Here is a 136,955-nt window from a genome sequence, read left to right on the forward strand (position 1 = left end):
ATATTAAGTCACCCCATTTGTGGTACTTTGTTACGGCTGCCCAGGAAATTCATATGGCCCCCATGATCTTAACAATATCAGCAGACCCCAATACTAAACCTGCCAAAGATAAAATGAAAAAGAAATCTGCAGACCACCTCCACCCATTAAAACTGCAAAAGGACAAAACAAATGCAAAAAAAATTCATCTCATCCAGGTGAATCCAGAGATATTGGAAGAAAAACACCCCACCGTCATCAATTAAAGCTGGTTCCAGGATGGCAGAAGCTAGTCAGTGTTAGAAAATCTATTCAAATAAAAATAGACTTCACCGTCTTAATAGATCGGAGGAAATGAACCAAGGGCTCGTCAGGAGATGCCACAAACATTTGCCAGAGGTTCTAGGTAAAACGGGAAAAGGAGACTACCTTTAACGTGATGAAGAAATGGACAGGTCTGCCGGCACTGGCGTCATTGTAAACCACACGAAATCTTCACAGAAGTCTCCAAGAGAGAGGTTCCCAATAGCGTCTTCTACTTGTTTCACTGGGGACCCACATGTGTCTTGGGAACAGAGAGCTGGGCATGAGGTCCATTCTAAACCCCGGAACCTGCACCAGGTAGCCCCAAATTCCTGAAGCCTGCACCTCAAGAGTGAGGGCTGAATGGGATGGCGAGGTCCTTCTGATGGGCTCATGCCCCCTTCTGTTTTCCACGAAACCTTCCAGTAAATCCCTGCTATGGAAGGTAATTCGTCAACATCGCCAGGGTGGGTTGACCCCACCGTGGAAGTGCTAGCCAGCTCCAAAAGGCAGGATAACAAAATAGCCCTCGTTAATAATGGAAGGGGTGGTAACACTTGAACCAATGCCCACGGGGGCTGTAAAATCAGGGTACAGCTGAAATAGGAAACGAAATCACTCATTGCTATTTTGGGATGGTGTCATTGGATTGCGGAAACCCCAAGAGAGTTTATAAAGCGCCATCAAGGTGTTAACGATAATTTCAGTGTAAATACGCAGAACCAACAGTAGCTTTCCACAGACTGGCAACAACCCGTGAGAACATAGACTGGGAAAAAAGGATCCATTCACGATAGAATAGAGAGCAAAAACTCAAAAGGCTTTAGGGGAAAAAAAGCACAGATACTTCAGACACACACAAGACTTAAAAAAATACAAGACTATTGAAGGACAAACAATTAACATGGAATAAAGGAAGAGATGCTTCAGCTGCTGAGGGAAAAGACCCAAGAATGTAAAAATGTCGGTTTCCTCCATATTCATCCATATAATTTTATTTCAATTCCAATCAGATTTCTTTCCACAGGGTGAAGGAGAACTGAATAAAATTATTCTGAAGTTCATATAGCAGAATACACATTTGTGAGTTGCCAGGATTTTAAGAGCAGAGTAGTTGGGGGCAGGGGACTACTTGTTTTTGCAAGAAACTGAAATGTATTGTGAAATGACAACAATTAGAAAGTTATGGCAGGACTTCTCTGGTGGTGCAGTGGTTAAGAATCTGCCTGCCAATGCAAGGGACACGGGTTCGAGCCCTGGCCCGGGAAGATCCCACATGCCGCAGAGCAACTAAGCCCGTGTGCCACAACTACTGAGCCTGCGCTCTAGAGCCCGCGAGCCACAAGTACTGAAGCCCGCGCGCCTAGAGCCCGTGCTCTGCAACAAGAGAAGCCACCGCAATGAGAAGCCCGTGCGCTGCAACCAAGAGTAGCCCCCGCTCGCCACAACTAGAGAAAGCCCATACGCAGCAACGAAGACCCAATGCAGCCAAATAAATAAATTAATTAAAAATAAAAACAAAAAAGAAAGTTATGGTCTCATTGGTCTAAAAGCTAATCAAAGTATGTATTAGCTTTGAGTATAATTGAGATGCCTTTTCATTTTCAGCGAGGGAGGGTACTATTGGCACAACTGTTACCATTACAGATAGAATGATGTGAGCTTTCTATTTCTCTCTTTACACCAAAGGAAACCCATTCCTGGTGGGGTTGGGGGCAGGGGTCTAAAATCTCTCACAGCTGTAGAGACACTTGTAAGATATTCACTGCAGCATTCTTTGACTTGTCTTTTAAAATTGGAAATAATCTCAATGTCTGCATCAATCTGGCGCCAAATCTTCAGTCCTTCTTGGGTGAGAACTTTGCAGTGATGGGGGAGGGGTAATATCCCGCCCCTGGGTTCAACCCCGTGACTTGCAGTGGCCCAGTGGGGTGTTAGCAACTGCAATCCAAGCAGAGACCTGAAATCACCTTAACAATGTCTTCTCCATGCTCAGACGTATGTTACCCGTTGGTGTGTAAACAGTGACCCCAAACTTAGGGGCTTACAACACCACCAATTTTAATTTTTTAAAAATTTTTATTGATTGATTGATTGGCCACACCGCGCGGCATTCAGCCTCTTAGTTCCCCGACCAGGGATCGAACCTGTGCCCCCTGCAGTGGAAGTGCAGAGTCTTAACCACTGGACGGCCAGGGAAGTCCCAACACCCATTTTCGAGCTCACAATTTCTGTAGCTTAGAATTTGGGGCACAAGGTAACCGGGTCTCACAAAGCTGCCGCTGAGTTGTCACCTGGGCTATGCTCCTTTCTGCAGCTCAGGGACCTCTTCCAAGCTCATGTGGTTGTTGGTCGAATTCAATGCCTGGCAGCTGTAGGATCCAAGAGAATTTGCTTCTTCAAAGTCAGCACCCCAGGGAGAGGATTTCAGCTGCTTGAAACCTCTGATGGAGGGAAGATCTGGGTCCTCTTTTCGTCCAGCTCACCTGATTAGGTCAGGGCCACCCAGGGTGAATTCCCTTTTCAGTAACTCAAGCCAGCTGAGTAGGACCCTTCATTATACAATACATAAATACATTATACAATATACATTATACAATTATACATTATACAATAAATAAATAAAATAAAATAAATATATTTAATTTAAAAAAAAGAGTGTTGTTTGATGAGTGGATAAAGAAGTTGTGTTACATATATACAATGGGATATTTTTTAAATTTTTTATTTTTGGCTACGTTGGGTCTTCGTTGCTGTGCACAGGCTTTCTCTAGTTGCGGTGAGCAGGGGCTACTCTCTGTTGCGGTGCTCCGGCTTCTCATTGCGGTGGCTTCTCTTGTTGTGGAGCACAGGCTCTAGGCGTGCAGGCTTCAGTAGTTGTGGTTCGCCAGCTTAGTTGCTCTGTGGCATGTGGGATCTTCCTGGACCAGGGATTGAACCTGTGTCCCCTGGATTGGAAGGCAGATTCTTAACCACTGCACCACCAGGGAAGTCCTATACAATGGAATATTACTCAGCCATAAAGAAGGATGAAATAATGCCATTTGCAACAACATGGATACAACTAGAGATAATCATACTAAGTGAAGTAAGTCAGACAAAGACAAATACCATATGATATCAATTATATGTGGAATCTAAAATATGACACAAATAAACTTATCCATGAAACAGACTCACAGACATGGAGAACAGACTTGTGGTTGCCAAGAGGGAGGGGGTTGGGAGAGGGATGGAGTGGGAGGCTGGGGTCAGCAGATGCAAACAAGTACATATAGGATGGATAAACAACAAGGTCCTACTGTAGAGCACAGGGAACTATATTCAATATCCTGTGATAAACCATAATGGAAAAGAATATGAAAAAGAATGTATAGAGGGAATTCCCTGGTGGTTCAGTGGTTAGGGCTCAGTGCTTTCACTGCCGAGGGCCCGGGTTCGATCCCTGGTTGGGGAACTAAGATCCCACAAGCTGTGAAGCACAGCCAAAAAAAAAAAAAAAGAATGTGTATAACTGAATCACTTTGCTGCACAGCAGAAATAAATTAACACAATATTGTAAATCAACTATACTTCAATAAAAAAAAGAATGAGTATACTCTCAACAGGGCACACGAGCACACACACACACACACACACACACACACACACACACGGGGAACATTATGGAGCAGCTGCAGTACATGTGTATGAACATGGAAAGCTGCCTGGCCTCTGTTACAAAGGGAACAAGGCAAGATGTGAAAGCAATGTGTGTCCTAGGCTCCTGTTTGTGTGAAGTCACACACGTGCCCTCCACCTGTTACCCGAGGAGCGGGAGTACACATGGTCTGATAGGCAGCCCGGCGCACACAGCCTGGTTGACTACGAGCTCGTCGTGTGAGCCTGAGTGAGCAACTTCATCCCTCCGAGCCTCCGTTTCCGCATCTGTCAAATGGTGAACCCACCCCCGCGCAGGGCTCCTCTGAGGATTAAATGTGGTACATGATGAGAAAAGCGCTTAGAACAGCACTTGGCATCCAGTAGGCAGCCAATAAGGATGGGTTTAATTCTTACTGAATGCACTTCTGTATTGTTTGAATTCTTTGATGACAAGCATGTGCAAGACAGTAAAATGGAGATAAATAAATCCCAGGTGGAATACATTTCTAAACATAAGTAATGAAAGCACAGATGTATCGGAAGGACAAAGAACAATCTGAGATAGTCAGATGTATATCATTTGGGGCAGAGGAAGACTTCCTTAGCAAGAAACCAAAGGCAGAAAGTATAAAGGGAGAAATTGGGCTATGTGAAAAATAAAACACCAGAAGCAAAAATAGAAAGCTGATAACAAACCTAGAAAAATATGAAAACATGAATGGCAACGTTCGTGTCTTCAATCTGTAAAGAGATCTTACAACTTAAGAAAAAGCTTAGGTACCCCCAGTGGAAAATGGGCAAAACATCAGAACAAGCAATTCACAGAAGCAGTGACAAATGACCAAAATGAGATAAGATGATTAAAATAAGATGCTATATCCTCCATATTAGAGCAGCAACACTAAAAAGAATAATGATACCCACCACTGGAACAGATGTGGGTGTCTCCTGTCCTCTGGTGAAAGTAAATGTGGAGAGCCTTTCAATAAGATGATTTGGTGACAATTTTGAGAAGCCTTCTTTTCAAATGACTGTCCTTTAACTTGTGAAACCATCAGAGAAGACGTGGTACAGATATTCATCACAGGATCGCTCTTAACAAGAGAAAATTATTATAAAGCCTTAAATGAGAGGTGGCTAATTAAATAAAATTGGATAGTCAGAAAGTTAACCATAGGGACTTCCCTGGTGGTGCAGTGGTTAAGACTCCACGCTCCCAATGCAGGGGGCCCGGGTTCGATCCCTGGTCGGGGAACTAGATCCAACATGCATGCCACAACTAAGAGTTTGCATGCCACAACTAAGGAGCCCGCCTGCCTCAACTAAGACCCAGCACAACCAAAATAAATAAATAAGTAAATAAATATATATATATATTTTTAATAAATTTGTTTGTTTGTTTTTGGCTGTGTTGGGTCTTCGTTGCTGCACACAGGCTTTCTCTAGTTGTGGCGAGCGGGGGCTACTCTTTGTTGCAGTGTGCAGGTTTCTCATTGCGGTAGCTTCTCTCGTTGCGGAGCACGGGCTCTAGGCGCGTGGGCTTCAGTAACTGCGGCCCGCGGGCTCAGTAGTTGTGGCTTACGGGCTCTAGAGCACAGGCTCAGTAGTTGTGGTGCATGGGCTTAGTTGCTCCGCGGCATGTGGGATCCTCCCAGACCAGGGATCGAACCCGTGTCCCCTGCATTGGCAGGCGGATTCTCAACCACTGCGCCACAAGGGAAGCCCCAGTAAATAAATATTTTAAAAAATTTAACCATAGAATCACCATATGACTCAGCAATTCCACTCCTCGGGATGTACCCCAAAGAATTGAAAACAGGTGTTCAAACAAATATGTGACCACATGTGTTCTCAGCAGAATGATTCACAACTGCTAAAAGGTAGAAACGGCCCAAATACCCATCCGTGGATGATGGATAAACAATGTGGTCCCTCCACACACGGGAATATCACTCAGTTGTGAAAAGGAGTGAAGCACAGACACTTGCTACAATGTGGACGGATTTTGAGAATACGGTGCTCAGTGAGAGAAGCCAGACACAGAAGGACACACAGTGTGTGATTCCACTGATGGGAAACGTCCAGAACAGGCAGATGCACAGACACAGAGTGGATTCATAGTTGCCAGGGACTGGGGGAGTGACTGCTCATGGGGATGGAGTTTCTTTTCTGGATTTGATAGTGGAGTTGGTTGCACGACTCTGAATATGCTAGAAACCATTGAATTGCACACTTTAAAATGTTTAATTTTATGGTATGTGAATTTCATCTCAATCTTAAAAAAGAGGAAAAGAAAAGAAACTCAGTTATGTCAGCAAGCACAATACTGTTAGCAAAAATTGTAGAAAAGATGGATACCTACTGGCCTAAAAATATTCTCAATATTACATTAAGTGGGAAGAAAGACTGAAAAACAACATTTTGATTCCCTGTTTATAAAAATGGGTGTATTCGTATCCCTAAGCATATCTGCATGAAAAAAAGCCTGAACTATTATGGATCAAAGTAAGAGAGGTCTAAATGTGATATGAAATACTGCATGGGATTCTGGAACAGAAAAAGGATATTACCAAAAACCTGGTGAAATCCAGATCAAGTTTATAAGATATAAATGTGTTAATTTCTCGGTCGTAACACACACACATCAGTGACAAGATGTTTCCATGAGGGTAGGGGCTGGGGTGGGGTTCCCTGCCTTATCTTTGCAACTTTTCTGTATGTCTAAAATTATTCCAAACTACAAAAAAACTTTTTTTTTTTTTTTTGGTGCCAAAATCTGAGAATTTTTTTTTTTAAGGGAGAGAACTGCTGTTTCAGTTCTAAGGCATGAAATTACCAATGATTAGATTTTCTCCATTCTTTTCAATATTTTCTAATTATTTCTGACCCTGGCGACATATTACTTTTTTAATCAGAAAGCGCTGCTAATCTTTTAGTGCAGGTCACAGACAATGTATGAAGCCATTTTTGCAAACTTCTTTAATATTTATGTACAATTATTTTCCACAAATGTACACGTCTGTATGGGAGAAATCTTGAAAGTCTCTCTCTGGAACGGTGGGATGGATATTTTTGGTTGTAGGAGATGGTGACCCTCATTTTAATACATTTTTGCCACCACAGACATGCAGGGTTTGTGTAATAAAAAATAATAACGGGATTTATTTTTCTACCACGAATTTCCCCCATGGCCTCCTGCGAAATTTCCCAATGACCTTTCCCAATACCCACAGTAATTGATCCTTAATCAGATATTCAAATGTGTGCTTCGAGGGAAGACACAGTGATTCGGCAACTTTGATGATGAAGAATATTTCTTTGCCTTCCTCTCCCATCCTGCCTGCTGCTACTTGCCTCCTAGCACCCCTGCCCCCCAGATTTCCCAGCCCAGCCCCCTTTGCCCCCTGCCCCACTGGAGTCTTGCAAATATCTTTTGGTTTTAAGAGTTCCCCAGGGAAGCCTTGTTCTAAATGAGGTGTAAAAATCTAAGCGGCACACACACACAAAAAAAATAGCGAGAGGTTGGAATCAATACCCTCTTCACAGCTGCATCGATTAACAACCATATTCTTCATTTATTAATTATGAAGGGGAATTTCAGAGCCGCCATCTCCTTCTTTTGCTGTGACATGGCGGGCCCCCCATCCCTGCTTCCAGCGGCTGCCCCCCTCACCTGAGGCCACCCTGGGTCTGGGACCCGTGGTACCCTGGCTCTGCATCCCCCAGGCCTGGGAGAAGAGGAGGGAGACAAGCACCTGCCCCCACCTGCCAGTGCAGCCAGGAACAGAGAGCTTGGGAATCAGTCTTGCAGCAAATGATTCTAATTTCTTGGCTTCTTTGCTGTTTTTTTTCCCCGGTCTCCCCCATTAGAACAGAAGCTCTGTGAGGGGCCTCACCAGCTTCCTCCCTGCCGTGTTTCAATAAAGATCTGCTGAGTGATCCTGCAGGTGGAGTCCAAAGAGAGAGGACAGCCGGGGTGGGGGCAGTGAGTGTCAGCCCTTGTCTGGGCTGAACCTGGTTGTTACACGAGGACAAAATGTCCTTGGTCTGGGAACTCCTGGGGCGGGGGCCAGCTCAGACTCACCTTTATCCCCACAGGGCAGCATCACCATGGCCCAGAAGGGACCACGGAAAATGCCTGTGGTGGATGAATGAATGGGTGAATTGATAAATAGATGGGTGGGTAGGAGGGTGGTTGGATGGGTGGGTGAGTAAGAGGGTTAATGAATGAATGGGTGTGTAAATGGATGGGTGGGTACATGGGCAGATGGATGTGTGCTTGCGTGGAAATTGGATGATGGGAGGAAGGATGAGTGGATGGCTAACAGGATAGATAAATGGAGGGACGACTGGACGGATGAATAGGTAAATGCATGGGTAGGCAGGTGAATGGCTTGGTGGACAGATGGATGGATGGATGGGTGGAATAGATGGGTGAATCACTAGGTGGATGGATGGGTCACTGGGTATGTTGGTGAATGCATGGATTGTTGACTGTATGGGTGGGTGGATAAAGGGATAAACAAATGGATGTATTTATGGATGGGTGAGTTGGTGAACACATGCAAGATGGGTGAAAGGTTTGGTGAATGTATGGATGGGTAGGTGGGTGAGTGGTTAGGTAGATGAGTGAATAGGAGTGTAATGTGTGGGAGAATGGATAGACAAATGGGTGTATGGGTATGTGGATGGATGGATGGATGGATGGATGGATGTGTGGAAAGAAGGATAGATAAGTGGATGGATGAATGGGTGGAATAGGTGCGTGAATCACTAGGTGGATGGATGGATGGATGGATGAATGGGTGGGTGGATGGGTAGGTGGGTGAGTAGATGGGCAGATGAGTGAATAGGGGTGTAATGTGTGGGGGAATGAATAGACAAATGGGTGGATGGATGGATGGGTGGCTAGAAGAACAGATAAATGGATGAATGAATGGGTAAGAGGATGGGTGGGTAAATCAATGGGTGAGTAGGCAGAAGGACTGATGGATGGATGGAAGGATGGAGGAGGCATTGCATGAATGGGTACGTTGGTGAATGTATGGCTTGTTGACTGTCTGGGTGGATGGGTGGGTGGATACTGCACGAGTGTCTTGGTGAAAAGGCGGATGGGTGGCTGGGTTGATGAATCGATGAGCAGGTGGATGGATGGATACTCCGATGGGCATGGTGGTGAATGTGTGGATGAGTGGGCACGTGGGTGGGTGAACAAAGGTGCTTAAGTGGGACTATTCTACACCGGTTACTCTCTTTCCAAGTATTAACTGTACCTGTGCAGGTGCTGTGAGAGGAAAGCTCCTGCTGGCTCAGGAGCAGCAAGCGATTCTCAGAATAGGACGGCACGGGGGTCGGGGGAAGGGGAGGCCTACGGCAAAGTGTGGCAAGAAGCAGAAGTAGCCACTGGACTTGGAGCTGGCAGCAGGGCCAGGCCTGGGAGGGGAAGAGCAGGATTCCAGACAAGGAGAGATGCTTGCAGGGGTGGGAAGCCTGAGACCAGCCTCTGCTCTCCCAGCCCGCCCTCCTTCCCGAGGGACCCCCTGACACTGAGCTGGCCCCTCCCCGCCCCCCACCTTCCAGGGCCCCCCCTCCCCGGCTCTGTGCACACTGCACCTCCCCCCTTCCCTTGCCCTGTCTGTGCCCTCCAGCCCCCATCTCCTCCCGGCCGATTGCTGGAGGAGAGGGGGCGGCCTTGCGCGGGGTGCTGGGGTGCAGAGCCTCGGGCAGCGGGAGCTGTCAGCGCCGGATCGTGGGGAGGGGCGCCTCCGCCCGAGGTCGATGGGAGCGGGGGCCCGGGCTGTGGTTTACACTGAATCCACGAAAATCACCGAAGCTTGAAAAGTGCTCAATACGCCATCGATCGCTCTCTGCTGATCGGCGCGGCCGCCGCAGTGGACTGGGGGCAGGGACCGGGCGAGCAGACCGGTCTCCCACCGCAGAGACCCCACGCGCCCGCCCCCACCCACCCCGGGCCTCGGGAGAGCATCCCCCGGTGCACGTGCAGGCCCCCAAATCCTTCCCTGGCTGTTGTGGGTGACATGAAATTAAGACAGAAAACCTGGCTCGTCCACTGCCGGGTTGTGTGACCTTAGTGCGTTTCTAACCTCTCTGGGCCTCAGTTGTTGCCTCTGTAAAATGGGTGTGGTAACCCGTACCCCAACGAGAATTCCTGACTTACTTGCTGTCTATGCCTTCTGCATTTCCTCCCATCTTTGGGGTGCTTCTCCTCTCCTTCTCAGCTGGGGGGAAGGGTTTCAGGCAGAGGGAACAGCATGTGCAAAGGCTTGGAGGCTGGACGCCACATAGGGCGTTCAGGACAAGCGACTGGGACCTGTCTTTGGAAGGAGGGTGCACGGTGTTTGTGGCAGCTTTAGCTTTTAATCCCGGAGGTAAAAGAGAGCCTCTGGAGGATTTGGAGTGACAAGTGGCTCAGCAACTTTCCCTCCAAAGCTATGCCTCAGCCCTGGTGTACCCTGGCCTCCCCTGCCCCACCCCCAGGGCGCATTGGTCACCGCTTCCTGCCCTAACCTCACACTGGCTCCCCCAGAGACCTTTCAAGGCCAGCTCTGAACTGGCCCCTCCCCTGCTCTAAGCCTTCCCATAGCTCCCCGACGCTGGTCCAGGCACCTTAGCTGGACGGCAGCCTGTGACATGTCCCGCTGCACGTCTAGCCACACGCCAGCCAGCCAGCGGGGCTAGAGCTGCCCCAGCTGCTGTCACTCGTGCTCTCATCCCACCCGGACTTTGTCCTGCTAGGAGTTCTGCCCCCACCCAGTGCACCTACTAAACCCCTCCTCATCCTCCAAGCCCCGCCCCGGGGCCCCCTTTGGGCTGTGTCTGATTCTGTGTCCCCCAACCATGATTGATGGGGTGCTGGGGGGCATTTGTAGCAGACACTGGGGTGGGGGCTTTGGGGACACAAAGCCAGAACCTTCCTCCCACAGTCAGGGAAGCTGAGGCCCACCTGGGGGGGGTCCTACCCCCCTCAGCTCCCTCTTGCCTTTGAATCCAGTCCCCAACCCACCCCCAGTGTGACCCCACCTCACCGGTTGCCAAGAGGGAGACAGAAAAGAGAAAAAAAGAGAAGAGACAAGTGAAGGGGCTTCCCTTCCCCCACTCCTTTCACAGGACACCCCCCTTTCTGGTCTCTTACATGAGTCCCCCCTCACCCACCCTGGAGTCTCAGCCCCACTCCAGGACCCCCATCTGACCTCTGCTGGAACAGGGGCTGCCCTCTCCCCACCCCTGTGTCCTTCTCCTCAAAGGTCAGGCAGTTAATTTCATTCCTGTGTATCTCTCACACCTCGATGATTAATAATTGAAGAAAATGTATTTCTTTGGGGGTCCAGAATAAATCAGAAATAAGTCCAGCATTCACATGCTGCTTAAGGGCTGGGGATGCCTCGGGGGGGTGGGGAGGAAGAGGCAGGAGAGGGAGTGTGGGCTTCTGAGGGTCTAGCAGCCGTGAGGATACTCAACAATCATTTCAACATCATCATCATAACAGCAACAGCAAGTTCACTGAAGACTTGCTCTGCATACAGAGGCACTGTGCTTTTGAAAGAAATGAGCTCGCTGCCCCCATTTTACAGACGAGGAAACTGAGGCCCAAATCAGGAAACTGTCTTGCCCAAAGTCACACAGCTGGGATTCAAACTCAGGTGGGTCCTGTGCCATACCTGGGGCTCTGTCCAAGACCCCTTCTGGTATATTCCCTTCAATTGGGGTCTTGAGGCCCATGTGGGGTTGGATGGAGGATGCTTGGCCCCATATGGGGTCTGTTTGCTGCCCCAGGACTTGCCACATGGAAGTTAATGAGGTCAAAAGTCACCAAGGTACACCCATGTTCACAGCGGCATTATTCACCATATCCCAAAGGTTTGGTGTTCATCAACGGATGACAGATAAACGAAATGTGGTCCATCCATACAATGGAATTGTTATGTACTACTCAGCCATAATAAGAGTGAAGCACTGACACTCGCTACAACATGGATAAACCTTGAGGACATGATGCTCAATGAAATAAGCCAGACACAAAAAGACAAATACTGTCTGATTCTGCTCACAGGAGGTCCCTAGAGAGTCAGATCCACAGAGACAGGAAGTAGATGGTGGGGGCCAGGGTCTGGGGGAGGGGCTGGGGAGTCAGTGTTTCATGGGGACAGTTTCAGTTTTACAAGATGAAAAGATTTCTGGAGACTGATGGTGGAGATGGTTGAACAACAATGTAAATGTACCTAATGCCACTGAACTATGCACTTAAAATGGTTAAAGTGGTAAATTTTGTTATGTATATTTTACCACAATTTTTAAATTTTCTTAAAAAAAGGAACAAAGCACTGACACACACTATAACATGGATGAACCTTGAAATCATGAAGCTCAGAGAAAGAAACCAGATACAAAGGGCCACATAGTGTGTGACTCCATTTATATGAAATGTCCACAATAGGGAAATTCAGAAACAGAAAGTGGATTAGTGGTTGCCAGGGGCTGGGGGAGGGGCGGCGGAGGAGTGGATGGTGGGGGGGGGTGATGGCTATTGGGGACAGGGTTTTATTTTGGGGTGATGAAAATGTTTCAGAGCTACATAATAGTAATGATCGCACAACATTGTGTATGTACTAATTACCACTGAATTGTACACTTTAAGATGGTCAGTTTTATGTTATATGAATTTCACCTCAACTGCAAAGAAAAATATACCATGAGGGCTGCCCATTCCCATCTCTGGGCATCTGTCTATGTTTTGGTGATACTGCCTCCCCTCCCCACACCTGAGGTGGGTAACAAACTTTAAATGCTTTTTATCCAGTTTCAGACATGTGGCAGTGGGGAGGTCTTTATTTTCCATGTTCTGATCCCCAACTGATTTCATCCTGTTCCACTTACCCTGTGCTATTTTGCTGTTTGCCAAAAGAACATGTGCTGGGGGACTTCCCTGGTGGCGCAGTGGTTAAGAATCCGCCTGCCAGTGTAGGGGACACAGGTTCGAGCCCAGGTCCAGGAAGATCCCACATGCCGCAGAGCAACTAAGCCCATGCGCCACAACCACTGAAGCCCGTGCACCACAACCACTGAAGCCCATGCGCCTAGAGCCCGTGCTCCACAACAAAGAAAAGCCACCGTAATGAGAAGCCCGCACACAGCAACGAAGACCCAATGCAGCCAAAAATAATAAATAAATAAATAAATAAATTTATTTTTAAAAAAAGAACATGTGCGGGTACTAGCCTTGCTACCCAAGGGAAGGGGATTGATAAAGAGATGTCTCCTCCTTGGGGGTAATGCTGGGTGGGTATCAGAGGTGATGGAGGAGGAGAAATTTTAATGACATGGAAAGATACCCATGTGATAAAGTGAAAGACACTGACCACATGACAGCCGGAGGTCACATGAGCCCATTTTGGTAAAGCCTCGGGCCTCTGTCAGCATTTCCCTGCGATCCTAGCCCGGAGCCAGTTGTATGAAACAATGTCCTGAGACCATGCAGAAGGCCACCACCATATCTGCCTCCCTCCATGCCCACCCAGTGAATCAAATAATGTCCTCCAGAAGTCGTGTCCACCCGGAACCTCAGAATGTGGACTTATTTGGAAATACAATCTTTGCAGTTGTAATTAGCTAAGATGAGGTCATCCTGAATTAGGGTGACCCTTAAATCCGTGACCGGTGTCCTTATGAAAAGAGGAGAGACACACAGAGACACAGAGAGAAGATGGCCATGTGATGACAGAGGCAGAGTCTGCAGTGATGTGGCTACCAGCCAAGGGATGTCAGGATAGCTGACAACCACAAGCAGCTGGAAGAGGCAGTAAGGATCCTCCCCTAGAGCTTTAGGAGGGAGCACAGCCCTGTGACACCTTGATCTCAGAAGAAGGGAAGGGCCTCGATCCTCCAGGCATGTTGGCCTCGTTTTTCCTGTTTCCTCATCTGTAAAATGGGGACACATTACCCAATGCACAGGATTTTGAAGAACCTGTACTCTTGCACGTGCAAAGCACTTAGTGAAGTCTAGCTCTCTGTCAATGCTCAATAAATATTGTGAAAAAGATGAATCCGACGCAGAAACAAGCGAGGGGGAGGAGTGGGGACCGCCCTGAATCTGTAACAGGTGCAGTCTCCAAGCCAGTGACTTTTCCTCTCTGGGCCTCGGGGTCCCCATCTGAGAACAAAACATGGCTGATGCCAACTGAGAAACAAAGAGCTTAATGGGACACCTCGCAGACCCCTACCGGGCAGGTACTACTTTACCCCACGGTACAGGTGGGAACCCTGAGGCCGGAGCCCACCTGCCCCAGGTCACTCAGCCGGTGGGTGGTGGGGACAGGATGCTACCCCGGGGTGGCCCCTGCATGCACCTCCGGGATGAAACTGGGCACCAACTGGCCCCTTTGGCTGGGATGTTGGGAGATTATAAGTGGATGGTCCAGCTCCGGATGAACGTGAGCTGCTGCTGCTGCTGCTGTTGTTGTTGTTGTTGTTATTATTATTGAAAGGAGCAGGAGGGGAGGAGGTGGTGGATGGCGGGGCACCACCCCCCCTTAAGCCCTTTTCCGAGCTTATTAAGAGCCTCGGGCCGCGGCGATCGATGGCCACTGGGCGCCGGCTGCAGCATCCCTCCCGGCCGCGGGCCGCGCATGCGCACGGGTGCCGGATTGATCGTGGCCGCCTCGGATCCATCGCGCGTCGGCCCGCCCCTCCTCCCGGCCCGCGTTGCCCAGCAACAGCAGCTCGGCGCGCTCCCATTGGCCGGCGGCGCGCGGGGCTCCCCGGCTGCGCGTGGTCAGTTGGTCAGCGCGGCCGCGGTGTGGCCGAGGGCCTGGCTCCGGGCGAGGGTCGATGCCGCCTCCCGTCTGACCTTTCCCGGCGTGGGGAGGGAGATGCAGGCGGGAAGGGGGCCTGGGGAGGACGGAGCAACCCGGCCGGTCTTGGAAAAAAGTTTATTGACCCATGTCTTATCTCGGGGACGCACGGCTTCCTGAGGTGGGGGCGACTGAATAGCCAGGGTAGGAGGTGAGGAGGCGGGGCGAGGACCCCTCCCCAGCTCTCCCCTGACCCCAGCATGCACGCGGCTGCATCTGCGAACCCTACCTGGCCATCTCCCTGGGCTGGCTGGCCCCATTCCCTTGCTGGAAAAACCAAGACTCGTAAGAGCGCAGTGGCTTGCCTGATTCACAGGTCATAGGATGAAGGTGGGCCTGCCACCCAGAAAGTGTGGCTCAGGGGCTTTGGATTCTTTCTGCCACATCTGTGTGACCACTAGTCACCAACCCCCACCCCCCCGCAAAGGAGGTAGAAACATTTATCCAGTGCTTACTGGGTCCTACACACTGGCTGCCCCTGTAAGGAAGGACAATGATTTAAACTATAATATAATGTTGAAATTAAGGGCTCGGGGATGCTGTGGGATCTTCCTGTTTAAAGGGCACCCCCCTTTCACAGAAGTTCAGGGAGGTCCAGACTCAAGGGTACAGACTTCAGAAAAGACACTGGTTATTTTGAAGGGGGTGGGGGTATGTGTGCTGCCCTAAACCTTCCAGTTAAAAAAAAATCCCAAAGCGCCCAACAGTCAATTGGGTTTATTAAAATGAACAATTGGATTTTGATAGAGGAAGCTTTTTTGCAAAAATAAAGATGCTGTTTATAATAAAATGGTAGGGTTCTTGGCATGGGGCAAAAAATATTTCTTTGAGGGTGAGAAACAGGAATGAATTATTTGATGCAAATATGTGATTGTTAAAAAAATTGAATGTACATAATAGTTTTAATATGCATCCTGTACCAAGTCCAGTGCTGAGAGATTTATTTAAATGATCTCAATTAATCCCCCCCCCCACACACACACCCACAGATCAGCGTGGTTTTGCAGAGGTAGAAACTCTAAATTCAGTTCTATAACCACTTTAAAAGGAACAGAAGAGGACACAACCATTGGCCACAGGCTCACCCACCTAAAATCAGCTGCGGTCATTCTGCTCAGGCCTCCTCCCTGGCTTCTGTGCACAGTACAGACACGCTTTACAAAGCCGCCAGCCTCCCCGGGTTTTGCATTTATTTTATTTTATTTTTTGCATCATACTGCACCCAGTCTCCTTCCCTGGCCTTTGCGTTTCTAATTCTTAGCAGCTGAGGAAGCTTGCATTGACCGGTGGAGTGTGTGGGGTTATTTTTGAAAGCAGATGCTGGAATTCAATTTTTATTTTAACCTGGTTATTGAGTGGGGTGGGGGAGGGAGAGGCTGACCAATTCGTGTGCAAGATGAAAAAGCTGGATTTTATCACAGGCTGAGCAATTTTGACAATGGCTTCTTGGGTTTGTGACGTGTGAGTGGTTCCGAGGCAGTCCTGAATGCGTGTGCGTGAGTGTGCAAATGTGGGTGCATTTGAGTGTGTGAACGGAACGGGTGTGAGTGTGTGTATGTGTGTGCACTGTGTGAGGGGGCGGGGAGAGGGAGGGGGCAGAGGTTGGTCTGTGCACCTGACCGTGTATTCTTAGTGTGCGTGCACAGATGTGCGAGGGTGAGTTGGTACGTGTGTGTGGTGTGGGTGCATGCATGCGTGTATCTGTGTGTGTGCCTGTGAGTGTGTGGATGACGTGCAGGAGTGTGTGGGAGGATGCGTGTGTGAGTGCATGCCTCTGCGCGTGTGTGTGAGAACTGTGCGTGCCCGTGTGTGAGTGGTTACAGGTTACATAGGTGTGCATGTGCTTGGGATCACGTGCCTTGTTGGTGCACATGCGTGAGTGCGTGAGGCTGTGTGTCTGAGCCTCCGCCCCTCCTGCCTTCCTCACTCCTGCCAAGCTCAGCTCCCGGCTTCCTGAGACCGCTCTGCCCCTGCACGGCCTCCCTGCCTTGTCTCCTGATGCTCCTGCCGCAGGGACACGGGTCCGTACCTCTTCACTGCTGACCTGCTTATCCTCTCCCGAGCCTCAGGGGCCCCACTCGGGACAACATGCTGAGATGCATTCATTCCATAAATGTTCGCCTCCCCTGGGCGCTGTCTGAGGGCAGGGGCCCGCGTCCAAAGCATGGCTTGGTCCTCAGTCCCCAGAGCCCAGGACAGGACGACCGGACGAGAGTACGACACCTGTAGATAAGAACAGCGGCCTGGACTATAGGTGCCGGCACACTGTGCCAAGGGCGGCGTGGAAACCCCCTTGATGGATGGGGAAACTGAGGCCCAGACAAGAGGTCCCCCCACCCCGGGATGTGCCTCCCACCCCTTCCAAGCACTGGCCCTGCTGGGTGTCAGCTGTCCTGGAACACTTTCCCTGTCGGACCTGGCCGGGCGCATGGATTTCCGAAGCCATCTCTCCATCTGGCAGCTTTATTAACCTGATTCGACTGATTGAGTGATTGACGTGTTTGCTTATTGGCTACTCCTGCCCCTCGAGGGACCCAGACTAGAAGCCCCCCACCTCCATCTCCATCAGCCCAGGAGGACAGGGGACACCAGGACCCCCTCACAGGCCCATCACACACACAAACAATTACTCACAATTAAACACTTGTGGTGATTGGGCCCATTTGAGTGGATCTTTCCAGAAGATGATGTGCCAACATCTAACAAAAAATTAAAAGCCAAATTGAAAATACGAGCTTGGTGAAGACAAGAACTTTTATCTGTCCCCTTCCTCCCTGGGTCCCGAGCCCCTTAAAACCATGCCAAGCACACAGTAGGTACTCAATAAATAGTAAAAGAATTCCCCTGGCCTGTGTTCTTGCTGCTAGAAATGTATCCTATGGGGGCATGCACAGTGGGACAATATTTACGTAAGAGTATGCTCCTAGAGGCATTCATTGTTCCAGCAAAAATCTGGAAACAGCCTAAAAGCCAGGGATAAGATGCTCTTGAAATCAGTTACAGAGTGCCAGCAGCTCCGAGAACTCTACGGCTGTTCCAAAGACGAGCGCCGCCCAGGCAGCGGCACTGAATATTCCTACGATGTATTCAGTGCAAGGGCTAGTTGCCCCAAAGGAGCCAGCAACTTATGTCCGCACAAAAACCTGCACAGTGGTGTTGATGGCAGCTTTATTCCTAACTGCCCAAACCCGGAAGTAACCGAGATGTCCTCTTCTAGGTGGACGGATCGTCCAGAAGATGCAATGTTACTCCACACTAAGAAGAAAGCTGTCAAGCCACGCATAGAAAGACACGCAGGAACCTTAAGTGCACATGACCGAGAGGAAGAAGCCAGTCTGAAAAGGCTACACGCTGTGATTCCAACCCTGGGACATTCTGGAAAAGGCAGGACTCTGGAGCCGGGGGAAGGATCAATGGTGCGGGGATTGGGGGGAGGAGGGATGAATGGGCGGGGCCCAGAGGGGTTTTAGGGCTACAAAACCATTCTGTAAGACGCTGTAATGCTGGGTGAACAGTATTATGTCATGAAAGCCCATAGAACTTACAACACAAAGAGTGAGCTTTAATGTAACTTGTGGACCTTAATGTGCCATAACAAGGGACCTCAGACTGAGTGGCTTAAACAACAGAAATGATTCCCTCCCAGCTCTGGAGGCCAGAAGTCCAAGATCAGGGCATGGGCAGGGCTGGTTCCTTCTGAGGGCTTGGGGAACCATCTGTTCCAGACCTCTCTCCTGTTTCTGGGGATCGCTGGCGATCCTTGGTGACCTTGGCTTATAGAAGCACCACCCCGATCTCGGCCTTCATCTTCACATGGTCTTTTCCCTGTGTGTGTGTTTCTATGTCCAAATGTTCCCTTCTTATAAGGACACCAGTCACGTTGGATTATGACCCAACCCAATGCCTATCTTAACTTGATCTTCTGCAAAGACCCAATTACTAAATAAGGTCACATTCACAGGTGAACTTCAGTGTCTTTTGCAAGGGACAAAATTCAACCGACAACAATCACTTTAATGTATTAAGGTCAGTTCATTAATTGTAGCTCGTGTACCACACCGATGGTAATAATAGAGGACGCTGTGTGTGTGTGTGTGTGTGTGTGTGTGGATATAGGAATTTCCTACACACTGTTCACTTTTCCTGTGAATCTGAAACTATTCTAAAAAGCAGAGTCTATTATTAAAAAAAAAAAAATCTAGGTACTAAACAGTGAGAAGAGATGCTCAAATTTGAGCAAAGCAATGGGGGCACATCTATGTGTGGGGCTCGTACAGATACAGGACACAGAGGCTGCCAAGCTCGTCCTCCTCCTGCCACCAAGCCTTTGCATATGCTGTCCCCACTTCACTTAATTCACTCCTGCTCCACTTACAGCTCTCAAGGCAAGTATGTCCTCTTCTTGGGGAGCCCCCAGTCCCCCTTTCAGCCCCCCTTAGTCCGGGTCAGGCTTTAAGGTCTGTCATCCCCAGACTGAACTCCCCTGCTGCCCCTGCGCCCCGTCCAGTCCTGGCGCACAGTAGGTGCAGTAAAGATCCTTTCAGCGATTATAAGATTAAAATAAATGGAGACTCCACAGCCTCTTGTAGCAGGAACTCAGCAAATGGGATCACTGTTTGAAGAGTTATTAGCAGCCATCAGGAGCACCCCCTCCATGAGCCCCCGCAAGCCCGAGGGGGGAGGACAGAGGCCCCTTTAAGGGTCCACCGCCACCCGGCACCCACCCACCTGATGAGGCTCAAGCAGCCCATTAAGCGATTTTTTTCCTCCACTTACAGCTAGCGGCATCGACAGGGATACTCAATATCTGAGGGGCCGCTGGCCTTGGAAGAGAGATTGCAGCCACCTCGATAAAATATTCCCTCTTGTCAGCGCCTCCCCCACCCAGCCGAAGCTGCGTGTCTGATCCCCTCCCCTAATGAGCTCCGTTCTCTCCCCTCCAGGAGGATGAGATGCTGCCCCCTCCCAGGCTTTCAAGCTCAGCTCAAGGGTTGAGGGTGGTGGTGGAAGGAGAACCATTCCCGCTTCCCATCTATCCAGATTCTGGTGGGGTCACCTCCCCCAGGAAGTCCTCCAGGACCACCCGAGTCAGGCTCTGGATTCCTGCAGCCCTGCTTTGGGAGGTGGGAGGCTGGGGTACATAGAGGGACCGGGGACTGAGTGGGGTCACCCAGCAGTGTCCAGATGCCACCACTCTCAATTGTCCATTTGCTCAACAGAGAGGGAGGCAGAGCTGGGCTCTGGTACTCCCAGCCCTGTGGGGCTAACATGAGGGGCCAGGTAAGATGGGGTGGGGCGCCGGAGCTACAGAGCAGGGAGGGACCAGACAGGGTGCAGGGCTAGAGGGAGCCCCCTCAGGATGCGGTGGCAGCAAACTGGAGGGTGGGCTCGTTCAGCCTGCCTGGGGAGGGGGGACATGGGGTCTGAACGCTGTGGCAGGGGAGGGATCTCAGCTGGCCAGGTTGGGGGGGAAACCCCCTCCCCAGACTGAAGACCTCCGGTTCTAGCTTCAGCACCAAGAACAGCTCCCCAGTCCTCTCTCGATGGGAGGGGACCTCATTCGTCAGAACGTAGGACCTCTGAGAGACACCTCCCAGGACCTCCTTGGGCCTCAGTGTCCCCAGTAAGATGAGAAAAATGCCTTGTCCTGGTGGTGGTGGGGGGATGGGAGGCAGCAGATGTCAACGCCAGAGTGAATGAGTAAATAAATGATTCCAAAATTTCAAATCTGACTCAAACCCCTTGTTCAAAAACAGGGAAACTGAGACCTGAAGAGAGTCTTCCCTCCTCGACAGCCAGATCCCAGAATCTTCTCTCCGGTCCTAAGGGTGAATGGGAAGGGGGAGGCAGGGAGGGAAGAGGGGTGGGGGAACTGCCACCTCCCAAAATGAGCCCTGTTCATTCTCCAGACACTGATCCACTGCGCTGGGAGATGCCAAAGTCCCAGAGGGCCAGCTCTGGTCTGGATCTCAGGAAGCCCCCAGGCTGATGGGGAGATGGGTGGGGGGCACTGGGTGGGCCAGAGTGCGAGCCCCAGGGTTCAGGAGTCCCTGGAGGGGGGAAGTGAGGGTGCTGGAGTCGGGCAGCTGGGGAAGGGCAGCAAAGGTTCTATCTGGGAGGGATGGGGAAGTTGTATAGAGTGGGGGCATTGGGACTGGGCTCTGCAGGTAGAGTAGGAGTTTCCTAGAGTGAGCAGAGGGTCAAGCAGAAACACAGGTGAGAGATCATGGCTCATTTAGGGAAGGTTGGGAGGAACTCAGATGAGGAGGTTGCCCCCCGCCCCAGAGGGGAGAATGGGGGTGAATTGACAGACCCTCTGGGGCCTCGGCCAGGACTAGGAGCAGGTGGGGGCTGAGGAGGCCTGCTCAGAGGGGCCCAGGCACCCACTGCGGGGACCAAAGCCTCACCTTATCCCCACTAGCCAGACATCAAATCCAGCCTCCCCGTCTTTCAGGTTATTAATTTTTCAGAGAAGAAAATGCTTTTTGTATTTTTTCCAGGCAAAATATTGATAATGGTTTTAATGTGCCTTTCCTGCTTTTGTGTGTTGAGAGGGCTTTTCCATCCTGTTGCTGCAGAGTCTGCAATCCCCCCTACACACACACACACACACACACACACACACACACACACACACACACACACACACACACACCGCTGCTACCCCCATCAGCAGACCCACACTTGGCTGTGGAGGCCCGGGTGTCTGCAGAGATGGCTGGGAGTGGGGCGGGGGTGTTTTGATTGCTGCCGGGTGGGTTTTGATCGCAGCCCCCTATCCGCCTCATGCCCCCCACCTCTGCCTGCACAAAGCCAGATGCCCACCCGCCCCAAGGTGGGTCGATGCGCCCTGCCAGGGGAGCTGGTGTTTCCAGCAGCTCCAGGCTGAGATACATCTTCAGGTTGTTTGAAATATGCCTGCCTTATTCTCATGACGATCAAGAAGCAGGAAGGTAGGGAGGCCCATTCATTTGTTCATCCATCCATCCATCTACTCATCCCTCCGTTCACTCACTCACTTGTACGTCAGCCGGTTACTAGGCACTTACTATGCACCAGGCAGGGTACTGGAGCCACAGCCACCACCAGGCAGCCCCTGACCCCTGCCCTTTTGGAGTTCACAGTCTGGTGGGAGAGAAGGGTACCAACCCAAAAATTCCAGGAAAAAAGATATCATTACAACTTGTGACAAGACTGCTGTGAGAGACACATAGGTGTGTGAGACTGTAAAACAGGGAGGGGTCAGGGACTTCCTTAGGGCCGTGACACCAGCTGAGCCCTGATGAGCCAGGAGGAGCGGCCTCTGGGAAGAGGGGCAGTGAGGTTCTCGGACCTCCTCCGGAGGGAGCGGCCTGTGCGGGACCCCAAGGCACCAGAACCTGCTCTCAGTGGTTCTGAAACATAAGCATGTTTCACAGTCCCATGGAAGGCTCCCTGATGCTCAGCCAGCCAGCCCCCCACCTCTGGGGCACTGATTCAGCAGGGAATCCTCTCTCTGAAGGCCACCGCACCAGGGGAAGCACCAGTGATTGGTGAGATCCAGACAAGGGCCATACCTCCAGGGACAGGCAAAGGGGGGGGCCCTGGGGCCAGACACCCTCAAGGCCCGGCTTACCGTCTGCGTGCTCTGGGGGGGCTCACTTCAATCTTCGGGTGTCAGCTTCCCCGTAGGGAAAACGAGCATGGTGAGCATCCCAATTTCCTGTGACAGGAGAAGGGACGAAACAAGATGACCTAGATCAAATACTTAGTGCAGAGCCTGGCACACAGTAGGTGCTCAATAAATATGAGTGCCAATGATGATCAGGTGTGTGACTGATTAAGGAGCAGGAACCCTCCCCTGAGCTGATGCCCGATCAAAATGCAGAAAGCAAGAGCATGTCACACCATGTATTAGTTAGCTACCGCTGCATAACAAAGCATCGCAAATTTACCAGCTTGGAACAACACACATCTACGATCTGTCAGGCTCTGTGGGTCAGGAGTCAGGGCACTGGGTCCTCTGTTCTGGTCCCACAGGCCACAGTCAAGGTATCAGCCAGGCTGAGTTCTTTTCTAGAGTTCAAGTTCCTTTTCCAAGCTCACGTGGATGTTGACAGAATTCAATCCTTGTTGTAGGACTGAAGTCTGGGTTTTTGGGGTTTTTTTTCTGGCTTTCAGTAATGAGTGTGCCAACACGTGCTCCCCTCCAGGGACCCCTCACAATATGGTAGCTCACCTCTTCAAGGCCAGCAGGAGAATCTCTGCTGGGATAGGGTCTTATATAACACAGTGTAATTACGGGTGGACACCCATCACGTTTGCCATATTCCACTGGTGGTACGCAAGCCCACACTCAAGGGGAGGGGGTTATACAGGATGCAACACCTGTGGGTGCAGGTCCCGTGGCCATTAAAATTCTGCTGAGCACACCCTGCTCGGGCACACACTCACATGCACACTTCCAGGACCAGGCTTAGCAATGGCCACAAAAGTATGTGTGGCCATAAGTATGAACATACCGGCAAGTGTTTCTCTTTTCGCATTGCCTGCTGGGGAGCTCAGAGCCAATACTATGGCCCACCTGCTGGGTTTAGAACCACCTGCTGTGGGTTTTATGGACTAACTTCTCTTCCAGCTACAGCTTCTCTCGACCTCATTTCTAATTTATTTTCTCTGGCTGCCTTATCTCTCTGCAGCCTCCTCCGTCCCAACTTTCTGGACCCAAAACAGGCTGATAAGGACAGCAGTTCCCATCTGCTCAGCAGATGAGCACTGTTCTAAGGGCTTTACATGAATTCTCTCATTTCATCCTCAGTAAAACCCCCTCTTGCAGTTGAGGGAAATGTTGCACAGAGCGGTGTGAGAACCAGCCCAAGGACACCAGCTAAGAAGTGGAATAGAGAATCCGGATGAGAAGCTGGGCTCAATTCCAGGAGATTGGGTTTGAGATCTTAGGCTATAGGCACCCATCACGGACCTTCAGTGAAAACACGTACAGAGACTGATCTGCAAAGCAACCTCGGAGAGGGTTGAACCAGCAGGAAGGCTGCTCAGCCGTCACCTCCTTCCCGATCCTGAACCCACAGCTGGACTGTGGGGCTGCCCCAGCATAAATAATCTTCTGCAAACGCGCCTCCACCCACACATCGATCTGTGGGCAGGACGGAAAGCGCTGCTTCAGGGAAACAGTTGCTCCAGCGAGCAACGTGAAGCCCCTGCACCAGCCTGCTGGGGACCCCCCTCCAACCCCCGGACAAAGGCCCGGCCCCATGCCCCTCCCAGAGCCCCCCCAAAGGGAAGATGAGGGGCCCAGGGCTGAGGCAGGATGCTTGCTCACACCATGTGTTTAGCTGTCCTCAGGGACTGCACAGGCCCCAGCCTGCTGCTGAAGCACACTTGAACGGACCTTCCGGGAAGGTGTCCGTCCCTACTGAGCGCCCCTGGCCTGAGCGGGGCGATGGGGACACCAGGGCACCCCAAATCCTGTCTGTGCCTTCAGGGGATGCCCAGGCCTGGGAGAGAGACAGCAGGTAAGAGGCAGGGCAGCCCACACACTGGGTGGAGAGCAGACGGAGCAGGACAAGACGGGATCACAGTGGGGTCTCTCAGGGTGTGGTCCTCAGAGCCCCCAGTCCCCCCTTCCAGAGCTGCCTCCGTGCAGCTTTGTGCAGCCCCGGCTTCCAAACACAGGCCTGAGTATGCATCCAGCCACTTTCATCAGAACAAAGGCCCTGCACTTCCCTTGAATCAATTCGCAGTAATTCAACGTGATCCCCATTTTACAGATGGGGAAACCAAGGCACAACAAATTAGGTGTGTTACCCAGAGTCCATCAGTGGGGGCCTGAGTTCACACCCCAAGTCTGTAATCGTCAAGGTAGCTGGAGAGCTGGGGTCTCAGTCTGCTCACTCATAAAAGGGGAGTGACCACCCTGGCCTTGCCCACCTGCCGGGATTGGGGGCAGGAGGTGAGCTGAGGCCCACACCTCAATGATATCCAAGGAGGCTGAATCCAGGGCCCCAGCCCTGCCCCTGCCCAGTCATTTCTGCCCCATTCAGAGGAACTGGGGAAAAAAATAGCCCTGGGAAGGAACAAGGAACAGAAAATCAGGGGCTTGGTACACAGAGGCAGACTGGGAATTCCAGAACCAACACACAAAACCAGGGCTGGCTAACCAGAGGCGCCTGAATCCACCACCACGCGCCCGGCACTGCCTCCCTGGAACCTCCTGTGAAGTGTGGCCGGGGTCCTGCGGGGCCTTCAGGGGAAAGGAGGAGCCTCCCTTTGCCTGCCCCTCGCCCTTCTCTCCTGCCTCTTCCCAGGATCAACGTGCAGATCAATGCCAGGCTCTGTGCTCTGGGCCCTGCTTCAGGGACCCTCTGACCCCCACCCGGTTCGCTCTCCCTCAGACACAGCTCGGTGGCTGCGCCTGAACAAGCATTTCCTGGGCATCACCCAGCTGCCCTCGGGTTTGCACGGTGTATGTTTTGTGTCCATTCCACAGATGAGCACGCTGGGGCGCTGAGAGGGTCCGTGAGGTGGGTAAGGGGGCACTGGGGTTCACATTCAGAACTCACCTTTGACCTTGTGGGGGTGAAGCCCTGGTACCAAGGACCCTGAGCCAAAGAGGCACCCACAGGGGATTGGAGCCCCAGGGGGCTGGGGTCAGTGGCTCCACTGAGCAGCCAGCACAAGGCTCAACCTTCCTATCTGTGAAATGGGCCGCCCCTCAGAGGGATCGAATCAGCCATGGCAGCACTTAGCTGGCTTGACATGGGTCGTCCTCCTGCACCCTGTCCCCCACTATGCTTCTGAGACCTTCAGAGGGCTTTTCCCGGGTAGCCGAGAAATGCTCACCACTCTGGGAGGCAGGAGCCTGGGTTCCGCCTCAGTTTCCTCACCCAGAAAACAAGCAAGGGGTCGACCAGATGACCCTCGGCCCTCCCCAACCCCTCCCCCTCCTGCCATTGCTATGGTCCTGGGGACCCCCCACCCCCCAGGCCTAGCAGCCCACCCGGGGACCCTCCTGATGGGAGCACATCTCTGATTTCTCTCTCCACCTGGGCCCTTGCCCTCCCGTCTACCTTCCCTCTATGTGGAGGGCAGGCAAGGAGGGGGCTGGAGGGGTTCTTCCCCCAAGTTCCCCTGGGAGACACAGCCAGTGGGAGCCTGGTTTCTTCCCTTCCGATGCACAGGGAGTTCGAGTTCGATAATAATAGAAATGTTATGTTGTGTGTGCGTGCATACGTGTGTGTGTGTGTGTGTGTGTGTGTGTGTGTGTATCTTAAGTGAAGAGGAGGAAGCTGGGTCCCTACCCAGCCAAAGTAGGGGATTTATTACAGAGGCAATTACACAGGGAGCCGGCAGGGACTGTTGGGGGCCAGGGTGCTTGTTAAGGAAGTGGGTTAACCAGCAGTTACAGCTGTTAACACCGGAGGGGAGGGGAGTGGAGAGAGGGCAGGATGGGGAAGGGGAGGAGAGAAGTGGGGGAGGGAAGGAGGGGGAGGAATAGGTGGAGAAGGTGGGGAAAAGGGGAGGATGGGGGAGGGAAGAGGGAGGAGGGGGCATCAAGACCCCCCCTCTCCTTCCTGGCAGACCCTCTCAGTCCCTCCGTGTTGGGGTGTCTGGGCCAGGCTCTGCTCTCCCCACTCCCGGGGCTCCCCAAAAGTCAAGCTGGAGAGAGTTCGAGCGGGACTGCAGCGGCCTTTTCTGGAGGAGCCCAGTTGACCCTACCTTTCCCCAGTTCCTTTAATGATTATCTGGCTGGGTGGGAGTCATGGGGGAGGATGCAGGAGCCCCTCCAAACTTTAGTCCCCATGGCCCGGCTGCTGCTTCACAGGCCCTGAATAGGGGACGCCCCGAAAGTGCAGGCTGGAGTGTCCCTCTCAGTCTCCTCGTCATCACGCCCCCCCCAATCCCTGGGACTGTCCGAAGTGCTGGGTTGAAGGGAGGGACCCCAGGCAGGGATATTCTGTGCAGCTGGACCCCGTGCCCCACAGATTCGGCTGGGACTTCAGCATTGCCGCAGAGACCAACTCTATCCCCAGCTGGACACACCGATGTGCCCACAACACATGCAAACTGGGCGCACACTGGGACTCAGGCCTGGGGTCGGTCGGCTCACCGGCTGAGGGCCTGGGGCAAATCCCAGAACCTCCCAGTGTCTCAGTTTCCTCATCTGAAAAATGGGGATGATTAGCGTTGCTCCCCCAGAGTCTCACCTCCCCAAGCGCACAGCAGGCATTGCTGGGGGTGGGGGGAGGGAGGGCAGGCAGGTAGAACCGGGTTCTGCTGGGCGCATGACCCGCCAGGGTTCAGGGAACCCCCTCACGCCCACACCTGGGGAGGGAGGAAGAAGGCGAAGGCGGCAGCTGATAGAAGGAAGGAGAAAACTGTTTCCTTCCCGCACACCTCGGTGACTCACCTGCTGGGCTCAGGAACAAACAGCTCTCCCTCCCCCACTGTCACTGCCCTGGGGGGAGGGGGAGTCATTCAGCCCCCACCACATCCATGAGGACGCTTCTTTGTACAGACTGGGGTTGGAGGGAGTTGTTCTAGGGGCCACTGGGACCCCCTCCTGCTGGCGTCCCAGCCCAGGAGAGAAAGCCCAGCCCCACTTAGCCTGGCATTCAAGGCCTGGCTTTGACACCCACCCCCTCCTGTCAGGTCCCAGTTTTATCTCATTGACTCATTTAACAAATATTTCCTTGATGAAGGCCTGCGAGCTAACGCCAGCCTCCTGCCCCTGCTATATCCCCTTCTGCCCCAAGTTAGAAGGGGTCTTTTCATCCCTGGACTCAACCTACCTGACTCAAACTCCTGCACATCCTACAAAACCCAGCCTCGAGGTCCTCCCCTCCAGGCAGTTTGCTCCTTCCCCCCAGTCCTGCCCTCAGGGGCATGAGTGACTGTGTAGTCTTTGTCTCCCCCTCCGCAAGTAGAGGAGCTACACCTGGAGGGCGGGGGCTGCGGCCTCAGCTCTGGGGTGGGGACTGGGGCTTTGTTAAATCAGGTGAACAGCCCAGCTCCGTTCCTCCGTCCTTGACGTGTAGATTCTGCCTGGCGGGGCGCGCACCCCGGTCCCATTCTCCACTTCTCAGTGTCCCTCAGACAAGTCTCCTAGATCCCCTCAGCCCCCAGGGGTGCAAGCAAAAGAGACAGACCTAGAGGGCAGCTGGGAGGTAGGGGGCGGTCAGCCTTGGGGATGGGGCCGGGAAGCCTCCTCTGCCTCCCCTCCCCCTTCCTGGCCCAGCGGAAAGGGCACGGGTGTGTTCAGATAAATGGCGCATTAATGGGGCGCCAGGCCAGGGCGAGGCTCCCCTGCCGGATGCCGCGGAGGGTAACCCGCCGGGGCGGGGCGTCGGACCCTCCCCGAGTGGGAGGGGCGGAGGCCTCCGTCCCCGCTGGGCCTCCGTCTCCGTGTTGGGAAAGTGGGCGCTCTCCCAGGCCTGTGCTGCCCACCCCTGCCTCTGTCGTCTCGTCCTGGGCTCTGGGGATCCAGGGCAGGACCCTCCCGGGGCCGAAGCTGGCGTGCTCGGGCTCAGCAGAGCCCGCGCTGCGACCCGGGCCAAGGTAGCTCCTGGAGGTACCCCAGGGTCAGCCCCGCTGCAGTCCGGCCGGGATCACCCTGTCTGGGGCCTCCCCGAACCCATCCACCGCGCCCCGCCCCACCCCCAGCTCCAGAAGCCGCGGGCCGTCTTTCTGCAAGGAAGAAAGCGTTGTGGATTAAATATATATATATTTATATCTTTACTTGTCAAAGGAGCGTCCCTTCCGGGAAGGGCCAGAGGACGCTCAGGACCGCCCAGGGGTGGGGGGACTCGCTCCACTGTCGGGGCTGGAGCTTGGCCGCGGGGGTGGCCCGGCCCCTCCGGAGCGGGCGCCAGAAGCGGGTTTCGTTGCGCCGGGGAAGTCAGCGGCCTGCGATGCCCGGGCCGCGCGGTCAGCGGAGCTGGGTAGTGGGGCGCCCCCCTCCCCCACCCTCCAGGAGGCCGCAGCCCGCGCCCTTGCCAGGCCTGGCCTCAATTTCCCCGACTGCACACCGCGGAACAAGGTCGAAGTTTCCTCACTAGCAGGGGGCGGGGGGGTGGGGACGGACGGGTTGTGATCGCGAAGGAGCCGAGAGACCAGGGGTTCGGGCCTGAGGGGGGCGTCTTCGTGTCCCCAGCCCCTTCTGGCTGCGCCTCCAACTCGGCCTCTCCGTATTTACAAGGTCGGCGTCCTAGGCTCCAGGCCCCCAGCCCAGCTCCGGGACCTGCACGCGATCCCCGGCGCGCAGAGGGAGCGAAAGCAGGCGGAGGGGGCGGGAGGAGAGCGAGCAGACCTCCAGAGCCCTGGGGTACCCTAGCCCCTGCGGGTCACTTTCCAGACCTGGCAGGAGGTGCGGGCCCAAGATCCGCAATCCGGGCGCCCCGCGCGCCAGCCCGGGCCTGCCCGCGACCACCCACCCGGAGTCCCAGTGGTGGGGGTGGAATTCTCTCCGCTATCTGTGCCTGGAACTCCCGGGCCCGCGGAGGCCGAGCTGCTGGGGGAGGGGGACGAGGACGCGGGGCCCCAGGGAACCCCCCGCCGGCCGCGGGCTCCCGGTTCCGGTGCCCCGGCGCAAACAAGCGCAGTGTTTGCGGAGAGCGCGGCGGGCGGCTCGGCCCAGGAGCGATGAGGATTCGATGGAGCCGCGCGGCGTGGCGCGGGCAACGGAGCCAGGGCGGGCGTGGGGATCGATCGGGCGCAGCTGTCGCCGACACGCCCGCGGGAGCATCCACCGCGCGGGCTAGCGCGACCGGGCGCCCAGCGACCGCGGGCAGGAAGTTCGGACGTTCTGCCAGCCAGCGGCGAAACCCCAACGTCGTGGCGCCCCAGGTTCGGCGCTGGGGTGTCCACACACCCAACGTCCGAGAGTGGAACCTTCGGGCGCCGTGAGCGCAGCCGGGCCGGGAACCCCGGCCGGGCAGGAAAAGTCTAGCGCCCTCCCCCCACACCCCCAATCTAAATAAAGTCCTCCGACCCCGCCCGAACGAAGGCGCAGGAGTCGGGCGGAGCACTTGGGCCCAGCCAAGTGCGAGCCGGCCAGGAGTTGGGGCGTCTGCAGGTTTGGGGGACTGTACCTTGGGCTGACACGGATCTCGAGCTAGGCGGGACTGGAGGGGGACATTAATCGCCACTATTTATTAAAACCTCGCTCTAAAAAAAAAGGAAGGTGCGCAGCGGCTGGTGAGTTTCATTTCCGTGGGCGACAAATCGAATCACAGCATCAGCCGCGAACCGTGCAGGGGCCTAGCGGAGGCCAGGAAAGGGAAAACTTTGAGTATAACACCCCGCCCCCTATATTTTTGGCTGCGATCTGGAGCCAAAACAACAAGGAATGTTGCCTGTCCAAGAAGAGAGGAGGTGGACGGTACTGATTCGAGTTGGGGCGGATTGGGGGTGTTGAACCGGAGGAGATGGCTGGGCCCCCCGGAGTGGGGAGGAGGCCCGAGCCTCCCTGCTGCTTGCTGGATGCTGCAAGCCCCCGGGTTAGGGAGATGCGGGGTTGCGCTTCCCGGCTTCTCCCAGGCCCGGCTGTGCACAGAGAGGGTGGGCATTGACAGAGGCAGCCCAGCGTGGGCCGAGGCACCCCCAGGCGCAGACGCTGGCTCCAAGCGTCAAACTCCAATTTTCCTGGACGGGATACTGAGGCCAGAGAGCTTCCGCCACGTGGCCAAGGTCGGGGCAGGGGCGAGGATGCGGGTCGCCCTGCCCCTGTCCAGCCCACCCTTCCCCCTGCCGCAATTTGCCTAATGACCCAAGATCGATCAGGGCCCGAGCCACCGGCCCGTCCGTGGTCAGCTCAATTCTGTTTTACTAATTACTAAAAGGCCGCTGGTGGGGGAAGCCGGTTCTGGAGCTCCAGGGGGCTCTCCGCTCACTCTCTGGAGGGTGACAAATTTTTGCTCAGTCTCCCAGGGGGACCATAGCCTCTGCGGGAGTGGGATCCCTGTCCCTGTGGGTGTCTGAATGTCCAGCCTAAAAGGGGTGCAGGGCTGCGCGCACCTGGATGAGCCTGGTTCCCCCGCCAGGCATCCCCGGCCGAGTGGAGGTACTCAGGGTGTCCTGAGGCAGCAGAGGGGAGGGGGCCCCTTCATCTCAAAGCTGCTGGTCTCCCTCTTTCAAAATGGACGCTTTCCCCGTTAGAAAAGGCACACATGCTTGTTATAAAAATGAAAGTGATAATCAAGCTGGAGGAAATATTTATATAAAGATGGAGGTAAAAGGCTGCATGGTCCTGACCCCCACAGAGCACCCCTTGGTTGACTTTAGGGGTACTTCCTTCCACCTTAGCTTTCCCACCCATAGAGACCCCCCCACCCCCGCACCCGCCTGATCTGCGCTTGTTGGGCCTGGGATGCGATCATTTTATGAAGGCTGATTGATTTTTAGATCCCACGATTATTTTTAATTATCTGTGATTGTTGGCGAGTGAGATGGGGGGGCGGGGGGCTGGAGCCCCACACAGCCAGAACCCAACCTCCCAGACTTGGAATCTGCATGGGGAGGGGGATATTCACTTGTCCAGACCTGCCCATCTCTGCCACCTCTGTTTTCCTACCTGCAAGATGGGTGTACTGATATATAACCTGAAATTATACATAAATCCTGAATTGAAAAGTTCATGGACCTGGACCTGGGGGCAGTGTTGGCCCTTGGGAAGAATATCAGAACGATCACTGCCACACTCTACCTTGGGCCTGAGGCAGAAGCAAAGCAGCGATGCAGCTTCCCCTTGGGGCTCGGCGAAGAGTGTGTGTGCCTGGGAAAGAGTAGGCAGCCACTAAATGCTGAGTCCTGAGCACAAGGCGCTAAGAGGGGTCCCTTTTAGCCCTATCCCACCCCAGGACTTGGCTCAGGCCATTCTACTGTCTGATCCTCCAAAGCTGGGGGTCAGGCCATCCTGGTTCCCCAACTCTCTTGCACTCAGAGACCCCCACCTCCCTCTCCCGCTATGACGGAAAACACAGATGTGCCCCAGGCTCTCAGCTGGGGCAGGTAGGAAGGCACCCTCCTCCCCGTCAGAGAAGGGGAAACAGACACAGAAAGGGCCCTGGCACAGGGTCCAAGCCCAGTGGCAGTTCAGAGAATCAAACCTCCAATGCGTAGCCGCGTCTACAGGGGCGGGAATCCTGTTGAAGGTGGTGAGGGAGGGGCTGCCCCAATGGTTTGCGGGGAGGGGGGGGAGCGTAGCTCGCTGATAGGGTCTTCCCCTCCCTCCGCCTGCAGATTAGAGCCCTGGTCCTTCCCCCGAGGTGGGGGTTCCCGGGGTACCCTAGCAGAGGGCTTATTAGCTCTACCCTTCCCCTCCCCGTTCTGGAAAAGGCAAAGGTTACCCCCTGGGGCAGATGTAGCAGGGAAGGAGGAAAGGGTGGGGTCGGTTTGGGGAGTCCCTCCTCACCCCACACTCTGGCCTTCAGATGGGGACACCCCTTGGGGTCTGGCTTGGCCACTCCAGACTCCCCTCCCTGATCTGCATCTTATTCCAATAGAGGGATCACCTTGGGGGGGGGGTCTCTCTGAGTGTGGGAGGCCCTCTCATTTATCCCAGTTCCCAAGGATCCCTGGGCCTCACCTGTCTCCACATGGTGAGGAAAAGGAGCAGCCTCGCTCCTCCCTAAAAGAGAAACCCCAGGGAGAGCGTGGAGCTGGACCAGGGGCTTCGTGGGAAGCTGGGAGGATGTGTCTTCGACCTGCCTGCTCTGGAGGGGGAGGGGGGTTCTTTAAGAGTCACCCCCAAGCTGCTCCCACGCTGGAGATGAAGGAAACTAGAAGGACCTGGAAGTGGGAGGTGCCTTGGGCACCCCTGAGTCCAGGCGCTCCATTGTACAGCTGGGGAAACTGAGGCCCAGGTGCCCACACATGGGGGCAGATCCAGACACTTGGGAGGCACAGGCCATGACCCAGCCTGAGGACCCCCTTTCAGCACACTCGCTCCAGACAGACCTTTGTGGGGGGCTGTGACTCCCTACCTGTGCTGAGATAGAGGGCGGTGAGCGAGCAGAGGGCCCACCTCCTGGGGGGTCTGTGTGGGTTGAGGGGAGCACGATCACAGACCCCCACTCAGCCACACTCCTGCGCACTCCCTAAAGATGGACTCCTGGGTGCCAGGTAGGAAAGTAACCTTCACGACCCTCGGGAGAGACAGGGAATCAGAGACCCAGAGACGAGGTCCCCAGTCCCAACTCGGCAGAGTCTGTCCTCGACCCCCGCCCATTGTCCCCGGGTACGACCAGTCCCCAGGGGGCACGGCGGAGACAGAGGCAGGGGACCCCAGAAGCCTGGAGTCTGGCCCACTCCGGCCTGCCTGGCACTGAAAGGGGCCGGGGCGGGCGGAGAGCGAGGCGGCGGGAGGCGGCGGCGAGGGGAGCCAGTGGGCGGGGGCACTGACGTCAGACCCGGGCCCGGGCGCCGGCGGCCGCTCCCCCGCCACATCCTGGTGGCCGCGCTCGCAGCCGGGCCGGGCCGTGCGCCGCTCAGCCGGGCAGCCTCGCGCGCAGCCACCGGGGAGCGGGCGGGGGCCATGCGTCGGCCTTGAGCGCGCCGGGCCGGCGCCAAGGAGCGCGCGCGGCGGGCGGGCGGCCGAGCCGGCGAGGGGCCCGCGCGAGGCGGCCGAGCATGGAGCTGAGCCTGGAGAGCCTGGGGGCCCTGCACGGCGTGGCCCATGCGCAGGCGGGCGAGCTGCTGAGCCCGAGCCACGCGCGCTCGGCGGCGGCGCCGCACCGCGGCCTGGTGGCGCCCGGGCGCCCCGGCCTGGTGGCGGGCATGGCGAGCCTGCTGGACGGCGGCGGCGGCGGCGGCGCCGGGGGCGCCGGGGGCGCGGGCGGCTCGAGCGGCGCGGGCGGCGGCGCCGACTTCCGCGGGGAGCTGGCGGGCCCGCTGCACCCGGCCATGGGCATGGCCTGCGAGGCCCCCGGCCTGGGCGGCACCTACACGACGCTCACGCCCCTGCAGCACCTGCCCCCGCTCGCGGCCGTGGCTGACAAGTTCCACCAGCACGCGGCGGCCGCGGCCGTAGCCGGGGCGCACGGCGGCCACCCCCACTCGCACCCGCACCCGGCGGCCGCGCCGCCCCCGCCGCCCCCGCCGCAGCGCCTCGCGGCCAGCGTGAGCGGCAGCTTCACCCTCATGCGCGACGAACGCGCGGCGCTCGCCTCCGTGGGCCACCTCTACGGGCCCTACGGCAAGGAGCTGCCCGCCATGGGGTCGCCGCTGTCGCCGCTGCCCAACGCACTGCCGCCCGCGCTGCACGGCGCCCCTCAGCCCCCGCCGCCGCCGCCGCCGCTGGCCGCCTATGGCGCGCCGGGCCACCTGGCGGGGGACAAGCTGCTGCCGCCCGCCGCCTTCGAGCCTCACGCCGCGCTGCTGGGTCGCGCGGAGGACGCGCTGGCCCGCGGGCTGCCCGGAGGCGGCGGCGGCGGCGGCAGCAGCTCGGGCGCCGGGAGCACCGGCGGGCTGCTGGCGCCGCTGGGCGGGCTGGCGGCGGCCGGAGCGCACGGGCCTCACTCCGCCGGCGGCGGCCCGGCCGCGGGAGGCGGCGGCCCCGGGGCGGGCGCGGCGGCCGAGGAGATCAACACCAAGGAGGTGGCGCAGCGCATCACGGCGGAGCTGAAGCGCTACAGCATCCCGCAGGCCATCTTCGCGCAGCGCATCCTGTGCCGCTCGCAGGGCACGCTCTCCGACCTGCTGCGCAACCCCAAGCCCTGGAGCAAGCTCAAGTCGGGCCGCGAGACCTTCCGCAGGATGTGGAAGTGGCTGCAAGAGCCCGAGTTCCAGCGCATGTCGGCGCTGCGCCTCGCAGGTAGGAGCGCGGCGCGTACCGCCCGACCCTAGGGGTCCGGCTCGGGGCTCCCCAGCACCAAGGAGTGCGGCAGCGGAGAGCTCCGGCTCCCTCCCCAGTCGGCGGCCTTGCGCCCCGCCGCCCTCTCTGGACCCCCTTGCAGGAGGCTAGAGTGTGATCTGCGCCCCTGCCCGTCAGTTCCGTCAGCAAAAGGGGGAAAAGGATTGTGCCGCCGTCCCTCCCGTAGACTCCCGCCCAGCCCCTGCGGGCACTGGGAGCGGGTCCCTGAACCCTTTTTAGACTGCTGGAGGATCCCCAAGCTGCCAGCAGGGTCTCTCATTGTGTGTGTGATGTGTGTGTGTGTGTTTTAGGGGGTGGGTGCCCCAGACGCGCCGCCGCTTTCAGCTCGGGGTGCCACTCCCCTCCTCCCAAACGGCCCCTCGCTGCGCCTCCAGCCCCGGGGCAGAGCGCCGGGACCGTGCACCGGGTGCCAGAACCTTAGCAGCCAGGGCCGGGCCCGCGCTCAGCCCCCGGCCCCAGCGCGCGCTTCTTTGTAGCTGGGCCTCCGCGATCGATAGCCCCCTCCCCCTCTCCGGCCGCTGGCAAAGGTCACCCGAGAACGGGCGGGGGAGGGGCAGCCCGGGGGACCCTCGGCCCGCGCGGCCCGGAGGCCTTTACACCCCAGCCGGCCGCCCGCCCCACGCGTTTGCTCCTGGTTAGGGTGCGCGCACCCCACCGGCCTCTCTTTTCCGTTTTGTGTTTCTCTCGTTTCTGCTTCTTTTTCTGTCCGGCGAACTGGGGTCTATGTTTTTGCTCGATCTCCCTTTTCCTCCTGGTCTCATTCTTTCTCCTTATCTCTGTCCCGCTCCCTCTCTACCTCTCTCTGCCTCTGTCTCCGTTTCTCACTCACAATGATGCTTATCCCCCCCCTCGCTCCCTCCTAGCTGACAACAGCTGGGTCCACATCTGCCCCCAGAGAGCCGGCGGCCAGGACCCCTTCTCCTGGGTGTGCGTGGTGGGGTGCAGGAGAGCCCCCACTCTCACCATGGTGGCCTGGCTTGTGTGGGGGGGGTCTTTTCCTGGCCACTCTGGGGAGGGGCTGCAGCCGCCGCAGCCGCCCCAGCAGTGGGGACAATAGCGGCCCCGGGCGCCTGATCGATCGATTCTCTGCGCACAGGGGCGAGTGGGGCTGGATGGAGTGGGCTGGGGCTCGAACCAGGCACCCCGTAAGCGGGGAGGCAGGGAGGGACTTGGCTGTGAGGGGCCGGGCAGGGGGGCTGGGGAAGAGGGGGTGCTGTTGGGGGATGGAGAGGGGTCGGTGTTCGTTGCTCCCCTCCCCCCAGGCGTCCTGGACAACCTGGGGGACCTGCACCCACACGCGGGCCTCAGTTGCCCCTTCTGCAGAGCAAGGTGACTGCCTGAGCCTCGGATAGGCTTCCTAGATTCTCCACATGGGGGACTAAATCCTCCTTTTATGTGGCAGGTAACCAAGTGCGTGGGAAGGTGGCCGTGAAATGTTAGAAATGGCATCAGGAACCTGGACGGTCTTGTGTAAGGGCAGTACCCACTCTGTCCTGCTCATGACACATGCAATGACACAGGTGTGCTCACAGGGGACACTCAGTCACACCAACACACAGCCACAGCCTGCCGTATGTGATGCAGGTGATTAGGGAGCAGGCCAAAGGCATGGCTTTGACGCTCAGGTACTAAGCAGCCCTCAATGAATGGGGTCACTTGTGAGGTTTGACTTATTGCACACTGGCCACCTTCGGCCTCCTCCCCGGCACATGTATTTTGGGGACATTGTGTCTGACACGCGTGTACCCAAAGGACACACCACTTCCCATTTTTGTCCACCGTCACTGTCATGTAACTAACTGGACCTCTTTGTGGTATTTGAGTGGCACACTTCGGGGCCACCCAACAGATTGGCCAGGGTGTCTTAGAATGACAAGCCTCAGGTGAGAAGTCCCTGTGGCGGGTGCCTGCTGTGAGGGATCAGCGCCAGCCATCAGGGCACTAGCTCCCAGAGTCGGTGTAAGTACGGGGAGGGCAGGGGAAACTGAGGCTGCATTTGCATCCCAGCCGGGCCTCCCCGACTTCTGCGGCGGCAGCCAGATGCCTCACCTCTCTGAGCCTCGGTTTCCCCTTTTGAAGTGGGAGTCAGAATAGTGGCCGTCTGAGGGGTACGTGGGGGAAATGGAGGGGATGAGCGCAGGACCTGGCACATGCTCAGGCCCAGGGGACATTGAACCGCGACACCCGGCCTGTCCCCGACTCCTCCAGGCCGCTGCCCACGTGTGACCCACCCACCCCACCCCCCGTCCGCCTGGTCCGCGCGCCCGGCCCTGGGCCCCCGCCACACCTCTAGCGCGTTCAGGACCCTGTCCACAGCGCGGGGCTGGCCTTAGGATGTCAGAGGTGGCCGGGCCGGGGTAATTAGGCACCAACCGGCCGAGAGGCCTTTAGTTCCGGTCGCTGCGCAAATGAAAAGCGGTTAAGTGGCGGCAAATCGCAGCGGTTGGCGGGGGAGGCGGGGCGCATCCCTCCCCAACGCGCCGACCCACAAGCGACAGCACAAAGCACCTCCCGGCGCCCAGACCTGCACAGTCCAACCCCGGCAGGGAGCACTCACCGCCGCCCTCCCTCCTCCTCCGCCCCATCCCGGGCCCAGCGAAAACCGCCCACCTTCCCGGGACCCTGCAGCTCCGCGCCCCAGTCCCACCCCCTCGCGCTGGCCCTCCTCCGGCCTCGCCTCTTGGCCGAGCTGCTCCGGTCGTCCCGTCCCGTCCGGTAGTCCCGTCCTTGCGCTGGACCAGGAGGGAGAAAGACACACGCAGAGACAGAGAGAAAGAGAGATAGGTAAGGAAGGACAGAGAGTGGCAAAAAAAAAAGAAGAGAGAAAGTCAAAGAGAGAGACAAAGAGACAGAAAAGGAGAGACTGGAAAGGGGAGTTGAGAGGTCCCAGCGGCTGCCCGTCTGCCGGCTTCCACTAGTCTAGATCCTGTCACCTCCCAGCTCTCCTGCCTCTCTCCTTCCCGGCTCTGGGGCTGAGGAGGGAAGAGCAGTTTCTTTGTTTCTCTGAAGCACCCAAGAAATCTGGCCAGGTAGACCTGAGGGTCCCCCACTGCGTTGCCCCCAGGCCTGCCTGTTCTTTGTGACTCAGTTTGCCCACCTGTACAATGTGTGTGCACTGGGGGAGCCAGGCTCTGAGTCTGACATTCTGAGATTCTGGGGATGGCCCATCCTGCAGCCCCCCAACCCCACTGCCCTTGGGGGGTGTCTAGCCCTACTCCACCCCAGGATCCTCAGTCCCACAGCTTCGGAGCCGCCGCCTCTTCGAAGCCCTCCCCGACTCTGTCTCAAACAGTAATTACGGGAGAGGGGCTGGGGGAGGGGCTGGCGGACTCCGCGGGGGCGGGGCGGTCGATGAATTCGAATTACCGTCTCTAATTCATCACCGTCGCCGGGTCGATAACTTCGGCCGTCTTCAAATATTGTTTAAATTGCAACTCCGGAGGAAAAGTATTTTTTGTAACTGATCAGAAAATATATATAAAATATCAGATGGTGGCGATTGAAAGAAGGGCCCTCTCCTCCTCCTCCTTCTCTCCTGCTGATGAGCCCCAGACCCAGAATCCCTGAAGGTTGTGGGAGACCGGCTGTGGGGGAAACTGAGGCAGAGAGGGAGCCATTTCCGGAGGTGACAGGGGTGGGCACGGTGAGGGCAGATGTCAGGGTTGGCGGTGGCTTTGCAGTGCGGTGGCCAGGGGCCTGGAGTCTGGAAGGGATGGTGATGGAAAGGGGAAAGACACACCAGCTGCCCCCCGCCAGGCTAGGACAGGCTTTTCCCCCACCCCTCCCCCCATTCTGCAGCCACCATCCCCAGATAGGTGTTGAATGGGGGGGGGGGGTCCTGAGGCTGAAGAGACTCAACCCACAAGGTCCAATTCCGGAGTCCCACTTGGGGGGACACTATCCATCCCCCCCGCAAGCACTCTCGACCCCCTCTCCCCTCCCCCATCCCCCCACCCCCACAAAGACCAATGTACCTTCAGTAAAACCTGACCTTGATCCACCCACAAGGGTCCACACCTCTTACAGACCCCTCCAAAAAGCCACCCCAGCAGAGAATTTGGAGACCTGGCCTCACCCGGTCTCTGTCACTGACTGATCTTGGGTGAGGGTCTGAGTCTCAGTTTCCTCATCTGAGAAATGGACAGAATCAGATACCACCTCCTAGGTGTTTGTTGAGGTTTTTCTTATCAACCCTGGCCCCCCCCAGAGCCCCTCAGAATGTATTCACAGACCCTGTACCCTGAGGCCACATTGCTTAATCACCCACTCACACCCACATCTCCTTGTCTTTAGGGAGGACCTGGCAGCCTGTGCTTTGTGGGACCCACAGAGAGTGGGCAGGGGAGCCAGAAGGGGTCTGGGACCTGGAGGGGACACTGCAGGCCTCCTCAGGGAAGCAGGGAGTGGGGGGATACTGTCTGGGGCTGTGTGTGCCAGGGCCATGAGGGGCTGTGCATGATGCCTTGGGTCCCCCAAACCAGTCCCTCCTTCTAGACCACAAGACCCAAGTGGGGCGGCACCAGTACCCTGCCCAGGTTCACTGATTCTGGCTTCCACTTCCATGCAGAGGGGGATGGAGAGGAGAGGGGTAGGTTGTCAGATGGGGAGGGGGCGGGATGGGATGCCCCGAAGCCCTCCCCCTCCCCCTTGGTTCACTCACCAGAAATGAGGGACCTTTTAAGCCAGTTTGGATATTGAGCCCATTTTACAGACCAGCAAGCCAAGGCTGAAAGAAAGGTGCTTGCCAAAGCTGCACACTCAGGGTGACTCAGAGCCTTTAGTAAATGGGGCTTGAGATGCTCAGGCTCCCACCTCCCTCAGAGATGGGGGGACATTCCGGGCAGGTGGCCCAGCAGAGACAAAGGCTGGGAGGGGAGCTCAGTGGACTGAGGCCAGGGACAGGAGGGAGGCTCTCAAGGTCATGTCAAGGTCCAGTTTACAACACGCTTGGGTGACCCTTGGGCCGGGAGGGCAGGCCTGCACTTTTCCTTCCGACTCAGAGTTGGACAGGATCACGGACCCATATGAGTCCCCCCAGGAACCACCAGAGACCCTGGGGATGGGGGCCGGGTCCCAGTGTCCTCCTGCTGAACTCAGAGCCACCTGCTTCTGCTTTTCCTGGTGAACTGCCCCCTCTTGGCTGCCAGCCCTCAGGGGGAACCTGGGCCCTGAACTGGAGGTCCAGCCCTCCTTGGACCCAAGTCCCGATAGTCCCTTCCTGCCTGAGAGACAAGGATGGTCGTTCCCACGTCACAGAGAAGCGCACAGAGGAATCTGCCGGGTGAGGGGCTGGAGCTGGGCTTTGGCTCCTTTATTCTGAAGTCCCCCTAGCTGAAAATCCTAGGACTAACCAAGACCCAGCCATTCTCCCTAAACTCCCTCCCTATCAACCATCGCCACTCTAGTCTGAGCAACCCACCTCTGGCCGCTGCCTTCTCCTTGCTGGTCTCCAGGCTCCACTCCCTCCCCTGATGTCCTCTCTCCAAAGCTGGAGGGGGCTTCTTACAGTAAGTCAGAGCTCATCATTCTTCTGCTTAGTACCGTGCCTCATGGCTCCCAAGAGCCCAGAAGTAGAGGAAACTTCCTGCCACGGCCCTAACTTTCTGTCCTGCATCAATGCAGGTGGAACCACCAAGGACAAAGGCTGGGAGGTGGGAAGCCAGAGCTGCTGTAAGGATGGAGGCTGGACTGCTGCGGCTGGAGTCTTTGTACGTAGCAGCAGCGAGCTCAGCTTAACCAGGGAAGCTCAGGCTGGTTTGAATCAAGTGTTTAATTAAATATGGCCCTTGATCAATAAGGAAGGCTGTGCTCGTGGGGGAGGGAAGAGGCTGGCCGGGAGCCAGGGGCAGCCTGGGAGACCTACCTGAGCTTGGGCAGTCCAGGGACACCTGCGGCCTCATTTTCCCCTCTGCTGAGTAGGTGTGGACATGGTGGGGCTAGGAAACGGGACTCTCCTGCTGCTGATGTCTTGCCCTATGGACAGATGTAGGGTAGGCCGGGGGTTTAGACCTAAAGAGTCACACGCACAAAGCCACAGATTGTCAGCAGATGGAAACAGACAAGGAGAGGCGCCCATGACCGGCGCGGGCTTCTGGAGAGAGGGGACGGAAGTGTAGACATGCCAGTGACACAGTGTAGATGCATGCAGGGAATGCAAGCGGAGATGCGAAGGAACAGGGATGTAAGTGTAGATCCTCACGGGACACAAGTGTAGACGCCCACATCCACACTAGGGCAAGTGCGCGCAGACTCCGGCCCAGGACCCCCACCGCCCTCCGGTCGGGGTCTGGCACATCCCGGCGCTGGGGGCGCAGGGAAGAACCCGCTTCCCTCCCCCAACACCTGCGCTGGCGCCTGGGAATTTTTCAGGGGCCCCCAGCTGAGCCGCTGGGCCACCTCTCCTACCCATCCGCTTCTGGGCAGCTGCTGTCCGGACCCCACTCCCTAGAGCTGGGGTGTTGGGAGAGGGTCGCGTCCGCCCGCGGTGACGGAGGTAGGTGATGGGGGACCTGGTGCAGGCACAGCGGGTTTCATGCTTTTCTACGCACCATAGCGCATCCGCGCCCACTAGGGAAGATGTCAGTGCCTCAGATTCCACCACCAGGCCAACGCCGCCTCGCAGTGCCAGCAAAGCCGCGGAGTGCAGCCGGGGCCGCCGCGTTCCGCACGTCTGTCCTCAGCGGACGTGGGATCTCGCAAACCCGAAAGGATCTAGTGTGCATCCGTCCTCCACAGGCTGGAGGGACACGGGCGCACGCAGCCCAGTGTAAGGACCCGGCCCCTTGCCCTGCACACCCGCGTCCTCCGAGCCTCAGGGTCACCGGCGCGCCCTCAACAAGCGCCCGCATCCCACCCCGGGGGAAGTCACATCCCACCCGTGGGGAGCCGCCTCTGGGTTCGCCTCCCTCCGGCCCAACCCAGGGCGGTGACGGACTTGGCGCGCTTGGCTGTGCGCTCGGAACGTCGGGTCGCTGCTTCTGGAACGCAGACAGCACAGCGCGGGGGCCCGGGCGCTTGGGGAGGGATGCGCGCGGCGGCGGTCAGGCCCGGGACTGTGGACAAGGAGCTTCTCCTGTGCACCTCCGTTTCCCCAAATGGAGACTAAAATCCCCAGCCCGGCTGAGAACGAAGCACGTAAAGAAAAGCCTCCTGCGCGCGTTGGAGCAACGGCAAAGTCCCTGCTCGCTTCCTCCACCTCCCTCCTGTCTACCCACCCTGTTCTTTAAAAAATGCTGTATTATTTTTTTCAAACAGCGGACACATTCGCCAAGTTCCAAATTTAAGTGGAGCAAGTCCCTTTACTGTAAACCACAGTTTGTATTGCTCCTTCTAAAGAGAGGTTACACTTAATCCGGCAGCCATAATGCACGTACTTTTCCTTTTCCTTTTCCTTTTCCTCTTTTTAAAAAACACCGGTTCTGCTGTGCTTTTGCTTCACCGACACCCGGCACATCCACATCAGGAAAGAGAGAGCCTCGAAGGCATTTTTGCCTGCTGCATAGTATTCTCTTTGGCCATTTCCTTCTGTCTTAAACCACGTCCCTGCCCAATGGACATTTAGGACGTTCCAGGTGGTTTGTCGTCGCCCCCAGGGCCGCAGTGAGCACGTGCAGCACGACAATTTTGCCTGTGAGTTTATCTGTGGCTTAGGTTCCCAGTCACTGAAATGATGGGTCCTCCTCCCCCACTCCCCCCCCTGCCCCCCACCCCCCGCCGGCCTCTTCTGCTTTGGCTTCTCTATGCTTTTTCTTATCACAGAAGGTTCCTTTCCTGTCATCTTTTTCAAATCCATTTCCAACTGTCGGCCGCTGTGACTCTTAACATTTTTTTAAAAAATAAAAGCTCTGTGTGCAGTCGCTGATGAGGTTTGCCCCCGAGTGCCTGAATGGGGGGGCGGGTCTCAAGGCGTGAGATCTGCCCCTGGACACCCCCGTCCCCCCATCCCCAGGCGTTGCAACCACCAGATGGAGCCCCCCGGGAGGGGCAGCCCAGAGCCCAGTGGAAACGCTCATTTCCCTGATAAGTCTTTGAAAGGCTCAGAACTAATTTGAAAATGGGGCCATTAAAATCCCATCAGGGGAAGCAGGGGGGTGGGGAGGGAGGCTGGGTGACAGCCAAGGTGCGTTCAGAGGCTGGGGGAGGGGGAGGTGTGGACCTGGCGGGCAGGGGAGGGGTGGAGGGGCAGAGAGTGGAGAGGCATCGGAGACAGAGGAGGGGCTGCTGAGACTTCCAGGGGGTCCGCATCTGAGGGCAGGGTCCTGGCTCAGCACCGTCTCCCTGGAGATGACTCCCCTCCCCCCACCCATGGGAACCTCTTCCCGGTGCCCTGAGGGGTGCAGGCTGTGGATAAAGCGGGGTCCGAGGCATGTACATGCTCCAGGCTCCCCTCCGAGTGACTCACTGTGTGACCTTGGGCAAGTCGTTCACTGTCCCTGGCCAGGGGAAGCCAGCGGGGGATGCTCAGGGCAGCTCAGCCCAGTGGGGACAAGCCGCTAGGGTGGTGGCATCAATGTGGCCCACATCTGGGGCTGGGCAGCTGGTGGCCAGGGTGGGACGTGTCACCAAGGAAACCGGTCATCATCCCAGCCGGGGACCCGGCTCCGTATTGAATTGTCTGCTCCGAGAAGCCGAGCTGAGCGCAGGAGGTGGCCGGAGGGGAGGGAACCGGACAGTGGCTCTGGCTCCCGCTCCCACACCACCACCCCGTGCCCAGGTGGACGGATACTGGGAAGGGGGTGGTACAGGCACACAGGGCCGGGGCCCTGGGGGCAGGCAAGAGTGGCTCTGTGGTGGCTTTGACACTGCGCAGAGGGTGACACAGAGGGATGAGCACAATTGCTCAGGTGCCTGCATCGCTGACTTCTGGGGCCGCCGCCCGGCTGCTGTCCTCCCCTGTCAGACCCAGGCTTTCACGGCGGGGGGAGTCACCCTCCTGATGCCACCTGGCTTCTGCGTCTTCTCCCCCCTGGACTTCACTAGCCCCTCTCCCCGACTGCCCCAAACGTCCCCGATGCCAGCTCGGCCTCCAGTTCCACCTTCCACGCCCAGATCTGTTCCCCCCTAGCCGGGCTCATGTCTTCCCCCCCAGATAGCCCAACCCTGCCCACCTCCATCCCGAGCCGCACAGCGGGGGCAGCTGGCAGCCCCGTCTGGGAACAGTCAGTCATCGGTTTCCCTGTATCTGTGCGATTATTCGGGTGACGTGTTTTCACACCACATCGAGGCTCCGTGGGAGCTTGCACACAGTGCACACAGGAGGTGCTTGATAAGTGTGTGAGAGAAGGGGGGAGGGGGGAAGGAGTGAGCAGCTGCGGGGTCCGCCCTGGCCCGCATTTGGAGCCAGCTTTGCTAACCCCTCGCGACCGACCACTGCGCAGTTGGGACCCTCAACCCCACGGACAGACGGGGACATCAGGACCAGGGGTCGCTGGGCCCGCTCTATAAAGCAGGAAACCAGTGTCCACAGACTGTGTGCTCAGGGCCACTCGGCCCCTGGAGCCCAGGCCCAGCGTCCCCGCTGACGGGGAAGGGCAGGGCAGTGGGGCAGCTAGCAGGCCCAAGGCCAGAAGACAGACGGGAGCCACCCCGGGGTCTCGATGGCCCAACCTACATCCTGTAGACTCAGACCCAGTGGGTTCAGCACCACGCACACTGGCTGTCACACCCAGCAAGTCACGTTCCGCCCTTGATTCTTCACACTGCCTCCTCTGTCTGACATCCACACTGTGTCCCCAACCCCTGAGGCCAGCTGCAAGCAAACGTCACGCTGAGGCCTGCTGGCCCCCGGGTCTTCCCCCGCTGCCCACTGACCGGCCACATCCTCTGAGCCTCTGCCCCCACCGCCCCTCCAGGTCCCCGCCCGCTGCCCACCTGTCTGCCTGTCGCACCGAAGGCTCTGGGTACCCTCCCAGTTCTCCCCGTTCCTCACACGCGTGTGGTCTGCTGTGCGTGGCTACTCCTCCAAATACAGCAAAGCCGCACCGCACACACCGCCTTCCACCCGGCCAGGCGGGCACACCCAACTGATGGGGGACAGACAGACTCCCGCGTGGTCAGCCGGCTGGGGCCAGGGATGGCCCAGGACAGGCACAGCAGGGGCACCCATCCCCCCCCACGTCACCCACCCAGACCACAGTGGGCCTCTGGAGGAGGAGAGGAGGAAGGCGCAGGGTGCCAGAGGGGAGGGGGAGACGGGGGGGAGGAGGGGAAGGAAGGGAGGAGGGGGAGAGAAAGGGAGGGGAAGTTGGGGGAGGAGGGGGGAGAAGGAGGGGGAAGGAGATGGGTGTTTGTCAGGTGGTGATGGGGGTGAACAGGTGCAACCCCAGTTCCCTCCAGTGCGGGCCTGATCCTCTCCATCCCCTGAGGGGCGACTGAATCCAGGGGCACCCCCCCGTCCCCCGCCTGCTGCACAGCCCCAGCTTCTCCCTGGCTGACTGCGGACAGGCTGCTCCCTGCTGAGGGCCCTCCCTGGGGTCCCCCTGCTTTACCGGGCCCTCCAGGGCAGTGGCCAGCCGGGTCTCCCTGCGCAGGGTCTTCCAGTCTGGGCTGAGTCTCCTACCACCCACACAGGGGTGTCAGGCATTGGACAACACAGCCAGCCAGCAGCCTCCTGTGGATACACTCTGTGCTGGGCACCAGAAGGCTCCTAGGGGAGAGAACTGGGGCTCTGCTGAGGGTGAGGGGAAGAGTTTCCTGGGGCAAGGGCAACTGGGGCTGGGCCTTGAGGGATGTCTAGGAGTTCTCTGGCTGAGGCAGCCCAACTCCCTACTCCAGACCTCATTTTCTCCATCCCTCCCCCCTCCAGGAAGATTCTAGGGAAGGTGCTGAGGCTTGAGGCCTGCCCCGAGAGGGGGAGAAACTTCACGGCTGCCCTGCAAGTGGGGCCCAGAGCCTAGCTCCTCCCCGGGGCCCCCATATGGGAGCTGGGAGCCTCATCTCAGCCCCACCATTGTATTCAAGACTTTTCTGGCTAAACCCCTTCTCAGAGCCTGGCAAGGCAGAGATCACGATTAAGACAATTTTCCATTCGAGGAACCTGAGACTCAGAGACCGTCACCATGCAGTAATCCACGGTGGGGGGCGGGTCTGACTGCCCTCTTGGGCCCCTGGAGGCGAGCAACTTTCTAGAAAGGCAGGAGGGACAGAGGTGCCATGGGAGCAAGTCTCCGAGGGTCTGAAATGAAAGGGAACTTGAGGGTCCCCCCAATTCACCTCCCGTTGCCGCCACCTGAAACGCAGACCAACAGGGCCCACCCTCCTACCTGGAGTCCCGGCCAGCGCTGGGGCGGGGACGGCCCCCCTGCCAGTCACTGCGGGAACCGCAGGCCAGACCAGCTGAAAAGCCCGTCATTAGCGCCTACTGGGCTCCCCGTGAGGCGGCTGATTTGGGAAGAAGGTCTCTTCTGTAACGCCTTTGATCTCCTCCAGGGCCTCTGGGACCCCCAGGAGCCAGCCCCAGACCCTCCTCATCCCTGGACTCCAAAAAGACTGATAGCAATGAGGGAAACAGGATGGGGTGTACCTACCACTGGGGTGTACCTGCATCCCCTCCTCCACCTGCATCACTTCTCCCTCCATTTCCTCCTCCACCATCCCCTCCTCCACCTGAATCATTTCTATCTCCATCATCTTCCCCACCATCTTTAAGATCAGAGCATCTCGGAATCAGCAGCTCCAAGTATCAGATTCTCAGTCCCTGGGGTCATGGAGGGTGGACAGGAGAGAAAGTTGGGTCCAAAACCCTCACTCTGTGGCACCCCTGGATAGAGTGGGAGAATGGTGTGGAAAAAAGAAAGAAAAAAGCAGAGGAGGGAGAAAGTTGCAGTATTAAATTGGAGGGGGCGTCAGGGTGGGCCTCACAGAGAAGAGATTTGAGCGAAGAATGGAAGGAGGCAAGGGAACAATGAAGAAACGTGGGAAGAGCGATGCAGGCAGGGACTTCCCTGGTGGTCCAGTGGCTAAGACTCCGTGCTCCCAATGCAGGGGGTCCAGGTCAGGGCCCTGGTCAGGGAACTAGATCCCACGGGCCACAACTAAGAGCCATCACAGCCAAATAAATAAATAAATATTTTAAAAATAAAAAAGAGCGATGCAGGCAGAGGTGGCGGCCAGTGCAAAGGTCCTGAGGTTGGACTGTGCCCGGGGGATGGGACCAGTGTGGCCACGGAGGAGTGAGCTGAGTGAGGGGCAGCAGGAGGAGGTGGGAACAGAGAGGCAGTGGGGGGCCAGGGGCCAAGTGAGATGGGGAGGGCTTGGGCAGTTGACGTGCCCTGAAAAATGTTTGAAGGAGGCAGAATGTCCCATTTTGCAACTGAGGAGACTGAGGCAGGCCCTGCAAGGGAACTGACCCACCCAGGGTCCCAGAGCATGTATGAAGGCCCACCCCACCACACCAATCCCGCAGGCCAGCCCAGCTGGCTCCTCCTCTGCTGGCTGTCATGGCAACCGTGGTTGGTGGTGAGGCCCTGTGTCTGAGGCCACTCCCTGTCTCCCCACCACAGGCTGGGTGGCCCTGGTGAGGGAACCTGGGCTGAGTCCCCCTGTGCTGGGCACATACAAGGTGGACTCTAGGATGGGGTTTGATGGTGTCGGTGAGGATTTTGGAGGAGACGGTGGTGGAGGTGATAAAATGGAGGTGATGGTGGTGGAAGTACAAGTGGAGGAGGTGATGAGAGCAGAGGTGGTGTTGATGACGGAGTTCAGCTGCGGAGAGAGGTGGTGGTGGTACAGTGGTGGTAATGGTGGAGGAGGAGGGGCTGGTGGTGGAATTGATGCAGATGATGGAAGTGATGGTGGTAGATGGACACCGATGATGGTGGAGATGAGGTGATGGCAGAAGAGGCGATGGAGGTGGAAGTGATGCAGGTGGAGGAGGTGGGGGTGGTGGAGGTGACAGAAGCAGAGGTGATGGAGGGCATGACGAGGTGGAAGTGACACTGATGGTGGAGGAGGTGATGATGGTAGAAGAGATGCAGGTGGAGGAGGGGATGGAGGGAGAAGTGATGCAGGTGGAGGAGGGGATGGTGGAGGAGGGGATGGTGGAGGTGATGGTGGTAGAAGTGATTCAGGTGGAGGAGGGGATGGTGGAGGGGATGGTGGTAGAAGTGATTCAGGTGGAGGAGGGGATGGTGGAGGGGATGGTGGTAGAAGTGATTCAGGTGGAGGAGGCGATGGTGGAGGTGATGGTGGTAGAAGTGATTCAGGTGGAGGAGGCGATGGTGGAGGAGGTGATGGAGGGAGAAGTGGTGCAGGTGGAGGAGGGGATGCAGGTACACCACAGTGGCGGGCCCCACTGGAGATCATCGTGGAAGAGGTGGCCGCAGCAGTGGCACCGCAGTGTGAGGCTGCTGGCTGGTGCCATGAGTACCTCCCAGGCTGCTCCCCCAGCTCCTTTTCCCCAGCCCTGCTCCCTGGCCGGTCCTCTGGCAGCCTTGGTTTTCACTTCTGTGAAAGGGGCTCATACCCAGACCTCTCCTCCTTCTGGGGCTGCCTCCAGGGGTGCAGTGGTTTTTAGGGCTGGCTGAGGTGATGCTGGGCGCTGGGGGGCATATTGATGAGGGGCAGGGCAGCGATAGTGAGGACCCGCTGCTGGGGGGCTTTGGGGCACCTCCCATGCTGGCACTCACACCCCCGCCAGGGGCAGGGGCCTCCAGGCCGGCGCCGCCGGGGTCTGTGGGGGAGGGAAGTGGTGACAAAAGCTGCTCGAGGTAAACAGCTCCGACTGGAGCCCAGATCGATCCGGGCTGTGAGGAGCTGTAATTAGATTGAACGCTGGGAAGGGGGGCGAGCGGAGCCTCTTTTTGCTGCGATCGACAAAACGCGAAGTTTTTTCACCACTCTGCTTCGCCCGGCCCCTCCCCCAGCCTCTGCCTCTGGGGCCCCCATTAGGCTCTGGATTGGAGAAGGGGGAGGCCAGGGGCAAAGAGGCGACCCACATCTTACCTCCCTCCCATCTGCCAGTCAACCCTGGCTGCTGTCTTGCCCCTGCCAGGACTTGCTGGGCGACCTTGGGCAAGGGGCTTACCTTCTCTGAGTAAGTAAGAAGGAAAATTCCTGCCCTATGGAATTATAAGGCACTGGACATGTAAAGCTCTTGCAAGCTAGAGCATTGATACAAAGGAGCATTTGTATCTCTGTCCCTAGTGTAAATGCATAGTGAATTCATGAGAAAATTGCTGAGAATGAATGAATGCATGAGTGAATGAATGAATTGACAATCACAACAGGAGGGCAAGAAAGGCCTCTTTTGGAATGTAAAGGCCTGGCTGAGTTTTGACTCTTCCCTGGCCTTGCTGCCTGAGACCCAGCTTTCCCTTGAAAGAGTCGGGGAGGTGGCCTCCTCTCCTGAGCCTCGCAGGCTGGCCAAGTTCCAAGGAGATGGGAGGTCAAGGCAGTTCCTTGTGCTTCCTTCCAGCATTTCTTTAAGCAGATAAAATATGAACAAATGTTCTCACTCCCCTGTTTTGTATACAAAAGGCTGCCCGGTACACTGTTCATCTCCTAGGTTTTGCCTCATACAGTACCAGGATTGCTTTTCCTTTCTTGTACGGCTGTTTGTTTTTCCAGGAGTTAATGATTGCCAATCACAAACTCTTCCTACATCCTCCAACAGAATTCGAAACCAACGCATGTTAGGACATTTCCATTTCCCTTGGTTCTTCTGTTCTGATCTGAATGGGGCTGTCCTCCGTGCCCTTGGTGCCTTTGTCATGCTGTCTTTCAGGCTCTCCCTTCTTCATTTGGGGGGCCTCTTTTCCTTTTCCTCTAGGTTGAATCACATTTCCTGATTCCCACACCTTCCTTTTTTGATTTACTTCCTCATTTTGATGGAACACACCCTCTAGTAGCTTTCTGAGAAAAGGGTATACAGAAGTCAACTTCTGGAGACCTTGAATGTCTGACTATATCTTTAGTCCATCTTCATGCTTATGTTTGGCCGGTCACACAATTCTAGCTGAATACAGTTTTCCCTCAGAATTTTGAAGGCATTGTTCCACTGGCTACCAGTTTTCAAGAAGCCCAAAGCCACTCTGATTCTTAGGTCTCCAAATGGCATGTGGCTTTCCTCTCTGGGACCTTTTATCTTCTTTTTCATCCTGGGTCCCTGACATTTCACGAGGATGAACCTCAGGGAGTGTATTATTTTTCATTCATTGAGCTGAGCATTTCATGGGCTCTTTTAAACTGAACTCTCGTCTTCCAGCCATGGATTTTTAAAATATATATATAAAATTTATTTGGGCTTCCCTTCCTCTAGTTTTGGATGGCCTCTTGCTCAGATGACAAACCTGCACATTCATCCTCTAACTTTGTTATCACCTTTCCCTCATTTTCCATCTCTGTGTCCACTTGTATTTCCAGGGATATTTGCTTTATGTTCCAATTCTTTTTTTTTTTTTTTTTTTTTAATTTTTTTGTTCAGTCACATGGCCTGCAGGATCTTAGTTCCCCGACCAGGGATTGAACCCGGGCCCTTGGCAGTGAAAGCGCCGAGTCCTAACCACTGGACCACCAGGAATTCCCTACGTTCCAATTCTTACGTTGACTTTATTCCAGCTATTATATACTTAAATTCTAAGAGCATTGTCTTCCCCTTTCGTGGTCCTGTTTCATGGATACAGTATTTTTCTCTTACCTCTCCAAGAATCTGACTTATAACAGTGCCTGACCTGTCTGTTTCTTCTGAGAGCATCACCCCTCAATCCTCCTGCCATTTTTCTCACTTTACCTCTCTCTCCTTCATTAGAGGCTTTTCTGAAATGTCCAGTAAGCTCTGATCATCACTCTTCTTTAATCATGAAACCTGAAACAGCCAATCAGAAGCCCCGTGTGTGTTCCAGGTCAGAGGGGGCCAGGGAGGGACGTGGTGCGTCAGTTCACACAGGGGAACCTGTCGTCCCCGAGAAACAAGCCACAGTGCAGGGGACATTCATTTATTTTTGCTGACGTGTGTGGACATTGATCTGGCATGTCATCGGGTTCAGACTGTCCTGGAACCAAAAAAAGCCAGCTTGGCGTGTGGTCCCAGCAGGCCACTAGGCCTGGCAGCAGGGATCTGCTAGTACAGCCTGTGCCACCGGCCACTATGGGGGTGACAGAGTCGCTGGGGCAAGCGGTTGGCGGGGAGGCAGGATAGGGCAGGTGTCCACCGCCCACTGCCCCTGACTGGTATGTGGATGAGGAACTGAGACTCTGGTAGAGTTTGTGCTGATGTCACCAGCCCCCGGGGGGAAGTAGCTGGTGAAGCTCATCTTTTCCACCCACTGGCCCCTACGGCATTGAGGGGAGGGGTCCGCTTTGGAGCTGGGGCGGGGAGGAGCAGGACCACAGGCTCCAGCCCAGCTCCACCACCCTGAGATGTTGCCATTTCCCCTTTGCAATCATCCACCGACCACAGGGCAGCCTCCTGCGGCCTTCCCGGTCCTCCGTGCCAGGTGGCCCTGGGAGAGGGAGGGCTGGTCTCGCAACCCCCCTTAGATCCTCCCAGCTCCAGAAGTTCCTCTGGGGACTTGAGGGGAGCCAAACCTCAGTCTCGGTCTGCTGGTGGGGGGAGGCCAGAGTGGGGGCTCAGATACCAGAATCAGGCAGTGGACGCCCATGTGAGCCTGGTTCAGGGTCCCTGAGCTGGCCAGGCGCCAGAGGACACCAGGGAAGGAAGCATGGACTGTCACCCCCTTCTGAGAACCCTCTTGCCCCATCATTCCAGGGGGAGGTTACTGGGTTTTGTGACACACCTCCAAGGACCTATGAATTAACCACTTCTTTCACCCAGGTCTACACTGAGCCAAATAACTCACATGTAGAGTTTCCATGTCATTTTCCCCAGCACCCCCCAGGTGTGGGCTGCAGAAGGGAGGGCGGAAAGCCACCAACACCTGTGGTGCTCTTGAGGTCAGGATTCTTGGGGGGGGTGGGGAGGGGTTTGGGGATATGAGGCTGGGGAGGGGGCCAGCATGCAGAAGGGGGATGGGAGGGGGTGGCGACCCGTGCCTGTGGAGGTGTGCTCACACTGTGTCCCCTTCTGTTTCTCCCCACCTCCACATCTGCCTCCTCTGTCTCTGTCTCCCCGCCCACGACTGTCTGCCCCCCTTTCCTTCCATTACTGGTGGTCTCTACTCGCTGCCTCCTGGCCTCTTTCTGTGTCTCCCTGTCTCTTTTGGCCCTGTCCCCGGGTCGTCTCTCCCTCCATCTCTCGCGTTTCCCGCGTTATTTCTGTGTGTTTCCTGGTGTTTCTCCGCTCCGGGACGTGTGGCCTGTCTTCTTCCGTCCGGCCGCGCGGTGGCGCTGCGTTCCGCTCGCCCGCCCGCTCGCCCGCCCGCTCGCCCGCAGCCTGCAAGCGGAAGGAGCAGGAACAGCAGAAGGAGCGCGCGCTGCAGCCCAAGAAGCAGCGTCTGGTGTTCACCGACCTGCAGCGGCGCACGCTGATCGCCATCTTTAAGGAGAACAAGCGGCCGTCGAAGGAGATGCAGGTCACCATCTCTCAGCAGCTCGGCCTGGAGCTCAACACCGTCAGCAATTTCTTCATGAACGCGCGGCGCCGCTGCATGAACCGCTGGGCCGAGGAGCCCGGCGCGGCCCCTGGGGGCCCCGCCGGCGCCGCGGCCACCTTCTCCAAGGCCTGAGGCGCCCCGCCCCCTTCCCCTCCCCCCCTCCCGCGCCCTCCCAGCCTCCACGGCCCGGGCGCTGCCCTCCCACGTCCCCCAGCCCCAACCCTGCCGGCCCGGAGACCCGCCCTAGGGGGCGCCTGGAGGGGCTGCCGTCCGGGTTCCCACACCCAGGGAAGGGACGCAGCACACCCCCAGCCCAAGTGCACAAAAAGGGCCCCCCTCCTCCCTCCGTCCCAATCCCCTTCAGGCCAAAGGAAGCCCTCCACACACCCGCCCCAGAGGGGAGGGGGTGACAGAAAGGGGCTCCCGGGCTCCCTTTCAATGCAGGACGCCCAGGGGGCCTCGACGAAAACCAGGGCTCACGTGTCGTCCCGAAAGCGGGTCAAGAAGCACATACTAGAAACATAAACCGGGTATTTAAAAAAGGAATTTAAAGAATAACCCCTCCTTCGCCGGCCCTCCGACCCCACGGAAGGAGGCAGGGAGGCTTCCTCTCCAGCGGTACCCCCCCAAACCCCCGCCACGGACCCTTCCCCGAGAACTCAGCCCCTCCAAAGTCGCCAAAGCCCACGTCGAGCTGGAGCCTCACGCTGCCCCCACCCCACCAAGACCACCCCGGGTCCGCCGGCAGAACTGCCTCCGCAGCCAAGACCCAGCCGCCCCTCCCGGCGGCCGGGATTCCTTGTGCCAAGAATTGCCTGCCTTAACGTCTGGGGGGGGGGGCCCTGCAGCGGCGACCGCCCAGCACCCACCGGCGAGCACCCTTCCCCACCCTGTCCCAGACCGGAGGGGACGGCAGCTCAAACAAGCGGGTAATTCCAGACGCCTCCCTCCCCACATCCCTCTGCCACTTCACTTTACCGCTAGGCACCTTGATGAATGACGCGCGGGGAGAGACAGACCACAGGAAACAGAAGAAAACACCCAGATTCCACGGAGAAACGGGCCCCGGGAGAGCAGGGGCGCACCTGAGCCTCTGCGCGCTGGGGTCGCGGCGTCGCGGAACTCCCCCGGAACTCCCCCCACCTCCCAGCGCTCGGGGGAGCGGCGCTGGGCCTGCAGGGGCGCAGGGGTGAGCCTGTACTGCTGCTGCTTTTTCTCCAAAGAGAGAAAGAAGATGATGAACAAGGTGGAATCTGCTTGCTCTGATTTTTGCCAAAAGAAAAAAAAAAAATGACAAAGGGGAAGGAAGGGTCAGAAATGAAGATGAGCACGCCCCCCTCCCCCCAACCTCCCCTGCTCGCCCTCTCCAGGTGACCTCCAGGACTGGCCGGCAGCTGGGTCCCAAGAGCCTGCTCCCCCGCCCAGGGCTCAAGAGCTGGAGGCTAGAAGGAACCTCTCCCCACCAAACCGCCTCCCACCCCCTGACCACCGCCTCCCAGGGAGGTGGCCACACCCCTCCCCTTTGAGAATGCAAGAGACATTTCTAATGAAATGCCCCTCCTCCTCCCCAGGTTAAGGCTACCTCACTCAAATGTTCATGTCTGTGATTGGAAAAATCACGCCTGATACCAAAGATTTCCCCCAAGGACTTGTGCTGGATGCTAGGATTCCCTTGCCTGGGGACCAGGTGTGGGCGAGGGTCTGCTTTGGGCCCTGCCCCCCAGGTGCCACCTGTCCACCACCAGAGAGAGCAGAGAGAGAGAGAGAGAGAGAGAGAAAGAGAGACAGAGAGAGAGAGAGACAGAGAGAGAGAGAGAGGGAGAGGGAGGGAGGGAGAGGGTGGTGAGGTCGATGAGTGCCTTTTTCTTGAACCAAAGACGTGTGTGAGATGCTCTCTTGTCCTTATCGACTCGCTATTCTCCCCGCTTTTCAAGCAACCGGATCTGAGTGATGCTTCTAGAACCTTTGGGTGTTGGGGCAGAATCCTAAGGGTCCCCGTTCCCGCTCAGCAACCAACCCCTCCCCCCAGACACACGTACACACTCCTGTGCACACACTGGTCCCACCACACTGGGGGCTGGGAGCTGGGGTCTGGGTGGACACGGCCCCTCCCTCAGCCTGCCATGAACACATGGGCCCCACTTGAGAGAGCACCTGCTTTCCGGGGACGGGGCTTCTCTGCTGGTTAAGTCACTTGCTGGTCCTGCATTCAAGGCCCAAGGGTCAGAGGCCAGGGCCTGGGTTTGTCCCCTGTTGGACACTTAGGAATGGACATGGGACCTTTCTGGTGATGGGATCCCTCAAGCCCCAGTGACACCGGTCACAGAAGTGTCCCTGACTCCTGCATCCCTTTCAAACACCCTCCTATTACACATGCGCACACGCACGCATGCACGTGCACACACACCATCTCCCTTCTGACGCCCCCCCCCCCCGCTTGGCCAGCCCCCCAGCCCCTCTCGCCCTAACACCCAGCTGGTTGTCACATACCAAAGACCATTCTCCACACAGGGAATGACACCTCCAGCACAGCTCCTTCGAGCCTTTGACAATTTTCTCTGAAATACCTCAAGATATTTAATGTATAGTTTATGTGATTAAAAAAAAAATCCTTAGCTAGTTTTTGGAATACGTGACTTGAAGCTTTATACTGTTAAATTATAATTTTGCAGACGATGGTATGTCATTTCTTTTGGTGAGCTCCGTGGGAGACGCGTTGAATGTCAGGGCAGGGGAAGCTGGGTGGTCAGAGTTAAAGGGCCGGGGGAGCGTGAGCGAGAGAGAGAGTCTGGGAGCGCACGAGTAAGGACCGGCGGCGTTTACAGATTTCTTATTTCAATGAGTCCTTTAGGAAAGAGAGGAGAGAGAGAGCGTTGGATACCTTTCTGTTCTCTGGCGTGTTCTGTTTCTCGTTTTTTGGAGTCATGTCTTATAAGAGTATTTATTATTCTATGTGTTCTGTGTTCAAATGTAATTTAAGAAAAAAAAAAGGAAGAAAAATGAAAAAAAAAGACGCAATGGAATTTGATTTGATGCATGACTAATGTACTTTTTCTTGAAGATAATGTACTAGGTGGAAGGGTGGGGGTGGGGCGGGGCCGCGGGGCCGGAGCCCCGGGGATTCCATGTCGCATCTTGTGTTTCATGCCCCAGTCGGTGCTGTTCGGTGCTCCTCGGCGCTGCTCTGTGTTAATATCCCCCCTTTCCAAGGATCTGTGTCCAGCCGGCGGTGGGTGGACGGGCCTCAGGTGGAGAAGGAAGGCGGCCGGTGGTGGGGCCTCCAGCTCCTGGCGCCAGAGTCCCTCCGGGTTCTGGTCCTGGGGCACCAGTGGGCGTCACTGCCACCTCGGGCCCCCCGCCCGGTCGGTCTCACGTTAGCATGAATTCCCAAGTGTCTTGTTCAGAGGAGACAGACAATCAGCCAATTCGAGTCTTGTCGCCTAGGTTTGTGGGGGACGGGGTGTACCCCAACTTCCCCAGATCTGAAGGGCCCTCCTGAGACAACCCCCCAAGGCAGGCACCTGCCCGGGCTCCACCCAGACGCCCCAGCCCCCTCAGGCCTGGCCTTCACCTTTCTGTCTGGCCTGGGAGGTAGGAGGTGCACACCTGTGGAGCCCTCCCTCCCAGCCCCCACTGGTACCCAGAGAACAAAGGGGCTCCCCAAAAAATCATGAAAGGGGGCTCTGGGACAGTCTCCCGGACTATGACTCTTCTGCCACGGGGCCCATGCTCCCACCAGGGGAGAGCCCACTTTCCAGGACAGGCCCCAGGTAAGGTGGGTTTGGGTGGCCAAAGGGGGTCCCTCACACCCTGAAGGACAGAAGGCCCAAGTTTGGAGGGCTGGGCCTGGGGGCGCAGGTTCAACCCACTTGCAATGAGGGCGGGGGGTGTGGGGCGTGTTCTGGGGCCCCTGTACCGGCTGGAACTGGGGCCACTCACATTCTTGGCCCAAAGCAGTTTCAGCCACACCAGCCCATCAGCTCCCTGGGCTCCTCTTGTATCCCTGGCAGGCCCCCCAAGGGCTGGTCTTTGGGGGGATTGTCTCCACCAGGGGTGAGGGGGGCCAAGAGGCCACGTGGCCCTGAGTGTGTAATCACAACTGGACACTAGGGCTGCTTTCAGGGGACACACGATTTGGGTCATCCAAAGTCCTCCCCCAAACCCCCAGGGCTAGAGGGAACGGAGGCCCCCTCCACCCTATCCTCAGGCGACAGGCTTAAAAGTTTAAAAAAATATATCGTCATCGTTGTGAACCATTGCTGTGCTGGATTTGTTGTTTTGTTTCCCTCCAATAAATTATTTTCTAGTCACTCACCTGGGCTTGTGCCTTTGCTGAATGGGGGGGAGGGGCTGGTGCAGGAGGGGGAGGCATGGGGCTCACCCTCCATGAAGGAGGAAGGGGACGAGGGAAAGTGGAAGCGGGCCTCTCCCAGCCCACCCCTCTCTGCTCTGAACTCAGCCCTCCCTGAGCCCCCGCTCCCACAGGGCTCCACCCTCCACGGGGCCTTTGGGCCACCTGAGCCTCAGGATCTTGCTGGGCTCTGCTTCTGAGGTGTCACTGACCACTGCCTTCTGGAGCCTAAAGTGTAAGGTGGTTTGTTTGAGAAGAAACCAGGGCAACCCGGTGGAGGAAAAGGCTGGGTGGTGTCTTGACTGGACCTTATAAACTGCCCTGAGACAGGCCAGCAGGCCGCAGGGAGGAAGCCAGGGCTGGTAAGCAGAGTCTGCTCAGCACCTTTCTCCCTTCTGAGAGCAATAAAGCTTTTATCCACATTATCTACCCCAGGGTAAAGAAAAAAACCCAAAGAAACCCAGCTTTCCCTGCAAATCCCCCATCAGGCCACTAGAGGTCAGTGTTTTGATTTTTAAAACCAGAAAAGAACTATTCTGTGGGACATCACAAAAAGAAGTATAGGAAGAGAGAGCCTCAAGGAGACCTGGGGTCAGACAGACCGTGGTTTATTAGAGAAAGAAGAGCAGGTGGAGCCCCTGTCTTTGGGGGAAGGCCTCGTGATGCCGGTGACACTTATTAAGCCTGGGCAGTCACTGCTGTTCCTCAGGCGAGGGCGGCAGCCCTGCCAGATCAGGTGGAGTTTGACTCTCGCTGGGCCCTGGCAGCCACTCCATGGGTGACGGCTGCCTCTCCACAGGTGAGGGCTCCACCTCCATCGGCTGCTCGCTGGTGGATGATCCTCTCGCAGTTGGTGGCGGAGTTTCCATCAGAGCAGTGAGGTTCGAGTTGGAAACTGGCACTGTCCCCTCCTTGGGGGGCCCGGGCTCCTTTTGCCAGGTGTATGGCCAGTTCTTCCAGGACAGTTTCCGGATCTTCCAGAGGGATGTCTTCTCCTGCAAGTGTGCTGACTGGCTCTTCAAAGACAGCTGGCTTGAAGACAGCATCTGGCTCTCAGAAGACGTCATCTGGCTCTCCTCCGCTGATAGTGGTGTCTCCTTGGTTGGTGGCAGACTCTCGGGAGTATATGGCCACGGCTCATATGACAGTGACCTCTCCTGCCTCTTCGGCAGCTTCTCCTGGAGAGACCCGGACAGCCGGTTTTTGGTGAGAGAGTGCTGGCTCTCCTGATAAGGAGAGGACTGGCCATCTACAGGCACGGATGAGCTCACCTCAGAGGCAGGCTGCACATCCTCGGAGGACACCTTCCCCTGGTGCTGGCGCCTGTTCCTCCCCAGGAACGACATCTTCCTGGGGTACCAGGAGGACTCCTCCATGCTCGAGGGCAGTTCATCAGGTGGCCTCGTGTGATCAACCAGCATGTCGCTGTTGACCCCTGGTGACCTCCGCAGAATTGTGCCCTGCGTGATGAGGTCCGCATAGCCCTCCCGGTGGGAGAAGGCATAGCTGGAGCGCCGGGTCCGTGCCTCCCGGAGGACATGGGGTATGGGCTCCACGGTAATGATCTCCTCACTTGTGGTCTTCTCCTCCTCCTCCTACAGAGCAAAGGGGAAAGCAGGAGTCATCAGGCTCCCAAGCCATGTTGACTGCTTTCGGGTCACCTGCCCCTCCAGTGGGGGCCAATCAGAGCCCTTGGCCACCATTGATTGGCCAGGCTCTTTCCTACCCAAGTTGACCCAACTGGAGTCCTCCATGGGACCTGACTTTTTTTTCTTTTTCTTTTTTATCGGCCACACCGCGCAGCATGTGGAATCCTAGTTCCCCAACTAGGGATCGAACCCGTGCCCCTTGCCATGGAAGTGCAGAGTTCTAACCACTGGACCCCCAGGGAAGTCCCGTGGGACCTGACTTTGGACCAGCCCATCAGATTCCTTCCCTAGGACCTGACTTTGGATCAGCCAATCAGAGTCTGGTGCAGCCCTATGTCCAGCCTGTGTGGCTGAAGGTGGCAGGTTTGTGGCCATGTCCTAGTCCACCATTCCAGTCAATTCTGGGGCCCAGCCCAGCTGAGACCCATCCTTCTAGATTCTGATTCCATGAGCCAGTGAGTCCTCTCCTCCACCATTTTTCATTGTGGTAAAATACACATAACATAAAATGTACCATTTCAACCATTTTTAAGTGCACAGCTCAGTGGCATTAAGTCCATTCACATTGTCGTGCAACCATCCCCACCATCATCTCCAGAACTTTCTCATCTTCCCAAACTGAAGCTCTGTCCCCAAGAAACACTGACTCCCCACCCCTCCCCCAGGCCCTGGCCCCCACCATCTACTTCCTGTCTCTATGGATGTGACTCCTCTGGGGACCTCCTGTGAGTGGGATCAGACAGTATTTGTCCTTTTGTGTCTGGTTTATATCACTGAGCATCATGTCCTCAAGGTTCATCCACATCGTAGTAGGTGTCAGAAACTCCATCCTTTTTAAGACTAGTATTCTTCTGTATGTCTATATCACATTTTGTTTATCCATCATCTGCCGACGAACACTGGGGTTACTCCTAAGTCCCCCTTTTGCCTGCCCCATTTCCAAGTCACTCCTGTCACCTCGACCCCCAACCCCTAGTTACTTCCTGGCGGAAGTCTGACAGCACCAGCACTGGCCTTTTGCGTGCTTCCACTGCTTCCTCCCCAGGAAGTGCGGCCTCCCCTCTGGGGCCCTGAGGCCTGTCCTTTGGGCCCCCTGGGGGCACTGGGAGTGTGTCTGGTCTCCATCCTTGTACCCCCAGCTCTGCGTCTCTGTCGAGTCCCCAGCTCCCAGCTCAGGCTCCAGCTGCTGGGGTCCCACATATGCGGTGGGTACCCCCGCCCCTCACCTTGGGCCCTGGCTTCTGGAGGGCTTGGTAAATGATGCGGAAGGCCAGCACGGGCAGGGTGTTCAGTGACACGTTCAGCAGGATCACCAGCAGGATGGGGGGCTGGGACAGCACACTGAGGTCAGCGTCTGGTGACAGGGCAGGGTCATGAATGGCCTGGGGTGTAGCCTCCCCAGGGCCTGCTTGGTGCCCCTCACCCCCCAACGCCCCATCTCCTTCCCCTCCCTTTACCCCAGGGATGCCTTTGTGAAAATTCCCAAAAGACACCGACATCCCCTGCACACACACCCCCCCACCTGTATGGCCAAGGAGACCGAGGTTCAGAGAGGGTGCTCCGACTGGGGTCCCCCCCCACTGCCCCGTCCCTGCTGGGGGCTCACACAGAAATGGGAAGGTCTTGGGGGAGACTTTGAAGAGCCAGATGCTCTGGGTGAGCCAGGTCATGACCGCGTAGAAGCCAAGGCTGAAGAAAATGGCCAGCACAGACAGGACGGTCCAGTACTTGGTGATGAGGATGATCTAAACAGGGAGGGGGCGTTAAGGCAGGGGGGCCAGGAACCCCGGGTGGCTCTCCGTGGGGAGGGTGGCGGCCCGGCCCCTGGGGCCCGTGAAGGGGCAGGTCACTGAGCGGGGAGACCTCAGTGCCTGTCTGAGGTCCCCGGGGGTGGGGTGGGCAGGCGGCCATGCCTACCTCCATGGTGATGGACAGCAGTCCCGACAGGGCCACGATCACCGCGAAAGACTGATAGTCACTGAAGCTGACAGGCCCAGCTGAGTCCCGGCTGATCCACAAGGTCATGAAGAAGTTGACCAGGGACGTGGCCGTGCCGTGGGCGATGGCTTGGAGAAAGACCCAGTAGTTGAAGAGCTCGTCCTTCTGGCCCGCCATATACAGCTCGGGCAACTCCAGGCTCCGCTCGGCGCTCACGTCCTGTTGAGTTTGCAGTGGGGAAGCCGGCTCTCTAGGGACCAGGTGGGGACGTCCCCCACCCCACCCCAGTCCCCTGGGAGGAGAAGGTGGGGCAGAGACAGGAGCGTCTACAGGGAAGCAGGAGGCAAGACATGCAGCTGCTCACCTGCTCGAAGAGCCCAATGTAGAGAACCGGGAGGGTGGTGTATAGCAGGTTGAAGAGCGCCAGGAACCAGCCTTCATACAGAGGCTGGGTGTGGGGTGGGGGAGAGGGGGAGAGGGGGAGAGGGGAGGGAGAATGAGGTGAGCCTTCAGAGCCAAATGGCCAGAAACAGAAACCAGCCTTTACCTGAGGAAACCCACCCAAGCTAGGTCGGCACCTGGAGAGGATTCCAGGTGACTTCGAAAGTCAAGTTGCAAGCAAGATTGGGGCTAAGATCAGGGCCACATTAAGCGATAAAGACTGAAAGATAAAAGGCAGAGAGAGGCTTCCCTGGTGGCGCAGTGGTTAAGAATCTGCCTGCCAATGCAGGGGACACGGGTGCAAGCCCTGGTCTGGGAAGAACCCACATGCCGCGGAGCAACTAAGCCCCTGAGCCACAACTACTGAGCCTGCGCGTCTAGAGCCTGTGCTCTGCAACGGGAGAGGGCGCGACAGTGAGAGGCCCGCGCACCGCGATGAAGAGTGGCCCCCACTCACCACAACTGGAGAAAGCCCTCGCACAGAAACGAAGACCCAACACAGCCAAAACTAACTAAATAAATAAATTTATTTTAAAAAAAAAAGGCAGAGAGAAAAAGCATGGTCTAATCCTTTTAAAGCAGCACCTTTGAGCCTGTTCTAAGTGGATGACTTCAATAAAAAGCTACAGGAGGGAAAACGGCTAGAGAGTGTGTTTTTAGATCATTTTCGATTTAGGAAATCACTGATGGGTAGGAGAGTTGGAAGAGGCCTCACAGACAAATAGCCCAGCTCCCTTCCCGAATGCATGAATCCAGACTAGTTAAAAGAATATCAGTTTCACCACTTTATATGCATTCTGGGATTGAGCAAATAAGTAACGATCAAACTTTTTACCAGAATCAAGTTTCTCACCATTGGAGATAAGAGTCACAAAGCAGTAAAAGGAAAAGGCTAAGCTGAGCCTTGTTCTGTGGGTCAGAAATCAGAGGTATCGGTGTGAACTCACATACACAAAAATAGATAGATGGATAGGTGCAGACAGAGATACAGATTTGCATCTAAACATGGGTTAATATGTGTGCATTTCCTAGCTCTGTCTACTGAGAGGATAATGGCATCCCAGTAGCAATGACCACACTAAGCACTTGGATCTTGGTGTCTAGCTACCATTCTCTGGTGAAGAGAACCAGGGCTCCATATGGGAATGGCTCATTCCAGGGTTGGGGCACGGAAAAGACAAAATGGGCCTGGAACCTCTTGTAGCACCAGGAAGTGAGGATGTACTTGGAGAAGAGCAGGCACATGACAAAGGGGCAAATCGGGGACAACTTGAGCAACAAAGCGTAGAATAAAATAAACACCCACGAGGCCACACTGATGGGAATAAATAATTGAATAAATAAATAGGGGAGAAGGAACAGTTCTTCCCATGGAAGAATTCCAATTAACAAATACAGAAAGACTGGACACTGTCCCCTCTAAGATCAGGAACAAGACAAAGGTGCCTGCTTTCACCATGGCAATTCAACGTTGCACTGGAAGTCCTAGCCAGAGCAATTAGTCAGGAAAAAGAAATAAAAAGTATCCAAATTGGAAAGGGAGAGGTAAAACTATCTCTCTTTGCAGAGGACAGGATCTATATGCAGAAAATCCCAAAGGATTCACAGGAAAGCTACTAGAGCCAATAAACAAATTCAACAAAGTAGAAGGGCACACAGATCAACACACACAAAAAACTGTTTCTATACACCAGCAATAAGCAATCTCAAAAGTGAATTAAGGAAACAATTCCATTTACAGCAGCATCTAAAAGAAGAAAATATCTAGAAATAAAAAGTAAAACAAAAATATATATATTTATGAGGGGTGCTGCTGTAAAGCTCTCTCTCTAATGCCTGGGCATTAGTGATGGGAAGCTCATTCCCTCTCACAGTAGTCTATCTTCAGACAATTTCCTTACACACAGGGGACATCACTGCCCTACAACTCCTCTAACGCTCTGGAGAGCACAGCTAGTATTCACCATGATACTGTCAAGAGTCTTGAAGTTAGGGACCCAGCCCCCATAGTCTTATCTTCTCTCAAGTTCAAGCTCTCGTTCTCTCCCCTTGAAGGATGTATATTTGGAGCACCTGTCCTGCCCTTGCTCCAAAGCTCAAATTTGCCAAATATCCCTGAAAATGCTTGGCACTGAGCTGGGCATGGAACCATCCCTTCCCTTCATCTGCAATCTACACCTCTATGAATGCAGCCAAATAAAAGTCTGTGTTGTTCTGTGACTTCAGGCAAGTTCTGCCCCGTGAGGACCCCAGAGTGTGAGCCTGCCTGCTGCCTTGCTGGAGGCTATGGGAAGGACACGACAATACCAGAGCCCCTCCCCGCCCCCCCCCGCCCCAAGAGGGGAGTTCCCTCCAGCGCACCTGGGCAGTGAAGCCGCTGTAGAAAGCGAACCAGATCTGGACCATCATGCTGGCCAGCGTCTTGTAGATAAAGTAGCGCAGGAACTTGCAGACGCGCATGTAGGACCAACGGCCATGCACCAGCAGCAGCCGCCGCAGGAAGCAGAACTGGGCCAGCACATAGTCGCTGTTCTGCACCGCCTGCATGCCCTCCTGACCCGCCAGCCCCACGCCAATGTCCGCAGCTGCAGGGGCACACGCAGCCTGTCGGCCCCGGGCCCCTCAGCTACCACCCCCAACTGCTGCCGGCCGCCAGCCTCCCCCCGCGCTGCTGCCCGCCACCCACTCTTGATCATGCTGACGTCATTGGCCCCGTCCCCGATGGCCAGGGTCACCACGTCCTGGTATTTCTTGACCAGTGCCACGATCAAGGCCTTCTGCTTGGGTGTCACCCGGCAGCAGATGACCGCTTGGCACCGGGAGGCCAGCTCCACGAAGGCCCGCTCCCGTCGCACCTCGGCGCTCTCAAGGGCTTTGTAGCCCTTGTCCTGCGGTGCCAGCCCCGTGTTCCACAGCTGGATCCCAAGGACCCGCCACATCAGGGACAGGCGCCTGGCCTGCAGGAAGTCCGCCCTCTCCTCTCTGGGCTCCTGCCAGGGCTCCTCCTCATCCAAGCTCACGTTCTGGACCAGGGCCCGGGGCTCCTTGCGCAGGGAGAGCAGCAGCTGGTCCTGGCCCGCGGGGGACAGGGGGCGTGTCACTCAGCTGCACCCCTCCCCTCCATTAACGCCCCGACTGGGCCCTCCTCCCGGCTGGACCTGACTGCGTCCTTCCCTTGCTCTCGCCCTGCTGAGAACCATCTCTCGGTGTGACACTTCAGGCCCTTCGCCTTAGCTGGTCCAACACCACATCTGGGGGCCTTTTGGTGGAGGCTGTCCCCAGCCCCAGACCGCGGCTCCTCCCAGCCCCCTCCCAGGTACCAGGGCCCCGCTGCCCGCCCTGGGCTGACACTGACCAGGAACTCCCCGTTAATGACCAAGGCCATTTTGACCTGCAGGGGGAGCTGTTTCTTCAGGTGGCCCTTCTTGCCACCCTGCAGGCTATTGTTGCTCTCCCAGTAGACCTCCAGGATCCGCCTGCAGGGGTCCAGCAGGGGCTCAGCCACACCAGCCACACAGGCTTCCTTCTACCCACTCCCCAGCTGTGCCTTGGTTTCCCCCTCTGGGAGCCCCCCACCAGGCAGAGGCTGAGGGCATTCTGCAGACCCCAGAGCCACGCCTGGGCCATGGGTGCCCTGCCCCCACCCTGACCCCCCCCCCCAACACAGGCTCATCCACCCAACCACCCAACCCCCACTTCTTACACAATCTCCTTCTCCTCCAGAATGATCATGTTCTCCGAGAGCAGCTGGCAGGCAAAGCCGATGTTCACCGCTGTCTCTGCAAACCAGCCCAGTTCAGCCCCTCCACGGCCCCCTGCCTGGGGGCCACGCCCACTCTGCACATCACAGCAGCATGCCCCTCCCCCTGGCCACAGCAATTGGTTTGGAGGAGGGCATGTGACCAGGCCAGCCAATGAGAGTCAGCCCTGAGACTTTGGTTGCAGCTCTGAGCAGAGGGGGCTCCATTCCACTCGCCTGGCTGGAGCTGGGCTGCCGGTGGGAGGTGGGTCTGGGGCCAGGGCCAAGGGATCGTTAGACATATCATGCTTAGGGCCTCAGGACACTTCTAGGAACCCACAAAAATGAATTAATTTGTTTAAAAAAAATAAAGAAGCGGGAAAAAAATGAATATAAAAATCCAGCCTGGATATTTGTCTTTACACCAGCACAGCTGTTAAACGTCATTCTAAATACTTTTTGTGTGTACGTGCCTCCTGCCCACAGAAGTTCTAATGCAGCCCTGCGGGCACCCATGCCCAGTGGGGCCCCAGAGAAGCCTCAGCGGGGTGGAGTCAGAGCTCCACGGCCACAGGACCTGAGGCTCCATTCCAGCTTGGCTCCTGGGTGGCTGGGCAACCTCGGCAGGTGCCCATGCTCTCTGAGCCCCGCTGGGCCATCTGTGAGGCAGGGGTAATGAGGGCCCCACCGCATGGCGCTGCCAGGGGGCCAAACCCCAAGGAGACGCTCAGCATGGCAGCGGCCCACCCGAGGGAGGCGCCCAGGGGACCCCAGTCCATTGTTCCCGGTCCTCCCTTCCCAGGGACAAGGTGGAGGGCAATGCTGAACTCAGACAAGAGGGATGGGCCGACGGTGGTGCCTGGGCAGGGGTGAGCTCTCCCCGCGCCTCCCTTCTCCCCATGTTGGGGGTGGCCGCCCTGGGACCCACCTTGCTTGTCCCCTGTGAGAACCCACACTTTGATGTTCCCCTGCTTGAGACACTTGATGGTGTCGAGGACACCGTCCTGGAGCCTGTCCTCGATGGCTGTGGCTCCCAGCAGCTGGAGGTGGGCGTGGGGACAGACTGAGCAGGGACCCAGCTCCCTGGTGGGGCTGAGGGGCTGGAGCTGGGGTGCGGGCGCCCCTCCCCCCGAGCTCCACCCACCTGAAGGTTCTGCTCCAGCTCCTCATACACCTGGTGCAGGGCGTGGGCACGGTTCTGCAGCAGGACGCTGGCTTCCTGGTGCCGCTGGCGCCACTCTTCGTACATGTCTTCGTCCACCTCCTTGCAGGCCACGCACAGTGTCCGCAGGGTCTGCTCGGCGAAGGACTGGGCCCCGGGTGGGCAGGCGGCGCTGCCACCCCCGCCAACCCCTGCCCCCTCACCCGGGCACCCCTCCAGCCCTCTCTCTCTGCCTGGGGTCACCCAACCTACCCGCCACCCACAGTCTGCCTTCCCGGGCAGGGGGAGCTGGGACCACGTGCCGCCCCTGCTCCACACCCGCTCTGTCTCAGCCCGCACCCCACCCCCCCACCCCCCTGAAGATGCCCAGCTCTGTTTTGCCCCCAGACCTCGCACCTGCCATTCCCCCTGCTTTGTGAGGCAAATTCTAACTATTCTGCAAGACACTCGGTGCAGCCCTGCCAGAACCCTCTGCCGTCAGGGCTCCCCCAGCCCCAGACCCCTCCCTCTGCCCCATTTTTCAAGGAGCTGAGGCCTCTGGGGTGGGTGGAAGCGGAAGGATCCTGGGGACTCTGTCTCTAGACCCCAGGGAAGACCCAGAGCTCGCTTGTCCCAGGGGGTCCCATCGTGGCTCCTTCCTTCCCTCCTACGCCCCAACCCTCCCCCAGGCTTTTTGCTTGTTGCCCCGGGTCTTGCTTCTGTTCCTGACTGGAGGTGGGCTTGAGCGGCCGAGCTTGGACAGGTCAGGAGCTCCAGACAGGCCTGTGCTCCTCTCGTGCCTCAGTTTCCCCATCCACTCCATAGGCGGTTAAGCCAAGCCGTCTTGCCAAGCTCCTGGGCTCTGGGTCATGGTTCTGACTGCACTTCCTCAGTTCTGGGTCACAAACCAGATGCCTGCTCCCCACCCCCCCACCCCCGGCAGAGGTAGAACAGGGCAGTCTGGGAGGCCCCCGTGTGGAGGGACACAGGACATTTCTTTGCACAAACAGCCCCGCTGGCCCCTGTGCTGGGTGAGGCTGGGGACCTGCAGGGTCAGGGCTGGGCCAGCACGACAGGACAGCCCCATGTCAGGGTTGGCGCGGGAACAGCTCCCTGGAGGTGGGGACCTAAGGCTGAACCTTGAGGGCCAAAGGATACTAACTGAGCGCCAGAGTGGAGGAAGGCATTCCTAGCAGAGGGAATAGCGTGTGCAAAGGTCCTGAGGCAACACCTGAGCATGGAGGAAACTGCAAGCCAGAAACTGGGGTTCCGGGGAACCCCTCGAGGGCAAGGAGGGACCAGGCTAGACAGGACAGCAGAACACAGAAAGACACAGCCTGGAAAGTTGGGCCAAGGCGTTTGGGCTTCACCCACGGAGACAAAAGTTTTGGGGCAGAGAAGGCTGAGCGTGTCCTGAAACCTAGGCCTGGCTGGGGTAGCGGGGTAGCAACCAGAGCAAAAGCCCAACCACAGGGTGTCCTTGCGTGACTGAGAAAAAGATGTTCCCTTTGGGCAGGTGCAGCTTGGAGTTTGGCTCCCTCTCCAGCCTCTGTGTGTGTGTGTGTGTGTATATGTGTGTGTGTGCGTGTGTGTGTGTGTGTGTGTGCGCGCGCGTGTTGGGCAGAACAGTGCACAACCTGATCAACTGTACATGGCCGCCCTGGGTACCTGAGGCCATTTCTCTGCACACTCTCCTTTCCTGCCCTTCTCCTCCTGTCCCTGTGCCCTTGACCCTGCCCCTCCACCCTCCCTTCCCACAGGGACTCACGGCCAAGGCCTCCTCCGTGGTCCGCTCCATCAGGCCTTTCTTCTGCAGGCGCTCATAGATGACCGTGTCGGCCCCTTTGGTGTAGAGGTAGATGGAGCCCTCGGGGTTGCGGACTGTGGAGGAAGAGCCCTGGCTGCCCACACACGCTCCCCTCCCCGCCTCCCCCCACCCCACCTGGAGCCACGGGGGCTCACCCAGCACCGACATCCGCTTGCGCAAGCTGTTGAAGTCCATCATGGCCAGGACCTGGTACACCCGCTCCTCTCCCAGCTCCATCACAGTGATGCTGTTCTGCGTGCGTGCCAGGAACACGTAGCCGAAATTCCGGGCCGCCGTGACCAGCGCCTCCTCGTCTGGGGAAGCTGCCTGGTACAACAGCTGGTCTGGCCCGGGAGGGGGGTGGGGTGGAGGAGGGGGAGGGGGCTGAGAGCCTGCCCTCCATCAGTGACCCACCACCCACCCATCTGCGCGGCCTTAGCACAGGGAGAAAATGGACACAGGAGGTGCCCGTCAGGTATTTGCGGGATGACGGTCTCTTGCGCCGGCACAACCTCTAAGCTTGGCTCCCAATGTCCATGACCTCCTCCTCCCTGCGCGATGACAGGCCCGGACACCCTCTGCGGAAAAGGTTGGGGCTCGGGCCAGGGGCCTGCGCACCCTCTAACCCGGCTGAGAGGGCCCCGGGAGTTGGGCGGGAGAGTGTCTCAGGAGGCCAGGGCGGAGGCAGCCCCGGGGGCAGGCTCACTGTTCTTCTCCTGCACCATCACCGTGTGGCAGATGGCCAGTACACGCCAGAACTCGCGCACCCTCTGGTCCTGGTTGGCCCGCACAGCCTGCAGGAGCTCCGCGTTGCGGAAGTGCAGCTTCCCGTCGGCAAACTTGTTCCAGAGGTAGGGGTCCTCCTGGGGGGCAGTGGGGGGACAGGCCAGCCCTGGGTGGGTCCCTGTCCGTGCCCCCACCATCTGGGGCTTCAGGGCGGCCGGGCTCACCTTGAGTAGGGTGTCCTCTTCCTCTGAGCCTGGGGAAAGACCCTGCTTCAGGCCTCAGCTCCCGGGCCCTGCATGGGGTCCCACAGCGCCCCCTCCCCGGTCCGGGCTTCCTGGGGACGCCGGATGCAGCTGGACCAGCCAGGCCTGAGCTCTGGACCCAACGCCCCAAGCAGCCAAAGGCCCCAGCCTCAGCTTCTGCCCAGAGGAGGCAAAGGATGCAGCCCCGTGTCCCAGGGGCCCCGGGAGGGAGTCCCAGAGTGGGGCTCAGCCCTGTAGAACATGTTTTAGTTTGACTTCCTCATGGTGTCTTTTTTTTTCTTTTTTTTTTCCTCCCCTGCCATGCTGTGCAGCATGCGGGATCTTAGTTCCCCGACCAGGGATCGAACCTGTGCCCCCTGCAGTGGAAGTGCAGAGTCTTAACCACTGGACCACCAGGGATGTCCCTGGTGTCCTTTTAAAATTTGGACTTGGCTACCTGCTTTGAAAACTCGGGTGATTTCACATGAAAACCCGGGTCCGAAGCACTTCTAGAAACATCAGAGGACCCAGCCTGGGGTTGGTGCCACTCAACACAGGCCCCAGTGCCCCCCCATCACCCCGAGAGCCTGGCTGAGGGTCAGGTGGCATCTACCCGAGGGCGTGGGCCCAGGTCTATTTGTCATGCTGGCGACTGCCCAGTGGGGTCCTCTGTGGGCTCCCGGTCTACACCGTGTCCGCTAGTTATAAACTAGACTCCCTCTGCACCAGTTTCTGTGTGGCCTGCGAAGCTAAGAATGTTCTTCGCATTTCTAGATAGTTGGGAGAAAATTGAAAGAGGAATATTATCTTGTCTGACACGTGGAAATGCTATGAAATTCAAAATTCGTTGTCCCTGCGAGAGGCGGCTGCTTTCCCAGGACAGAGAGGGGGCTGTCCCAGCGGCCAAAGATACTGACTTGTCGTGGGTCCTTTACAGGAATAGCTTGCCGACCCCCAAGTGAGAAGAAGCCCTTTGGCAACGGTTCTGGGGCACCAATCTGGGCGGGATGCTGGGTGCGGGCAGCACCCACGGAGGTCTCAGGACGGGGGCGGCCTCGTGTGGCGGGTCCCAGTGGCGGAGGCGGAGGGCTGGTGGGCCGGGGAAGGCGGCCGGGCGGGGCGGGGCCCCACCGTAGATAACGCCGTTGATGCAGCACTTCTTGAAGGTCATGACGTTCTGTGTGAGCGTTCCCGTCTTGTCGGAGAAGATGTACTCCACCTGGCCCAGCAGGTCGTTGAGGCTGGTGCTTCGCGCTTTGGCGGGCAAGTCCTGGGGCTCGTAGTACATGCGCTCATCCCAGTTGATGAAGATGCTGTTCCCCAGGTGGATGAACTCGGCCCTGCGGACCCAAGCGCACACGCGCGCACGCGGGGTCACCGCCCAGCCCGCGGGCCGGCTCGCCCTCCCGCCCCTCCCTCCCGGCTCAGCAGACGGCGGGGCGCGGCGGCCCCGGGGCTCACAGGATGAACATGGCCATGGGCACCATGACGCTGAGCAGGACGAGGAAGCCCCAGAAGATGAAGAAGGTCTGGGTGGCCTCGCTGCGCACGTGCTGGGCAGACACGTAGTGGTGCTTGGCCTTGAACTCCCTCACCTTGTACCGGAAGCCCAAGGTCAGGACTGCGGAGATTACCACCATGGACAGAAAGATCTGCGCGGCGGATGGGGGGGGGCGTTGGGGCGCAGCGTGAGGGGGCCCGGGCGGCAACGAGACACCCCGGGGACGCGCCCACGGGGACACGCGCGCGCTCAGTGTGAACGAACAAGCACAGAGAGGGGATGCCCCCCCGCCGGGCTTCGCGGCTGCTATTTTTTAAATTATTATTTCGATAACTTTTAAAAAGGTAAAGCTGGTTAGGCAAAAAATTAAGGATTGTTAAACGTCCGTGGAGGATAGGTGAGCATTTTATTATCTCCTGTGGGTTTGGAAAACGTCAGGATCAAATATTATTTTATAAAAACTTTTTTTTTTTTTTTTTCCCCAAATGGTCATTTTAAGAAAACATTCTCTGGCCCGAAGACCTGTCCGTAGGATCAGGCTACATATTTGGCAGAGGAGGGAAACTGAGGCCTGGAAGATGACAGCCGGGGCTTCTGTATATGGGGTAGGGCCCTCTCCTTCCCCTCCTCCGTGTCGCCCCACCCAGGGCAGGGGCTCTGGGAAGCTCACCAGGACCACCAGTCTGTTCATCAGATGGTCTATCTTGGTTCTCTTCAGATGGATCTTGCCACAGTTCTTCATGATCTTTGTGTCAAAACCTGCAAGGTTTCCATCCATCCATCCATCTGTCCATGCATCCATCCATTTATCCATCCACTCTTCCATCTACTCGCCCATCCACCCGTCCTACATCCCTCTTGGGTGGAGGTTGGGTCATCCCCCCACCCAACCATCCACCTGCCCAGCCTCCCATCCTTCCGTCTACTACAAGCACCCCATTTTTCCCAGTCAAAACAAAGGTGCTGGCTCAACTTGTCCATTTCCACAGTTTCAGAACTGAGCGTGCAGATGATGAGCGCCAGGAGCCCCTCATCACACAGCAGAAGACATGCAGCGGCCGTGCCTGGCCATGTGACTTCTTGCCACTGACTTCAGGGTTCTCACCCACCCACTCCTGACCTGGACGGCACACGCCCCAGGGTCCCCGGAGTGGCTGTACCGGCGTAGATGACCAGTCCATAGCAGGTGTCCGTGTTCCGGATCTTGCAGCCGCGCAGGAGGATGTTGCCGCTATCCAGGGGGTATTTCTTGCCCTTCCACTCCAGGCACCCCACAAAGTGGTGCATCCGGCTGTTGGGTTCCTCACACACCACTTTGCCTGGGGGCGAGCCAGCGGTCAGGGAGTCTCGGGCATAGCTGGGCTCAGCCACCCCTCTCCAATGTGGGGTCGGGGGGTACTCAGGGAATGTTCCTGTCATCCTCCGGCCGGGGCCACCCTCACAGGCCCTGCCCTGCCCCAAACCTGACCTGCTGACACCTCCATCCCCACCACACGGCCTCCTCCTGGATGCTCCAAAGCTGGCCATTCCCGGCCTCAGGACCTTTGTGTGTCCTATCCCCTGTGGTTGCACTCATACCTCCTCAGGGAAGCTCTCCTTGATCCTCCAGCCAGATCAGGTACCTCCCCCCATTAAGGCCCCTCCTCGTGGTTACAATCCTGGGATGTCACCAGATATTAACGTCTGTGAGGTTCTTGAGTGCAGGCGCCAGCCTTGTCTCAGTTGAGCTGGGGACCCCAGGGCCCAGCCCAGCACCTGGCACACAGTAAGTGCTCAATAAATGTGTGAGGAGGGAAGGAAGGAAGGGATGCCCCCATCCAGCACCCTAAACCACAGGGGCCAAATGCAGGGTACAGCGTAGAGTTCCCCAGCAGGCGGTAGGGGAGGGCCTTTCCCCCATCACCCTGAGAAAGTGCTACCACCGGCCTCACTCGCGTTTGACAAAACCCACCCAGGATGCAAAGGCTGGCCCCTGGCAGCATCTGGCGGGGTAGGGGCTGGGACCCCAGAAGGGAGTCGGCTGGGGGCCATGGGGCTGCTCCTGAATGACCCTCACCTGCTCCACCCCTTCCTTCTCAGGGTGCAGAGCCTGAGTTTGTCCTGAACGTAGAAATGAAAGCTGTCTGGGCGGGTGGGGAAGGGGAAAGGACTACGGAGGAGCCACAGGGCAAGCCCACGCCACTCGCCACCCATCTGAACCTCGGTCCCCTTCTTTGGCAAATGGGGCCACGCCTTGCAGGAATTCTGGGGCAGCTGGGCCAGGTCAGGACCCAGAGAGAGCCATCGGGATGGGAAGGCCTTTCCCCAGATTCATGAGCAGACATGCAACCAGTGTTTGGATGTTGGGAGCAGAGGGGCTGTGGTTGGAGAGAAGGGTTCCTGGTCTGCTCCAGAACCAATTAGAGTAACTTGCCTCTGCAACATGACAGGGGAATAATGATAAAAATGACAATCATTTTTAAAAAGTATCCCCTCGCTGGGTCCTGGCAAACAGTAACTGGATCCCTAGTGTGAAACGGTGTGAAATGTCATACTTTCCTGGTGGAAAATAAGAAACTTGGAGGTGGAGGATGGTTCCCTGTTCCCATGGGCCTCTCCCACCATGCAGGTGAATTGCTAGCCAGTGTACACAGGCTGCCTTTTTTTTTTCCTGGCCATGCCACGCAGCTTGCGGGATCTTAGTTCCCCGACCAGGGATTGAACCCGGGCCCGGGCACTGAAAGCGCCAAGTCCTAACCACTGGACCACCAGGGAATTCCCACAGGCTGCCTTTTTGCATAAACAACCGAAAGCGTTTGCTTTGAAGTGTGCTAAAAATAAAATGTATCACTTGATAAAACGCCCAGCACATCTCGTAATAACAACAGAAAATGCCTCCACTGTTACATCAATTTAAGGGATTTGATATGGGCCTGGAATAACCCCGTCTCTTAAAAGCTATCCCAATCCCAACGGTCTGGGCATAAACGAGACAAGGGAAAACGCAGGAGAACTGGCTGTGCCCATCTGGAGGCCAGAAGCCACCCAACACACCCCACTGCACCCCATTACCATCCGCCACCCCAGCAAGTGGGAAACCTGTGCTCCCACCCCTCAGGGGGGCAGACAGGGCCCAGAGCGGGTGGATGGCTCTGCCAGCTCCCACCTTGGAAGGACGCCATCTTCCTTATACTGGTCAGCTCGTGGTGGGTGATCGTCGGTGCCTGCCTGAACTTCAAGTTGGTCTCCCTGGTGACGAGAAGTGGAGCGAGGTGAAAGGTGGGGACAGACAGTGCCCGGGCAAGTCGTCCCCAGCCTCCTTCCAGAGCCCCTCCAGCATTTTCCCCGAGCACCCATTGTGCACCAGCTGCCAAGCACAAGGCTGAGGCCCAGAGAGGGAGAGGGCCTTGCCCAAGGTCACACAGCGCGTTTGCCAACGGGCTGAGGCCAAACCCTAGGCCTTTTTGCTTTGGCACCTGGCACCCAGTGGGGCTTCCAGAAATACTGGTGCATCTTATTGCCCCTGCTGGTTCGCAGGCGCCCCCCCAATCCATGCTCCCAGGGCAAAGGACCACAATATCCAAGTGGGCTGGGAAAGCAGCCCCCAGGCCCTTGAAAGCCCTAGTGATAACCTGGTCTCACCCGTCGATGTCAGCCGTCTCTACGTAGCACAAGCTGCTGGGCTCCGTGCTGGCCAGCAAGACCAAGTCGGCCTGGGGTGGGGAGCGGGGTGGGAGGAGACGGTGTTGCACGGGGCAGGGGGTGGGGGGGGAGGAAGACAGGTGGGGGGCGGCCGTGACCCCTGGAGCCCGCCAGCTCACCGGGACGATGCTGTCTTTGTGCAGACAGACCACGTCTCCTACACACAGATTCTTCCACTTTCTCCACAGGAAGCTGCGTGGGTGCGGGCGGCAGGGGTGAAGGCGGGGGAAGGGGGTCCTCCCAGCCCCCACCCACCTGCCCTGGGGGCTCAGCCTTGACCGCCCCCTCCTCCCAGGTTCCAAGCCCCTTCAGACCTTCCCGCCCTCCCCTTGGGCTGAACGCTCAGCTCCACGAGGGTGAACACTTGGGTCTTCAGCCTCTGCCCCTTCACAGGGCCCACCCCAGGCCTGGTAGACAGCAGGTGCCTAATAAGTGCTGGTCTGGGTTGCCCCCCAACCCCCACCCCGCCGTCAGACCCAACCGGGACGTCCGGGAGCATGGAAGGTGCTGGACCATCTTCCGGGCACCCCTCCCTGCGGTGTCCATCCATCCCCCTCTGTGCTGGGGTCCCCCCGCCCGGGGATGGACCCTGTGCCCGGCTGCCACGGCCTCACCTCTTCCCCATCAGGATCTGGCATGGCCTGTTGTTGATGTTCCTGTCGCTCCTGTGTCGCCCCTGGGCCGACAGGGACGTAGGTCAGAGCGATGGCGCTGCCCCCACCCCGCCCAGGTGACCGTACAGACTCAGGTGCCCCACTAGCAAGCCCACACCCTGCTGTGTCCGTCCAGCGACCCTGCCCTCAGGAGGGCGGGGGCAGCGGCAGAAGGAGGGCAGTTTCCTGAGTCTGCCGCCCGCGTTGACACCAAGGTAACCTCATCGGCCCCTGCCCCTCGAGGCCACAAGGCACGATGGACGCTGCAGCCCACCGGGGCTGCCCGGGCCGACTTTCCTCCCGCCGTGCCCAGGAGTCCTGAGGGCCCGCCTGCCCCCGTCCCACTCACAATGTCATCCACCAGGTCTCGGGTGGCCCGGATGGTGAGGAGGCCGACAAGCGGGGCGAACAGAGTGAACCAGGGCAGCGTGGAGATCTCGGGGATGCCCTGACACAGGAGTGGGGGGGTCACGCTGGCCAACCGTCCTGGGTGCCCCTGCCCTGCCCCCGCCCACATGCCCAGCAGCCCAACCCGGCATCGTGTGTTCCGACCTCGGTCCCTCTCCCTACCCAGACCTCCTCCCCAGCAATGCCTTCTCCTCTCCCCTCCACGCCCAGCTCCTACGTTCTCTCCTCCAGGAAGCCTTCCCAACCCCAAGCTTGTTCCCTCCTCAGGGCCTTGGCTCTCTCTGGCTCCCCTCCCTGTAACCCTCAGGTCTGAGCTCCGAGTGGCCCCTAGACCAGTCTGGGGGGGGGTCCCCGTCCCCATCACTGGTCCCCACCATGTGGTTTAATGACAGTCACCTCCCACACTCCCTGGGCCACCTGAAGACAGGTGTCAGGGCCACTGCTGGGTCCCCAGTACCCACAATAGGACCTGCACACAGTAGGTGCTCAATAAAAGTTTATCGGATCAACGGATAAAAGCAGAGTGTCTCATTTCACTCAGAACAGAATGAGAAACTGGGTGCGGTTGGGGTGCTCTGGAAACTGCCCATCCCTCACCCATCTCCACCCATGACCGGCCTGATGCCAGGAAGTGACCCGGCGGGTCCCAAGAACCTGATCCTTCCTCCTGGCCCTCTGGGATCAGCTCAGCCTGCTGGGGCCAAACGGGTCAGGAGGCCTCCTTAGACCTGGAGGGGCCACCCATGCACCCTCGGCATCCAACATATATTGAGCGCCTCCTGTGTGCCAGGCCCTGGGCTGGGCAGTGGGGACCCAGCCATGAGGGTGCTCCCAGTGTGAGGGGGGCCGGACACTGACCCACCAGCCACACAGACAAACACGGGGTAGGACCACCCTGGGTCTACAGAGCCACGTGGGAAGGTGGGAAGGGAGGGCTTCCTGGAGGAGGTGGCTTGAGCAGGTAGAAGGAGTGGAGTGGGCACAGGCGCTGACCCCTGGGGCTGCCCTACCCGCCCCACCTGGAGGATGATGATGAGAAGGAAGTAGAGGTTGGACATGCGGTGGAACTGCTCGTACAGGTTCAAGGGCAGGAAGGAGAAGACGTTGTATTTGGTCGTATGGATGACGTTCCTCTGGGACGAGAGCCGGCAGCCGGCATGGGGGCGCCGCCCAGGAGGGCCCAGGTTCCCACCCAGCCCCACCCGGCCTCCCCCTTCCCTCCGGCCACAACCAGCGCGGGTGCAGACCCAGTGAGCCAAGCTGTGACCCCAGGACTCCCCGCGTGAGACGCAGGCAGGGGGTTTCTGGTAGAGCCCAATGGACACGCTGTACCGTGAAGGTTTCCTAGTTACTTATTTAGGGCGGAGGAGACACACGAAGCGCCAGCACGGGACCCCACAACTCGGCGAGGGCGGCGCTACGGTCCTCAGGACTAAGTGGACTGACCCAGCGTGCAGAGCTTGGGTGGCAGGTCCCGAAGGCCCGCGGGGGTGGGGTGGGGGTGGGGACGGGGGAGGCCTGTGCCGTGGGGGGCTGGGCCTGCCCACCTTGTACTTCTTCCTCTGCCAGCACAGGAAGACTTTCTCCTTGAACTGGTTGTTGTAGGACCGGTTGTTGGCTTGCACCTCCCAGGTGAACTCTGAGGCCCGAGAGGACAAACACGGGCTAACGACACCCCGGAGGAAGGCTAAGGGGCCCCCCGGGGATCCAGCCGGTAAACAGATGAGAGGGCCCACACGGCCCCTGCACAACAGTAGGCACTCGGGGAGCCCAGGTGGATCTGAGCATCCGGCTCCCCTTGAGCCAATCCCTAGGCCCTGGGAGACCCACTCACGCACATTCCGTCTACAGAGGGGTAAACTGAGGCCCAGGGACGGGCGCCGAGGTGTCCAAGGCTCCACTCCCTGCCCAGATAGTTCTGGGCTCACAGGCCCACAAATCCTGAGTCCACCTTTCAGTGATAGGGTTTTGAACTCTTTGTAACCCACTGAGAACCCCGCGCTGGGCCTCCCGTCTCCCCACTTCAGTCACTGCACTCTAACGCCCCTTGTAGGGGTCCCCCTGGCACGCCCTCACTCTACCCCCAGCCCTGCACCCGCTCTTGGCCGGACACGCACCTGAGTTCTTCTCCTCCTCAAGGTCTTCTCGGTACGCGAGGCTGCCCATGCTGGTGGGGCTGTCGAGGAGAGGGGCCTGAGGTCACACTGGCGGCCGGACAGTGCCCACCACTCCACCTTCTTTGATGTCACTTCCCACGTCCATCTGCTGTCCCCTCCCCAGGCTCTGGAGGTCCAGTCACCAGCTGTGAGTCCTTCCCCGTTACAGCCGGTCACCCGGCCGCTGCTCCCCACCCCCACGGCCCCCCATGGCCCCCCATGGTCGGCCCCCATCACCTCTCCGGGGCCGATCGCACGCACATCCTCCCGGGCCCCCCTGCTGCCCCTCCTGCCCCAATCCCCACACGGCACACGATGCCCAGCCTGGTCAGGTGCTCAGTCAGTTTGTTGACAGACTAAATGGGGCCCCAGGGCTCTCCATCATGTCTCGAAGTGTGTTTGAGGACCAAGGCGCTGAGAGGTCTGAGTGTGGTGTTGGGGCAGGGACCACCAGCCCTCCACAGAGCCCGGAGCCTTCCCACCAGCTAGTTCATGGTCAGTCCTAGTCCTTCGATGCCCTTGGCAGCTCCGCAGATGACTCCCACCCCCAGTACTCAGCAGCTCCCTACTCCCCACGCCCTGGCCCCGCTGTTCCCTCTGCCCTGAGCACCATTCCCCCTCGCATGGCCGGAGCCTCCTCACCCTTCGCCTCTCAGCCCCTACTTCTCCTACTGCCCAGCCTTGTTCTGGCGCCTCCTCTGGGCTTCCCCTCTGCCTTCGGGATCCCCCATCCCAGTTCTGATCACCCTCTCCCCTCTGCTTCTTCCCCTGTCTGGGCTGCTTGCTGAAATTGGAACCTCCCAGGGCAGGGACTGCTGGCGTCTGGGTCACTGGTGTCGAGGGGGGCGGGCCCCCAGGGGGAGGGCCTGGCTCAGGGCCAGCTCTGATGCTCCTGGGGGCCCAAGCAAGGCCAGTGCCCATTCACCAGATGAGGAAAAGTGAGGCTCAGGGTGAGGCTCATCCCGTGGGGCCAGAGCCAGGATGAGCTCTGGCCCCACAGGAGCCAGAGCCGGGGGAAACCCGGCCGGGGCCAGATGGGGCTAGACGAATGCTGTGGGCCAGAATCCAATCAAAGCGTATCAGGGGGAAGGGACACGCCCTCCTCCCTCGCATTCTCAGCTCACCGGAACGCCCACTACCCCCCGGGAAGCCCTGAGCATTCCCGCAGCGAAGCGGCTCAGGGTTCGACGCCCAGCCCCCTGGGAAATGCACCTGGAGATCCGGGCCCACACGACACCGGGCGCTCCGGCGCTCGTCCGGACCTTGGCCCACGCGAACCTCTAGGGGGCGCCCCCGCCGCCGCGGCTGCGGCCTCCCGCCCTCAGGCCGGGCGGAGTCCAGAGAGGGTGCGCGGGCGCCCGGGGACGCACAGCTGCGGGAGTGCCGCCGCTCACCTGCGCGGGCCGGGCTTCCTGGGGCGGTCCGCGGGCGTCCAGGGCGACGGACGTGGTGGAGCTGTTAGCCCGGTGCCAACGGGCCTGAAACGGGCCTGAAACGGGCGGCGCGGGCGCGGCGCGGCGCGGCGCGGGGCGGCGCGGGGCGGGGCGGAAGGTTGGGGCTTAGGGGCGGGGCCTGGCAGAATGCAAGGGGGCCGAGGGCGGGGCCAGGGCGGAAGGTGGGGCCAGGGTAGAGGGGGCGGGGCGGAACCCCAGGGGTGGGGCCAAGACAGAAGGCGGGGCGGGACAGAGGCGGGGCCGAGCTAGGCCTCCCCGCCGAACAGGGCCAAAAGGGGCGGGGCCTAAGGCGGGACCGAGCGTGACCTCGAGGAGCGGGGGCGGGATGGAGGAGTCTTAATCTGGGCCTGGGTATTAAGGGGCCAGTCGCTGGGGAGGGTGGGCTGGACCCGGCTGAAGCTGGGCGGGGCCGGGTGGGGCGGGGGGAGAGGCTAGGGGCGGAGAAAGGACGCAGAGGTAATCGCAGGTATGCGGGGCGTGAGTCTGAGCTGTGTGCGCGTTCCAGTTCAGCGAGCATGTCGTACGCGCAGGTAGTGTTGGGCGCCGGGATGGGGGAGACTGTTAGAACCACCGAGCTCATCCCGCCAGGAAGAAGCCCACAGGGTTCTAGCCCGGTGTATGCCTACCCAGCGCGCGGCCGGGACTCCGGGGGCCTTCCTGGAGGTGGTGACAGGGGTGGGAGACAGCGAAAAGGCTGGGGCAGCGTCCAGGCCGGAGATGGGGGACTTGAGCCAGGGCGGGGAGAGTGTGTGGGAGACGCTACTGAAGGTAGGGTCCTCCTAGGAGGGGCAAACTTGGGGGTTCAGGGGTGGTGATTAAGCTCTGTTTTTCATATTCTTTTAGGAACCCTCTGAAGTGCAGAGAGTAGGAAGGTACTGGACACCTCCACCACCCTTCTCCCCAGCCTCGGGGTTGCTCCCTCCCTCTGGCCCAGCCGTCACCCAACGGACCAAGGGTGCCTGTCTGACTGTGCCCTGCCTGCCTGGGGCACGGGCATCACCTCTGAGCTGATGTTGGGTGAAGGAATGAATGACGGGGTGGTGACAGCACACAGGAGCTGACCGCCCCCATCAGAGCAGCAGCCTCCCACTCCCATTTCTTGGGAAGCCCTGCACACCCAGCGGCCTCTGGGGGATGCCAGGTAAACCTCTCCTTTCCTTCATTCACCGGGGAAACGTTCGTCCAGCCCTACCCAGCGGTTACTGAGAAAGGCCCTGCGGGGAGGGGCTTGGACAAACTGCTCTAACAGCCTTTAGGAGACACCTCACCTGGTGTGCGCCTGTGAGGGGGTGTCGGGATCGGTTCTCCCCCCTGGGACAGTGACAGAAGGGAGAGGAGTTTCCCAAGCAGCGAGTTTTCAAAAGCTCTTTGGCCTCCAAGAGGCAGCAGGTTCGGCAAGCTGAAAGCTTGCACCCCACCCCCAACCCCCCCCACCCCCGGGAGCTCCTCCCCCAACTGCCCAAGGCCTCCCTGGGGCACTCATGCTCTGGGGAGGGGGACAGACCACACAGAAACGGGGCTCCTGGGATGCTGCCTGCATATTTTCTTTAGAAGAACACTCCTTGTTCACAGAAGGTGGGGGAAAGTCAACTGGTCACAAGAACAGCCCCGGAGGGACACGACGGTGGCAGGGGCCTGACTTCACCAAGAACCCTCCCCTCAGGGCCCCTGTGGACAGAGAATGTTGCCCACCATCAAGCCTTCTGCCACTGCAGCGCCGCCCCGCTTCCCCACAGTGGTGCGCCCTGAGGGGATTCAGGATGGAGAAAAACCAGATACTGGCCCTAGATAGCTGAAGTGCATATCAAAGGAATGATTTCAGTGAGCCCAGACAGCATCTAGCATCTTCCCATACACAGAAAAGCACTGCAATCATTAACTAGAGACGTCAGCTTTTTGCGATTAGCAGGAAACTTTTGATGTTTGACTCTGGTTTTGTTTTCTTCAGCAAAAACTCCTAGGAACAGTTCCTCAGAGCTATATGAGAAGCAATGTCTTGGGCTACAGTCCTCAGTGAGTTCCTGGAATAAAACATAACTCAGCTTTCAGGTCTTGTATTTTTCAGTCGATACCCCCTGGGGACCCTGCAGCGCTGGCTGCTGTGTCCTCAGATGGGAGCCTGCCCTCTAGGCCTTTAGCAGAAGCCAGCGGAACTTCTGCAGAAGTGGAGTGGCAAGGGGGCCTCCTCCAGGCAGCCCTCCTTCCAGCATCTTTGTGCTCCTGCACTGGGACCTGGGGCCCCCCAGCATCTCCCCGACCCATGAGGCTCTTTGGGCTTCACTTTTTGCTTTACCCAGTGGCTGCCCTTCCCTTCCCAAGTTAGCTGCTCAGACAGGGAACATGCAGCGGTGGTCGGGGTCTCCCCACTCCCAGCCCCGTACGCAGGCCCCACCTCATGGGTGGGCAAGGCAACTCCAGTCCCAGGGCCTGGCCGCTGGCCCCACTGTCACGGCACCCCGAGGGGCTGGAAGCATGGGGCCCTGGTCTGCTCTGGACACTGGTCCTGGGGGCAACCCGGGCACTGGGCTGGTTTTTGTGAAGGACAGCAAGGTCCCATTCCTGATTCCCCCCCGTTAGGGGTGACGGTGACCTCCACTGTGTGTGTAGAGCCACACCTGCCACCAAGAACACCTCCAGATGCCATGAGCTCTAAAATCCATACAAACGTTTATTCTGCCCCTGCCTGGGGGTGGGGGAGAGGGGATGCAGGAACTGGGGCGCTGCGGGCCTTTACAGACAGCCCCCGGAGGAGGGCAGGGCTCTGGTGGGAAGACAGTGTCCAGAGGCCGACGGGCCCTGGGGCATCCAGAAGGAAAGGCCCTGGGGGCTGATGGAGGGGCTGGCTTGGTTCCCAGAACTCCCAGGTCCTGGCGGCTGCTGGGGTGCCGGCGCTCCACTCCCAGCCCTACCCCCGTCCCCCAGGAGGGAAGGCAGCACCAGGGTCTTGCTCCTCCGGGTGGGGGAAGACAACTGTGCAAGTCATCAGGTTTAAATTACAAATAATAAAAATAACAATACAAAATAAAAAGACAATTCCTGTCACAAACAAACCCTCGACAAGCCTGCCCGGCCGCCCCCTGCCCACGAGAAGGAGCAGGAGCAGGAGCGGGGGCAGGTGGTCTCGCTGCCCGGGGCACGAGCAGGGCCCGCTGGGGGTGCCGGGCGGGAGGGCCCCAGCCTCGCCCGTCGAGTCAGCAGCAGTCTCCAGAGGACAGAGGTCTGGGGCAGAGAGGCAGGGACGGGCGACAGGGTGCGGCGGGGGCTCAGGGCTCCAGGGTCAGTCTCGGCGTTGGGCTCTTGCAGCCTCCGGCTCATCCCGTTCTCTCGGTTTTCTGTGTCTTGGCGACGTGGACAGGGTTAGCTCTCGAGATTTATTGCACTGTTTTGGAAGAGGCCTGGGGTAGAGAACGGGCCGGGGCGGCAGGAGAGGCGGGCGGGCGGGCGGGCAGGCGGCGGTCACCGCTTGGTCTTGGCGTCTTCGCGGATCTTCCAGATCACCAGGTGCATGCAGGCGCTGGCGTCCTCACTGGAGCTGTGCCCGTCCACTGCGGGGCAGACAGATGCGTCAGGGCAGGGAGCCCGCGGCCCCCGCGACCTGCGGCCCCACGGCCCGGCACTCACCATTGTCCTGGATGATCTGTCTGAGGTAGTCGGCCATGAGATTCCGCAGGGAGCGCTTGTAGGGGAGGCCCAGGCGATGCGGGAATAACACGGACGTGTCCACCACGGTGCTATGGACAACCTGCGGGCAGTCGGGCGGTCGGGTGGGCGGTCAGGGACCCCAGGAGGGCTGGGGTGGCACAAGAGGGAGGAGGACACCGAGTGCCTGGTCACCAACCCCACAGCTCCCGCCCTGGGCTAAGGGCAGCGGGCCCCGGACGGCCCCACACCCCCCGAGGACCCTCAGGGAGCCGAAGCCTAGGCGGGCGCGTACCTTCAAGGCCAGCAGGTCGCTCTCCAGGCTATGGCCGATGAGGATGGTGTCTGAACTGAACATGCTCAGCAAGACGGCCTGGACGTCCCGCAGCGAGATGCTCGTGTCTGTGAGGTCGGCCTCGGTCACCCCTGAAAACCTGGGGCAGGAGGATGGAGGCCTTAGGGAGCTGGGGAGGGCACGGGGACCCCAACCCGGGGGCTGGGCTGCGGGCAGGAAGGCTGGGCCGTGGTGGGGAATGGGGGTCCCGTTAGGGCTCCCAGCTCCTTGGTCAAGGGGTCGGGGGTCAGGGTGGGAGGGGCACACCTAGTGTTATAGTCGACGATCTCATTGTCCGGCCTGACGAAGGTGTCATACACAACCTGGAGCTCCGTGTCCACCACCGTGACGCGCGTCAGCTCCAGGCCATACGTGGTGTAAGACTGCAGGGCCAGAGAACAGGCCTCAGACAGAGCGCCTGGTGGCCCTCCCCGGCCCCGCACACCAGCGCTCCCGCCTAGGCGACCCCTGTCCCCGAACCCTGCGGGCGGAGGCTCAGCTCCCACTCTCAGATACAGAAACCCGGCCAGAGGCCTTCTGGGGCTTCTCTGCTGGTCGGAGGGGGCGTGAACCCAGGCACCCTCCCAAAGCCAGAGCTGTGCTCGTGAGGCACACACAGCCTCCGAGCGCCAAGGTGGCCCGAGTGTGCCAGGCCCGCGGGCGCAGGCAAGGCTGTGATGTGTGCTCAGCGGGCAGGTGGGCCCGGCTGCTGTACACGCTCTTACCCTGGCACCTGCGCTGGCCCGAGGCTCTGGGTAGAGGGACTGGGGCAGCCCCGCTGGGCAGCCGGGCCAACTCACCATTTCACAGTCGAGGGCGTAGACTCCTGGGTGTGCATCTCCTGAAAGTTCTTTCTCAAAAGTCTTCACAAACCCTTCGAGGTTTTCCTTCCGGCCGTCCTGCACGTGTTGCTGAGGGTAGGAGGGAAGGAAGGTCACGGCCGGGCTCAGGGGGCTGGGCTGTGCTGGTGGCTTTCACAGACTGTCCTCCTCTTCCCAAAGCCCCCAGACCAGGCAGGCAGATCAAGGATGGGAAAAGGGACGCTCAGAGGTCAGGGCTCTGGCCAGAATGGGGGAGGGGCTTCCCAGGACGAGGAAGGGCCCAGGACACCCACCTTGGCGACCTGACAGCCGGTGGAGCCGATGGCGGCCGAGCAGCACGTGTACTGAGTCTCCCAGCCCCCGGCCACTGCAAGGGAGACGTGGTCAGCAGACCTCCTTGATGCCCTGGGCCCAAGCCTCCCGCGAGGAACTACAAACGCCGGTTTGCCTGCGCGGAGCAGGGGCTTCCCAGTGCCCTTCCCTGGAGGGGCCACAGGCCCGACCAGGCAGTAAGGGGCAGGACAGCTCACAGACCCCCCCCCCCCCCCCCCCCCCCCCGCCCAGGCCTAGCGCGAGCCCTTCGCATTTGGTAGTGAGGACACGCCTGGCGCGGCCCCCAGGGAGGCCTGCCCACCCAGAGATGGGTCTGTGGGCGGCCAGCCGGCAGCTCCACCCACTGTGTTCCCAGGAGAGGGAATTTGGCCACATCGGCGACAAAATGAAACAAGCAGCCGAAGGACAGGACGAACGCTTTGTTCCCGCTGGGGCAGAACCGCCCACGTAGTTCCACAGGGACAGGCGTGGAAAGGGTGCGTGGGGGCCCCATGGGGTGGGAGGCCTTCCTTTTATCTGCCCGGGAACACTGTCACAGGAAGACCTTTGTATTACTTTTCCCGTGAAGAACAACCAACGGAAAAAAGTTACAAACGGTCAGAGCTGGCGCCAGCCCAGCCCAGCGGCCCGGTGGGGGTCTCACCTCGGTTCCGGCGGAGCCGCCCCCAGTGGTAGTAACACTCCTCATCGCGCACGCAGCGGCCGGAGGAGGACACGAGGTACTCGGCGCCGCAGCGGCAGCAGACCCTGCAGGCGGCTGCGGGTGGGGACGGGGCAGGAGGAAGGGCAAGGCGTCAGGCCAGCCTGGGCTGGCGTTCCCTGCCCCCTCCGCCCCCAGGGCGGTAGCACAGGAGGTACTCACAGTCCTTGGGCTTCTTCTCCTCGGCCGTGAAGATGACGGCGCCCCCTGGCTTCTCGGGGTGCGGGAAGGGGTAGCCGTTCTCCTTGAGCTGGGCCTCGGTGAGCAGGTACTCCTTGAGGCGGCTGTACAGGGTGGCCCCTGGGGACAGGGGAGAGGGGTCAGCCCCCAGCCGGGCTGGGGCTGGACCCAGGGGCCGGGGAGGGTGGGAGAGCCTCCAGGGGCCGCACCCGGAGGAGCCAGGCTCACCTTTCAGATCCTCCACGCGGGGGCTGCTGGGACGGCTGAGCGAAAAGCTGGTCTTGGCAGCCAACTTGCCCCCCAGCACCACTTCATGGGACACCACCCTCCGGCCACTGGGTTCTGGAAGGGGAGGGGAGGGTAGACGAGGTTCAGCCCTCGTAAGTGCTCCTGCACCCCCCTCCAGAAGGGGACGGCCTGACCTCCTGTGACCTGAAGTCTCTGGGGAGCAGCAGGCTGCCCGGAAGCCCCTCCACCTCCCCTGGACCCCCCGGGGGTCTTCACCCCCTTGGAGGAGAAGGGAAAGGACTCGACACAGGCTCTGATGGCCACCTCGGGCGCTGTGCGCAGCCGCCTGCCGGGGAAGCGGGGCCGAGCGGGAGAGCAGGCGGAGCGGACGGGCGCTAATGCATCCTTCGAGAGGGGTCAGGAAATGCCCCCCTGCCTTGTGCTTTGAAGAGGCCTCCATTAGCGGCGGCCCCTCGGCTCGCTGAGGAGGGCGGTTAACAGCGAGAGGAGGCTGTGCTGAGGGCACGGGGCCAGCGCCATCCTGACAGGAGCCTGGCAACCGGGTGGCCGGCGCGCAGAGCCTTTGTCTGACAACCTGCGGGCGGCCCGGGCATGGGGGTGGGGAGGGCTGGGCCCCGGTCCTCCGGAGGCGACTTACTGTTGAGACCAGGCCCGGTGCCAGGGCCCAGGCCGCGCAGCTTCTTGAGGGTGTTCACGGCCACGTTCAGGTAGATGTTCTTGCTGGGGCTCCGGTCGTAGGCCACCTTCTCCTCGTTGAGCGCCTGCAGGAGGACACTCGGCTCAGCCCCGCCCAGCCCCGCCTCCCGGCAGCCCCGCCCCACGCACCTTCTCTACGGCTTCCTGGTTAGAAGAGCAAAACTTGAGGCACTCTTCAATGAACAGGTTGAGATAGCGCTGGCGGATGACAGTGGGGACTTTGCCCCCGAACTCTTTTGGGATAACGGGCTTCTTTAAACTCTAGGGGAACAGAGACCAGCAGAGCGTGGCACGCTCCCGCCTGCACCCCGCTCGAAGCAGTAAGGCTGCTCGAAGCAGTAAGGCTGCGGGTTAAATGGAAACAACGGGGGAGCCAGGAGAGGCAAGCCGAGCAGAGGGCTCACCTGTAAGGATGGGCTGTGCGCCACACGCTTGGGGGCCACGGTGGCGGTAGTCTTGGACGCCATGCCCGACAACGTGCGCGTCTTCAGGGGCTGGCTGCCCGGCTCGGGGCCACTGGGGGGCTGGCTGCTGCTGGCCGAGAGGGTCCTCTTGGCACCTGTAGGGGCTGGAGGGGGACAGGAGGAGAGCACACCCATCACTGAGCTGCAGAGCACCAGGCAGCTGCGGCCGTTCAGCGTCAGCAGGACGTGCATCTCGGGGCACAGGCGGAAGGGCCGGGGTCTGGCCTGCGGGCTCTGGAACGCCATTAGGCTCTATCGGCTTTCGGGCAAGTCCATCGAGAGGGGAGGGGACGAAAACGGGGCTTCGGAGGCCGGCTCAGGCGAGGTCGCCGCTGGGGTGGCCCCACAAGTGGGGGGGGGTGTGGGGAGCCTCTGCCACATGCTGCAGCCCCGACCCCGAGGCGCTCAAGCGTGAGGGACGAAAGGCCCTGGCTCCTGGGCAGAGGGCCTGCTCACTGTGACCGGCCAGCCTGCCCCCAGCGGCCTCTGTGTTCTGTCTCTCCCTTTGATGAGGTCACAAACCAGACAATCTCCTGTGACCACCAGCAGGGCTTGTTTCCAAGGGCCGGGGGGTGGGTGGGGTGGCGGGAGGGCTCAGCCCCGAGGAAGGACAGGAGCAGCGAGGAGACCGAGGCACAGACACAGAGCAGCGGGGCCCACACCAGGCCCACCCTCTCGGGCCACAAAGGAGGCCAGCTGCCGACCGGCCTCGGCTCTAAGAATGCACACTTTTCAGTGACGGAGGAAGAAACGCTTTTACGGTCATCTGGAGCACGAGGCATTGGATGACAGGTGAGTCCCCCTGGGGCTCGGGAGAGCCACCACCCCACCCGAGTGCGTGCAGTGACAAGGGTGGCAGGACTGTCCCAAGCCACCGGTGATGACCAGACAACCTGAGAGCAGGTGTAGGCTTCTGAGAGTGTCCGTCTCAGGTCCACAGCCTAGGGCGATCTCTGTTCACATCCCCAGGGCCAAACCACTGCTAAAGCCCAGGCCGGAGATAAGAGCCCCTGGCTGACAAGCCCCCTGGCTGCAAGCTCTCCCTCCAGCATCCTAGGGCGGGGGGAAGGATGGGGATCTGGCCAGCTTCTCCTAAAGGAGGCTCTAGCACCCAGGGAAACCAGGGAGGCCTGCGGAAGCCTGTATCCGCAGGACCAGCGCGTGGAGCCGTCTCCTTGGGGCTGGCTCCTCAAAGGGGTCCCCCCGGCCTAAGGGGGCAAATGATTGCATCTAAACGAGCCTCCAGGTGGCTGCAGAGCCCCGGCTCCTATCCCACGTCCTCAGCCCCAGACACACCACTGAGCACCCCACGCATCAGACTGCTGAAGGGCAGCCCAGCTTTCAGACAAGCCCAAGTGGGGGGAAAGTGGCCCTCAGGGTGGGAGGGGGAGGAAAACCAGCCCCCAACTCCCACTCCAGATCAGCTGGCTTGACTCAAGGGTGAAGGCCTCCAGGGCCACCCCCCCATTAACACCTTACCAGGTGCAAGCCACACCTGGGTGGGAGCCCCCCACAGAGCAGGCAGCAGGGGCAGAGCGGAGTCACAGGCAGACCTCTGGGGCTGGTGGACAGACAGGGAAGGGAGGAAGACACCCCTCAGACTCCCTACGGCCCGCCCCACTGCTAACACCAAAGCCCACAGAGGCCCAGAGCCACCGGGCACCACACCAGGCCTGCCTCAGCCTCCCACTAGCAGCCGGGAGACTTTTATCCCCTTTTGACAGATAATCACCGAGACGCAGCCAGGCCCTGCTCAAGGCCACCACTACTGGCATAAAAGGAGCCCGGCCTTGGGATCCTCCTGCCGGACAAGAAGCACTCCCGAGACCAGAACCCTGGGACCCACCTGCAGCCAGGAGGGGGTTGGGGACGTGGGCAATCCTCCTCTTCTCTCCAGGGGCTGAGATGTGCATGGAGGACTGCTTCTCAGCCAGCGGCTGGGCAGCCTGGAGCCGGCTGGCTGACTCCCTCTGTGCCTGCTGGGCCCGGCGGTAGCACACCTCCTGCGCAGTCGGGGGGCGGGTAGGAAGCGCTGGGCCTCTGCTCGTGGGCTCTGCCTGGGTGACAAATTTCAAGTCCAGACTGCACGTCAGAGGTACCCAGAGCAGGCCTCCCAGGGTGTCAGTAGAGGGGTAGTACTGCGGGACGGGCGGCAGGTGCTCCAGGGCTGGGATGGAGCAGGCCACCTCAGAAGCCTTCTCCTGAGTGTGCAGGGGCCCCGGAGGGAACCAGCTCTCCTCCTCCTGAGTGTGCAGGGGCCCCGGAGGGAACCAGCTCTCCTCCTCCTGAGTGTGCAGGGGCCCCGGAGGGAACCAGCTCTCCTCCTCCTGAGTGTGCAGGGGCCCCGGAGGGAACCAGCTCTCCTCCTCCTGAGTGTGCAGGGGCCCCGGAGGGAACCAGCTCTCCTCCTCCTGAGTGTGCAGGGGCCCCGGAGGGAACCAGCTCTCCTCCTCCTGAGCGTGCAGGGGTCCCGGAGGGAACCAGCTGGTCTTCTGAGTTTGCTGATACCCTGGAAGGAACAAACTACCTTCCTCCCAAGTTTGCAGATACCTGGGAGGGAACCAGCTTGGTGCTTCGGCTCTCAAATTCACCATGATGCTTCACTATCCCAGGTCCCTTCCCAGCCCTGCTGTCCTGGCTTCTAAGTGCCCAGACTGTGCTCTCAGCCCTTATATAGACACAGAGTGGGTGGGAACGCCCAGCCTCTAGATTAGATCCTGCTTGATCCAATCTTCTCTGAACTGTACTTCCAAAATCCCCATCAGGGTGGGGCAGGGGTCTGGTGATTGGATCACCTGCAGTTCTTCAGCCAAGAGCCCTGTCTTCTGCTCCAGCCTTCCCTGTGCTAACTCACTGAGCAGCCCCATAGTGACTGACAATTGATCCTGTCTCTGGACCACAAGGGAGGAAACCTAGGCTCAGAGAGGTCACACCACTTGCCCAAGATCACACAGCGTACCTCTGAACTGGGACTGGGATGGGGCAGTGTGACCCTGCTGGAGGGCTGCCCCTCACCTTGCTGCCCCTGCTCTGCGCCCCACTCTGCGCACTAGGCGCAACTTGATGACTGGACATGGGTCCCAGGCATTTCTCTGCAGGACACGGGCAGTGCTGGATCCACGGCTGCCAGAGGCGCCCATGGGCAAGGGAGAGCGAGGCCCGTCTCCCCCCCGCCAGCCTCTACCCAGGACCCAGAAGCGGGCCCTCCCTTACCTCCTTGCCTTGCTTGGAGAGGTGGGAGATCCTCCTCTTCTGCCCAGGAAACAGAGTGGTCAGCCCCGAGCGCCCCTGTTCCTCGGCCTTCTCCTCCTTGGGGGGCTGAGACACACATCCGGCCCTCAGCGAGGCCCCCTCCCCCCCACACCGAGGCTGCGGCTCCTCTCACCCTGGCCTGCAGCACGCGGAGGGTCTGACTCCCAGGCCCGAGGTGGGGAGCGGGTGGAAGACAGTACCGTGCTGAGGGAGGGCTGCCGCTTCTAGACATGCGATTTGGGGTTCTCACCTCCACCCCGGGAGGTGCGCAGGCCCTGCCGTGCCCCCCAGGTGAGCAAACAGACTTGGCGCCCCGGAGCCAAGGCCCCTAGCGCTGCCTGAGCCCCGGGCCCCCCTCCCAGGCCCTGTGGATGGTGAGTTCTGCAGACTTGGCCCAGCCCACGCTCATGCCTGCCTCTTGCTCCTCACGCACCCAGCCAGCACAGGGACGAGCTCAGAATAGGGAATGAAGGGGAAGAAATCGGAAAAGCAAAGGGCCAAGAACAGGGTGGGGCACTAAGGGAGGGAGCAAGGGGCGGGGCCAGGGTCCCACCCTGGGATCCCTCAGAAGCGGCAAGTTCTCTGCACGGACTGGCTCAGCCTGCTTTGTTTAGAGCAAGCTCCCTCTGGTGGCGAGGTGGGGACACTGCAGCAGGAGACCAGAAAGGTGGAGGCTGGCTGAGTTTGGGGGGTCGGGGAGGGGGGGAAGCCGGGGAAGGAGGGAGGAGGGGAGAGGCAAGAGAGGCAGGGGAGAAGCAAGGCTTCAGGGGAGAGGGCCAGGGAAGGCGGGATGGTGGTGCCTGATACCCCTTGGCCGGGATGCTCTCAGAAGGCTGCCGTGGGAACCCCGCCGGGTGGGCCATAAGCCAGCGTCCTCTTTCTGGACGGGGTGCAGGGGGGCAGCAGGCAGCCAGCGAGGGGTCCTGAATTCTGAACGAGTTGAGAGGCCGACGCTGAGCGAGCCGTCTCCACCGGGCGCTGGGACTCCAGTCACTGGGGAAGCCGGGGAGGAGCCCGGCTGCCCGAGCCCAGCCCGCCCTCACCTGCCGGGCCAGGCGGCCCTTGTCCTCCGTCTTGACAGCGGTGGACTCGTTGAAAATGCGCAGGCACTCCTCCATGGGGTCGGAGTCAAAGTCGACCTCCTTCTCCAGGGCCGAGTAGTCCACGTCGGAGCCCGCCCCCGAGGAGGAGGAGGAGGAGGAGGAGGGCGGGGGAGGGGAGGACCGGCTGGCCGAGGGGGGCAGGGAGGCCTTGAGGCGTTTGGGCGGCCCCTGCGCACCGGAGAGGCCCAGGCTGGAGTCTGAGTCCGAATCGGAGCTGGAGCTGAGGCTGGGGAGGGCAGGCGGCCGCGGGGCGGGCGCCTCGGGCCCCGGGTCCTCGTCCTCGCTCTCATCCCCGAAGAGCTCGGCGTGGCTCAGGGCCCGCCTCGGCAGCTTGGGGGCGCCCCGGGGGGCACCCTCATCCAGCGAGCGGGCCTTCCGCTCTGCCAGCTTCCCTGACGGGGTCTTCCTGCCCGTCCTGTCTGGCAGCTGGTGGGCAGCCCCCTGTGCGGGGCTGGGCCGTGGGCCCGGCCACTCGGGCCGGCCTTTCCCTGAGCTGGCCACCGGAGTGGCTGAAGATGGCTTCTTCTTGGTCCCTTGGGGCCGCTCTGCCCTGTGCCGGGGGCTGCCGGCCTGCGGGCCCCTCCTGTCCACACAGGGCTTCTCGGCTGGCCTCCCATGCTCTCCACCCTGACCCCTGCCTGTCTTCCCGACACCATCCTTGCGGCCGGCGGCCGGCGGCCCCCCGCTTTTCTTCTTCTTGGGTCTCCCCTCCTTGGGGCTGCTGCGCTCCTGCGAGGCCCTGCCCGGGGAGCTGGGCTTGGCAGGAGGCAGCCCGCCTGGGCCCTTGGCAGGCTGACCGAGGTCCCCCACGTCGTACTGCACGGCCATCTCCTTGGTCTCCCGAAGGCTGCCCTCCTCGGGCTCTGGGCCCTCCCTGGAGCCCGGCTTCCCCGGGGCCTTGCTCTCAGGGCCCGCTCGGGCTCTCGGTGGGCTGGCGGTGGCGGGCCTGTCGCCCGGAGCAGCAGCGGTGTCATCGTCCGAGTCTGAGAACCTGGCGTCGCAGCCGCCGAAGGGGTCACAGGGCTTCTTGGGTGCAGGTGTGTAGGGCTCACTGCCGCGGGAGCCCCGGGGCCGCTTGGGGGCCCTGTCGTCCTTGCTGCTGGCCCTGCTCAGCAGGCGGGCGGAGAAGTTGGACAGGGGGTCGTACTCCAGGTCTGTAGATGGCTTGGAGTTGTCCACCACGTACTTGCCGCTGGAGACGGGGCGGCCATACCGCCGGGGCTGGCCCACGGCCTTGGGGACGTACTCCAGGGTGCCGCCAGCCCCTCCACCATGGCCCTGACCCCGGTCCAGAGAGGCCAGCGAGTACTTGGTGCCAGGCTCGGTGGGGCTGGCCAGAGGCGTGGGCTGGTAGCTGGCATCGGGGCTTAACAGGCCTCGGCCGCTGGGGTTGTATTCGAAGGATAGAGGGAAGGCGTCCCCATCCAGGCCGGCAGTGGGGCCGTGGGCCGCCAGGGTGGGGGCCTCGGCCGAGCCGTGCTCCCGGGCCGTCTCCAGGAGCTCCCGGTAGCGCCTCTGCTCCAGCTCCACCTCAGAGCGCACGGCCTCGATGGCCTGGTTGACCAGCTCCAGCTCCAGGATGTCTGAGCGGGGCTCGGCACCTCTGCCCAGGGCTCCATTCTCCCTCTGGGCGGGGGGCTTGGGCAGCTCGGGGTTGTACGGGTCGTAACCGAGCCCTGAAACGGAGAGGGAGAAAACAGCATTGAGCAGGCGGCTACCGCAGCAGGCCCGACGAGCCGGGGACCGGTCACTGCCTCGTCCCGGGCCGCGACCCCAGGGGCCAGCAAGGAAGAGCAGAGTACCAGCCTCCAGAACCCACCGGGGGCCAGGCCTCCGGCCGACCCCCGCCAAGGCTCCAGCAGCAAGTCAGGGTTTCCAGAGGGCCCCTCCCTTGCAGGTCCTGCCCCGAAGAGGCTGCCAAGTGGGGTGAGGGCACAGAGCCCAGGCCCCAGAGGAGGCCACAAGAGCCCGGGGACTTCACCGCCTGGGACAGGGGATGGTGAGGCCTGGGGAGCTGGGCGAGAGGGTGGCTCCCCCAGGGCCCAGCCCACACTGAAGCCACACCACGCTGCTCCCTGCAGCCGGGGAGGCCGGACACCCAGCCGGGGCAGACAGTGCAGGGTACACAGACACCTGACTGGGGGCAACAGGGGTGAGAGAGGGAGCAGGAGGCGGGGCCGACACAGCCCGCCCACAGCAGCAGGTGGGCAGGCGGGTGCACACGGCCCTGCCTGGCAACAGCGCCTTTAAGGCTCTGTCCCCCACACGCGCTCTCGCCCACAGAGAACTCCGCCGGCTGCGTGTGTACCAGTGAGGACACAGAAAGCCCCGAAGCGTCCACTGGGAAGGGGCAGCGGGTGCGGTGGACGAAGGACAGCACAGCACATCTCACGGGGGAAGCGAAGCATGATGACGTCCAGGGAACAGCGCCACGGCGTGAAAGACGTTCCGGCAATGGGCAATGTTGGGGAAGCACAAAGTGGGGTGGACGGCAAGGCGGGCACAGGACACACTTAGGTTTGTATCCATCTGAACAGGGGTGGCGGAGCGGCTGGCGGGCTACCTGGCTCCAGGGTGTATTCCACGAGACCAGTCCAACCCCAATACCACCCACGTTGACACGGAGCTCACGGGAGACTCACTTAGGACAGAGGTGCGGAAATTCTCAGTAAGATGTAAGCAAATAAAGCCCAACGTTCCGAGAAAGGAATAACGAACGTACCGTGTTCAAATATTCCAGAACGTAAAGACGATTCACTGGGGCTTCCCTGGTGGCGCAGTGGTTGGGAGTCTGCCTGCTAGTGCAGGGGACACGGGTTCGAGCCCTGGTCTGGGAAGATCCCACATGCCGCGGAGCAACTAGGCCCGTGAGCCACAATTACTGAGCCTGCGCGTCTGGAGCCTGTGCTCCGCAACAAGAGAGGCCGCCGTGGTGAGAGGCCCACGCACCGCGATGAAGAGTGGCCCCCGCTTGCCACAACTAGAGAGAAAGCCCTCGCACAGAAACGAAGACCCAACACAGCCAAAAATAAATAAATAAAAATAAATTAAAAAAAAAAAAAAACGATTCATTGTTAAGAGCGTCTGCCAGACATAATTTGTAAAACCTCTGACAAAAAAGTGGATCGATTTGGTGCCCTCTGGTTAGCAGAGTAACAGCCAATTCTCCCAGAACCTCCAGATAGGACCAGCTGTGCCCACACCTGGACTGTAGCCCAGGGAGACCCACTTTGGACCTCTGACCTCCAGAACCACCAGAGAAAAAAAACCCTGTGTTGTTTTAAGGCACCGGTGAGTGGGGTCTTGCTGCAGAAGCCCCAGGAAACGCACGCATCACTGACTGAGGAAGCACCAGAGAACCCGGCACTGCCGGGGCCAGTGGCTGGGCCTGGGCCGCCTGGGGGCCCAACATGGGGCGGAGCCCATTGCAGGCCTGTTGTCTGGCTTGTACCTTGGAACCTATTTTTCAAACGATGCTTAGAAAGGAGAAAGGACGCGCGCGTACACCTGTGCTTCAGAACACCGAGGACACGCCCAGGCTGCGGGTTATAGACGGGGAGGTAAAACCAAGATGCAGAGGCCGCAGGGGGCAGCGGGACTGGGGTGCCGGGGAGCAGTCACTTCACGCCCCCACCTCCCAGCTGAGGACGCCAGGGTGAGGGCGGAGTGGGGGACAGGTCAGGACACACAGCCACTGGGCCCTCTGCCCCACACAAGGTTCAAGATGAAGGCACCACCGAGAGGGAAGGCTAGAAACCCCAACAGCGAGGTCCAGGGCCCTCTTCCCAGCCCACCCTAACCCTCAACAGGTCCGAAGGCACTAAAGCAGACCCACCCCTAGCCCACCACCCGCCCGGATGAACAGAAGAGCCAGTGCCCCCACACGCCGCAGGGCCCAGGACGCAAGCCGGGGGGCACTTACAGGGCATGTCAAGTGAGGGGTGGGTCGGGTCTTGCCGGTCTCAGGGGGCCTCCAGCCCACCCCACCTCACTCCCAACCTCCCTCCTGAGGCCAAGATGGCTCCCACCCAAGCCGGCTCCCCTAGGTGGGGGACAGGAGCAAGGGCCCAGCTGGTGGGAATGCCCCTCCCCCAGGAGAGGTGGGCAGGGCAGGGTGGGGATCGAATGGATGGGGGTCCTTCCCCACCCCTGACCTGCTCTGGAACAGGTCACAAAGGGCCACAGACAACATGCAAATCACCCAGGAGTGCCTCTAGCCCTTCCCAAGTAAGGGCAGAGTTCAAACCCCTGCACTTCGTATTTTGAAAGGAATCCCCCCACAAACAAGTCTGTGCTTTGGAAGCAAGGAGAGGAAGGAGGTGACCTGGGACCCAGCCCCTTAGACCTGAGCGTCCAGGAGCTCTGTCAGCGTGGGGTGTTTTCAGTCCCAGGGGAGGCTGCCTGCTCACACCCCATCAGGCTACACCAAAAAGCAAAAGAAACAGCCCGAGGTGGACGTGAGCCCGTCTAGGTCAACACCCTCCCCTCCAGAGCCTCAGTGTCCCCAAGGTACCATAAGGCCAAATCACCAGCCCGAGGAGCTCCAGACAGGTCTAGACGCGTCAAGGACACAGCTGCCAGGGGCTCGGCTGCAGCCCCCTGTAGCTCAGAAGCTAGTGCATGGGGCCCAGAGCTTGGCCCCTGGAGCAGCAGCCCTGAGCCCCCCCCAAGGCTACTGGAGGCTCGTGGGGGGAGGCGAGCGAATGGAGAAGATATCTGTGATGCTACCTAGCCCCCCCACCCTACCCTGCCTCAGGGACCGGTAGGAACTGGAGAAGCTCCCCGAGAAAATGTTTTACAAGTGACTCGACAGGTGACCCTCGAGAGGTCAGGAATGGCCGTGGAAGCGCCTCAGAAGCGCCTCCTCGTTACTGGGGAGTTAACCTGGCTGGAAGCCAATGGGAGCTCCTTCGGGGCTTGCACCAGGGAAGCATGCCTTTGGTAAACAAGATTAATTGGGCTGTTTTTCGGAAAGGGGGCGAACCTCAGGATGACTGGAAAAGCACCTTGAAGGCCTGGCTACTGGGGTTACACTCTCAGGAGAAGTTCCTGCCCCCGGCCCAGGGCAAGGAAGGGGTCGGCTACTGCCGCTCGAGGGACACCCACAAGGCCAAGGGTCTGCCCAGGTGGGCTGCCGCTTGAAGGACGCCCCTTGGGAAGGCTCCCGGCCAGCTCATGGGTCCGAGCCTTCTTCAGCCATCCCTGTGCCCAGTTCTGTGTGCGCCAGCTCCCCCTCCCAGCTCTGGTGCTGCTGGACGCTCTCCCAGTGACCCAGTCCTGACCGGCTCTGATCACCAGCTCTGAGCAGGCATCCGGCATGTCAGGGCCCAGGCCAGCTGCCCCACCTCCACGGCGGGAAAAGCAAACACTCGGGGCCACAGCGCTCAGGGAACGGATCACGCGGAGCCCACGGCAGGTCGAAGGACAACGTGGGGTGGTGGCCACCTCCAACCCCTCCAAGCCTTCCCCCTGCTCCTCTCTGCTCCCACCACGTCCCTCCATTCCAGAAAACACTCCGCACCATTCCATAACTGTGCAGACGCCCGGCCCACAAGCTCTAGCTGCACGTAAAATTAACGACAAGCGAAAACGAGCAGACATAGGAGCGTGAAGACCCCGCTGGGAGGCACGTGACGCCCACCCAGCCGGCTCCGAGGCCTTCCCCTTTAATCCCGACGTTCGCCCTGCCCACATCAGCCCCCCTCACAGAGGAAAGAGGAGGCTGGGTCTAGGGCAGCGGGTGAGGGATCCGCCTAACCCCAAACCCTGGCTCCCCGCCCCCAGACCAGAAGACCCAGCGCCGCGCGATCCTTCCCGGGTCCTGAAAGACTCCCCATCACCCCACCCCTCCTCCCCGCTGCACCTCCAAAGACGATAAGCACACAGTGGTCCCACCCCCCGCCCACTTGTGCCCTGATTAGACATCAGCTGGGACTCCTCCAACACAGGGGACGATCACAACACAAGGGGGTGGGCAGGGGGACCAGGAGAAGAGAGACACCGTCCCGCCACATGAGAGGTAAGCAGGACACAAGGATGAGTCAAAGAAGAGCAACTAGACCACCCCTGCCCCAGGAAGCTACCCAGGTGGCAGAAGCCTCAAAGGCAGCGAAAGAAGGGAGGACATCCCACTTCCAGCCACTAGGCAAACTTCTATTCATCCTTCAAAGCCCAGCTCGGTAACTGCTTGCTTGGGGACACTTGCCCGACTCCCTGCAACCTCAGGTGCCAACGGCTCGCTCTCCTGGACTCTGGCTCTATATCTGTGCTGCTGGACACCCCTCCTTCCCTTGCAGAGTCCCCACAGCCTGGTCCCCAGATAAGTACTGAACTCAGACAGACCCAGAGAGCCCTTGGAGGGCCCCAGAGCCAGCTCCTGATTTTACGGACGACACAGAGGCTGTGCCGTGCCCGCGTGCATGCCCAGGCTGAGGCCACAGCTTGTGAGATGGCCAAGTCCCAGCCCCCAGAGCACCCAGGTCCGTCAGCCACCCGCCCTGCTCCCCCCAGCAACTACAGCAGCAGGCAGGAGGGCAGTTCCCCCAGAAACGTTCCTGGGCTTTCAACACTGCCTGCCACCCGCACAGCCCTCGGGGGCAGGGTGCTCCGCATGGCCCTTCACAGAAAGCCTCAGTGCTCAGAGGAAGCCACGGACCCAGCACCCTAAAACCGCTGGCACATGTGCCTGCTTCTTCAAAGGGCAGACTGGCTACTGCAGGAGCCTGAGGACCTGCCACCACCAAGGAGGACAGGGGACCAGGAGATGACCCTGTGGGGCTCCTGCTGGATCTGCCCTGACCACCTCCCAGCTCCCGTGACCCTCCTTCTGCGCTTTTCCTCTTTAGCGTTCCAGGTTTTGCTTTGAGTCAGATCAGACCAGCAGAAATCCACCTTCCGCACTTGGACAGCTTAAATGATAATAAACCAAATTCCTATGCACCCAGCACTTGCTCGTCACTGGAAATGATCCTGTGCAGGGGATTCTGAGGGCAGAATGGGAGTGGAGGAGGACGGCAAAGCAGGAGCATTGCGCAGCACAGCTGAGCGAGACGAGAGAGGCGCACTGTGTGTAGAGGGTCTGCGTTGTGACCCCGTTTTGCAGAAGAGGTAACTGACGCCAGGCTCTTCGCACAATGGAAGGTGGAGCCAAAAGGCCTTCATCTGAGGCCCTACTCCACCTGCAGGGCTGAAAGCCAGCCGTGGCGCCTGCACGTCTTCTCTGGAGGATGCTCTGGGGGTGGGGGGTACACTCGGGCACCCACGTGGTCCCCTGAGCTCTCCCAGCTGGGTGCGGTCCCTGTCCACCCCAACCTGGGCGCCTGGGCCGCCCTGCCTCACCTCCAGAGCCGGAGGAGCTGGGGCGGTGACGATTCTCGGGGCTCTTCGCTCCCTGCAGGCGTGGCCAGCTCTCCCGTCCTATTCTCAAATACGCAAAGGGCCAGCTGCTGGGATACTGCTCAGGCTCCTCCATGGCACTCGGCACCGCTGACGTCTGGGGCTGGGTAAGTCTGTGTGTGTAGGGGAAGGGGGCCATCCTGGGCACCGGAGGGCACTGAGCGGCATCCCTGGCCCCCGCCCCCTCGTTGCCAGGAGCACCCCCAAGTCACGACAACCACAGATGTCCCTGTTATCGCCCTGTGTCCCCCGTGGGATCAGGGTTGTCCACGGTGAAAGACACTGCTTTACTGACTGACACTAAGCAAAAAATCCTAAAATCCCAAAAACAGCTTTAGCGGCAGATGTACCCTTATTCAAATGTCCCAAGCCTGGATCTGGGCAAGAAGGCAGGTTTTTAAAGCTCCCCAAGTGCTTGAAGAGGGGCCGCAGGCCTGGGGATGGCCTCTCACCTCACTGGGGTCTCTGGAGCCTTGGCAAAAGAATGCAACTTCACCAGTGAGGCAGGGTCACAAGTACAGGAAAGAGACACAGAGCCTTTTGTTTCTGAGGCTGGGAGGACACACAACAAGCTGGCAGATGCAGGACTTGGGACAACGTACGAAACATCTTTCCTTTGACTTTGCGGCATTCTCCAGTGGTTTTAAAATGAACGTTTCTCCGAGTCCAGAAAAAAAAGTGCTCTGAATGGAGAGACAACGTGTCCAGGCTGCCGCTGGCTGGGACACTGCCCCCGAAGACAAGGGCTGCATCTGGGTGGGGCTGAACCACCAACAGAACCTAGATTCTTCTCATCCTGGTGTAAGAGACGAACTCTGCTCTGAAAATCCAAGAGCACCTCTCCTCCACTCCCTCTTTACAGAAAAGTCAAGAACAATAGAACAAGAGAACCACCCACAGGATGGCACTGAAGGCCCCTCCTCTGGGAGGCCACAAGCTTCTGTCCTCTGAGCCTGGTGGCCCGGGCTCCCTGGGGCTGGAGCTGCACCTGGGCACACAGCTCCCTGGGAGGGGCAGGGAGGAGACTTTAAAAAAAAAAAAAGTGGCCTCAGCAAGAAGCAGCCTACAACCAGGGAGTCTCACCCAGGGTGATCCCGCCCCCCCCCAGGGGACACTGGGCCACGTCTGGGGACATCTGACATCTGCGCATGTCGTGACTGGGGGGCTGCTGGCATCGAGGGGCTGTGGCCAGGGAGGCTGCTCCACACCCCAAAGTGCCCAGGACGGGCCCCAGAGGATAACCCCCCATGTCCCCAGTTTCTGCTCTTCTTCATAGCTCCCCCCGACCCCCCGACGAAGTGAGAGGCCCTGGCTGGCCTGACCAAAGACCACACCTGACAGCCAGCTAAGAAAATCCCTCCCGGGGCCTCAAGCACCCTGGCTGGGCCTCCAGACACAAAGGCGATACTGCTCTCTGCTGGGTTTTCTCAGTATCAGTTCTCTCCCAGGAAGGGGAGGGAGGGAAGTGCACACGGCAGTTCACTCTGGAAGAGAAAGTGTCAAACCGAGGAAAGCACTGTCATCAGAGCAGTGGGAAAGCTGCTGGCACCCAGCCCACGGGGAAGGCAGCTAAGGGGCAGCGTGGCCAGCGGCCCGGGGCAGTGATACTGCAGGGGCTGCTGTCCCCTCCTGTCCCAAGTCAGCTCACGGAGAAAATCAAACAAAACCCACCCTCTGCTGGAAGCACTCGTTTCTCTGGCCGCACCCTCCCTTCCCTGCCTGACTCCTGGCTGCTACCTTCCCTGGAGAAGCAGGGCTTGCTCTCAGGATTCCAGACCACAAGGGGCCGCTGCCGAGGCCCAAATCTGAGACCCGGGGGAGGGGGCTGCCCAGGGAGCTGCCACTGCCACCCAGCTGGGGCCACCCCCGCCTTCCAGCCTCCTTCTGGCCCATCCTTGGAAGGTTTCAGTGCTCAGGCCCTGCTATACCGCCTTTCCCAGATCTCACTGTTACCTCCCAGCATCAGGGCACAGCACTGAGCCCACACGTAATGGGTACCCAGGTGCCCAGGTCCCACAGGTGCCAGGCAGCAGGAATCGGCCGCCGGTGGTGAGGGCAAGGGCCTGACAGTCCAGATCAACCCCGTGTCACCCACTTACCAGCCATGTGTACACAGGTGCGTGGCTTCCCCTCTCTGGGCCTGTCTCCTTGTCTGTAAAATAGGGACAATCGTCCCTACCACTGATTAAAGAGCACCCCTGAGGGTGCGTGGTGGTAACTGGGCATCCCCCAGCTGAGCGCCAAGGTGGGGACCCTGGAGCACTGGAGGGCAGATTTGAGGGCCGGGAAGAACGGGATGCCCGCCCAGCCCTCAGGAGGCCATCAACCCAAGGCCAGAGGTGCTGGGCCACACAGGGACCCCCACATCCTGCCTGCAGGTGGCCATCACCCAGCACCTCAGCATCCCTGCGCAGCCCACCCTTGACAAAGCACCTGTGCTTGGGCCGTGCCTATCTGGTCAAAAGTGGACCCAGCCAAAGCCTGGATTTTTGCAGTCTCTCCAAGCCCGATGGGAAGTGGGTTTATCAAAATCTGGAGCAAAGGGAGCTGAAGCGGTGGGGTAGGTTTAGGCACACACTCCCCCTGGCCCATGAGCACACCACAGAGGAGGAAAGAGAGTGTCAGAGAGGCCCCGCAGCGAGAAAGAGGCCAAGCTGGGATCTGCCCCTGCCTCTCTGCAGGGCGAGGCAGCCCTCGACCAGAAGGTAACCAGAGCCGACCCCCCAGGCCCCGCCCTCCGTGATGGGAAGAGGGCTGCTTATTCTCACCTGCAAAAGGAAAATGCAGACACACTGGGGTCAGGGGTAGGCAGCTGCACTTTTTCCTGCGGGAAAGTGAAGCAGACAGGGCTACATCACCGAATGGATTCTCAAAAACGATCCTTTGGGAAATTGGCCATTTGTGGTGTAGGAAGCAATCAAGAGACTGACTTGGCACAAGGAATGCACGGGAAGAGAAGTCAGCGCCCCAGAGCGCAGACGGCTGGAAGGCCACCTGTGGGCCTGCAGAAGAGTCAGTCCCGGGGTCTGAGGGAGCCGGCCCGCCCGATCTGTCCCGACGGTGAGGAGCCTAGACACTAGGGGCTCTTTACAGAACGCCACACACCGCGCCAATAACTCAACAGATGGAGTGAGAAACTGCACTGTGATAGGGTGACCACCGAGAGGCCTCCCACTCACCCCCTTCCCCTCTCCCAGACCTGAAGCTCAGGCACCTGTGTGCACAGCTGTCTTCCCTCCTCGAGGGAAGGTTCCTGAGAGCCAGGTCGGCGCCCAACGCAGGTGTGGAGCCCGACCTTGAACGCTTGCATCTGCCCGGCTGCAAACACTGGGCCACAGGAGCCAGTGGTCTGAGCAAATTTACAGTAGAAATTTGAAAAAATTCTACCTTTTTTCTTTTTCTTCTGGCAAACTAGGAAAACAACCCTATGGTTTCATCCTAGCAATGACGCTCCTCTCTTCAAGTAAGAAAGCTCTGAGATGACGACCAGTGCCTTATGGGGGAAATCTAGGCCCTGATGGAAAGGGGGAGCCAGTCCCAGAGGACAGGGGCCACAGCGGGAGCCTGAATTCCCCTCGGAAAGAATGACACCACACTCGATCCCCCCGGTGGGCCTTTCCTTGTGATGTCCCTCTTTTTGCCCCCGTTCTTCACGTCTCGGCTCAAGGCCCACACTTCCTACGAGAAGCACTGCCTGCCCCATGACAGCTCTCACCGAACTCTGCCATGACATTGATAATCAGCACGCTGATGGGATGCGCAGTCTCTGAGCGTTCTCTCGGAAGCCTGCCCCCGACCCCAAAACACACACACAGTCAACCGGGTTTGACTCACTCCCTAACCCTGGCGTGACACACAGGGCTCGACACACAGTCGGCGGCCGCTAAACAAGACCCTCTCGACTCTGCTGTAGTAAACAGGAGCGGCCACGAGCAGAGGCGCGGCGGGGGGAGGAAGCGCGGAAATAAACAACGGCTTGCAACCAACGCCCCGGGCTGGGGAGGCGGCGGGAACGGTTCCTCGGGCAGGAGTCCCGAGCCTGCAGACCAGTGTCGGCCGCGCTCGTTTCCGAGCCCCGGCGCGCTCCACCCCTCGCGACACCTCTAGGAGGGCAGGTCCTCCCATTGTTTACGTTTTACACTTATGGAAACGGTGGCTCACAGAGGTCCCGCGACTGGCACTGGGCCCCGGGGTGGGTGGTCCCGGCTTGGGGGGACGAAGCCCGCGACCATGCAGGGAGAGGGCTGAGCGGGGATCAGGAAACCATGGAAGCCCGGGCGCTGGGGTCCAGGCCCGCGCCAGGGAACGCAGCCCGGGGCGGGCGCGTAGACATTACCTGCTGCGGGGGCCGCCGCTCCGCCTTCGCCAGGTGCACCCGGGCCCCGGGCCCCGCGGTGCCGGAAGTGGCAGTAGGGCCGCCGGCAGGGTCCCCCAGGCGCCCCGGCCCAATAGGGGCAGTCGATGGTCCGGAAGAAGCCGGTGGAGCGTAGCATGGTCCGTCCCGCGGCGGGGCCCCGGCCCGGAGCCGCCCGGGCCCCCGGGCCCCCTCACTGGCGCCGCGGTCGCCGCCGCCCGCGCCTCACGGACCCCGCCGCCGCCGCCATCTTGCTCCGAGGTCCCCGGAGGCCCCCGGGACGCCGCCGCAAGGGACCCCGGGAGCGGCTGCCCGAAGTGCGCCTGATCAGAAACGCCTGCTCCCGCGGGACCGAGGCGTGTCGCGGACCCGTGGCCTGGGACAGGTGGCTGCGGGGGGAGTGATGGGGGGGCGCGGCTGCCCTGCCTGCGGCCCTCCCGGTGTCTTGCCGCCGCCGCCGCCCGGGCCTCTGTGGCGGCAGAAGCACCATCTTCAGCCCCAGGCCCCTGCGGCACCTGGGCTGTCCAAGGCGTGCCTGATCAAAAAAAAAAAAACGCACCACACGGCCCGGCTGTGGCTCATTTGCATTCAATTTGCGTTTTATTAGCTTGTCTCCCTAAAGCGCCCTCTGCGGGTCGATTCGAGTCCTGCGGGCGCATCTCACCTGCACCTGGGAACCCTCAGCTGAGTTACCCAGTTCAGGCTCTGAAACTCAACTCCGCCCTGGTTGACTGGCAATAAGTGCTTCATTTCTCCCACCTGGACTCTTGTCAGCAGTCTAATCCCCAGGTCTACCAGAGGAGACCTGTTCCAATTCACTCATTTGTCCATCAAATATTGAGCACCTACTGTATACCAAGGCCCTGCCCTAAATCATATTTTATCCATTCATCAGATGATGGACATTCGGATCGTTTCCGCCTTTTGTCTATTGTGAATTGTGCTGTTGTGAACATGTGTGTATGTGTATCTGAGTACCAGTTTTGTTTCAGTACTAGTTTTTCAAATGATGTAAATTTGCCTGTTGCCCATTTTTAAAATGTAGGGAGATGTCACATACAACTACAATTCCCAGCCTGTCCACCAGCTGGCAATTACCAAGGATCCTCCTGTGAGCAGGTGGTAGTCTGCGCAGGTCACCTCCCCCCTCTTCCAGCCCACCTCTCTCCCTACCTCAGCCACCTGGCCCTGCAGACATATGGGCTTGAGACCCCTCACCCCAGGGGTCTCTCAATGCCTCTCCTCCACTGCCAACAGGAGGGTGGGCTCCTGAACAAAGCAAAGATCCCCACCCTGGTGGCTGTAGCTTTCCAGATGCAGATAGACAGACAACAGGAAATCAGTAAGTATCTTGATACAAGGTAAAAAGTGCTATGGCGGGGAAGTAGAACAGGGTAGGGGGCTGGGACAAGGGGTGGTTCACATAGTCCTATGGGAAAGGTGGGATTTGAGCAGTTCTAAGGAAGGGAATGAGGAAGCTAAGCAGGCATCTGGGGGAGGGGCTTTCCAGGAAGAGGGCATAGCCCGTGCAAAGACCCTGGGGCAGGGCCGGGCCTGGCATGTTGGAGGAACAGCTAGAAGGTCCATGTGTCTGGAGCAGAGTGAGCAAGGGGGAGAGAGGGAGGAGGGGAGGGCAGGGAGGGGATGGGGCAGGTCGTGCAGGTCCCAGTGGGCCACGGGGAGAACATGGGCTTTTACCCCCAGGGAGGTGGGAGCCTTGCAGGCTTATGGGCAGAGGAGGGACTGGACCTGGTGCAGGTGCTCACTGGTGCCCTGTGGCCACTACAGGGTGGACAGACTGTCAGGAGCGAGGGTGGGAGTCAAGGACCACGGGGGAAGCCATGCTGGTCCAGGTGGGCCATGATGAGGTGGGACCAGGTGGAGGCCGAGGAGGGGGGAGAAGTGGGTGGATTCTGGATATGTTTTGAAGGTAGAGCTCTAGGGAGATTTCCGGGTGGACTGGATGTGGGTGGTGAGACAAAGAGGGGAGTCAAGGGTGACCCCAAAGATTTTGGCCTGTACACCTGGAAAGATGAAGCTGCAGTGATGAAGGGGAGCCGACCAAAGCAGACTGGGGGCAGGGGTAAGAATATCCCGGGCCTGGAGTTGAGGGTGAGGTCCAGCTGGCATGGACCAGGGGGTGTCCTCAGCACACCTGGGGAGGAGGGCCAGGGGTCCCCGAGGCCACCTGCCAGTGAAGCGTCCAGGAGGCAGAGGGGGAATCTTCGAGCTGTTTCCGGGGCATGTGGGAGTGCGACCAAGAGAGACTAAAGTGGGGGGCTGCCCGCGTGGACCCAGCATTCCAGGAACCCTGCCACAAAGGAGCAGAGAAGCCTGCCAGAGCTGGAGGGGGACAGGGGTCCAGGGAGCGAGATCTGCGGGCTTTCGGGCCAGATTCCAGGAGAAAGGGAGCAAGGGGAGTGCCAGAGGGAGGCCACCCTCGAGTAAAGGCGAGGGCCCCGTGCCCAGGTTGGGGCGACCTTGGCGGCCCCAAGGACAGGACCCTGGGGAGGGGTGGGCCGGAGCCGGTGGTGCAGTACCAGGGGAGGCCACCAGATGGCGGGTCTGCCGCCTTCTCGGGGGCGGGAAGCGGGGAAACCCGTGGGGAGGGTCCGCGCTCCCCCCACCGCAGTCCCACACGCCTTCCGGGCTCTGGAGACCGCTGGAACCTGGGATGCACTTTTCCTAAGGGGTTCAGAGCCCTCACCAGTTTCTCAACGCTCCCGAGGCCCCTTGCCTCTCAATTGGGAGCCGGCATACAGCAGCATACGATACAGGAGCGGCCAGACGACGGGCACAGGAGCCGGGCAGGGGTCGAGGGGAACCTCCGGGGAGGAGCCCTGTCGAGCCCGGGAGTCCTTTAGTCTAGAGAAGTGCGGGCTCCCCCCACCCCCGGTTCCGGAAGGGGGCGGGCAGCGGACGCCCCCGGGCGCAGTGTCACCGCGCCTCGGTTGCCGGGTAACGGAGCCGGAAGGCGGGCTGGGGGCACAGCTGTGCGAGGCGTGGGTGCCGCTGGACTGCAGCACGCGCCGCAGAGGGCAGCCCCCTCCCCGCGCCTTAGGGCTGGAGGGGCGTTGCCAAGACCGCCACCAGGTCCCCCGATTCACTAGCCCACTGCCTCAGTTTCCCCAAGAGGAGGCTGGGGACCCCATTGGCGAGGGGGACAGAGGAACTCAGAGGGCCCACCGGCTCGGACCAGCGATGGGAAAAACCACACAGGCTCTGGAAATCGGGTTTAAAAAAGACATGTTTAATTAATTAAATACCAGGATGAGGCCAGGCAGGGCAAGGGGAGGGGGGGGGGTCACCCGAAAGCACAAATCCCTTGGGACCCTACCCCCCCCCACACACCACGAAAGGCCACAGCTAAAATGGCTGGAGCCAGATCCCAATGACCATCGGTCCCTCCAGACCCCTGGACACGGGGGGGGGGGGGCCAGGGACAAGTTCTCAGCTCCCTGGGTCCTCAGACCACAGCCCACCCACTGCGGACATGCACCGGCCAGGGCTGGGACAATGAGGGGGGCGTCCAGACAGACACAAAGGGAAACAAGGCCCTGGCCCGCCCTCTGCCCCCTGGACTAAGGCATCTCACCACCGCGGGAAGATCCTCCGCAGCCCCGCCCCCCTCCCCAGGACCCCAGGCACCTGTCCTGGATCTGCCAGGGCCGGTTCCGGTCCACGCTAGTGCCATCCAAACGCCCCAGCCCCCAACTGGGAGGCAGGAAGGTTCTGGAACACAGAGGGGTGCCACAGACCTCGTGCAGCCAAAGGCAGGATAGGCCTTTTCACGGTATGGGACAGGAAGCCTGGGTCCCTTCCCATTCCAGGGCCGGGGTCTTCAGTCCCTCTGTCCAAAATGAAATCCAACCGCAGCCACAGTGGGAAGACACCAGGAGGGGACGTGACATCTGTTCCTCCCCATCCTAAGTTCAGACCACGCAGACCCTCCCTCCCACACCCACAAAGCCTGAGGACAACAGACCACCCACCGGGGCCCAGATCAAGGAAGAGATTGGCGCCTGAAAAAATATTCTACCCGGTCCAAAAAAATCGAGCTATCCCAGGGGGTTCGGGGGTCAGCCCTCCCGCTTCCCGCCCGCCCGCGTGAGCGGGACCTCAACCGCTGGTCCAGTGGCCACGCCGGGGGCAGGATGGAGCCAGGGCCCGGGGCCTCCTCACCCCCATCCGCAGGGCGGGGAAGGGGTGCATTTCGCCAGAAGGCTGGCCTGGTCCCAAATAGGAGGGATTGATTGTCACGTGATGCTGCACAAGGCCAAAGTCGGGGACTCTTCCCGTTCAGGAGAGGGGAGCCGGCCATCCAAACTGGGGGCCAGCTTCCCCCCCAGTCTCTCACTGACACACTCGCACACCCACCCAGAGGGGCAGGGCAGCCCCCCGCGCCAGCAGACAGAGGAAAATAAATAAGCCTGCAGTAACTCCCATCCCGTGATATTCGCGCCCCGCACCCCGCCCCCACCGTGAGTCAAATTGCTCTTTGGAAGAACCCCCCCCTTCTCTCCCTCCCTACCCCAAGTCTCAGAAGCAAAACCGGTACCCCTATGGAAACCCTATGACCTCCCCCGTCCCCACCCACCCAGCCCTCGAGGCTGGGGAGCTGAGGGGCCCCTCCCGTGAGCAGTGGGGCAGAACCTGTGGACACCTGAGATTGAGTACCCGAATGGGGGCGGCCGGGCCACACCCCGTTTCCCTGAACGTCTCCAATGGCTTTCGGCGGGGTGAGGGGCTCCCGGGGCGGGGGATGGGGGGACACGAGGCAGCCCGCAGTAACCCCTGGTTCACCTATGGCTCTTTGCATACTTCATCCCAACGTGGACAGAGGGGCCTGGGGACCAAGTGTGAACACCGGTTAGGGGGTGCCTTTCCTGGGCCACCTCCCCCCAAGGCCCACACGTCCCTCAAAGCAGGGAGGTGGCGAAGGGGGAAGGGGGACGCCTCCTGGCCACCCACCCAGGGTCCCTGTTTAACAGCTGGGAAGAGAGTTAACGATCATGGCTATATACAGACACGGGGCCACTACCCCTCCCGAGAGCAAACTCCAAGGCCCGGATGACCCCGGTCCAGTCTCAGACCCCTCCTTGTTTTCTCGAGGGGGCAAGGGCATCTTGGGGGCCCTCAGGGGGACACTGGAAGGGGCCGGGCTGGCGGTCAGTCCGTTCCCCGCCCCGGGCCGGGACAGTAGGCGTGTTGCTGGTGCTCCATGCCCAGGCCCAGCGGGGGCGCGCTCAGGGCGGCTGGACTGGGGCTCTACAGGCCGGCGGGGGCCGGGCTGGGCACCGGGCTGGGCGCGGGGCTGCCCGCCAGGCTGCAGGGCAGTGAGTCGCTGGGCGAGGTGCTGCGGGCGCCCGGGCGCCGGAGCAGTTCCGGGCGGAAGCCGGGGTGGCGGCGCGCGTGCTTGGTCAGGTGGTCGCTGCGGGTGAAGCGCTTGGAGCAGAGCGGGCAGGGGAAGCGCTTCTCGCCCGTGTGCGTCCGATGGTGGCGGGCCAACTCGTCGGAGCGCGCGAACTTCTTGTCGCAGCCCGGCCAGTCGCAAGCGAAGGGGCGCTCACCTGCGCGGAGGAGGCGGAGGACAGACAGACAGCGGTCAGTGTGGGGGCAGAGAGGGAGAGGAGGAAGTCCCATCAGATCCCCAAGGGTCCTCGTCATCTGCCTCATCTCTCCCCACCTCGTTCTAGAGGCTGAATTCTGGACGTGAATGTTTAAAGAAAACGGCCCCAACTCATTTCGCGAACCCCCGTGAATACTCTCCGCTCTATTTCTACGACTAATGGTAATCAGACTGAGAGCAGCTGCCATGAGTTGAAAGGAGAACCTAAAGAGACCGCGTTCTCCCAGGACCGCGCGCCCGCGCGCCCCCACCCCCAGGACGGCGCCACCTCGGTGACATGTGTACTTGGCACACACGTGTCCGCTCCGAACGCACGTCGAGTTTTCGGAGAGGCTTCTTATGCAAACGGGTCCTGCCGTCCCCACCCCCGCGAAACTCCCTTCTGCCCTTCCTGTGGGGGCATTCCGGGGGCTCCCAGGTGCTCGCGATCCCAGTCAAGCCCCTTCCTTTTGGAAATGACCACCCGGTGGGGGGCACCGTCTGGGCAGCTTCCCGTGCCTGACGCCACCGCTGACCCTCGTGGCCCCTCTACGAGCAGAGGGACATGTGAAGGGACTCCCAACCCCGGCCAACCCCGGGGCTGCACTCGCAGGGTGCGGAGTGACACAAGGCGAGGCGGGGACAGCCCCTGGGTGCGGTGCGGGAAGGGGCGGAGCCCGAGGCAGCCCAGGACTCGCCCCGCCCCAGCGGAGCAAAGGCGAGGGGAGGGGCGGGCCGCCACCGGCAACTTCCTCCGCAGACCCCTCCCACCGCCAGGCCGGCCTCGCCCATCCTGCCCCTGCGGGCGCCGCCATCCCGCCTGCCAGTCCCCACCCGCCCATCCCTTGGGGGGTCTCCGCCCCGGAACAGGGTCGCCCGATCCCCCCTCATCAACCGTGTGTGTTGTCAGCGTGTCCCCAGCCGACCCGGGGGTACCCCCGCCACGCCCCAGGCCCAGGGGCCGTGAAGCACCCAAGAGTTTGCACCCTTCTGGACCCAGCGCGGGGTACCTGGGACCCTGGAATCCCCAGGCGTTGTGTTGCCGAATGCCCAGGGGGTTTGCAGGGTGTGTTGGGGGTGGATAGAGTGTGGACACGTGGGCAGGGTCGCCCCTCGTGGCACTGGACGGAACCCAGCAGAGGAAGAGGGGGAGGCCAGCTGGGGGGCAGGAGGGGGAGCCACAGTGGGGTTAGGGTAGGTTACACACTGGGAGGCCCACACCGAGCACTGGGGACTGCGGTGACCCAGGTTGACCCTGCCTCAGGAAACACGCCCTTCGGTGGGGGAGGTGCTGAGGGAGACAGACTGAAGGGTGTCCTCAGCCGAGGATCAGAGAAGCACCCCCAAAGCAGCACCCTAGTGGGGGCGTGCACAGCTGACCAGGAGCCGGCGGTGGGGGCCATGGGACAGACCCGCAGCCGTGGGGTGGGGGAACCTGCATTCTCAGGGTGACCCAGTGACATCTCTGCTCTGGAAGCTCAAGGCCCGCCCTGGGGAGAGGGCTGGGAGGGGGAAGGGATCGCGAACCACTGAGGGGCACCAGTGGACTTCAGAGGGCTGCCCAGGAGAGAGCGGCACTAAAACCTCCCCTCCCCCACCCCTTCCTCCTGGTCGCACTCGGACACCACCAGCGAGGCAGAAAAGGGGGGGTCAAAGCCCAGCAGCCTCCCCCAGAAAGTTTCTTGTGGGATATCTGTCGGTTATACTCACGGCTGGGGGAGGGCAGGCCCCAGGAGGCTGGGGACCCAGACGCGCTGGTGCCACCTCCCCCAGGGGTCACAGGCCACAATCGTGGTGCTCGTGGAGAGCAACTGTCCAAGACCACAGGTGGCCCCAAATCCCTGGGGCTGTCCCACCCCCCACACCCCATGCTTCCCCTGGAACAATCCAGCAGGCAGAGTCCGCAGCCGCTGGGGGAGGGGCCCCAGCGGGGACGTCCTCCATAGAATCACGGGGCTCAAAACAGCCCCAGAAGGGACACCCCACCCCACCCCACTTGGAACCGACAGGTCCCGAGGGCCGAAGTCTGGGGGCGGGGCTGCTGGCTTCCAAGCAAACGGGGGCCTGGGGGAGCGACGCCCCTCCGAGGGGTATGCGGCCCTGTCGCCATCTTGCAGGACGCAGGCGGGGAGAAGGTGGGGGAGAGGGGGGCCAGCCCACCGCGGGTGCGCCCCGCAGTTGGCTCACTTCCCCATTTAGGGCAGCGGGGCCCGCCTCCCGCCCTGCCCTCCCCTCCCTCCGTCCCGCAGCTCTACTTTGCCACCAGCAGGTTGCAAGAGCGGTGCCAGTGCCCGCAAGGGCCGGACGCCTGCAGCCGCCGGGAACACAGCTGCCGCACGTAGCTTGGCGGCGGCAGGGACATCCGCAGCCCCAGCCGGCCTCGCTCACGTGGTCCCACTCCCGCCGGGGCCGGGGGTCGCCTCACCGGCTGGCCGCCTGCCAACCCCGCCCCACGCCCGGTTGCTGGGTAGCGCAGCGCACGTGCACACGTGGGTGGCGGGGCCCGGGGCGCGCAGGCTTCCCTCCCCACAACGTCGGGCGGATGCCTGCAGGATGCCAGGACCTGCCACCTTCTCAGTCCTCTGCTCGGGAAGGAGGGTAACATTCAGAGGCTCAGAGCCGGCATGCCGGGTGCGGCCGCCTGTCTGCTGAGTCCACCTGGGTGCCGGAGGAGGATGCGGTGGGCGGGGCTACGGTGGACTTGACTCTCTGACTTGGGCTGGGACTAGGGGTGAGCTCAGGACAGCCAGAAAGGAGGTCCTGGCAACCGTGCGCCAGGCCTGGCTCAGTGTGCTCGGCCTTCACGGGGGACAGTGCCCCACCTCCCTGGTCTGGGGCTGGGGGCCAAGGGTCTGACAGGGGACCTTCACTGTGACCTCCTGAGGTCATGACTAACCTAAGGGGGGTGTGTGTGGCCCGCAGCCAACCCTTGCGCAAATGGCCACCTACCAGGTGAACTGCACCTGGGGAGGGGCCCAGGTAAGGTAGCATCCCAGGAGAGCTGGAGAAGGCTGGGACTGCAGCATGTGGGGGGGCAGGGGGCTTCCCAAAGGAAATAGGCCTGAGCAGGCCGCGAAGGACAGTACGGACATACAGCCAAAAGGACTGAAAATTGATGGTGAGGTCCGGGGGGCAGAGCACAGGGTCCCCGTGCGGCTGGCCATCCTGATGGCTTTAACAAAGACCAACCCGTGCGAAGTTCATCTGCTCTGTGATCTTAGCCACCCCCATCTCTCTCCCTGTCCCCGCCCCTCCTGTAGGTTTTCCATTTCAATTGCTCTGCGGTTGCCACCAAAAACCGTAGGCAGAGGTCTCCCAGACTCTCACCTCCCCACGTGGTACCTGGCAGCAAATCCCATCAGAGCCCCTTTCAAAATATGTCCAAACCCCCCCTGGCTCTTCATGGCTCCAGCCCCCGGCTCAGGCCGGGAGTGGGGCGGCAGCCCATCGGCGGGTGCCTGGGCCGCCCAGTCTGTGCTCTGCTCCCTGGCTCAGAGTCGAAGCTGAAGTCTTTACTGTGGCCTCGCTTCTCTGCAGCCCCGGTAGCTGCTCCTCACACACCGCCTGGAACCTCTCCCCCATCACTCCGTCCCTTCTCTGTGCTAACGTCACCCTTCAGAGCAGACTCTCCTTATCCCGCTGGGGTACCCCCCCCACTGACCCCGTTCTCGGCTTTCTTACGCTTATGCTCAGTCTCTCCTGGGTATATGTGCCCCCCACCTGACCATAAAGCTGACAGCACAGGCCTGGCACACCGTGGGTGCTTAACACAGGCGTGGAAAGCGTCTACAAGCCCCGAGAATGGCACTCAGGTTGCTACAGCTCCAGCAGCAGCTAACCAGCTAGCTTGCTGGTGCGTCATCTGGTTTACCTCCCCACCCCCCCAGGTAGGAGCCACCACTACCCCCGTTTACATAAAAAGCGGGCCACCTGCCACCCCACACCTCTCCTCCCTCCTGGGGAACCCAGGCTGCCCTGGCTTTGCTGCCCCACCCGGACCAGCATCTTCAGCATCGGGGGTGATGGCCTACTCAGTGCCTGTGTGTTCAGGCCCCCCAGAGCATGTGTGTTCCGGAGCCCCGCTGTTCTGGAAACGGGACTGGGTGAGGGTGGCGCCCCTCCCTCCCCGGGAGGCCAGCTCCTCAGGCTGGTATCGTGTGCCAACTCCCGGGCCATCTGGGCCACCTTTATCAGGGAGCCTGGGTGGGGGGTGGTTATCACCCCTTGCAAGGTGGGGGCGCCGACACTGTGAGCAGTCCCAGCTGCTCGCTGCACCCTGCTGCGGGAGGAGGGGGCTGGGGGGCAGGCAGTCCTGGGCACTCGCACCCCACCCCGTGCCCTGGCACTGCCCCATTCTGGCCCCCCAGATAAGCCACCAGTCTCCTGCGCCCCACCTGGTGCGCTAGGGGCACTCACAGCTCTGCGAGGGGTGGAGGTGGGGTCTGCTGACTCAGACAGCCCTGGGGGATGCGGTGGCTACTTCCCCTCTGGGCCTCAGTTTCCCCATCTGCCTCTCCTCCTGGGGGCCTGTTCAGCAAAGAATACCACCACCACTCACCCCCCTCCTTAGGCTGCTCGGCAAACAGCGGTCGCCCTAGCCGCCTCTTGTCCCCCAAGTCCTGGGCCTTGTCCCTCCCACCCAATTCCTGCGGTGGCCCCCCGCTCTCCCTCCCACACAGCGGCCCCCCTCCTCGATCCCTCTGCTGGATCCTAATCCCTTCCCCATAAACGGATTTTCCTCTGCAAAGCCGGGCTTGCCCCCCCCACCCCCGCCCTGCCCTTGGGATTAAAGGGCACACTTACCTACTCTGCCCCCTCCCCATCTCCCACCACAGCCTTCCAAATCCATGCCCCAGGGCCCCTGCCCCCACCCCCTGCAGCCAGGGTGCCGTCCCCTCCCCTGGGACACACCCTTCCCTGCTGCATCTGACTCCGCGGTGTCGCTCAGAGGCCTCTTCCTCCAGGAAGCCTTTTCCTCCATCACCGCTGCTTTCACTGTCCCCCCAGTGTTCCAGGAGTCCCGGGGGACGGGGACTGGGTCATCCCCACAGTGCCTCTCACACACTGTAAAGGCTCAGCTACTCTTGCTCAGGCTCAAGCAGACAGGGTTTTACAGGGGGTCTCAGCTGGAGGTATTGCCGCAACGCCCAGGGGACACTAGATGATGTCTGAGAACATTTGTCATTGTCACAACGGGGGGTGCTCCAGGTGGGGGCCAGGGAGGCTGCTCAACACCCTACAGTAGCCAGGACGCCCCACACAGACAATGAGCCAGCCCCGAAGTCAGCAGGGCCGAAGAGGAGACCCTAGACTAACAGCCCCACTTCCAGATCTCAGCTCCTTGCGGGGAGGGGGCCTGAGCCCCCCAGAGGTGCTGGACACTGGGGGCTCTGGGGCAGGGGAGCAGTCCGGAGACGAGGGAGGTTGGGAGAGCGAGGAGTAGATTGCCAGCCTCTCCGCCCCCGCCCCACCTCCCTCCCTCTCCCTCTCGGTATCCACGGCAACCGCGTCAACATCTCCTGCAGCTTCCCAGTCCTTCCCTGCCCCACACTGGAGGCAGGAGAGCTCCTTCTGGGCCAGGGGCTGCGGGCCAGACACAGGGGACCAGAGGACAGCCGTCCCCGCTCCCCCACAGCTGGGTGGCCCTGTGAAAGACCCCATCGCCCCTCTTGGTCTCCCCACCCCAAGCCTCTGTGCCAAATGGAGCAGGGATGATGAGACGCCACACTCAACTCGCCTGGCTCCTGCTGGGCCTGCTTGCTCATCTGTAAAATGGGGCCAGGCCAGGATGGGAGCTCTCTTTACTTTACAGAGAGGAGAGCGGTCATCAGGCAGAGGCGGGTGGAACGGGACTCCCTCCCAAAGGCCCTCGGGGGACAACGGCGCAGCAGACAGCCATCATCTAATTAAAGCTCCTCATCAGATCACTCCCCAGGCCTGCCCCCAGCAGTGAGCAACAAGAGGTCCAAGACAAACGTGGCTTCCCCACCCCAAAACAGGCATAAAAACAGCTGCCCCCTCCCCTGGGGGCTGGAAAAACCCAAAGGCCTTGACACAGACCCTGGGTAGGGTTTGGTGGTCCTGAACACTAGACAGATGCTGAACTAGCAATCACTGAGCACGAAGGTGCCCCAAACCCTCCAAAACCGGAACCAAAGGTGCCTGGGTGCACGACTTTCACTCTTAGGAGCAGCACCCCCCCACCCCAGGGCCCAGCACCATTATTATCCAGGGGGCAAGGCATGGGGGGATGGCACCCTGCCCTCCCCCACCCATCACTGGGACACCTCAACTCAGTCCCCTGGGCCTTTCTCTTTAAAACCAGAATGGTAATACTGACATCCAGGCCCTCGACAAGGAGTCCTTGCTCCCCCAAAGGCTTAGGGGGGCAGCCAGTACTGCCTGGGGGCCCACGTGGGTACTCAAGGATCCCAGGATACCCTGGGGAAGTGTCCCTACAAAGCCACAGTGGGAAGGAAGGTGGCCACCCCCTTCACCAGACCCAGAGACTCGAACAGAATGTGGAAAAAACCAAACTAGAGCACTAGGGGGTCTGAGCCACTCTCAGGGTTCACACCATCCATGTCTCTGCCACAACGCTAGGTCCAACCCCTCTTCCATGCACCCGCTCCACGTGTTCCTACAGTGGGAGCGTGTCCACTGAGCCAAGCTGATGCACCCTATTGCCCGACGTGACCCCCATAACGGCCCTCAGGAGAAGGCAGCCCGGAGGCGGTACGTCATGCGCTAGAAACGGACAGAACCACCAAGTCCAAGTGCACTCCCACCCAGCTCCCCTGCCCTTCCCAACAGAAAGAAAACCTCCAATGTTCAAACTCAGGCTGGTGACGAAGGCCCACCATCCCCAGACCCCCAGCCCAAGAGAAAATACTCAGGGTTGAGGGTGGGACTCCGTGGGGAGGACTGGAGGGACCCACAGGAGGAAAAAGAGGAGGTGACAGAGTAAAAGGGTGGCCAGAGCTCCCTGCCTCCGGCTCCCTAGCGGCGCGGCCCAACCCCACCCCCGGCTGGGCTGTGAGACGTGACAGTGTCGCGCGGAACCCTCCCCCGCCCCCAAGCCTTCCAGGCTCCCGCTGCAGGCGGGGGCGTGGGGGGGACCCAGGAAGCTGCGAAACGCACTGAGGACGTGACATCCTCTGGGGTCCCCCTCCTCCCCAGACTCAAGCCCTAACCCGCACTCCCAGCCCTGCCTTCCGCCTTATTAAAATACATATAAAGGAAAAAAAAACGTGCCGGGCACCCCCCAACCTGGCTCCGCACCAGGCGCTCCGCCGCTCTCTGGGGTGAATCCTCGCGGCCACCTCGGAGGCAGCGCGCGGTTCCTCCTGCCTTTCTACAGAGAAGGAAACCAAGGCAGGAGAGAGAACGAGAACCTCAGAACTGGACGCTCCGACCATAATGCCCACCAACCAGATCCGAAACCAACGGAAAATAAAAGAGAAACGAGGCCGAGAGCGAAGGAGACTGCCCGGGAGCCCCGACCCCGCCCGCGGACCCCGCCGCGACGCGCGCCCCGCGAGCCCCTGCCGCTACCTCGGCGCCCGCCATCCGCTCGCCGCCCGACCGCGTGGCCGCCACGCCCCCCGCGCGCGCCCCACCCACCAAGGCCCCGCCCTCCCGGCCGGCGCGGCGGCGGCCCGGGCGCGCCCCCCTCCCCGCCCCCGACGCGCCACGCAGTTTCGGGGTCCCGGCGGGGGGTGGGGAGCGCGGGAGGCCGCCCTCGCACGGGCCGGGCGCGCGGCCAGACTCACCTGTGTGCGTCCGCAGGTGCGACTTGAGGTGGGAGGACTTGTAGTACGCCTTGGCGCAGCCCGGGAAGGGACAGCGGTGGCTCTTGGCGGCGGCGGGCGCGGCGCCGGGGGCGCGGCCGGAGGACGGGGACGAGGCGGCCGAAGAAGAGGAGGCGGGCGAGGCGCCCCCCGGAGCGGCGCCAGGCCCGCCGCGCAGGTCGGCCAGGATGCTGGCGGCCAGCAGGTGGGGTGCGGCGGCGGCGGCGCCCAGGCCTGGGCCCGGGACGGCGGGGGCCGGCGGCGGCGGCCCCGGGGGCCCGGGCGGGGCGGCCTCGCGGCGCGGCGCGCGCACATCCAGGCCAGCGGCCGGGCCCGCGCCCTCGGGGCCCGGTCGCCCGCGGTGCACCACGGCGCCTGAGGAGATGGCCATGAGCACGTCGGCGGCGAAGTAATCCACGCACGCCACGGCTGCCGACATGCCAGGCAGGGGCGGGCGGCGCGGCCGAGCGGGCGGAGCGGAGGCGGCGGGAGCGGCGCCCGTCCGGCCGGCGGCGGCTGCTCGAGTGCGGGAGGCGGAGGAGGAGGAGGAGGAGGCCGGCGCGCGCCGCCGCCGCCGCCGCCCGCGCTCGGCCTGCCCCGCCCCGCCTGACGCGCCCTGACGCACCGGAGCCCGCGGGGCGGCCGCGGCCCGCCCCGCCCGGAGGACGCCCCCTCGGGGCGCGCGGCCACGCCCCCCGCCCGGCGCGCCCTCCACCACCCTGCCCGCTGCGCGCGGCCGCTGGGGGCGGGGCCGGGCCGAAGGAGCCGCCCCCTGGCGCGCCTACTCTGGCAGCAGAGTACGCCTCCCCTTCTTCTCCGAGCGCTCCTTACCCACGCGGGGCGCCAGGCCGGGGAGCCAGCCCCCTCTGGCCCTCCCCTCCCCCTGCGGCCACCCCTGGTCCGCTTCCCCGAGCACCCTCTCCTCACACCAGGAAGCTCCGCCTGGTCCCCGCTACGGTCTCGCCTCCGGAGCGCGCCCCGCCCCGTCCCAGCACGCCCCTCCCTCCTCGGAAGGCCCCGCCTCCTAGGGCGCGCCCCTCCCTGCTCGGCGCGCGCCCCGCCTCCCCGCGGGCTCGCCCACCCCACGCTGAGGCGCGCGGCCGGCGGGGGCCCGCCCCTTCCTCGGACGCTTCCACCCCGGCCCGGGCGCGCCCCAGGTCAAGATGGGGGAGGGGTCCGTTCCCCACGTGGCCCGGTGGGGGTGCGGAAGCGGCTAGCCCCGCCCCCCGGCCACGTGCGCGACCCTTCCCCCTCTTCTCCTCCCCAGTTTGTGGCCCTGCTCGACCGCGCGCCCCCTGCCTTCTCTCGCCCGCTTTCATGGGGGTCCCCCTCGCCGCTCCCGGAGACCCGCAGCTAGGTAGGGGAGGGGAGGGCTCCCCGCCTGGCAGGGTCGAGCTAACGTGCGCTCGTTCCTCTTTTTTTGCCCCCTTCGGGAGTGAGGAGGGCTGGGGTCACAAAGGGCGGGGCTCGGGGTGCTTTGGGGAGGAAGAGTGGGCTGGCCCCTCCAGGACAAGGGGGTCGGGAACATCGCTACCGGCGCCAGTCAGGGAAATTTGGGGCGCAGACGGGGAAAGTGGGGCCTCGGCAAGCCCCCGAGGACGTCCTGGCTAAGTTGTTTAATGTCGTCGATGACGCCAGGAACGCAGATGCCCGGGGTCCGCCCAACCCGCAGGTCTGAAGCAGCGGGCGCGGGGAAGTGGGGCGATGGGGTGGTCCCCTCCATTGCGACCACGCCCCCGCCCCTTCCTAGGCAGGCCACGGGGACCGTGCAGTGGCAGGAGCGGCCTCCAGGGGGCCTTCCTGCACGGGTTCTTGTCTTGAGCTGGGTGTGGACAGAGGCCGGGGGCTCTGGCCCAGACCCCATCCCCGGACTGAATACTCACCCTGGCCACCTGCAACACGTACCCGCTCCGCGCGCTAGCTGACAAGGCCTGGCTCCGCCCCTCTGGCCCCAGGCTGGCCTCTGCCCCATGCGTCCCCCTCGTCTAGGCCCGACCATCCTTGGTGGTGCCAGCTTGTGCCAGCCCCCTCTGGGGGCCCGCCCTTGCACAAGGGTGGACAGAGGGAGGGAGAGGAGAGGGGCACTGGAGCAATGACTTCAGGCTTCAGAGAGGAGATGCCGCTTCTTTAACAGATGAGCCCACTCCCACTCCAGGTGGGCACTTGGTGGGCACCGGCTGTCAGCATTCCTGCTGGTTGGGGCCTCCTGTGCCTTTGAAAGTCTAGGAGGGTGGCCCACCTGGGCAGGCCCCCACCCTCCACCATCTCAGTACACCCACCCTCAGGTCTTCCCCAAGTCCCTCTGCCTGGCCTCTCCCAAGTCCAGACAAGGCAGGAAGTGCTTTGTGGGCTGCCCCCATAGGCCGCAGCTCACCCCAGCACGTGGGGAAGAAGCAGGACAAGAAAGAGGCCGGGACCCTTTGTTCATTCCTTCCACTGATGTTTATAGGGCCCAGAGCAAGATCTCCCCAGTGGCTTTGCCCTCCAGGGGCTCAGAGTCTAGGGCAAGGCAGCTGGGACTCAAGATAGTGGCACAGGGGATGGACACAGGCCTGACAAGTGGAAGAAGTGGGGGTAGCATCCCAAAGATGGCTCCCCCTGGGGCCTGTAGTTCAAGGGGGCAGCCACGGGAAAATGGGGCGATAACTGAAGGGGGCCCTTCTTCCCACAGGCAAGGCGGGGGTGGACCGTGGCAAAGCAGAGCTTAGGACTGCCGTCCTGGCTGTGCCTGACAGATCTCACGGCCCCAGATAAACCATTTTCTCAGAACCCCAGGTGTGCACTAGCTCCCACGGATAATCAGGGTCTTGGACCTGTGGCTTTATTCCACGGACCACTTGTGCAGGCAGGAGACCCCAGGCGGGGGACCACACTCCACCCACAGTGTTTCTGTTCACACCCCAGGCCCCCGGGGATGCCTGGGTGACCCCTGATGACACCCCCTGCCCCACCCTGACCCCATGCTCACCTCTGCCTTATGTTTTGTCACCCTATCCTCACTACAGCCCTTCAGGAGTTGTCACCCCATTTCATAGATGAAGACATCAAGGCTGGGAGAGGCCCCAGAAGAGGCCTGAAGTGGCTGGCCCACATGCAAGAGCTAGGAGGCAGCAGAGGGTTTGGGGGCCTGAGCTTCTGTCCTGGCCGGGGCACCCACACAGAGGTCAGTCCCTTCTTTCTCCAGACCTCAGTTTCCTCACCTGTAGATGGGGGCCCATCTCTAGCCTTCCCTTCTGGCACCAGGGGGTTCAGGGGGGCTCTCGCCAGACCACAAGGCCCACGGAGCCGAGCTGGGCAGGAGCAGACACAGGGAGGTGTGGAAGGGAAGGGGGCTCAGAGGGCGAGCCTCCCAGCTGCCAGTGAGGGGAAGGCAATATAAAGTGGAGCGCATCGGAAACATGGATGCCCTGGGGCCCCGACAGGTCAGGGTGGGAATCTAGGCTCATGTACCTGCGTGTATGTCTGTGTGTCTGTATGTATAGACATTCTGGAAGGACCATAGCTTTTTTTTTTTTAAAGACAGTGAAGCCTTTACTTTTTGTTTTAATAGTACTTTCTGTATAGTTCAACCTTTTTTTTAATCCATGTGTATTTATTTTATTTTCTTTAAATGTCAGTAGATATCTAGGCAGTGCCATTATGGGCCATGGGCCCTTTCCTTTCATACTTTTCTGTATGAAAAGTTTTTGTTTTTCTTTTTGTTTTGGACATGCCATGTGGCTTGCAGGATCTTGGTTCCCCGACCAGGGATCAAACCTGGGCCCCTGGCAGTGAAAGCACGGAGTCCTAACCACTGGACTGCCGGTAAAGTCCCTGAGAAGTTATCTTCTAAATAACTCCCCCGCTTTGGTGTGGGCTGGGCTGAGGACAGTAACCTGCTTGTGGGGAAACCTGGGGACCCCACCTTAGCCAGGAGGTCAAGGTCGTCTTCAGGGTGTCAGCAATCCCCAGTGGGATGTGATGAGAAGGGCACCTCACTTCTGGGTGTTCTTCCCTATACCCATAGCCCTGGTCTGATCACGAGAAAACCTCAGAAAGGCCCAGATTAGGGGATATTTTACAGAAATTCCTGACTGGTCCCCAAACTGTCAAGGTCATGAAAAACCAGGAAAGACTGCAGGAGCGTCACAGATTTTAAGAGGGTAAGGAGACATGATGACTGAAGGCCATGTGGGCTGCCGGGTCGGACCCTGGAACAGAACAGGACGTTAGTGGGAAAACTGCAGAGATGGGAAAAAAGTCTGGAGTGTGCAAATGGGCAGGTACACAAGTTAGTCCTTGGTTTTCACAAGACCCTCCCACGAGGGGCGCTGGGGGAAGGGTAGGCATGACAGCTTTCCTGTAAACCCCAGACTAATCCGAGGTGAACATTTGAAATTAAACACAAGGAGTGGACACTAGCAGCCCACATCGGAGGCACCAGGAGGAGTTCTACATTCTCACAGCTGTGTACAGAGCTGTCACAGCCGTAAATGTGGTACCTTGTGACCCAGCAATTCCACTCCTGCAAAGGTACACAAAAAATATTCTTTTCTTTTTCTTTTTTAAAGCCGTGCACCGTGCGGGATCTTAGTTCCCTGACCAGGGATCGAACCCATGCCCCCTGCATTGGGAGTGCGGAGTCTTAACCACTGGACTTCCAGGGAAGTCCCCCAGAAAATATTCTTAAGGAAACAGAAACGTCTGTGTATGGCTGCACTGTTGTAATGGGGTAAGAGGAGAACAGGTGGACCAGCCTGTGTCGGTCACTGTGTCACGGAGCACGAGGCTATGGGAGGGCCAAGACACAGGGTCAGCTGCGAACTCGAGCTCACCGGAAGCCACAGCCCCTTCACGCTGTGAACTCTCGGTGTTTCCACCTGTCTCTGCAGCCTTTTAGTGCACAGTGGCCTCTGCCAGCCCGTCCACAGCGGTCACCTTTGCAGGGGCCTGGAGACGCACGAAGAGGAAGGGGACGTGGGGTGGGGGGCTAGGGGCGGGTGGTTCAGCTCCTCAGAGCATCAGGCTGGGCAGGCAGGTGCACCCGTTTTTACCACCTGCCTGGCATTGGACATTTGTGGGTGTGACCCCCAGCCTCTCCACGTGGGTCCTGCTTGCAGCTCTCAAAGGACAAAAGCCCCCACCCCTCGTGGAGCGGACGTTCCAGCAGGATGTTGTACTTTGACAACAGAGCATTTTTTAAGATTCATGCATGATTTGCCTTCTCCTCTGTAACCCATCCGTGTTTATTTCTTCTTTTTTTTTTGGCTGCATTGGGTCTTCGTTGCTGCGCGTGGGCTTTCTCTAGTTGTGGCAAGCGGGGGCTACTCTTCGTTGCGGTGCGCGGGCTTCTCACTGCAGTGGCTCCTCTTATTGCAGAGCATGGGCTTTAGGCACACGGGCTCAGTAGTTGTGGCTCGCAGGCTCAGTAGTTGTGGCTCACAGACTCTCGAGCACAGGCTCAGTAGTGGTGGCACACGGGCTTAGTTGCTCCGTGGCATGTGGGATCTTCCCGGATCAGGGCTCAAACCCATGTCCCCTGCATTAGCAGCCGGATTCTTAACCACTGCGCCACCAGGGAAGTCCCCATCCGTGTTTATTTCTAACGTGTGTCAGATTACTCACCGTGGTCCTAGGGGTTGGTCACACGTAGGAAGTGCAGAAGGTCCCAGCCCAGGCCTAGCCGGGCAGTGGGCATGTGGCTATCTTCCCCCACAGGAGGTGCCAGGTCCCTGCTCCCAGCTGCTGGGGAGAGACCCAGCCCGCCCGCCCCCGAAACCCGTCCCTTCTCTAGGAGCGGGAGGGGGTGGGTCTGGCCTGAGCCGTGTGAATTCCCTCCCCAGGGCCCCTTCTCATCCTCCATTCCTTGCTGGCCTGGGACCGACCCCTGGAAAGCAGGGGCTTCCGGAGGCAAGTTTCAGATGGCCAGCTGCAGTGGGGGCCACCCGTGGGCCTGGCCTCCCCGTGCCCTGCTGGGGGAGATGGCAAGCCCTCTTCAAGGCCCTCTCCTGTAACGTGGGTTGCGCGGCGCTCTGCTGGGCTTCAGAGAGCACCTGGCTCGGCTCCTCCCAGTGATGACCATGACCACAGCCAGGCCCGTCCCTTCCACTTCACCTGGACATGCTGTGGACACACACGGGGTTCTGACCTGTGCCCCCTGGCCCTGGGGTCTGGCAGCACAGAGCTCACTGTCCAGCAGGGGCACACCTGTGTCCCAAGACCACTTGAGCACCAGAGAGCCCAGGCCTGAGTCCAGTCAGGGTCCCAGGCCTTCTTCTCTGGGCAGCTTGGCCAAAGCCATCTCCCCTGAAGTGGGGACAGTGGGGACGGCGACCCCAGTAGCCCAGGGTTGTCGTCGTGAAGATCCACTTGGCACACGGCAGGAGCTTCGAAACTTAAGGGGGACCCTGACGCTGGGCTGGCACTCCCACCTGACGGAATCGCATAGTTAACACGTTGGCCCTACACCCTGACCATGAAGCAGACAGACAAGTGCCTGCCCTGGGGGAGTGCCCAGGCCCTGGGTCAGGGTGCCAGGGGCCCTGACGGGTGGTACCCACCGCGAGGCCCCATCTCAGATCTGGGCCCTGGGGGGGACACAGCTCTTCACATAACCTCAGCCACCACGCGTCAGGGAGGACACTGAACTCCCCACCCTCTTCTGGGACCCCCAGTTCACACGGAGACGGCAGAACCAGAGGGGTGGGTCCCACCAGCTCAGCTTGATTGGGGGGGGGCAGTGAAGCAGGGTCACCAGAGGAAGGAAGGGAGGATGGACGGAGGGCCCTCGGGGGCTGGGCCCCGCAGGAAGTCCAGTCGGGGCTCCTCAGGGCGAGGGTCATGCGCACAACCCGGACCCCACCCTCGGGGAGGGGCCTGTGCCTGGCTGAGGCAGCCCCACCCCCTGGGCAGGCTGTGTCCCCCGGGGTCTCTGGGTGCCAGGCGTGCCTAGGCCGCGGAACAGAGAGCCTGGACCCTGGTCCCGGGACCCAGGGGCCAGGTGTCAGGTGAGGTGCGCCAGGCCAAGTGTCGAGCGGAGGACCAGAGGCTCCGGGGAGCCGGGGGGCGCCTGCTGAGAAGCGCAAGAACGCTGCCCGGTGTGAACACGTGTGTCCTGGGAAATTCACAAAATGGAGAACCGAAAGTTGGCCCTTGTCCCAGGCGGCCTGGCTCATGGGCTGTACCAAGTGGAAAGGAAGGGGGGGGGTGCATCCCGGAAGGTACCACACCCCCATCACAGCCCCTGCGGTTCAGAGGCTGAGCCCCTCAGAGGCACCCCCCGTGGGAGAGGCGAGTCCCCCGCAGAAGGGCGGAGCCCCTGGCCTTAGCTTATCCCTTCCTTGCAATGGGCAGGCACCGGCGAGTAAAGCACTGTGCTGACCTCAAGCAAGGTCAGCACCTCGCACTGTGACTGTACACGGGCGCCAGGGGGGAGGGCCCAAAGGCTTAAGTTTTTTTTGTTTTTTTTGTTTTTTTTGTTTTTGGCTTAAGTTTTCAGAATCCTGTTAGAACTAGCATTACAGAGAACATGTTCAAGCCATCAGCTATATTTATTATGACAGAACTTCTCTTGATTTTCATGAGGGGAGTTGGGGCCTCCAGACAGTAAAGAAGTCAGCAGGGTTCAGGATGACTAGGGTGATAGGGTCTAGAAACAGAACCCCGGACACGGAGAGCGCCTCGTGCGTGCGGTAAAGGCGGTGCTTCAGTCGGGGAAAGAATGGCTTTATCGGGAAATGGCGTTGGGGGCGAATGATTTGGGAAAAAGCAGTTTGGGTTCCTACCTTACTCCTTTTCAGAAGTCCTTTCTAGAGTTAGACCAAAAATTTAAATACATATTTAAAAAACAAACCATTATATTTACAGAAGAAAACATCAAACGTTTTACAATCGTGGAGTAGGGAAGATATCTCTGAGCATGATACAAAATGCAGAAGCCATATTGATAAGGTAATGACTGATAACGATTTTAAGTGCCTGGCAAAAATAAATAAAATTAACAAACAAACGAAAAACAAAACAACCAAAAAAACCCACACACAATCCAAGTCAAACACGAATGACAAGTTGGGAAAAATATCTTTTTTAAGACAGTGGGCTAATTTTCTTAATCTGTAAAGTGTTCCTAAAAAACAGTAACACCAAGAACCCAACAGAACCCAAGCCAAGAACCCAATAGTAACATCAAGAACCCAATGGACAAAGAATGTGAAATACAAATGGCTTTTAAGTATATACATGTTTATAATAGACTTCCAGTTTCAAAATGATTATATCAGTGGTAGAAATGATCAACATAAAAACAAATCTGACAGAAGCACTGAGATGTTTGATTATACTTCTAGGAAACACAAATGAAGCTACAATGAAATACTATTTTAAGGGATCACATACCCATTTAGAGTTCTATGGAAAGCCCTTGGACCTAGCCCTTCTGTATTAAGGAATTCATCCTCCAGAAGTACTCGTACTTGGGTAGGAAGATATTTGTACGAGGATACTGGACCTAGCATTGCCTGCTACAGAAGACTGGAAAAAAACCTACATTTCAACCAACAAGAAACAGGATGAATAAATTATAGTGCTAATAAACTATGGCGTGGCCACCAGGAGGACTGGATCCAATCTATCTATGTAGGGGAAACTCAACACTCTCCAAGGCACGCTGAGTAAGAGGATCACACTTTTGTATAAACTCATTAGCTACACATGCACTTTCTTTGTTGACACATAAGAAACTGCTTCCTCTCTGCCCCAGTGGAGGGGAGCACTTGAGGTCAGGGGTGGGAAGAACACTGAGTTTTCACCCAACACTCTTCTGTACTCTGAATTACTCTGTGTGTCTGAAAACATTTTTGTTCAATCGTGAGCCGTCGCTTTGGACTTGCTGCACTTAGGAGTCCCGGCATTCAGGGAACTTACATTCTGATGGGGTGAAAAGACGGCGGGCTCTTGTGACACGGGCAGCAATGGGGTCAATGGGAGCACAGGGCTGGGGCGGCGGCTTCGGGGAAGAAATACTGCAGCGGGAGGCTGAGGAGCCGGACGTGCTGAGGGGGATCGGCAAAGGCCGGGCCGTAGTGGCGGCAAGTCGGTCACGAGGACCAGCCCGTGCAAAGGCCCCGCGGCGGAAAGGACCGATGCTCTCTGCTCCCGAGAGAACACACCCCACTTTCCGTTTTGCTCCCAGACGTCGTGGATTATCAAACGCGAGCCTAGACTCCCAGCGGGAGGGCCCGTGGGGCTCGGGAGGGTCAAGGCCGGGCACCGTCCTGGGTCAGGGACGGCGTGCCCGGGGCCACTCCCGGCTCTTCCAGCGCCCCAGGCCCGAGGCCCAGCTGTGAGCCACAGACAGCGCTGACACACACCCGCCGGCGTCGGCCGGCCCGCTGGGCGCGCCCCCACAGCCGGGACGGCGGCAAGGGCAGGGCCGGCCAGCCGGAGCCCAAGCCGCCGCCACTTACCGCGCAGGCCGCGGCCTCCTCGCGCTCAGCCACCCACCGCCGCCGCTGTGCGGGCACCACCCCACTTCCGCTTTCGCCCGGCCGCGCCCCTTGCCGTCTTCCCCTCCCCCAGGCCTAAGCACCGCCCCTTCTTAAAGGGGCCGCGGACCCCGAGGGGCCGAGGCGGAAGCATCGCCGGCTCCCGGCCTCGCCACTGCCTAGTGTCGCCACACACGCCGAGCCGCCGCCCGACCTCGGGGTGGATGACAGGCCTCTGAGGCCTTACCCACTCCAGAGTGCCGCCCTTGGAGGTCGCAGGGGGTACTCCGGAGGCCGTTGATGAGCCAGGCGTCTGGCCAGGGTCCAGGGTGACGCGGACCGACCCTGTCTTCAAGGGCACCCCGGGCGGAGGATACAGCTCAGACCAAGGTCCGGAGGCGTGTTGCGGAGTGCTCATCGTGACCTCATTCCTGGGGAGGCCCCACGGGGCCTCAGACCTGCCACTGCCCTCCACTGGACCCAAGCGTCCCCGTTTGCAAGACTCTCTTGGCCCTCTGTGCAGCGGGAGCCGAGGACGGGTGGGGTGGGATGGGAAGAGCAGCCCTGCGATGTCTACCACACGGGCACGGAAGGGTTGTCTGCCTCTCTGGGGGCCCGGAGCAGGCCCAGCCTAAACCGGCGGCGGCCACTTCCACCCCCAGGGTTGTCTCGGAGACAGGAAGCCCACCACCCTCCCCAGGCGCGCCCTCCGAGCACGCAGAGTCCTGGGTTCGAATGCTGCCGCCCCTCCGTCACCACCCAGGCAACCGGCAGCCCCAAGGACCCGAACTGGACCCCTCTTCTGTAGGGAGTGACCTGACATCCGCAGTTGTGAACTTTCCTTGGGGGGTTGGGGACAAGCCCGGCCCCCTCTTCGTGCTTGCTGAGCCCCAGGGAGAGCACGCATGAGCCAAGATAGGGAGAGGAACCTTAAAATTTTAAATCTTTAATTTCTGTTCTCACGTTTTTCCTTCGTTTTGCTTCCAAAAGGAAAGGAGAGCATAGCTCCGTCGCCTGTACATTGTCCACGGCCTAGGGGCCGGGTCAGGTCCCGACCCCTACCGGCCGGCTGCTTCGAGGACGTGGGGCGCCCGGGGGTTCACATGCAGCCCCCGGGGCCGGGGCGGGGTCCGGGCGCCGCCTTATTGCTGATGTCCCGGTGCGGCTCGGGCCTGCCGCTAGGCTAGGCGCGCTGGCTGGGCAGCTCCTGGGAGATGAAGCGGCGCAGGCGCTCCAGGTACTGGCTGTAGAGCTCGATGTCGTTGTGCCCGGCACCCTCCACCCACAGAGGCTCCACGGCCTTGGGACAGCGCTCGTAGAGCGCCAGCCCGTGCGAGAAGTCGATCACCTCGTCCTCCGTGCCGTGGATGATGAGCACCGGCGACGTGATCTTGGACACCTTCTCGATGCTGCGGGGCGGGGCACGTTAGGCCTCCGCGCCCCAACACCGCCGAGGCCCCGCCCCCTGGGTCCCCGCCCCCGCCCGCGGACCCGCCCCGCTCCGCGCTCACTTGGGGAACGCGTCAAAGCAGTAGGTCTTCTTGGTGTCGGGGAAGGCGACGCGCATGCCCGAGGTGAGCGGGGAGTGCAGCACCACCGCGGCGCACTCGTAGCGCGAGGCCAGGTCCACGGTGGGCACCGTGCCGATGCTCTGCCCGTACAGGACGATGCTGTCTGGGCTGATGCCGTACCTGGCGGCGGTGGGTGCAGATCAGCCGCGACGCAACAAGCACACCCCTCCCACTGCCTGCCCTCCTAGTGCAGTCCCCCGTTCTCCGCGCAGGCTCCAGGTAATAGGGTGGCGCCCAGACACCCTCCCCTGCCTCCCAGCCCCGAGGCGGTCCGCTCAGCAGGGGGGGCAGGACCCACAGGTGTGAGGGGAGCTGGCTGCCCGCAGCCCCAGGCCCCCGGCTCTACCCTCAGTTTCGACAGCATCTACTTGGTCACACCTGGGCAGTGCACCTGTGCGGGCCCTACCTGCGCCGTGTGGTTTCTGGGGGCAGATCCCTGGGGCCTCTCCTGCTCCTCCTGGTCACCAGGCCACCCCCACCCCTACACACACTCGACTAGGGCCACATGCAGAACCTGCTTGGGGCCCTCCTGTCCTCGCTGTTCGGAATTCGACAGCCTTTCCAGGTCGCACGGCAAGGGGGCGTGTCTTCCTCCCAGCACCCGTCACCCTCACCCACCCCCTTGGCCTCGGGGAATGGAGGCAGCCTCGTCCTCTCTCTCGTCTCAGCCAGTTTGCGGCCCCTCAGCTGCTTAGTACAACGTGGGTGAGCAGGCATAGTGGCTCCTGAGGAGAGGTGGGTGGCCACCACCTCCCTCCCTGGGCACCTTTCCTACACAGTGGCCAGGTCCTGACCCCCCCCACGCCCCCTCCACACGGGCCTCCCCCAGCGCCGCCCCAGCACAGTCCTCTCCTGACCCCACAAGGACCCACTCACCACCCTCCCACTGCAGGGGGCCTCCACGGCCTTCCTCCCCACACCCACATCCTGATCTCAAAGGGGGTGCCCCTCCTCCGAGTGGCCAGGGAAGGTCTTCGCCTCACCTGGGCAACCCACCTGGGCACCCAGGTGCCATCTGTACCCGTCCCTGTCCTCCGGCCCCAACCCCCAGGCCTCAGGGATGCCATTTGGCCTTGTGCCTACCACCCTGGCTGCTCCTCCCCGACCTGCTCCCTGGTTCACCATGAGCACTGCTGTGCTGAGCACCAGCCTCGTCCTATCACCCAGCTCCAGGCAGGGACCCCCAGCTGCCACCTGGCTGTCTCCACCTGGACAAATGTGACAGGTGCCGGATGACACAGCTCTTCTTTCCAGGCCTGCCCCGCCCCGGGCCACCACTTGGGCCCCAGCCTCCCACCCTCCTGATGATTCTCAGCTGTTGGGTCTGAGGGACCAGGTCTCTGGAGGTCAAGGCTGGCAGCAGGACAGACGGATGGATGACAGAGCTCAGACCCCTGGCCCTTTGGCGGGGTATGATTCTGCCAGCGACCCCCAGCCAGTGGGGACAGGCTGTGGCAGCCGAGTGTGGACACACACCTGCACCACGCCACCCAGCATGGGTCCCCAGCGCCAGGGTGGTGCCAGGGGACCCTGCTCCCAGGGCCTGCATCAGGGACTGCCTGGTGCATCACTCCAGCAACCAGGGCCCCGCCTCCCCAAGGCAGGCTGGCTGTGGTCCCTGAAGGAGCTGCTTGCGCCAGTCGGCCAGGCAGGGCCAAGATGGGGTGGCCCTGGGCAGGCAGAGGGCACCACCTTCGGGAGGGTGGGGTTGGGTGGGTCTCCCTCTAGAGCAGCACAGGGCGCCGGGCCATCTCTGCACAGAGACTGAGCTATTGTGCTTCAGTGAGCGAGCACGGGTGGAAGGGGGCTGCCAGGACCTGGATGACCAGGGCGGTGGGGTCTGGGGACGGAGATGTAGACCAGACAGCGGGGGCCCTGTCTGAGTCAAGCAAGCAGCTGTGTGCTGGGCACCATGCCTGGGGAGGACCCAGCCTCTGGGAGCTGACCTCCCTCCAGCCACCAGGACTGTGCTGGGTACGAAGCTGCCCGACAGAACCTTCCAGGCCCAGAGGAGACCCTCCTCAGGATGAGGCCAAGCTCCATGACCAGAACCCTGATGCAGAGGCCCGGCCCCTCCCCGCACCCCAAGTGCTCCCTCAGCCTCGGGGCTCCCAGAGTCCTTTCACACCGCCCTCGCACACCACCTCTTGGGCTCAGGAGGGGCCTCGTCCTCTGCCCGCCCCCTCCCTCCAGGCGGAACCTCCATTTCCATGGGGACAGTCCCAGGCCAGCGGCTCCCAGGAGGGGCTCCCCCCAGGGAGGCTGGAGGACCGCCCTCCCCCTGCACACCAAGCACGCCTGTCACCCTGCAGAGGGAACAGGGGTCAGGCCTCTTCCTGTGGCCCAGTGTGGCCGCAGACCAGCTCCCTCTCCTGCGGGGCTACCCACCTGGGCTTCCTCCCACCTGGTCTCACCAGGTCCAGCCACCTGTGAGGAGACACGCCTGCCAGCCCCTCCCCGCCGCGTGAGCTCACCTGGTGCGCAGGGCCTGCCAGGCGGCATCGATGTCGGCGTAGAGGTTCTTCTCGGAGGGCTTGCCCGAGCTCACGCCGTAGCCCGAGTAGTCGTAGGAGAAGATGTTGCAGTTGAGGCGCGTGCCCAGCCCGATGTAGAAGCTGCTCATCTGGCCCAGGTCCACCGCGTTGCCGTGCGAGAAGAGAACCGTGTACCTTGGGGTGGGCAGTGGGGAAGCACAGGTCAGAGGGCGGAGGGGGCAGGAGCCCTGTCGAGGGGAACAGTGCCTGGCTCTGCCCGGCGTGACTCAGGCCACGACACACAGTGGAGTCTCGGGCTTCCGCTCATCAAAGGGGGCCGCTGGGCCCACCGGTCACCTTCTTGGCACAGGTGGACCCCCAGCGTGAGCCCAGGAAGCCGCAGTGACCATCACATTGACGCCCTGGGCAGCAGCCACCTCTCCCCTGGAATTGTTCCTGTTGGAGGGACTCTGACGGCCCGAGGATGGGAGGCACGTCTGCCCACTGCTCGGAACCATCCTGGAGGATGAGACGCGGCCCCTCCGACCACAGGCAAAGAGAGCCAACCCCTGTTCACCGCGGTGCAGCTCTTCCCGCTCCTCCAGGGAATGACCAGGGCCGCCACCTCTGCCCTGTGCCCCATGGCGGCCCTGCCAGGCGGTCATGCCGAGGGCAGGTGACCAGGCTGGATCCCGGCCGACAGCCTTGCAGAGTTTTCTTCCTCCAGCCCCGCTGTGGCCCTAGCCCAGCCCAGCTGAAAGGTAAAAGCTTGCCCTTTGGACCCAGCCTGCTCTGAGGCAGAAGCAGCTGGAAGGCCTCCCTCTGCACCACTGTAGGGCTCCGGCAGTCAGACCTGGCCCAAGCTGCCAGCCAGGCCTCAGGGGCCACCGGCCCAAAGCGGGTGCCGGGCCTCACCAGGCACCCAGGGCCCAGGAGACCGGCCCCGGGCAGGTGAACACTGAGACCCGGAAGCAGATGGCTCCACATCGAGCAGGTGACGTGACACAGCCACTCAGAGCCACCCCCAAGCCTCAGGGTCCTCGTCCACAAGGCAGGGTGCCGAGAGGGCCCCCCAGAGGGCTGCACGTGGAAGGGCCCCCGGCAGTTCCTCGGTGGCCATGGGCAGATCTCATCTGCCGCCCCTTTGGCGAGAAGAATCCCCAGGGTACCCGCACCTCCAGATGGGCTTTCGCCGGTCTCTGGCCATCCAGGGGCCACCACTGGCCGAAACAAGAGCCCTGAGGATGGAGCACATCCTGGGCTCCCACCCCCCACCCGGTCCCTCCACCCTGGGGGGTCGAGTCCGCGTGGCTCACCTGGCGCCGGGCACGCAGCGCACATACATGCAGGAGATGCGGTTGCCCCGGCTGCTCTTGGTCAGGAAGACCTCGATGGTGTCCAGCTCGCGCTGGCTGTACTGGAAGTCGGCGCGATCCATCAGGTGGAGCTTCCAGCGCCCAGGGGTGCCGGCCGAGGCCCGCAGGGTCCCCGAGGGGGCGGCCCCGGCCCCACCGGGCCCGGGCTCGGGCTCAGGCACCAGCGAGTAGGTGGGCTCTGGAGGCAGGAAGGCGAGCTTGGCGGCGATGCGGCCGGGGCAGGGTGGGCAGCAGAAGAGGCAGCAGAGCTCAGTCACCGACAGGCCGTTCATGGCGGGCGCCGGGCCCCGGGGCGGGCCTTGTCCGGCAGGGGAGGGATGGGGGTGCTCGGAGACACGGGCAGGGGGCAGGGCGACCCCCGGCCACCGCCCCAGACGAGAGCCCCGTTAGGAGGCCGCAGCCCAGCCCCATCGCGGTCCAAGCCGAGCCCTTGGGAGCCTCGCAGCCTCGTGTGTCCATGTCGCACAGAGGGAAACCCTGCAGGGGGACAGCAAGATGTGGGGTTCCCCCGGGGCTCCCAAGTGACCTTGGTGGGACCTAAACCTGACCAGGACCCCGCCTGCCACCACCCTTCCTCCGCTGGCAGACACCAACTCTTGACATTTAAGCCCATTCATCAGTCCAGCCTCGGCCTGCAGGCTGTGCGGGGCGATCAGAGCCCTGGCCCACCCAGCTCTCCCCAGCACAGCTCCTGCTCCAGGCCCCGAGAAATGTCACCCCACCCCACTCCCGCCCCGTGCCTCTGTCCACACGGCTGGCCCAGACTCTGCCCTGGGGCCCATCACCATCTGCCACCCCCAGGTGCCACAGCTCAGCCAGGCGAGGACCGACTGCTGACCACAGGGACCCAGGAGCACGCTCCCAGCTCCCAGGGCCTGCGAAGTCCGGAGACAGGAGCCCAGGCAGAGGAAATACAACAAACAAAGGCTCTGGAAACAAAAGCAGGATACATCTCGAGGCTGGGAAGGCCTACTGGGCTGAGACAATGGCTCTCTCCAGTGCTTGGGGCCAGGCCCAGGGGTCAGCCTGCTGCGGGGGGAGGCAGGGCAGGGTCATGGGAGCCTGGGGTTCCTTCCCCAGCTCTGCCAGCTTAGGTGTCTGTGACCTTGGGCAGGTCGCTTAGCCTCCCTGGGCCTCAGTTTCCTCATCTATCAATCAGACACCACTCAGGTCACAGAGACAGTGAATAAGATGAGGGGAAAGTGGTGGAATGGGCCAGGCTCAGAGAAGAAACGCAGAATGTCGTGTGAAACGTGGCCTTGAACAGACTACAGCGAAATTGCTCAAGCAACTACAATCGTACATGGAGCTGCCAACAGGGAGACTGGAAGAAAATACAAAGGTTTGAAAATACAGAATACTCATTTACTACGTTTTCCCTACAGCCTGGAGTAAGGGAGGGACACACGCTCACAACTCAGTGTCAGCAGCAGAGCACCTGAGCCCGTTCTGTTTCGGGGCCACAGCATTTGTAAACCACTGGGCCAGGGACACGCAGATGCAGAGCAGGTCGGCGCAGTCTGAGGCCCAGAAATACACCTGCTCCCTCCAGACCTGTGATCTGAGACCGGGGGCTGCAGAGAGCCGCATCGCAGTCACTCGGATGGGGGCACATGGAGTGGCATGGGAGAGGGTGGCAAAAGCCGAGGCGGGGACACGGACTGCCTCCAGGAGCCCCCAGACTCCCAGGTGGGATGCTCGCTTTACAAGTCCATCACACTGTTCTCAGACGAAGGCAAGTTTGCCCCCCGGGGACACTTGCCAAGGTCTGGAGACATCTTTGGTTGTCGTGACTTGGGGGCGGGGGGGTTACTACTGGCACTGAGTGTGCAGGGCCAGGGGTGCTGCTCAACACCCCACAGTGCCAGGACGCCCTCCCTCCCCCTCCAGAGTGTCAACCAAACCGATGTTGCTCCAACATATTCTCAAAGAGGCCCAGGCCCCAACAGATGACACTGCACTGGTGCTTTGGTGACTTGGCGGGTCTGGAGTTTGGGTGGCACAGGGAAGGCTCGTTTTGAGAGGAAGGCCTGGCTGAGAGCCAGTGGGCAGGTAGGAGGCCTCTGGTGACCCGAGGATGAACAGGTATACTAAGGTGGACACGGTCCTGCTGACCAAGCCAGAAACTGGGGTGCCATCCTTGACACCTCCCTGCACCCTCAGATCCGCCCGTCACAGGGCCTGCTGACTCTGCCTGGGGCATGCACAGTCTCCTTCCTCGCCGGTCCCCCCCCCCTCCCCGGCTGGGCCACCATCACCCACTCTGGGCCATTCTCACCCCAGCTGCCAAAAGATCTTTTCACAACACAAATCTGATCACGCTACCTCCCTTTTTGGGTGCCCCAGTAGCCCCCCTATTTTCAGGATAGAGATCAAAGCCTTCACCACGATCTGCCAGGTCGGCACCAGGCGTGGGGCCGACCTCTCCAGCCTCACGCATCTTGTACCTCACCCTCCCCTGATGAGCCCCACTGCCTCCTCCTGCCTCAGAGCCAAAGCCCCAGCAGTTCCCCTAATCTCACCAGACAGCCCGTGACCCTTGTCCCACCCACCCTTCACATCTCCCTTCCAGCACCCTTCCAAACAGGGTCAGCCCCCCCCGACACACTCTCATGGTTCAGATCTGTCTCTGCAGCTTTTGGTTGCATGTTCAACCATACCCCTCAAACCAAAGAGAAACTCCATGAGGGCAAGACTACTACCTGTTCTTGCTCAGTAACCACTGACTGAACGAATGGACAAAGTACCAGGGGCAAAAGGGAAAGGGGGATGCTACAGTCCGCCAGGTCTGACATCTGACAGAGACGGGGGAAGGTCTCTTCTCAAGCCACGCAGACCTGGGACCTCCCGCTGTCTTTTATGGATGTCACTGAATGTGACCTGAGAGCCGGGCCTCGGACTGGACAGAGCACACCCAGATGCCTCACTCACTGGGCAGGCACCCCTGGCACCAAGAGCCCAGCGATTTCACCCACAAGCACATAATCGGGCACCCCGCTGCCGGGCCCGGTGCAGGCTGGCAGTGTCATGAGGACCAACAAGGAACCAGGCAATTACAATACTCCAGGACGACCTAAATACGGACGACTATGACCGCACCTCATTCAGCCAGTCAGCCTGAAAGGCACAGGCAAAGTGCCGGGTGACAGGGAGCAGGGCGGAGGGGAGAAAACAGGCAAAACCCAGAAGTAACAGCGGGTTCCAGGAACTGCGGGTCCCAGGCTAGAGGGACACTGGGAGGAAGAGGAGAGCAGAGGGATCCTGGAGCCAGAGCTGGGTCGGGCCGCGCCCGTGAGCCCTACTGCAGTTTGGACTTCATCCTGGGGGAAAAGGAGGAGCCCTGGAGGAGTCCCGGGCTGGGAATGGAGCCCGTGGGTTAGGAGCTGTGGATATGCCCTAGCTGTAGCCTGGAGATGGGACTGGAGCAAAGGCTGGGAAGCCTGTCCAGGTGTCCCAGCCCGCCAGAGGACGCCCGCGAAAGGGCAGAGGTATCTTGGAGACGTTTAGGAAGCAGGGCTCCGGCTGCTTCGGCGGGTCCGGGTGTCAGGCTGGGGCACTGGTTCGGGGCCGGGGATAGAGTCCGCGGCTCAGACAGCGCATTCCCCGAAGGCAGGGCCACGTACCCGCAAAGGTGAGAACACACCCCACGTCGGAGGGCTGAATGGACGGCGGACGGCGCTCTGCCGGAATCGGAGACGCCGTCCCGCGGTCCCTGGCCCTGATCCGGGGGTCCTCCGGCTGGGACCGCGGCCGCTCCGGGAGTGCGGGGTCTCGGGGGCGTCCGGCCGGACTGCCCCGGCCTCGCGGCCCGGCCCGGCTCTCCAAACGGCCGCGGGAAGCACTGACACCGCTCCGCGCAGCCGCGCCAGCCCCTGCAGGACACTCACCGCCGCGGCCCGCGCCCCCCGGCCCCGGGGCCGCGCTCCATGGCTCCCGGCCGCCCGCCCGTGCGTCCGTCGATCCCCCGGGGCCCCGGCCCGGTCTCCTCCGCCGCCACCGCCGCCGCTCCCCCGCTGGCGGAAGTGAACCTCACTCCCACCGCCGCCCCGGAAGTGACGCGCAGGTGTGCGCGAGGGCCGGAGGGGCCGGGGGCCAGGAGCCGGGCGCGGGGCAGGGTTTGGGGGTGGAGCTGGCTCCCTGGAGGGGCGGGGCACGTCGTGGTGGGCGGGGCACTAGTGGGTGGGCGGGGCCAGGGCTTTGGGTTCCCCCTAGATTTCAGGCAGTGGAGACTCACAACCATACATTCGATCCTCCACTCATTCCAGGGCCAGGACTCGGGTGAGGCAAGTGAGGCACTCGCCTAGAAAATAAGCTTACAGCGTGCCAAAAAACTCAGTAGTCAACATAAAAAAAAATATTTTAACGCACTACTAAAAAACCCACAAAGTTTTGTTGGAACCAGGCCCCTGACTGGGGTGAGGCGAGTCATCCTGCCTTTATTTAAAATCTTGATATTTTATTCATCATGGGTTCTTTTGCCTTGGTTTTGGCTTTTTTACTAATGCAATTAAAATATTATGGATCGGGGACTTCCCTGGTGGTCCAGTAGTTCCAGTGGTTAAGACTCCGCACCTCCACTGCAGCGGGCACGGGTTCCATGCCTGGTCAGGGAACTAAGATCCCGCATGCCGCGCGGGGCAGCCAAATAAATAAATAATATAATAAAATATTATGGATCGCGAGCCCCTCCCACTCAGCTCACCCCGCGGGCAGGGAGGCGGATGGTTACAGAGCTGAAGGTAGGGGAGATGAAAAAGGATGTCAGTTGAGAGCAAAGTGGCAGTGTGGCTGAAGGTGACCAGGGAACCTCTTCGAGGGTAGTCAGGGCAGGCCTTCCTGAGGAGTGACAGGGACAGGGGCAGGAAGGCTGCAGAGGCCAACAGGGCCCAGTCTGAGGCAGGGAGATGAGTTAGTGGGACAGCCTCGTCACTCCAGGCCTCCGCCCTTTGCGTGTGCCTTTCCCTGGGCCGGCAAGCATATTCCAGCTCAGAATCCGCCCCACCAGCTGCAGGCAACCCCAGGCCCCTCTCCTCCCCGGGGAGCCTAACCTTCAGCTTCATTTGCAGAGATAAGCCTCCCTGGGCAGCCCTCCCCCAGGGCCCCATTCCCGGAGAGGCTTAGGCTCAGGAGTGGACACTGTCCAGAGGTAGTTTCCAGCCGGTTTCCTCTGGCCCCCGGCCCCGGGCTCAGCTGCCACCTTCCACAGCCATGTGCCAGGGGGCTGTTGAGGGGTGCCCCGGAGTTCCCCTGCCTCGGCTGCCCCCCTCAGGGCTCCTGGCGTCAGCTGTTCTCCTGAGGTCCAAAGGTCACACCTGGGCCAGGCTCCTTCCAGTTTCCTTGTGCCAGAACAGGAAGAGGCCTGTCGGCAGCCTCCTTCCCGGCCCCCCCCCACCCCCCGCGCCCATCTTCCCCTCCAGGCCCTCTTCCCCTGGGCTAGAAAGGGCCAGAGCAGTGGCGCCTCCAGAAAGCCCAGCTCCACCAGGACTGAAATGCCCTAAGGGGAACACCTGTGAAGGGGGTGGCCAGGAGGTGGGGATAGGCTTAATCCCCACCTAAATGTGGCCTGCCCCGCTCCCACGGAGTTCCCCCACCAACCAGAGGGCACTCTGCAAGGATGAAGGCGCTGCTGTGAATGTCCCAAGGCCTCAGAAGGTCAGTCACCCCTCTCTCCTCCCCTCCCCAAAGCCCCTGCTTGGTGTTGCCATGCAGCTGCTGGCCCATTTTCCCCACCTCTTTTTTTTTTTTTTTGGTTGCACCACGAGGCGTGTGGGATCTAGTTCCCCAACCAGGAATCGAACCCATGCCTCCTGCATTGGAAGTGCGGAGTCTTAACCACTGGACCACCAGGGAAGTCCCTTCCCCACCTCTTTTGCCCCTGCTCTCTCTGCCCCAGCCAAACCATCCTTGCCAAGTTTGTTCCTACCTCAGGGCCTTTGCACAAGTGGTACCTACTGCCTGGAGTGCCCCCAGATAGACACATGGCCAGCTTCTCCTCCTCTTCAAGCACCTGCTCAAATATAACCTCCTCAGAAAGCCCTCCCTGACCACCCCCAGTCAAAATCCCTACCACACCCTATTCATTTCCATCATAGAACTTGACATCATTATATTGAGTTGTTTGCTTGTCATCTGTCTTCCCCCCATTCCATGAGCTCCCCGGGGCAGGGACCCAGGCTCTTACCACCAGATCCCCAGCTGTCTCCCATGCTGTCTGATGAATCAATGGATGCACAGGAGGAGGGTAGTTCCCAGCCCAGAGGAAGGCTTTCGGGAGGGTGGAGGGAGGCTCCACGAGCTTTTGGGTGCCACCGGCACAGACCTCAGGCTGGCGGGATGCTGTGCTTTTCCTCCTCTCCCGAGACACTCAACCCACTGGCAAAATAACGTGACCACAGGAATCAATGGTCTTAAAAGCAATCCTGTTTGAGGAAAAGATCAAGAGGTCACATATTTCCCATCCTTGGGGCAAGGGAGACACCGCACATGCGCAGAAAGCCTCCTTCGGGGACAAAAAGGAGGGGGCGTCACCCCATAATAGGTGATGCCAAGGCCCCCCATAGGCCTCTGGGCTGGAATCCATCTTGGAAAAAAGTTGCGCACACGTGCTGGGGAGGGTCCTAGGGCAGTTCAGGTGTGGAAAAATAAGCCAGATAATTGGCCAAAGGTAAACAAAGACCCGGAAGAACTGCCCTATATGAATGACTTAACCGCCTCTTTACTGCGCTCCTCCTCATTAGGGGGGACGCCCATATCCTTTCTGTCCAGGGGTGCATCTCTGCCTTGCTTCTGTCTTAACTAAACAAATTGTTTTTCTGTGTGCTCTGCCGCTTGTTGTGCTGTGTCTCTAATAACAGACTTTGTACCTGTTTTTTACAGTTTTTGCCTCCTTGAGAAATGCATTTTTCAATGGGAGCAAGAGCCAGGGGAACCTTGCTTCTAGCCTCTAGCCCCTGGTGGACCAGCGGCTAGGATTCCTGGTTTTCATCCAGGCTGCCCAGGTCCAATTCCTGGGTGGGGAACTAAGATCTCACTTCAAGCCCCCGCTCACTGCTGTCTCTCTCCGAGATCAATCCCACCTGGAGCCATGAGTCCCAGCCCCGCACTATCCAGTATGGAGGCC

At 60.0% G+C, this 136,955-nt stretch overlaps 5 protein-coding genes, 3 long non-coding RNA genes and 1 other non-coding gene across 13 annotated transcripts in view; 4 read left to right on the forward strand and 5 right to left on the reverse strand.

Moving 5' to 3' along the window:
• The first annotated feature begins 33,416 nt into the window (after positions 1 to 33,416).
• On the forward strand, positions 33,417 to 52,280 carry ONECUT3 (one cut homeobox 3). Its single transcript, XM_036845322.1, has 2 exons — positions 33,417 to 34,599; positions 51,988 to 52,280. Exons 1-2 carry the CDS (start codon positions 33,417 to 33,419, stop codon positions 52,278 to 52,280), a joined length of 1,476 nt encoding a protein of 491 aa, XP_036701217.1.
• Positions 52,281 to 57,111: 4,831 nt separating this feature from the next.
• ATP8B3 (ATPase phospholipid transporting 8B3) lies at positions 57,112 to 78,118 on the reverse strand (the record flags this gene model as incomplete). The annotated part of the gene is made up of 28 exons (XM_036847391.1): positions 57,112 to 58,094; positions 59,375 to 59,502; positions 59,755 to 59,893; positions 60,066 to 60,305; positions 60,451 to 60,534; positions 62,889 to 63,112; positions 63,214 to 63,598; positions 63,883 to 64,003; positions 64,231 to 64,306; positions 65,195 to 65,306; positions 65,411 to 65,575; positions 67,176 to 67,288; positions 67,370 to 67,558; positions 67,921 to 68,077; positions 68,165 to 68,193; positions 69,314 to 69,522; positions 69,644 to 69,834; positions 70,354 to 70,442; positions 70,844 to 71,002; positions 72,829 to 72,911; positions 73,305 to 73,375; positions 73,484 to 73,556; positions 73,979 to 74,040; positions 74,367 to 74,465; positions 75,445 to 75,558; positions 75,973 to 76,064; positions 76,543 to 76,601; positions 77,976 to 78,118. Coding segments are annotated over 28 exons (4,509 nt in total), but the record flags the coding sequence as incomplete, so codon positions are not given.
• On the reverse strand, positions 68,530 to 68,602 carry TRNAG-UCC. Its single transcript has one exon. It is a non-coding gene; the product is annotated as a tRNA-Gly (tRNA).
• A 396-nt stretch (positions 78,119 to 78,514) lies between the features above and the next one.
• LOC118893183 lies at positions 78,515 to 80,316 on the forward strand. The gene is made up of 3 exons (XR_005019427.1): positions 78,515 to 78,565; positions 78,879 to 79,176; positions 79,608 to 80,316. It is a non-coding gene; the product is annotated as an uncharacterized LOC118893183 (long non-coding RNA).
• A 369-nt stretch (positions 80,317 to 80,685) lies between these two features.
• REXO1 (RNA exonuclease 1 homolog) lies at positions 80,686 to 101,814 on the reverse strand. 3 transcript variants are annotated; one of them, XM_036847816.1, is made up of 16 exons: positions 101,538 to 101,814; positions 89,747 to 91,482; positions 88,665 to 88,769; positions 87,298 to 87,508; positions 85,392 to 85,555; positions 85,117 to 85,248; positions 84,929 to 85,052; positions 84,271 to 84,384; positions 84,025 to 84,162; positions 83,806 to 83,919; positions 83,123 to 83,196; positions 82,809 to 82,919; positions 82,276 to 82,391; positions 81,970 to 82,108; positions 81,657 to 81,777; positions 80,686 to 81,580 (listed from the first exon to the last, which is right to left on the reverse strand). In XM_036847816.1, exons 1-16 carry the CDS (start codon positions 101,692 to 101,694, stop codon positions 81,492 to 81,494), a joined length of 3,645 nt encoding a protein of 1,214 aa, XP_036703711.1. In that variant the 5' UTR covers positions 101,695 to 101,814; the 3' UTR covers positions 80,686 to 81,491. The 3 variants fall into 3 exon arrangements, with proteins under 3 accessions (XP_036703711.1, XP_036703713.1, XP_036703714.1); XM_036847818.1 differs by lacking the exon at positions 85,117 to 85,248; XM_036847819.1 differs by lacking the exon at positions 80,686 to 81,580 and having other exon boundaries at positions 81,702 to 81,825.
• A 2,976-nt stretch (positions 101,815 to 104,790) lies between these two features.
• On the reverse strand, positions 104,791 to 115,546 carry KLF16 (Kruppel like factor 16). The gene is made up of 2 exons (XM_036846008.1): positions 114,936 to 115,546; positions 104,791 to 107,125 (listed from the first exon to the last, which is right to left on the reverse strand). The coding sequence occupies exons 1-2, from the start codon at positions 115,390 to 115,392 to the stop codon at positions 106,824 to 106,826; spliced, it is 759 nt and encodes a 252-aa protein (XP_036701903.1). The 5' UTR covers positions 115,393 to 115,546; the 3' UTR covers positions 104,791 to 106,823.
• A 389-nt stretch (positions 115,547 to 115,935) lies between these two features.
• Positions 115,936 to 120,165, forward strand: LOC118892004. Of its 2 annotated transcripts, none has more exons than XR_005019220.1 (3): positions 115,936 to 116,310; positions 117,959 to 118,116; positions 119,017 to 119,490. It is a non-coding gene; the product is annotated as an uncharacterized LOC118892004 (long non-coding RNA). The 2 variants fall into 2 exon arrangements; XR_005019219.1 differs by lacking the exon at positions 119,017 to 119,490 and adding an exon at positions 119,504 to 120,165 and having other exon boundaries at positions 115,939 to 116,310.
• A 5,179-nt stretch (positions 120,166 to 125,344) lies between these two features.
• ABHD17A (abhydrolase domain containing 17A, depalmitoylase) lies at positions 125,345 to 133,856 on the reverse strand. Of its 2 annotated transcripts, none has more exons than XM_036846006.1 (5): positions 133,723 to 133,856; positions 129,776 to 130,312; positions 128,460 to 128,654; positions 125,926 to 126,105; positions 125,345 to 125,823 (listed from the first exon to the last, which is right to left on the reverse strand). In XM_036846006.1, exons 2-5 carry the CDS (start codon positions 130,105 to 130,107, stop codon positions 125,598 to 125,600), a joined length of 933 nt encoding a protein of 310 aa, XP_036701901.1. In that variant the 5' UTR covers positions 130,108 to 130,312; positions 133,723 to 133,856; the 3' UTR covers positions 125,345 to 125,597. The 2 variants fall into 2 exon arrangements, with proteins under 2 accessions (XP_036701901.1, XP_036701902.1); XM_036846007.1 differs by lacking the exon at positions 133,723 to 133,856 and adding an exon at positions 133,459 to 133,697.
• Positions 133,857 to 135,268: 1,412 nt separating this feature from the next.
• LOC118892443 overlaps positions 135,269 to 136,955 on the forward strand; it is a 7,010-nt gene continuing 5,323 nt past the window's right edge. Inside the window, exon 1 of the long non-coding RNA XR_005019301.1 lies at positions 135,269 to 135,487. This is a non-coding gene — a long non-coding RNA (uncharacterized LOC118892443). The remainder of the gene's footprint in view (positions 135,488 to 136,955) is intronic.

Source organism: Balaenoptera musculus, chromosome 3 (assembly GCF_009873245.2).
Source record: "Balaenoptera musculus isolate JJ_BM4_2016_0621 chromosome 3, mBalMus1.pri.v3, whole genome shotgun sequence".
In the NCBI taxonomy this organism is placed as follows: domain Eukaryota; kingdom Metazoa; phylum Chordata; class Mammalia; order Artiodactyla; family Balaenopteridae; genus Balaenoptera; species Balaenoptera musculus.

Excerpts from the sequence above, each read along its gene's own strand:
- ONECUT3 (XM_036845322.1), top strand. The coding sequence starts at position 33,417 with ATGGAGCTGAGCCTGGAGAGCCTGGGGGCCCTGCACGGCGTGGCCCAT. Across the intron at positions 34,600-51,987 it reads GTCGGCGCTGCGCCTCGCAG|CCTGCAAGCGGAAGGAGCAG; the intron begins GTAGGAGCGCGG and ends GCTCGCCCGCAG.
- REXO1 (XM_036847816.1), bottom strand. The coding sequence starts at position 101,694 with ATGCTACGCTCCACCGGCTTCTTCCGGACCATCGACTGCCCCTATTGG. Across the intron at positions 84,385-84,928 it reads CACCGGGCCTGGTCTCAACA|AACCCAGTGGCCGGAGGGTG; the intron begins GTAAGTCGCCTC and ends CTCCCCTTCCAG. Across the intron at positions 83,197-83,805 it reads GCGGCTCCGCCGGAACCGAG|TGGCCGGGGGCTGGGAGACT; the intron begins GTGAGACCCCCA and ends TCTCCCTTGCAG.
- KLF16 (XM_036846008.1), bottom strand. The coding sequence starts at position 115,392 with ATGTCGGCAGCCGTGGCGTGCGTGGATTACTTCGCCGCCGACGTGCTC. Across the intron at positions 107,126-114,935 it reads GCACCTGCGGACGCACACAG|GTGAGCGCCCCTTCGCTTGC; the intron begins GTGAGTCTGGCC and ends TCCTCCGCGCAG.
- ABHD17A (XM_036846006.1), bottom strand. The coding sequence starts at position 130,107 with ATGAACGGCCTGTCGGTGACTGAGCTCTGCTGCCTCTTCTGCTGCCCA. Across the intron at positions 126,106-128,459 it reads TGGCAGGCCCTGCGCACCAG|GTACGGCATCAGCCCAGACA; the intron begins GTGAGCTCACGC and ends CACCGCCGCCAG. Across the intron at positions 125,824-125,925 it reads TGCTTTGACGCGTTCCCCAA|CATCGAGAAGGTGTCCAAGA; the intron begins GTGAGCGCGGAG and ends CCCGCCCCGCAG.